Genomic DNA, 144,179 nt, shown 5'->3' with positions numbered 1-144,179 from the left:
AGGGATCCCACTAGCGTTAGTTTCGCTAGCTGCAACCACTGACTTCTTATTCATCTTAGTTAGCTCCAATATAGTTGCAGTAAATGAAGCAATTTCATCAGATAACATCTGAAAAAGTTTTTTTAGTACATTGTAGGATCTGCACTGTTGGTTACCTGCATTTGCAGGGGCTTTGCTTGATGTCACGGCGGCAAAAGAGACATTTGGTTTAATCAGGTTATAAGATTTCAGTCTCTTTTTATATATATTCTCTTCGTGCAGCTGGGAAAGATAGTTTCTGTTTCGTATTCGTACAGATTTTGAGAATTAACTTCTCTTCTTTAAGAGTCTGGCAATCTTGTGAGCTAGCTGAATTTATTCCCGCACAATTACTACATCTTTCTTTCTCCTAACAGTTAATGTCATTGCGATCTTTGGCACCAAAGTGCAAATTACAATTTTTGAACAAGATTTTATAGTATGGCCATATCCTTGACATTGGAAACATCGTTGTGGATGAATGATTGTATTTGAACCGACATGTAAACTACTTTTATTTTCTCTGGTGTTACGGTAAAATTAAATGTTAATATGAGGGAAGCTTTAGGTTCTTCTATTTCGCTCTGTTGTTTCATTATTCGCTTCATCTCCACAACTTCCTAGGTACGAAGCTCATCAGCTATTTCAGTTACATCCATCTCCAGAAGGTCACAGCAAATTTAGGCTACTCCTCGGCTGGTATTTAGGGATTTTTTGGCATATCACACTTACATTTATGCCACCCATATTGTTGAGACGTAACAGAGATTGACTCTGTTCATCATTAAAATTTTCAATCAAAATTGTTCCTTCTTGTAATTTTCTGATGTTCTTCGAGGAACCACTTCAATCCGTTACAGCTTTATTAATCAGGAAAGGCGAGACCTTATGAAGGAACCTTCCTGATTATTTGTCAGAACTACATATCTGATGTTTTTATACTGTAGACGATATCTGTCACAATTCAATCTGTCTTCTACAGTACTGTTATCTTCGACAGGCAATGCTAACAAGGCCTTTTCACAAGACTAATGTTGGTGGTTTTTATAGATGAACCACCAAGCACCGTGGAATTTATTTGAGGACTTTAAATTTTGGTTCCACGAGAACCGGGAAAATAAAGGACCATCTCTGCAGAGTCCACACGTATAGAGGCTAGAGCTAAATATAACTGGGTTCACCAAGATGCCCAGAGGACATCGTTTGGGACTCTCTACGTACAGCCATTCACACATCGGTATGGAGGTTTCCACCTTGGGTTACATTTACATTTTGTAAGATGCTGCAACACCATCCAAGTGTAAATGTAAGAAGAAACAGTGTAGCATATTGTGTAGTTAAGTAAGGGTATATGTTGAAATTTGTGTAGTGTATGTGTATAGTGTAGACTGGTCAGCACCTCGGGGTGTAATAGGAAGAAAAGCTGCATAGGCTAGAGCCGTGGGGATGCCAACCCCCAAGTCTTAAAGAGTAAGACTCCCGATCAGGATGAATGCATGCTAGTGAATAATTTGATATGTGTCACATTTCTCATCTTGTTGGAAGAAGCCATACTCTTTTTTACAATCTGCTAATTGTGCTCAGAATTTATCAAGAATTGAACAATTAACTTATATATTGACACTTCGGTCAAAAAATACTGGTCCTGCTATACAATTACTAGAACCAGTACACCATAAACCGATTTTCTCATCATGAAGTGGATGTTTGTGTTCATAGACGATTTTTTGAGTCGCCGGTCACAAGAATTAAGATGGTTTGAAATTTAAATCATGAAGAATCTTACCTTACACCACTTTGTGGTGATAACTTATGCACAAATTTTTGGGACCAGCAGAATTTCTTTGAATATCGGCTATGACCTCTGGAGTCCTAATGGAAGATCGCCTAGTTTGTTTTGCCTTTGAAACTGACCCCGTTGTATGCCATTTTAATCCAAATCGTGCATGCTATTCTTTGCTCAGATTTTGGCATTTGGAAAAATGTGCATGAATATTTGATGCATTTATTGAAAGGATGCAAACGCACATAAGCGTCCATTATAGAAACCCTTTCCTCGATCGAATGAGGCATTCTAGAATAACAAAAATGCAAAGAACAAAACTATACTGAACTGAACCGTGAACCGTTTACAACTGACTGCAACAAACAAAAATAGTAACATATACAGTAGTGCTAGTAATAGAAGCAGCAACGATAAAAGCGTTAAAGGTAACTTAATAATTTGCAGTTCGAACCAGGATTCGGGTTTAAGTTGCTCATTCCATAACATAAGTTTAATAACAGAGATGAATTTGACAACGTGATTATTTTCTTAATACTCATATTTTAAAACTGATGATGGATAATGTTTTATTCTTAGAAAAATGGTTAGAATATTTTCTTTGTAAATTGCTACTAAGATGAATTCATTAATTGGAATAGATTCTTGGTGTAACCTGTTCCATCAAAACTTATTTTCATCTGGTACATGGTCTTCTTGGGCTCTTCTTCTTTTTGGTCAATATTATTAATTCTTTTGGATTTAAAGTGTACTAATTTAACGATGTAAATAAATGTATTTATTTGGTAATACTGCTCATTTACAAAAAAAAATGTATCACTGATTATTTTTACAGATGGAGATCATAACATGTACAATGGACAAAACAAAGAATATGAATATAATTCATATTTACCACAACTGCCTTCATCTCATTTACAAAATAATTATATTGATAACGATAAAAATATAGCATTAAAAGCATTATGGGGCCCTCTTGTTGGTGTTGCTTTATTGGGAATTGTTGCAGCACTAATTAATAATCCTGTGTTATTACAACTTGGTATATTGTCCGGTAGAAAAAGGCACAGGAGTAGAAGAAGAACAAAAAATACTTTGTTACCGATAATCTCACCTTCATCATTACAATCAGATTTCATTGTTAAACAGTTACATGATAATTTAGATTTGGTTCGTCATATTTTATCAGAGGTATGATTATAATTCTTTTTAATTTATCTTGTACATTTATCTACTGAGGGAAACAATATTCTGGATCTTTTGATACAGATAAAGCAGGATTTTATGATTACTATGAAATTTTGCAGTAGGTTCCTTGCCAATATGAGAAATGGCTATTCATTAACTCATTTCAAAATAATAACTGTTATCATTTTTAGACAGAAGGTGAAGAAGAGTTGCAATGGAAGGTAAGTTTTGTTCAAATTTCTGATCCCTCCACTACTAATTTAGCAACCAATCTGTTTCTCAATGGCTACACATTAGATCTTCATTCTTTAATATTATATTCCATCTTAATCCATTTGTCTCTAATACTGTTCTCTTACTAATGTACAGATTGTACCTTTCTCGACATAATACTAAATATCTAATCTTACATTCCGATAAACCTAGTTTTTTCTTTTTTATACTTTTCTACTTGTCTAAATAATTCAAAACTTTTACGGTGGGGGACAATTAACAAAAAAGTACTCTTCTCTTTCTCTTTTTTCCTGTTTAGCCTCCGGTAACTACCGTTTAGATAATTCTTCAGAGGATGGATGAGGATGATATGTATGAGTGTAAATGAAGTGTAGTCTTGTACATTCTCAGTTCGACCGTTCCTGAGATGTGTGGTTAATTAAAACCCAACCACCAAAGAACACCGGTATCCACGATCTAGTTTTCAAGTCCGTATAAAAATAACTGGCTTTACTAGGACTTGAACGCTGTAACTCTCGACTTTCCAAATCAGCTGATTTGGGAAGACGCGTTAACCACTAGACCAACCCGATGGGTTAACAAAAAAGTACTAAAGTTATTTTACTCCACTCTGAAGATAGATTACTTTATAAAAAAATCTGGCTCCTACATTAATAACCGATTGTCATTTTACATTATTATTATTTTTCTTAGATAAGTACTTGTGTTTTTTCTGAGATTAATTTCTTTTAATTCAAACACATTTGAATTAAAAAATTATAAAATATTTCAGTAGTATGGTATTGAAATTAATTGAAAAAAAGTTTATTTTGTATTAATTTATTATTAGCCCACGTCATGGCATAGAGGTAGTGTTTCTGCCTTTGATCCAGAGGTTCTGGATTCGAATCCCACTCAGGCATGACATTTTTTCACTGCTACAAAAACATAATTTCATTCAGCAGCTATTACATGGGGCTAGCCAGAATTAAACAATATATAAAAGAGTTGGAATTAAACAAACCAACATACTTGGCATTTATAGATCTAGAAAAGGCATTCGATAACGTAGACTGGAATAACATGTTCAGCATTTTAAAAAAATTAGGGTTCAAATACAGAGATAGAAGAACAATTGCTAAAATTTACAGTAACCAAACAGCAACAGTAATAATCGAAGAACATAAGAAAGAAGCTGTAATAAGAAAGGTAGTCTGACAAGGATGTTCCCTATCCCTGTTACTTTTTAATCGTTACATGGAACTAGCAGTTAATGATGTTAAAGAACAATTTAGATTCGGAGTAACAGTACAAGGTGAAAAGATAAAGATGCTACGATTTGCTGGTAATATAGTAATTCTAGCCGAGAGTAAAAAGGATTTAGAAGAAACAATGAATGACATGGATGAAGTCCTACGCAAGAACTATCGCATGAAAATAAACAAGTACAAAACAAAAGTAATGAAATCTAGTAGAAATAACAAAGATGGATCACTGAATGTGAAAATAGGAGGAGAAAAGATTATGGAGGTAGAAGAATTTTGTTATTTGGGAAGTAGAATTACTAAATATGGACGAAGCAGGAACGATATAAAATGCCGAATAGCACAGGCGAAACAAGCCTTCAGTCAGAAATATAATTTGTTTACATCAAAAATTAATTTAAATGTCAGGAAAAGATTTTTAAAAGTATATGTTTGGAGTGTCGCTTTATATGGAAGTGAAACTTGGACGATTGGAGTATCTGAGAAGAAAAGGTTAGAAGCTTTTGAAATGCAGTCCTATAGGAGAATGTTAAAAATCAGACGGGTGGATAAAGTGACAAATTAAGAGGTATTGCGGCAAATAGATGAAGAAAGAAGCATTTGGAAAAATATAGTTTAAAGAAGAGACAGACTTATAGGCCACATACTAAGGCATCCTGGAATAGTCGCTTTAATATTGGAAGGACAGGTAGAAGGAAAAAATTGTGTAGGCAGGCCACGTTTGGAATATGTAAAACAAATTTTTAGAGATGTAGGATGCAGGGGGTATACCGAAATGAAACGACTAGCACTAGATAGATTATCTTGGAGAGCTGCATCAAACCAGTCAAATGACTGAAGACAAAAAAAAAAAATAAAAGAGTTAATTGCTGTTGGAGATTTTCTTCAGTTGTAAAAATATTCAATACATCATCTATTCAATGTTCTGAGGTAACAAATTGTAGATATTTAATTTTAAAAAAATATTTTTTTTTAGATGCCTAAATCAAACGGATTAAATCAAAAGAGAGTAATAGCAAACTATTTTAATTTTTATGATTTTTTGAGGTTGTTTGAAATTAATGAAAATTGTATTAAACGACTTGTTTGTGAAGTATGGAACAGAAAATCAAATTTGAAAATAATAAAACAATATAATGATCAAATGAAAATGTAAGTAAAGTAGTTTTAGTAATGTAATTTATATAGTTTTAGTATTAAAACTATGTGTATATATATATATATATATATATATATATATATATATATACACGAGGTTTTATTTTTTTTCAAGGTCCGATCGGTCGCGAAATAAAAACCCGCGCAAAAATCGAATGAACCTTTGCGCATATGTGTTGCGCAGCGTCTCTCTTTTTCCTGTTTAGCCTCCGGTAACTACCGTTTAGATAATTCTTCAGAGGATGAATGAGGATGATATGCATGAGTGTAGTCTTGTACATTCTCAGTTCGACCATTCCTGAGATGTGTGGTTAATTGAAACCCGACCGCCAAAGAACACCGGTATCCACGATCTAGTATTCAAATCCGTGTAAAAATAACTGGCTTTACTAGGACTTGAACGCTGTAGCTCTCGACTTTCCAAATCAGCTGATTTGGGAAGACGCGTTAACCACTAGACCAACCCGATGGGTTGGTCTAGACGCGTAGCGTCTCTAGAATGGCCTTCAATCACGCCGCGTCACCTCGTTTAGTTCTGAACACGCAGCTAGCACGTAAAAATGTCTACAACAATAGCATCTCCCGCCAAGTGTGAAGTGCATGCGGTAATTCGATTTCTTCCGGCTGAGGGGTGTAATGCGGCTGAAATTCATCGATAAATAAGTAATGTGTACGGTGAAACTTCAATGAGTGACAGCAAAGTGCGACAATGGTGCAGGACGTACAGATGTTCATGATGCAGGCGGTCAGGGAAGGGAGCGAGTGTCAACCGATGATCTCATTGAGCGAGTGGATGAGGCAATTCTAGAAAATCGTCGGTTCACAATTTCTGTATTGAGTGATTCGTTTCCTGAAATTTCAAGGTCAGCTCTCTACACCATTGCGAGTGAGAGACTTCAGTACCGCAAACTGTGTGCGAGGCGGGTTCCCAAGATGCTGTGCGACCATTACAAAACAATGAGAATGGACGCCTCCCCAACGTTTTTCCAGCGCTACCGCAATGAAGAAGACTTTTTGAACAAAATTGTCACAAGGCACGGGTCCACTTCGAAACTGAAGAAACAAAAGAACAATCCAAACAGCGGATGCATTCTCATTCTCCCAGTAAACCGAAGAAGTTCAAGCGAACCTTCTTCAACAGAAAGCGTATGGCTACTGTGTTCTGGGAGTGGAATGGAGTTCTCTTGCTGGAATTCAAGGAACGTGGCACGACCATCACTGCAGCCTCATACTGCGTGACTCTTCAACGTCTACGAAGGGCAATTCAGAATAAGCGGAGAGGAATGTTGTCATCAGGCATTGTCTTTCTCCATGACAATGTTCGGCCGCACACTGCAGCTGTAACAAATAAGCTCCTGCAGCGTTTTCGTCGGCAAGTGTTTGATCACCCACCATATATCTTGGACTTGGCTCCATCCGAATTTCACCTCTTTGCTCACATGAAACGCTGGCTAGGCGGACAACATTTTGGCACAGACATCGAGCTGCAGACCAGCGTAGAAACATGGCTGAAAACACGGGCGGCTCTGTTCTATGACGAAGGTATTGGAAAGTTGGTACCGCGCTACGACAAATGTCTAAATTGGAGTGGCGACTATGTAGAGAAATAGCGTAACGATGTAAGTACTTGTTACAAATTTTTTATTTTCACTGTGGTTTTAATTTCGTGACCTATCGGATCTTGAAAAAAAATAACCCTCGTATATTATATATATATATGTGTGTGTGATGAACCAATCAATGGTAAGTTAATCAAATAATCACTGGTAACCAACCAAATTAATGTTAAATTTTTTGTGATAATATGGCCAGACTGAAATATTTATTTTTTAAATTCTTGAAATCAGTTTTTTTTCTGAATTTTAATACTTCGCTGTTTTATTTGCCTTTTTGCACCCGTTTACTCTCCCTCCTTGATTTTTACATGTAAAATAATATTTTACATATATACTGATATGTGTGTCAAGTCTGCTATGACCTATTTGCAAACAACAAAAAGAATAACTTCATCTCTCCTTTTTGCTCTACTGGATGATAAAGTAGGACGCACTATGTTCTTCACATGTCGTAGCTTGTTATTTACCGTTGCATTCCAGTCTTTCTGCCATTCCATTCGCAGTAGCCGTTTTGTAAAATTAGAAAAATTGGAAGTAAGAATACAACAAGAGAAGTTGGGTGAAGTATATGCTTTCTTTGCAGGACTTGCTTACTACCTGTGATTCCGACATGGCTTGAAATCCAGCAGAAGCTGATACGTGTATTACGAAAGGTTAGGATAGAGAGTACTTTGTGTATTTCCAAAACAAGAGGATGTTTTGAATATATGTCACCTATCACTTGCAATGCACTCATTGGATCACTACAGATAAGAACATGACAATGTCTAGAATTCATGAAGTTTAGTGTTTCATTAATAGCATAAAGCTCAGCGGCAAAGGCACTTTTAATAGCTGTAAGTTCAAAGAAATACATTCATTCATTCACTACAAAAGCACAGCCAACTAAATTATTATATTTGAAGCCATCTGTATAGACAGTTGAATCCGTCTTTACATCAGACAAAATTTGAGAGAATTTTTGACGAAAAGTAACAGGATTTGTTTTTAATTTGTCACATCAACTTAATGTCAAATTAATATTTATAAAATTTAGTCTCCAAGGCAATTTAGTCTCTAAGGGCATATGTTAAATAAGAAGAACAAAGGGAGCTCAACATTTAACAAATGAATCGCCTTACTTTAATTAAACGAACAACACCAAGCTGGGCAGATGACTAAGAATCTTCGGAACCTCCGAAGCATTGACAAACATGGGTATTAGAAAGAATAACCTTAAAATTTGGATGGTCTGGCTGAGATTTGATACGGGCTACATATGACATCAACTGGTCTTGTCTTCCAAAGAGATTGTTCATCGGAATCAACAAGAAGGCACCTGTAGCAAGACAAAGTTATAACAGCATCCAGCATCTTTAACGGGGCAGATCAGGGGGACGAGTACACCTTGGAATTGAATCAAAGCATATAAATCTGGACATATTAATCAAAATGTAGAAGAATGTATGTTACATGTACACATTTTCAGGAAATTTCAATAATTTTTGATTTTTTTTTTTTTTGATTAAGGAAGTCTTACAACGTTGACATTTGTAAAAATCATAATACCCAAAGTTTTAGCCGATCACTACAATTTCCCTTTATAAATATGAAGCTGCTACAGCGATACAGCTACAGAGGAAACTTATTAAGTACTAAAATATGCCAGCACTATGCAATAACATCCAGTCAGTATATCTAACTTCGGTGATTGTGCTTATTCAATGTGGCTTTGACCATTGTATCTTACTTCAGCCTTTTAATTTCAAAATATTAATACCTGGAACATTTCAAAACAGTTTTCCATTTTACTCCACACCCAATTAATCTACTTGAAGTGATAATTTGTTGAACGTAAAAACTTTAGTTATGTTTGCAAAATATTTCTTTATAGTATTATTTATTTATTATTTTATTATGTAAATGTAATTATTTATTTATTTTCTGTTAAAGGATTTTTAGAGAAGTACTAAATAATGAATTTATCCAAACAGATTTTAAAGATGTAATCAATGAGGCAAGAAGGTTTGGTGAAGATTATGGTAAATGCGATAAATATGAGTGTAATGGATAAGTACAATATTATATGGAATTTTGTATTAAATAACAGATTTACATAAAAAAATTTTTAAACACCAACGATAATAGTTTAATATTTCATTTCCTTTGCTACTCTACTTGTAATTACCTACCTTAAATTAAAAAAAAGAAAGCGTTTCAGTAAACAGTTTGCATTTAACCTTATCTGCGTCATGTGTAATTTGTATTGTAGAATAAATAAATATTATTTTAAAATGACTGTTTGATATTAAATGACTACTGGAAATGAAACATCTCTGTTATTAAAAAGTGTTCCTGGGAGATATTGATCAAACATAGGAGATTGGTTCAGGACATCAAAATAAACCAAAAAGATTCTTACGGACGGAAAAGTACTCTTCCTTGGCCACCATTTTGTGTTTTTTCTATAAAAATGTATATCTTAAGAATGGAGTGAGATATTCTAATGAAATTAAAATATCTAACTTTTTTTTGGTACATATATAACAAACAAAATTTAGAAAATAAATAAGTTTTAAATAGATCTTATTAGATAAAATGTTAAGCCTTTTTTGTATACACTAAGTGATACCTTATTAGTTCAAATTACTAGATAAATAGCTGAAAGTGTTAAAAGTAAATCACAAAAATTACGCAGAGAATTTTGGGCCTGTTTTATTATTATTAATAGAAATTACTGTTAATTCAATTAGTGAAGGAAGTAAACAGGCAAAAAATTGTCAGCCTGCATAATTTTTACCATCTACAAACATTTTCCCATTTCTCAGGTGTTTTTAATTTGAACAAATTAGATATAATTTTCTTCACAATAACAGGCTTTTCACATTAAAGCTTATACTTTTGGGAGTTATTATGATTGAAAAATTTTAATGCGTGTATTTTGAAATTTTTAAACCTGTTTATTTTGTAGATGTATACTATTTTATTAAAATACTCGTAATTCAATCAATTTTCCTTAGATATAATTTTTGGTGGAAAAAATACAAAGGGAAGACAGAGGAAAAAGTGAGTTAAGCCATTTTTTTAATATGATGTGCTAAATCAGTCCTTTAAGGTTAGTCAACACCCTCCCAGGACATCTGTACAAGCAAAATTCATATTTATTAATTATATTTAAAATTCATTGCTTTCTATAATAAATATAATGAAAATAAAAAATTACTGGCTATTTTACGTTAATCAGCAACATTTGAATTTTGGTTCTTTCAAAATAATTATTAACAGATGGATTTACATTAAAATTTTGCTTGATAAAAAGATGTATAATATTTTCCATAACATTAACTCATGTAAAAAAAAAAATGTGTTTCATGGAGTGTAACATTGGAGGGATGAAAGGGCCTGCCTGAACCGTAGTTGCTAAACTGAATATCTCTTTCATTCAATCATTCTCTTAAACATAAGACAGTACCAAGAAGGAGCAATTTTCAAATGACTGATTAGGAAGGTTAACATGTAACAATCATTTGAACACAGTCATAATGATTTATTATTATGCCTTGCTGAACGGTAACGGGGCAGTTTGTATAATTACAACCAATACCCGTGGAGAAGCTAGGTTTACCCTACCGGCAAAATTTGATATTCTATAAGAATATGTAAAATGATGATTGTCACACCCGATTTTGCTTCCCTCTTTCGTAATGTATTTTTTTCAATTCATTTTATACCTTGTGTAATTCACACTGCTAGATTCTAATGAAAAATTAACGTGCAAAAGCATAAAACAAGATAAAAATTATAACTACAAAGTAATACATTTTATTTTAACAAAATTTATACATTCTTTTGTTCGATGTTACTTAAAATAAAACACATCATGGACCATACAATACATAAAGCCATAAACTAATTAAGCATAATTATAAGGTAATAAAAACGCCTTTATTCTACTATTCTACTTAATTTTGGTATTAATAATCACTAATCATGTAAAATTAATAAAGATGGCACTTAAATTAATAAAATTAACATATAACACGTACTAGTATAACACATACACACATAGTTGTCATTGGAGGGTAAAAACTATCATTTCAATAACAAAAATGACATTTAATTACTATTTACAATTCTTAACACTTTGTCTTTTAATCATATAATATTTATAATCTGTGGTAAAATCTAGAAGAATAATTATTAATCAAATTTAAAAAAAATTCTAGCACATTACACACACACACACATCACTGATCTGCATATACAATAGTTTCAATAATTTTGAATTGTCAAAAATCTAGTCAGTTCAGTATATCTTAAGCACATACATACCTTTAGTTAAACAAAAAAAAAAAAAATAATTTACTTATTAATACTCACAATTGCATTCTGATGTCCAATTACACACGATTTCTATACTCCTCTTTTTTTAATGAGAAATAAATTTTGAAATGTCTGAAAACTTGCCAAGACTGATTAAAATTTAAACCTATAATCTTGTGGATGAAATGCAGAAATTCTACCACTCTACCACTGAGGTTAACAGAATGGTGGTGTGACTTCCTTACGCTATAATGAATCAAACCTTAGTAATTTACTTGTGGTTAATTTAAAAAATAATGTAAGGAAATAATTGTGGTTCCCTTCCTACGATATTAAATTTATAAAAATGATAAACTTCAACTGATGATGATGAAGAAATGAAGTATAAATATTATACAACAAATAATATTTTTTACTCAATTTCTAGGTCTGAAGTACATAATAAGATTAAAACAAAGAAAAAAGAAAAAAAGGATTGGAAAATGTTACTAATGCAGTATGGTTCCCAGTTTGAAATGAAAATAAAATTTTTAGATTCACTAAAGAAATTGTGACAATTTTCTGATGAAAATGATAATTAAGAGAGATAGGATCAGTATTGGGTTCATTATCATATTAGAAACTTCATTATTTTAGTAAGAATATCATCAACATTATCATATCTGACACAATTACATGTGGTAGATGTTAAAGTAGTAAAACACTATTGATAAATTGTGCGATAATGTATACCAAATAAAGACAATAAAATGGAAGGATTTCATTGTTTTGAGATTAACCACTGGCAAAATTTCGTGAATCTTGTACTGAGATCCACAATTGGATCATTTATTTCTCAGAGTTATCTTGAAATGATATAAAACAAAAAAAAAAAATCATCTACTCTGGAATTACAAAATGATACTGTATGAAATAATATTGCAGAAATTGTTTGAAACCTATCAGAAATGCTACTCATTTGACAACTTTTAATATTATTGCAAAATAATAAACATAAAATAATTTGGGCCATTTCTTTTTTTTCCCCACAATGATTTTTATATTTAGTAGTAATGGTTCATGATTAAACTGATCGGTCACATTTAAACAGTTTTGGTTACTTAGTACAATGTTACTAGACATTGGTGTCGCTGTCTGTAATCAGTCTGTGTCTAGTTATTGCGCTGTGAAGATATAGTTGTTTCATTTAGTTAGGGAAATTGATTCAACGGAGAAAGGCATTAAACTTTTGTAGCCGAAAGTGATTCTTCACAAACCTCGGCAATGCAATAACAGGGATGAGATGATATTACATCTTTCTGATAAAAATTATAGATGGAGGTGTAGCAACACCGGCTGCAGGACTGAAATCGGTCTCAGGAAGAACACTCGATCGCAGATTAGTAAATTATCATTTGACACGATCATTTTATTAATTTATTCACGGACTAAACAATATACAACCGCCACTTATTTAACAGAAGAGTTAGGGATGAGTTCAGATGATGTGACTGACTGGAAGAACTACTGTGGTTAATGTGTGCAGACAGTTTGGTATGAAATCCGATAATAATAGGCGGTCCAAATACAAAAGATGAGATAGATGAATCCTGTTTCTCCAGATGCAAGTACACTGTTGGACGGATTTATCCATAGCAATGGGTGTTCGGTGGGATTTGTTGGGAAACTGAAGCGCTTTTTGTACGGTAGAAACACTGCTAAAAGTCATTTGTGAATGTATTAGGCCGGGCACAACGATCATATCGGATATGTGGGCATCTTATCAAGGTATTCTGAAGATGAATTTTCAGCACCTTACAGTAAACTGTGCACAGAATTTTGAAAATCCACTAATCAGGTGTGAACCCGCGTTCACACTTGATTAGTGAAATCAATGTGATCTGCAAAATTACAGAATAGAAAGGAGTGCGGCACTAATAGAAAAATGTTATTTTCTTATCTGTGTGAGTTTATGTGTAGACAATATCATCGAACGATTTGTTTGAGAAACGATTTGTTTGAGCGATTACTACAAGATATAAATGCTTTTTGGCCTCCTAAAGTATAATTAGTGTTATTACACTATTTAATGACAAAATGTAACAACAGTATTGTTATAAATTTCTTGCATGTAAAAAATCTAATTTTAAAATAAAATATCAATACGAAATGAAATAAGACTAGAACAATTACTTTCTTAAAAACTTATTACATCTAATTTTTAATGTCAATATGTAGTAGGTAAGTTACTACAAAATAACAATTACTATTTTCTTAATGAGTTTAAACAGTTATTCTTAAAAAAAACCATTGTGGAGGAAAAAAGAAAAGACCCAATAATTTCATCATATGAATTAATGTTGAGCATGTTTTTCTCTTTTGAAAAATTCCTTTATTTAGCTACTGTACAAAATGCATAATACTGAAAATGCAACTGTTTTTATATTTAACAAAAAAATAAATTCATAAATTTCATGTAAATATATGTATTTTTTACCACAATTATTTGTAATTTTCTATTATTATATTATTTTAATACTTTAATTTATAAAAATTGAATAAATAAAATAACTGAAATGACCTTGATATCAATTATTTCAAATTATTAACATTTTACTGTCTTATACATTTATGTTTACTATAGCTAACTTAACATGAAAAAATTCTAATATGATATCTCTAAACTAAAATTTTTAGAAAAGTTGAGTTCTGTACAATTCCACATAATAATTCAAACATTTCACACGATATAAAACTAACCATCAGTTACATATAATAATGTGTTAGTTTAGAAAATAATATCATTTAATGGTAACATATACATAAAAAAAGTTAAAGTTTTAGGGCCTTTAAAGTTTAATCATCTTTTTGCTGACTGAATTTTCTTTGATCAAAAATATTTAATTTAATAATATTTCTTTCTATGATTTTTTTTATAACTCTTAATTACTATTTAACAAAACAAAAAAATCACTCTAAAAACAAAATCTTTCTTAGATTTTTTTTGTTAATAGGCCCTTCAGAAGTCTTAGACAGCAGTCGTTTAGTTGAAATTATCAAATTATGTATACATTTCTTTTTGCAGAACAATGCAACTGCCAGCTTGAGTTTTATATTACATGATTTTTTTGAAATTTATATAACTTATAAAAATTATATAATCGTCATTTAAATTCAACAGTCTAATCATTTGTTGATTAAAGGTGTTAATAATCAAATAAGGAGTGTGCCTTATTGCATTGCACTAAATACTTATAAATAAATAATTTTATTAAAAAGAAATTGTAAAAGAAAATTAATTAATAGCAAAATGATAGTAAAATTTGTGGCGAGACCTCATATATTGGCAGTTAAATGATTGATTGATTAGTCATGTAGTATATTATAGGTAGTTTTAGAAAGGCTGCCTATTAACAGAAAAAATTCTTGTCTTTTAAATTTTTCTATAAAAAATATATTTAATTGGCAAGAAATTAAATTGTCCACCGATTGGTCAACCAATGCCTAATTTTGCATCAGAATGGCACCTGAGCAACAATCATGTGGGGAGTCATAAAAGCCAAGTAAAATCATATAGAAATGAAATATAAATAAAACAAAAGATAATAATATCTACATTACAGATTCAGTCAGAATAAATAGGTAAGAATACTTTCTGAACTGGTAGCACTTTCAGAGTGTTACTCCATCTTCAGCAGTCGATTATATAATTATACAAAATTAAAATAAAATTTAAAATAAATTTCATTAGTATAAATATATATATTTTTTAACAAATTAAACCTCTTACATATACCATGGTGGCAATGTAAATAAAACAATTACCGATTCTTCAGTACAAGAAATGAACTAGATTACCTTTGACGACTATTTTCATAGATACGCCCTGTACAAATGTCATTTAAAAACCCAAAAGGGTTTAATGCAGTAGGTCAAAAAGATAAAACATATTTATGCAGCTTAAAAAATTTTGAACTTCCAGAATGCCAATTACATACATTCAACACTGAAGCTAGGCTTGACTTAGGTGATCCGTTGGGGAAATCTGTTATTGGTGGGATACAATTGAAGGTAATCCTGCAAATGTTTATACAAGATCACTATCTCGAGCAACAATGGTCCCACATTTATACCGATGGTTCTTTGACAGAGGATGGAGTGTGCGTTGCAGTTGGTACCTATTGTTCTTTTTTCAGTTTTTATTTATTTATAGGACAACATCAAACTAATTTCGATGGAGAACTGGAAGCAATTAACATCGCTTTAACCACTGTTGGCCAGATCTGAAATTCCCAAAAAATAGTATTGTTTTGCGATTCTAAATTTTTTCTCCAAGAAATCTCGTCATTTCATCTCCCAATAATGTCAACATCTGAAATCAGGCATTCTGTTGATAGATTAGGTGAAGATGACGTTTCAGTTATCTAGCAATGGATGCCATCCTACATTGTAAATGAAGAAATTAGAAGGCTGACTTGTTGAAGCAAGAAACCTGAATAATGATGACTAAAACATGTAGCTTGTCTTACCACTCCATTAAAAATGTTATAAACCAAAGGTTTAGTTTCTGAATTATCGAATACCTCGGATGGAAGGTAAACAGTATGTAGTTCTAACTAATAGTGAGAATGTAATTCCTGATAACCCTCGAAGGAAATTTGTGGTAGTCTTCAGGATGACTGCCTAGTAGAACATTTTTTAAGGATTAAAAATCTCGCATCTCCTATATGTGTTATATGTAAAAGTGATGGTTTGGTTATGAAGGGGGACATTTATGATATGTAAAGAAACAATTGATTATACAAGTAGAAACATGTCTGACGGAATGTTGTACTGGAAAGGCGGAAATCTAACGACATTGTATAAATAGATTGAGCGTTCAATAAAACAAATATCTACCACAGTAAGATAATGAACGGTATTTTATATTAAATAATTTAATTAACTTATTTACTACCATAATATTTTTGCAGCATATCAATTTCTTTATTATTATTATAATATTTTTAAATTTCTTGAAATACCAGTAATTTTACATTTATTTTTTGAAAGATGTTCAGTAAAATTTGAAAATTTAATATTTCGTTTTTTATAATTTATAATACTAATCTAAATACTCTAGTATAAATGTTACTGAAAAACTTAACATAAAATTATTGATATATATAATAAACTAGACAAATTACAAATAAATAATAATAATAAAGAAATCAATGTATTAGAGAAATATTATATTAGTAAATATAAAAATAAATTTTAACTAATAAATAAGCAAACTGAATATGACAGTATAATGTATTAGTTTACCACGGTAGAGATTTAATTTGTTGACGTAAATATATACATACTACTGAAATTTATTTTAAACTTTACTTTTAATTATCTGTAATTTATTTATAACTAAATGATAGTAATGAAGCAATACTCCAATAACTCTACAGTTAGTTAGATGTTGTTACTTTTTTTTATTCTGATTGTATGTGGTGGTTATAATATATAATTGTTTTAAATTACTTTATCTGATACAATGATAAATTAACTTTAAAAAAAAGGATATATAAAGAAACAAAAATGAAATAAATAAAAATAAAAACTTAATGTTAATGGCTGAATTTTTCAAAAAATTATTAAATTGCCCAAACACAAAGGAAACTTTTGAATTTAAAAACACTTTTTAATTAAACACTTTGGATTTAAAAATGATTAAATCTCCCAAATAAGCAAAAAATTCATGAAATAATCAACTAATTAAATTAATCATCAACATCTAATTAATGGGAGGTTTATTGGGACAATACATGATTTTTTTTAATATAAATTCAATATTGTGAAGGGAAAATTTACTAAAAAAAACTTTTGAATTATTAAGCAGAAGGTTTAAATTAATTTCTTACTTTCAGAACAAAATATTTCTTTTGAAAGTAGATTTGTAATACATTTATTTAGTATCCAATTATTTATTTGTATTGAATTTTGTAAACAGATTATAAGTAAATAAATAGGTTAATAATAATAAGCTTAAAGACTATATTGGTAAAGATGTTCGGAATATGCTATTTAGGGTGGAACCATAAATAACAGATGGATTGATGGATAAAGCATTGAAGTGCCTTTACTGTTATGTAAAATATGACTTAAGAAAATATTTTTCGAATAATAAACAATTCTATTACATAAAAAGAAAAAAGGAAAGGTCCTAAGGTATAGAGACAATTTTTTGGAAAAAAGTTTTCTTTACCAAAATTTAAAAATATCCTGCCAAATTATATTATCAATTTTCATCTAACGACTGATCAAAAAATGTTTTATAAACAATCTAATAAAAAAAAAGGAAGGAAGAAAACTCTGTTTCTATCAATCCATTAGGTGAGGTAATACTTTCTAATCTTTAAATTTCTATCTTTTTGGTTTTGTTATTTACATTTAATAGTAAAAATTAACTTTTAAGTCGTAAAATGTAATAGTTTTTGTTTTCTATATTAAACTTTTACTTAGAGTATCTGTTTTCTTAAATTGGGATTCTAATTTAAGAAAACAGGGTCACGAGACCACATGATTGATTATACAAAAACTTTTTTCTCTTATTTCTCTCATAGAGTTAGCTTAACATATTTATGTTTAATAACCTGAAAAATGTACCGTACATATGAATAGGTCTAATAACAATAAAATAATAGTAACAAGTTAAGGAATGTGTGCTAGATGTAATAATTATCATTTAATATACAAATTGACAGTCTTAATTTATTTCTCAATTAACTTTAAATGTTTAATTTGTAATAACTTATAAAATACAGAAAAGAAGTAATAACAAATATAAATGTTAAAAAAAGCTGACAACCAAGTTGTTATACTTTCCTAGCACAGTTCATACTTATACAGCAGAAAAATAATATAAGAAAAAAGTTTAAAAAATCAATTTTTTTTTTACTTTTTATCTGCTCCCTCATCCCCAAGAGAATTTGGTTTGTCTACATTTATATGTTAAATGGAAGAAACTAAAACAAATTCCACTGAAAAAATTTATAACCTATAAAAATTGCCTAATTTCTTTTTTGGGAATGGGGTAAAAATTACGATGAAATTTTATTGTAATATTATTACAATATCATGGGTCATGAAACATCAAGCAATAAAAAAAAAACCGTGATGTTTTGCCCATACTTTTCTTCTTGCAGCATAGCTCTAGAGTAGCATTTCTCAACCTGGAGGTCGTGAAATTAACCTACAACTTTATACATAAACAATAATGAAATCATTTTATGAGATAAAACCATTTATTATAGATAATTTACTTACATTTATGAGTACACGATCATGTAAAGAAAATAAATTATTGAAACGGTTGCGTTTGTTTTTTATTTAAAGGTTTCTGAATATGTGAATCTATGTTAGAAACACGCAAAAGCAAATTGTTTACCTGTGATAAAATACGATTCCTATATTTAGTTTTTAGTGCAACTGTAGATGAAAGACCTTTTTCACAGAGGTAAGACGACATGGTAAAGGGATTAATATTTTCAATGTTTCCGAGACTAAATTTCCAAATTCACTTAGACAAACAAGCCAAAATATATCTAAATCTTCAGATTTGTAGTTAAAATGTTTTAGACATTTTAATGAGCCGGTTGTGAATCTCAACCGGTAAATTAGAAGCTGCAACAATGTTTTCACTAAATAGATTCAATACTCATCTCTTCGAGTAATCTTTTTATCTTCCGGGAAATACTCTGCCAACTGAATTTTTTTTATGTTCGAACAAGACACTCTCATAGTGAATATTATGCCAGCAGACCAAATTATAAGGAGCACATACACGTGAAGTTGGAACCTGTAAATTGCTCATGTTTGTACACTTCATACATGCATGTTCATACCCGTCGCTATCAACACAGCTAAATAGTTTTAGGTTTCACCGGGTTAAGGTTGGTGGAGGGGTTGCGAATAATTCATTATATATCTTTTTTACTTTTTGAGGTCATGGAGCTGAAAAGGTTGAGAATTACTGCTCTAGAGCTATGACGCCAGGAAAGTAAGAGAAACGTTAAAAAATGATTAAGCAATTATACACAGATTTAATTTAATCAACTTTGACAACTGTATATATTAATCATTTTTTCTCTTCAGAATTTTCTTCTTTAATTTCAATATTTTCTTTTTCCTGTTCATTTAAAATTTTTTTGTAGGTCTTTTGTCTTCTTCACCATTAATTTCTCTTTACTTCTCTAAATAAACTGATACTTTCTCTTAAAACATAATATATCAGTGTATTTAATTATAATGACATCTTTAATTCTACTTACTTTTTATACTGTCACTGGTGATTCCCTAGTTACTAAAGACTTTACCATAATGAGAGGATTTTTTTTGATGAGAGAAGCTTCACTTAATTGAAGAGTGGTAATTTCAAAAGAGAGCATAACTTTTATAATTATTTTAAATCATTTTTGTACTTAACTTTCATTACGAGTTGAATGTGTTTTTTCTCGCACTCAACTACTATTGCAAAAAAAAATTCTAATTTACTCAAAAATAACTCAAAAAAAGTGAGTGGAGAAATGAAAACAGAATTTTTATAGATTCTTTATCATAAATAAGTTTGATATAAAGAGTACATTACACTTTTAGAAACATGTGAATATCAAAACTAATATAGTCAAAACTGACTTGGTCATGGAAAAGCGAGTCGGTCATGAATTTTATAACAATAAGATTATCACAAATGAATATTTAAATACTGTTATTCTTTGATAATAATTGTAATATTTTTTAAAGTCAATTATTTTTCACTAGATTTGGAAAAGAGAATGAAAGGCAGCACCAACAGTTCGTTATGACAACTTATCACAAAAGGAGATCTTTATTTTGGTTCTACTGATCTTACCCAAGATTTACATAAACTACTTTTAATGATTGAAAAAATAATAGAATATAAATTAATTACAGAAGAGTATGTAAAACATAACATTTTTTTTTCAAATTCATTTGATTTAAATGATTAAAATTTTAATACTATGCACATTATAATAAATTACTAAAGCACACCATATAAAACAAGTCCACTGTTAGACATTTTGTTATCCAGTATTAGAGCTAAACTATACAAATACTTAATAATATTATAAATCTTTGGAAAATCACAAATATATAAATATATATAGAGAGGGTTGGCAAATATAACCACATTAATTACTTTAAGAGAGTGACTTAAACAAGGCGTTCTAGTCTGTGTAATTAATAATGTAAACGTGGTGTTTCATTATTTTCTCTAAGCGTTATAAAAATTTACTTCCAGTAAATTAACGGATTTATCTCAATGAAACAATACCGAGATGAAAGAAGGGATCATATTTCTACCATTATTTTGAGACAAAAGTTTGTTTCATCAAACTTTTATCTCAATTTTACAGTCGCAATTGATTGCAACTGTAAATTCTGTGCGATATACAGAGACGTTAAAATACCTCAGGAGATGTGTTTGTTGGGTTCAATGGTTCAATATCCACAGAGCTGATAGTTCTATAACACAGTAATTCTAGACCACAATCGCATACAACAGCTCTTGTGAATTTGAAATTTGAATCTATTCCACACTCTCTATGCTCAACAGATTTTCATTTATTTTAACAATTAAAGAGAGATATTAAAGGTACTCGTCTCAACACAGATGATGAACTGAAGGATGCAGTGAGGTCATGGAACGATGAAAGACAACCACTATTCTTCGCTGATGGAATAAAAAACTGGTTTACAATCAGGAGAGAAATATGTAAATATGTTAATGGTGACTATATGGGAAAATATAAATTTTTGTACAAATAAAATGCAATTGTTTTTTTAGACTATCTCTTTTCATTTGTAAGATATGAGTGATGGTGCTTTACATTTCAGCCTTCCCTTATATATACATTATGTTTATATCAAATTGAAATTAAATTTTTTTCTAATATCTTAGGAAAAGAAAGTTAACAAAATACTTTTATTTACAGTCAATTTATATACTAATAAGCACACACACACACATACACACACATGTATATATTTTTTTTTAAAGAAGCAAATTCAGCAAAAACATTAAATCCCTAAAATTTTTCAACAGTCAAAGCCGCTGATGAGTTATATCACATTAGTATTACTAAAACTAATAAAAAATTTTCACTATAAAATATCAACAGAGTTTATAAAGAAGAATATTACTCAAAACATCAATATATAATCATTACAACTGATATTACTGACTAGTACAAAAGTATTGCCATATATACTTATATATAATTAAAAAAATAATAATAATAGAACTAATTATGTCATAAGTAAACTTTTATTCAATTGATTCTTTTAAAACAGGATTGTATTCACCCAAAAACTTATATAAATATATAATAAAAAATCACATTAAATGGGGTCAATATTGGATCTATTATGCTAACAAAAAATAAACAAATAATATTTAATCATTAGATTGTTAATATAAATGCAAACACATATCTCTTCATCATTCAAAGATTATAAATAAAACTAAATACACAGAGTTTGTCTACTTGACTGATGAGCTCTGAAAAATCAGTTATCAGTATTTAAAGAAGAGTTTTACCAAATTAACTTCAGAAACAAAATATTTTTAATCATATTTACCATTAATACAATTCTTTTCATGAAAATTGGATATTAATTTTTCTGTAGCTATATTTATTTAAAAATTTATCCTAGGATATTAATTAACATTATTTAAATTTTGATTTCTGTAGTAAAGCAACTAAGTTATAAAATTCACATTATCTTCTATGTGAAATATTATTTTTTTTCTTTCTGAATATAAAATTTATAATGAAGTAAATTTTAATCATTTTAACGACTAGAATTTTTCCTACAATAATGGAGTGATCATTTATTAGACGGAAGGGATTTACAATTAAAATTTAATTTCTAAAGAATGAAATTAAAGATGTAATATGTTCCAAATTAAACATTATCATGAAAATTTGGAATTACCTAAACTGGGTAAGGAGAATCATAATTTTCCAATGAAATAAGTTGATATAAATAATCGGTTAAATTACAACAGTGAATAATTAGAAAGAAAGTTTAATTATCAAGGGTATGGTTATTAATTAATGACATAAAAAAATGGTAAACGATGATGAAATCATTCTCTTATTCTAAAATTACTCATAAAAAATAAGTTGAAAAAAAATCTTGTAGAATAAGGCCGAGTGCAAATTTAGTAACTAATTGCACTACAGTGATTGTGTAATTCAGCAATCACAGAATGGCATAAAAGATTAGTTCAAAAAAATATCTCATGCCTTTTAAGGAATTAACCTTCAACTGGTGAGGTGACATCAAACTGACAGCGCGCGTCTGGTCACTATGTGATTACCCTCACCCTTGATCACAAAATGAAATGTGCTTTGGAGTAGCTAGTGCTTTTCTAGATATAGTTAGATTGCTGAGCTTTTATAGCATCTGTTTTTTCTCATTCGATTGTCCATTGTTAATCTGATGTGTGCTCACCATTTATGTAAGTACAATTTCTTTTCGTAAATTTATCAAAAAATGCAGATTTTTGCTTAAATATGAAATTCTTTACATCCAGTTGTTTCAGTTTTATTAGCAAATAGTATTAATTTTTTCCAGTGTAAAAATGAACGCGAATGATCAGAATTTGTAGAAGCAATTCTTCGTGAACTGGATGAATGGGAAAGCGAGGATTCGGATATCGATGAATCAATTACTCAAAATAGAGAACAAGGTGCAAATGGTAATCAAGAATTGGCTACAGATGGAAATCAAGAGGTGGCTGCTGTAGGAAATGATGAACAGACTGTTGATTGAAATGACTGTATTGTCAGCGAAGCTGATATAAATTCTGAGGTAGAAGTTTCAGGAGGTGGTGAAAATGAAGGGATTGATAAACATGGAGAAGTAGATGAAAACATTTATCTGAGTAAATCCAATTTTAGGCGGTCTAAAGTAGAACCAAGAAATGTCTGAATTGTGGCACATAATATATTACGAATTGGTAACAGGCGTAATATTCAAAATGAAAGAGAAATTGGGGTATGGAATAAATTATTTTCCTATTTCCAATTTTAAAGTGTTTTACTCCATTAAAGGTGTTTTAAAAACCTTTATTCACTTAACTAAAATTAAGAATTTACATAAAAATGACGTAAAAAGTAACAAAAAATTAAGGGGTATCAAAATGACATTACCTCACCAACTGAAGGTTAATAATTCTGAAGGTACTGGCAAAGAACTGATGCCCTGACTGTTTTTATCACGAGACATAGTTTTCTACAGCTGCACTAAGTCAACTATCCAAACAAATCTTTTTCCACAAGTCCTTGTCTTAATTCCTGAGATACAATACATGATGGGATGATAGTTGATATTATACCGCCGGATTAAAAAAAGATAAAAAGGTTGAGTTCTTAGCACCTTAAAGCAGAATCAATTCAGCTAGGATACTGTAAACCCAAAAGAAGGGTCCCTGGTTCTATAGACTGGAGATTGGGCACAGTGTGCGAATCCAATTGTAAGAAAGTAGTCCGTTGTAAAATCAAAAGAAAGCCAAACGAAAACCATACAGCTACACTAATCCAAAATTTAAATATTCTATAAAAAATAATTAAACTGATGATTTAAAAAAAAAAGAAAAAAATAATAATTTAAGTCAATATTTTAAAATTAGTATTTTTTAATTTTTTCCTAAGATAAATTTTCTAATATTAATCATTCTAAAATTCATAAAGTGTCAGTTCTGAACAACATGAATTGTCAAGTTTCTACTGAAATTTATTTTAAAAATTCAAACTTGCCCTTCAACTGAAAGCAATCTATTTGTGGTGTTAGCTATTTAAATCAAATATAAGTTTGATTTAAAATATTTTAATTTTTCTGTGGCTTTCTTTACCATTTGAATGAAATTTATAAGTTTTAAAATATTTTTCCACACTATAAGATATTTTTTGACAAAATAAAAATTGAAGACATAGGTCAAAATTATTTTAGCTAGTTAATTGTTTTTGCATGTTTTATTATTTTTTTTACAACTTGAATAAAAATAGAAGAAATTTCTTGTTTTCTAACATCATTCCAAATCTTTTTTGAGATCAATTATAAGAATTCCTTTCATACTTCTATATAATAAATATAATTAAAAAGAGGAAAAAATTACAAAAAAAATCACATTAATTTGGTATGGCCTGGTCACATAATAAGTAAATAAATAAGTTATTATAATGTAATATATATTGCTTTTTATGCCAATTGTTCCTAGTTTTTATTCTAGGTGTAGGGAGAGAAGTGCGATTTCACCATAATTTTACATTCCTTTTACGTTTTCCTGACATCAATCAATAGATTGATTCCCTCTAATAAGAGGAAATGATATATGGTAATTTATTGTGTGCAAACAATGCTTTACGGGGATTCAAATGTGAAACTCCAGATAAAAACTGAAGACTATATACCATTGTATAATAGAAGTCAGAATAGGTTAACTACTTAACATTTTATTGTTAGAATCGCTGAGAATAAGGATTCCCTAACTAAATATTTCTCTATTTTTATATAAAAACAGAACTATATATTTTTAACAACTATTTTTATAAAATTTAATGCACTGCATGACCAAACTACATTGCATCTCAATCAGCACAGTGCTGTGATTAAACCAATGTACAGGCTGACCAACTTAATTACAAATGCGAGAAAAATGTGAACCAGCGGCTTACAACTGAAGTAAGATAAAGTAATCTACCTGTTTTTTTCTTCTCTTCATTGTATTTAATAACAATGTCATAAAATTCTACCTTCATTATAAATATGTGTGGTTTTTTCATATTTCCAAACCGCGCTAGTTTATGGTCATAACCGTTGCAAATTAAATACTAAAAATACGTGAAATAGATGATAAGATAACGAAAAAATATTGACTAAATTTAATGAAAACTGAAATTCTACAAATAAACAATTCAAAATTAAATAAATATATATACTAGTAATAATAATAAAAATGTGTTATGTTTAGTAATAATGCTTAATATACAAAAATGAACAGCTATAATAGATGCTTGCAACCTGCCTGGACTTACAACCAAATGACTGCTGAGTCAATTGGTAATTTACAATTTTTTAGTTCACATTTTTCCCTCTTACAATATTAACTCGGTTCACTGTACTTATAATATAAAAGCGACATACAGTATCATCTATTTAGAATAAGGCAAACAATAATTATTATTTCAAGGAAATGAAACTACAAATTCTACAAGTTAATATTTTCATAATCTCACACGGCAAAATTATAAATCCTGGACAAGATTATAAACTACCCTAATCAGAGACAGCTTTTATAATTTCTTCCCCTTTTTCATGTCTTTCTTTAGATCATTGCTGTGGGAATCGGGTCAGTTGCCCCTCGGTTCCATTTGTGATGTTACCATGTAGAAGCATACGACATACCTACTTTATTAGAGTTCAATAGGATAATCTGTAACCGTGGAACTATCCAAAGAGTTTCCTTATCGAGGGCTTATATGAAAAGCGTAAATAGTAGGCTGAAGTTCCTACTGGATAAAGCCAGGGTTCCAATCCCTTATAAAATTTAATCTAATCAAAAAACTAGTGATTTTAAAATATATTTGCCATAACTACAAAATCTATATGTAAAAAAGCACCTGCATATTAACCGTTATAAATTAATAAAGTTTATACGATACATTAACATACTATACGATCAGAGTGAGTTATAAAGAGTAGGGTTTTGTTCATGAGAGTCAGAGATCATGAGAGTGTAGACAAGCTCTATACGATTAATAATAAAAATAATGATTAATAACTAACTGTACAAAAAATATAATTAACTAAGATAATAAAAATGACAATGAATAACCGTTGAGCACACAAAATATTACAATAATTACACTATAAAACACAATACAATAATTTGATTATAAAAAATGCAATATTATGTAGATTTTTAAAATAATAAATAAATAGTAACTAAAATCAAAACTTAACTTTAGTAATGACCAAAAGTAGTTACATTTCAGAAACCATTTTGAATAACAAAATATTATCTTATCTAAAAAGTAATCGTACTTATGACATACAATAAATTTATTTTATTATAATTAAAACTCAAACATTTTCAGGCCTTATGGTCCAGTTATATTTTGATGATAAATTTTCTTAGATACTGTCTCCTGGTTACCATCCTATTATTAGATGATTCTGTAAACCATCTCAGCCTGATCAATCTGGGTTTGTAAAGAGGTAATGTAACGAATTAAACAAATAAATGTTACCAGCTACCTAAAAGCTCTGATACAATAGAACCGTACTAGATATCTAGGAACTTCCATTAATTTTACAAATCTATCGATCGATACAAGACTTCAATCTATATTTACAATATTTTAGAAACATTTGATTCTACAATTGTTTGGACAAGTTTTTAATAAACGCTTATTTTTGAAGACTTTCAAAGAAATGTTTTTTTATACTAGAGTTTAAAATACTTAATAATTCTGTACCGTATTAAATCTTTTCTGCATTATCGTTTAGAATTTGAATTAGTCGGAAAAGAATATTATGAGAATATAGGAAATCCACTGATTTTCAAAATGGAGTGGTAGTGTTTCGGCCTTTTTTCTGGAGGTCCTGCTTAGGTACAGCATTTATCACATACTACAAATTTCCACTTTTATATTCTCACATACAAGCTTTACAAGTTACTGCGGTAAATTAATTCATCAGGCAAAAAAAGTACAAATAAAAAAATACTGTGTTCTGTGGTAGCATATTTACAATATTCTGTAATTCATTAATAGAATTATATAAAACATTTAAGCATATTATGGATCTTTTAGGACTCCAAGAGATATGACGGCATCAGGAGATATGATGAGGAACAGGGGATAATAGACGTGTATTAATACAATGTGTTGTGTTGATGAATTTGAGGGCAATGAAGGAGATATAATGGATAGAGAGGTCAAAGGATAGAGAGAGGTGGAAGTTAATAGTTGAGGAGGCCAAGGATCATCCCTACTGCAGCGCCATCATAAAAAGCGAAAGATTAGCTACTTTTCAAATAATTTTCTGAAATTACTAGCTTTTTGCATAATAATTGAAACTCTTAAGAATAATTCAGAAAAAAACAAATTTAAATACAATATAAAATTCAATTTTTTCCATCAAAGTTACTTATAACGTATAAAAATTCAAATATGAAACTTTTCTTTTATACCACTACTATCGTCGATAACATTTAACATCACACCTGGTGTAATTTTTAATAGAATTAAGTTTATTAAGCACACAGGTGCTTTCTTCATAAGCTTTATTCAAAAGTAAAAATCTAGTTGGCAACTCCATAAGAAAAATTACTTAGTTTTCCTAGATTTATTTGTAGGCAGTTGTAAGACCAATCACGGTTATATACTGTAAAGATTATTCGTAGATGCCGACTTTGTGAGATAATTTAATAGAACAGATCTCTGCAATGTCGCTTAATAATAATAACAACAATCAAGAATTGTAACACTGGAATATATTTATTACTTATTTTTTATTTGTTATTTCTGGATGATTATATCTAAACGTGAAATTATTAAAAAATATTCCGATTAAATGATTAGTGTTTTTTTTTATGGCTTAATAATCATCTTTTGAATGGGGTTTTTGTTTAATCTTATCGAGCTCTTTATCCATATATTGGCTACTTTTCTCCAACACAATATTCCGTTTCATTTTTTCATAAAATTTGAAACTTACATCCTTCATTATGTAAGCTATTTGGTCTTATGCGGTACCACTAAACCGCTATACTAATAATTCATCATACTAGTAATGCAAACAGTAAGTTCACAGTCTATGCCGCTTCACAATGTTTTTTCATATTTCTTCTTCTTCTATTATATCAAGAAATTTTGCATTGCTGCCTTATTCCAAACCTAACTTTCTATAGCTTTACATTTTAAACTTTATTCCATTATTTTTATTCCGTCCCGATTGTACATTCTAGTTGCCTAAATTTAATTTTTAGGAACCTTTTTCTTGTTTTTATATTTATTTCTTTATCAACCGACATTTTATTATATCCCTGTTGAAAGTTTTTCACTGCTCTGATTCTATACAAAAGATCTCTTTTACTTCACCTATGCGCAGTGATTTTTATAATGTACATATGTGAATTCTTCAATTTCCTCTAACCTTCTTCATCTCAGCAATACATTTACATTAGTCTACCTTATCTGCAAGCCATGATTTTTGTATATTTTTTTTGGATTATATTAATTATTAAATACTTCTCTTTTTATATCAAACATATTTGTTTAGTTCTGACACATTTATATCAATGATAGTAACGTCAACTGTGAAACACGTTATATTAATTCTTTCTTCATGCATTATATATATATATATATATCACTCCACCACAGGTTTCTTCTTAAAGTTTACTGAAAATGTTATGTTTACAAATATTAAATAATGTGGACCAGATATTGTAGTCTTGCCTAACATCTTTTTATATTTGTGTTATATATTGAATATTAAAACAATCATAAGTAAAATGATTATGCTTCAGCTTTATACATAAAATTTTATTTTACGTAGAATGAGAATTCAGGTACATAAAATAGAGGACATTAATATGCTTATAACATTTTAACAGTTTGACCTACTTGTAATTATTTTTTAACTTGTAATTATGAAATTAAAAAAAAAAAAACATTTGAAGATGATTACCAGTGCTTAAAATGCTAAGCATTAAATCGGGAAATACCTGGATATATATATAATAATTAATTTTTAATCGCTATATGCAAATAAATAATTTATATAATAAATATATAAATGTTATTATATAAAAATTATAATAGCATCAATTATTTTATTGATGTATTCAAAATGTGGAGATGACTTTGTCAATACTTAGGTTTAAACATGCAATTATGCAAGTTTAACTATATACTTAGCATTTTAAAAATAATTCTAACTTTTGTGCATTCTAAAGATAAAAACTTATACGGTTACTGAAAAGTAACTGATAAACCGGTCAATAACAAAGCATACTTCAATCTATATATTTTAATCTCTTTGTTCACACCGTTCTTACGCGCTATACTTACTATCGGTGAGTGTGACGTTAGCCGGTAGATGTCAGTAGGACCAACTTGCAGTCCATCTATGTGCTAGCACTTGCTTTCCTCTCACCAAGTCAGCTGACTGCACAACAGCCTAATCACAGCGGCCCATACCCCATCACATGCAGGTGATTTATAAGCAGCACAGCAATGCAAGAGCATTCACTCCTGGATCCCCACCAAGAGAAAAACAAGAAGGAGAAGGAAAACGTTCCCTGGCTGGCTCAACGTGGGATCTCTTGGCAGATGACATTCTTATTGGAGCAGCAGGCCTGGTGCGGCACGAAACCTGCTAGTGCCAGGAGGTATAGTAATAAAGATGGAGCCAGACGAGCACCATCTCAGCCATGTCAGTGGAAGATGACTAACATCCACCTGACCCTGTGGGGCTCTGGGGTCCACCGATATAGTGGACACTGTAGTGGGGACTCAACTGCCGCTGAGGAGAAGCTCGATCCAATTCCAAAGGACAAGCCGCAACTCCCTGATTACCGCACATCAAGTCAAGCCGATTTTGCCAGACATCAGTGACTGGACTCAACAGCCCTTCTCTGGGATACCTCATCAGACACACAAACAGCCCTTTTTGGGGCCAACAAAATTCCAAACAGCCCTTTTCAGGGCTACCGCAAATTTATAAGGTGTCACGTCTCATCAAAGCAATTCGGCTACAATATATACACCGCTACAAATAAAGCAAAAAGAACAACAAATATCATTCGACTTTATATTTTCTAAACAAGATTTCCATCCTGCACATCTGTAAAGAACATACTGCGATCGTTTTAACATCAGAAGTACTCTATTCAATTGTTCACAAATCTTTCAACATTTTTAAGAGCAAAGGTTAGTTTCAGATTTTCTACATTTGCAACTACTATGATCTGCAAGAAATAAAAAAGTTATTTCATGTATAAATGAAAGTTTGAAAACTAGGAAAATGAATTAAAGGAAGATGGGTATGTCCTACAGATTACTACAGCACATTCTGAAGAAATTGTATCTCTTCCTCTAAAAGATTAAGCTCATGCAAGAATTAAAACCAATAGAGCTTTAGATGCAAGAACTTAAAATGGTTTTTGTCTACAAACTAATATATCTGACCTTTTTGAATAATACAAAAACAATTAAAGATAATAAAAAATATGATAATATCTGGGGATGAGGAAGACATAATATATGATTTCATCAAGATGGGGAACTGCCCATATCGCAAGAATACAATAATTTTTTTGTTGACTATTTAACTGCAAATTAATTTCACATAGATCAGAGATGCTGCCACAATGTTTTACTACCTCCTGATTTTATTTCTGTGATCTTACCTTAAGGAAAGAGCATATGTAAACAAACCTCTAAACTGAACTAAGATAAATATTCAATAAGAAATGAAGTACTGAAACCAGAAAATTTTAATTTTTAATGGAATACTGCCTAAAACGGCTCGGTTCTGTGAAAACAGAAAACGTATTTGATGTATTTTCAAAATTATCGATGTAATTTCCAACAGAAAAACTTATTTTTCGCAAACGTTATTCAGTTATAAAAATTTGCTTTTGCACTGCGCTGTAAAAATCACTTAATGAAAAACATAATTGATTTTTATATAAAATTAAAAGTTTATTCTTTCTAGTAATGATTCATGTGATTTTGAAATAAGTTTCAAAAAACCTAATGTGAAAATTAAATGTTTATATATACTGATGAATCGGTTACAAACAAGGTTTTATACATTATACCGTTGGATGTACTTCTACACATATTTTTATAAAGAAGATAAGTGTATGGAAAAAATTATAGAAATTTGCTGGAAATCTTACCAGAAATTCAGATGATTTAAAGGCCAGTGCGCTAGCTACTGCATCAAACGGCTTGTGAATTCATAAAATAATAACAAATAATGAATATTTTTAACATTTATATAATTAATATTGAATAAATGAAACGGTAATTAAAACCGGGAGAAAAAATATAACTTATATTTTTGTATATCATTCTGTTAATCTTTTTTCTTTTTAAATAGAACACAAATAAGTATTGTTTAGATAAGAAAAACTTAATTTTTAATTTTTAATGAACGTCTAAACAAAAATTTTTTACCCAGGCAAATTGTGGTTAAATACTTGACAGATAATTGATATTCGGTTTTATTTTGTACATACCTTTAATCTCTTGTATTGCTGTTAATGCAATATTTATATCTAATCAAATAACAGTTTAATAAGCACCATTGTTACCTGTAATTAGGATATCTCCCACGTTGCATACATATAACCTGATAATTAGTTTCAGCCAATACCTTGTTTCATAATTACTAAATATTACAATAATAAATTACTAATGATTACCTAAACAACTGATGAAAAAAAGGAAATAAAAATAATATATGCTTACTTTATGAATAAGGAAAATACTTAAAGTATCAGCAAATATATAAAAAATTATAAAATACATATAAATATAAATTAAATTACATTGACTAGCTAATTTTTTTTGTAATATTATTTTTACTAAAACTATTATTATTACTACTACTATTACTATTACTAATTAAATTATGGTTACGATTTTGCGATAATTGTGATGATGATTTCAATGCAGTAGGAGTACGATATTTATATGATATACCATACGGTCTTAAATGGTATATTAAATATTCTAAGACATACATCATATTTGGTGATACGTAGTGAAATGAAATCGCATTGTCTGAACAGCAGTCAAGCCCCTGTGAACAAAAAATACATAAATAAATTAGGAATATGAAAAGTAATTAAATTAAATATACACAATGTTTAATATCCAACTATTAAGATATTAAAATATCCTAATTACAGGTAACAATGGTGTTTATTAAACTGTTATTTTTTTATATATATATAAATGAATAAAAATTATATAATTGGCTAGATTTTATGTACATAGGAGATACGGACTACAAAAAATTTAATTTAAATAAATTAATATATATATACATACCAAGTATGTACATATATATATTATTTTACTGAAATTAAATTTTTTAAGATTCATATTATTCCTATGTACTGTTAAATTATATTTAATAAACCACCTATAGTGTATGTAATATCTAAAGGCGAGTCAGTAGTGCGCTGTGGCATCCACTCAACTGCTCTTAACATAACTCAGCGACTTCTCCTCACACCAGCAGCCAAAGTAGTATATTACAAAAGTCACATCCACTAATTTACAATGACTTGCACCATATCCAATTATGAGGTCACTATTATAGTAATGAAATATGTTCTGATAATTTATTATAAATAAACTTATTTACCCCTAATATTTTGTTCAAGATGTGCGTGAAGTAATTTATTTATTTATTTATTGAAAGTATATATATATTTTTTCAAGTACATTAAACTTAAGTTTTACTACAAATAATCAGAAACACTGATGTAATACAAAATTATATGAAACGAGTTGTTTATTTATTATATGCTATAATGTTATGATTTTCTTTGACGTGGCACAGTTGTTTATGAAAATTATTTCTAAATATCACATATGCACCGATAACTAATATTCTTTTGAGCTTTGTAGGCCTACGAAACTACAAAATAAAAACACTAAATCTTACTAAAACACAGTACTAAAAATGTCAAAGAAATGTGAGTAAAAGCGATATAACGATAATCATAATTAAATTTATTATTAAAAAAATTATGAATATTACAGATAGTAAGTTCACACTATAATAAACGTAAAAATTAATTAATTTAAAATGTTAATTCGTACTATATTTTATAAATGTAAAACATAAAATGATTTGATATTAAATAACTAGCTCAAATAAATAAATACGGCAGAATAAATAAAATAATCAATAATTAAATGACAAATTTAAATAAATAAATAATAAAAAAATAAATGAAAACAGTAGAAGAAACAAGAATAAAAAAATAAATAATAAATTCAAGCAATATCATTTGAAGTGTTCTGAATGCCAGATTATAGAAGCGTGGTAGAGGAGACAAGTAGAGGCAGCTTGCGAGGAAGACCCACCTTCAGATTTCACATACACTATTGATATAGTATAGAATATTGAGATAAGACAAAACTAGATTTCTTGAACATTATAAAAAATATAAAAACAATAAATTAGGTTTATCCGATACGGTAGACCATCTAATAAACAATAAACATTCTATTTTGATATTAACACAGATTTAGAAATATTATACAGAAATTAACAAAGATGGCAGAAAATTAAATATATTAGATAAATATTACATATATATATATAAAAACAAAATTTCATTTGACAAACAATCAAACAGTATTTGAGGAAAACAGTTTTATAAAAACTGCAACGGGTAGCAGCACTTGTTTAAATTAATATGCTATTTCCATTATTTTAGTATTTTTATATGAAATTTTTATTTTTTATTACAAAATTTTCAATCATGTGGATGTGGGATCCTATGAAAGTTCTTTCATGAAAGATTTAAGTCAAGACATGTCTTATCTTAATATTCTGTACTTTGCGATTTATTAAAAGAATTTACATATCAATATTAACAACTTAACCACCAAAACAAAGTAACAGATAAACTAAAAAAAACTAATATCAATAGTAAACTTTTGTAGGAAAGTTCACTGATTTTGTTTTTTTATTAATTATCAAATTTACATTTAATTTTAATAAACGTTATTTACATCAATTTTCTCAGAAGTAGATTCTCTATGAAGTTAATGGAAATTTTCATTTGATTATTGGTAAATTAAAAAGACTATTTTATTCCAAACCAGAAAAAAGTATATTTTCCAACAAAACCTTTTCATGTTTTACCCTGTTTTTCTTAAAACCTAAGTGAGATAGTGGTCTGGGATCACTTTTATTCAATTTTTTAGTCAAAAACCATAAAAAAGCAATACCCCTCAATTTATATCCAAGAATTTTAGTATGGTTTAATTTCACAGAGGAAGCAGAAAACAGGGTTAAATGTTTCACAAGCTTAAACTCACTAATGAACCAACCATTTTCTGACTTACGTTTATATAACTTTTATTTTTGGATATAGAATCATTTTCTAAGAGATTGACATGGTGCAATTTGGTATCAAACTGTATATATATATATATATATATATATATAGTGTCAAAGGAGGTTTGGACAAACTTACGGGACCGATTTAGAACATCAAACTAAACAAAAAGGTTTATGTGAATGAATGTCTTATTTTGCTTTATTTTCCTTCTGATCATTCTTTTGTATTTTTTCTTTAAAACATTTTCCCTTAATAAAAAATTGGATATTTTGATAAAATTTTATGTACACATACCCTACAATATCTTCTACAAAATTAAATAAGTTTGAAAATTCCAAAATGGTGGCCATTTAAATTTTTTAATCATCAATAGCTCTGTAAATATTACTTTTATTGAATTAAGTTTTGTCAGGAGATAAAATGTTTTTTATTGTGAAAAAAATGACAACCCAGCTTGGTGTGAAGGGGATGGTGCAGGTAATCGGGATTGTCACAAGGCGGGTATGTTCCCCTATGGGAGTCAGAAAGTTCAAATAGATCGATAAATAGCTGAAATTGTTAAAGAGATAGCAAAAACTGGTTTTCACTTCCTTCACTAATTGAATTACAAATAAAGATTAATGATTTCTATTATTAGCAATTCAGGTATAAAATTGTCAGACTGCATAACTTTTGCAATTCGCTTTAACAATTTCAGCTGTTCATCAACGAACAGTATCTGAACAAATGAGATGTCATTTTGTTCAGAATTATATAGTCTTAACATCTTATCTATTAACAAAACTTAATTTCATAAAACTAATATTTATACAGTTATTAATGTTTAAAAAATTTAAATGGCCATCATTTTGACATTTTTCAAACTTAATTTATTTTAATACAATTTTTTCATAAGTACATTTAATTTTCAAAATTTCTCATCACGACACACTCTGTAAAATCAATATAATATATCTGATCTCAACATTTGACAGCTTATTCAAAAATATTTTTCCTACGTTGTTATTATGACATTATATAAAAATAATACGTACTTCAGGACTAGGGTAATATATATACTTCCAGTACCAAAAATCAGGATCTGAATGCCCAGGTATCAAATGATGTTCGGGTAAAAACGGAAAAAAACGACCACGACCCATTGAATCTCTTGAATCCATCGCTCGTACGTTCACTTTTTCCAAACATCTACCTTTAAAAACAAAACGATTAAAATAATATTTTATCATTTAAATACGAATTACAAAAAAAAGGAACCAAAAATACTGACCTAAGAAGAAAAGTAAAGAAGAAGTAGGTACAGCAACTGCATTTTACATTACAGAGTTGACAAGGATCATCGTTCCATTTTTTAAGTTATTCCATTAATAAGGGAGGCGTGTACTACACCCTTCATAACCGCCCAGAGTCTAAAATTAGATAACTTATTTGAACTACAACTTTCAAGAAAGCTGTTGATCTATTGAGTTTTCCTCGCTCCCCAAATTTATCATTCATCAAATAAAGAATATATGATTTGAAAATATTACAATTAAACTTTTTTTTTTTTTTTACAATAATTACATATCTTATCATAATATAATTCGATACTTGTCGGTTTCTGGACACCACCTAATCTTCAAATTTTGCTGTTTTCTGTTGGTATTTTATACATTAATTATTGTATTTAATTTGTATATTTAATGTTAATTAGACGAGGCGGTTACCAAACGTTAGGTTATGTTTGGTTAAGTTATGTTGATACTGTACAAAGTCGGTAAAGAGAATTATTAGTTATGTTACCTGACCTTAATCTACAACTAAACTCAATGAGATTTCAATTAACGTCATTAAAACCACAATACAAAACAACAATGTGGCATCCAGATAACCGACAAGTACCTATATAATTACTATAAAATAACTCCCTTAGCCGCTTATAGCGTTTGTCACAATGATCCACGAGCATCAAAATATCCTTACCATATCTTTTACTATTGGTTCATTTAACCACTACTTGACAGTTTCCTTTAATTTATCAGAGTTTGGAAATTGTTTGCTATTCCAAAAATTCCTCCTCTTTTTCAATCGATGAAAGTCACTTGAATTGTCCAGACTGTATTATAGGCAACTGAAATATATTACAATATTCTAAACCGATCTAAATTTGTTTGCCAAATGCCATTTATGCAGAATGTGGATATATGTTTTCACGCTATACGATGTGCCTTTGTCAGCCGGACAATATTTAGAAATAATTTTTACAAAAATTGTTCATAAACATTAGGAAAAATTAATTCCAGATTGAAGATGGATAAACTTAATGATTATTTCCTTTTTATTATCAATGTGCTTCTTTAAGCGGTTGGTAAGAACAATAACGAAGAGTTGTCTGGTTAAGTGCTTAATAAGACATTTGTATCTATCTTCATTCTACTATTTCTTTCATTCATTGTTCATACTGAATATAGCAATCAGCTGCCTATGAATTTAAGCTATAAATTTTAGAACATTGAAAAAGATTACTATTCAAATTTCAAAACCAGCAGCAATACTGACTTTGTCAAATTTATTTTAAAACTTCAAAATTAGAAGTAAATGATCACAGGAAATGTGGCAAGTAGCAAACATTTCAACAAACTGGTTGACCTTGAGTGGTGCAAGAGAGGAGGATAACTCTGCAAGAGAAATGAGCCTAATTCTGATTGCTTTCAAAATAATCTTCATTTTAATTTGGATAATAAAAAAAAAACAACACAAACATGAATCATTTTATAACTATTAACCAAATCTAATGCGTAAAAGAGTAAATAATTCAATTCATTTTCAGTATACAAAAAAAATTTAGTGATTAGATGTTATTTAATTATTTTTTGATGAAAGAGATGTATTTTCAATTAATCAAAAACAAAACTGACAATCTAATAATTAACAAAAAGGCATTTATTTACCCATTTCAACATCCTCAGCACCACCAGCATCAGTGCGACACTTTTTTGAATCAGGAAGAGCTTCTTCAATGAAACGTTTTACAGCCTCTTTGCTTAAAACATAACCTTATTAAAAAAAAAAAATTATTAATAACATTTCATTTTTAAATTTTATTACATTGCTTTTTTGTAATACTGCATATAAACTGTAAAACAAAGAAAATAATTCAAAGAAAACAAAATAACCAGTATATCTAGCAATATCTATATCAGAATTTTCTTATAATTACAGGATAAACTGTCTATCTTCCAGGTTAAAGGCAATCTGGATCATAAAGTCCTACATCTTTATTAAATTTTAAATAATTAAATGTTCTGGAAACATTATTATTTATTCTTTAACATTTTTATACTTAGAAGTGATTTTTAAGACTTTTTATATTTAAAAGTGTTTTTAAGTCAAAATATTAAAGGTTTTTACTTTCCCAGAAAGTAAAGCGATTGGCCAAAATGTTGGGCATCAGGGATTTTCCAAATGCCAACATTTCAAGATCCTTCTCAGTTAAAAAATTCAAAAAGTTATAGAATATTGTAAAAGATATATGTATGAATGTGTGTCAGCAAATATTCTGTTCTAATATCTTTTGACTGGATAAACATAAATTCTTTGAAAGTAGCTCAAAAATATCTATATTTGGAGCACTGATGACATTAAATTTTAGATCAGCAGCTAGGAAAGTCAGAGATGAGTAGTGCATTGCTGAAAAATATTTAAGGTTTTTGGCGCTTGAAAGGATTGCAGAAGGTGTTTGTTTAGTGTAGGTAGCATGGGTGGCTAGGGACTTGTTTGGGTTCTTCCACCAGAGTAAGCACATTCAGTGCTTGTGCCTAGTTGTTGTTTGGAATGTTTGTTGGTTGATTTATAGGTAAATTTGAGTGCTTTGGTACGGTAGGTCGAAATTGTGATACTGCAAACAATTTTTGAGGGCATGAGATTATTTTGTTATAGTTCAATCCGTAAATTTTTATTAGCTATCAATTTTTTGATTCGGTTTGGGCTAGCCCATCAGGGCTAAGAATAGAGGGGATGGTGTGGTGATCGGGATCATCACAAGGTGAGTGTCTTCCCCTGTGAGGTCAGGATGGCATTAAATTTTGTATAAAATTAAAAAAAGAGGAGGGGTAGATAGATTTTGTCATTTTGAATTTTTATATAATTATAGAAAATTAAATTTTAGTATAATGAAAATACTTTATTAATTTATTTACAACTCCAAAGTTTTAAGTAAATCAGATTTAGGGAAGGGGATATTCAACTTGTTTTTAAACAGTTTTTTCTCATATCTCAAAAAACACATTGACCAAAAATGTCAAAATTTACCACAAATGTTTGGATATATATATTAATTTATTTAGATTAAATTTTTTATAGTCCATTTTTTCTTTTTCCTCTGTTTGTTAAATAACTATATATAATAAAATATTTTTTCAGCTTCCGCAAAGTACAGAATTATAGGACACTTTTACCATTAATATTTTTATGTTAAAAATGTTTTCGAGCCTAAGCCCATCTTCAGTGATATTTTTTAATAATTCTTCATCTGTTTACATTTACACATTAAATTTTATCTTTTTACTTTTACCTTGTAAAAATTGTCATTAATAAAATTCAAAAACATTTTTAAAATTTAGAAAAATATTTGTTACGTGAAGAGAATGAAAAATATATTGCAAGAACTATTAAATTTACCAATATTTTAACTTTGTATGCCAACTTAAATAATTTTAATAAGAATGTCCCCATCAAATTCTGTTTGCAGATATATAAGCTGAATTTACGTGTGTGTGTATATATATATATATATATATATATATTTATGTAAATACATAAAATTTTATGAGTCTGATATGTGGATGATATTTTAGTTATATATGAACCAGTTTATAATGAACATGGAGTAATTTGAAATAAATTAAATTCGTATCATAAAACATTAAAATTTACAAATGAAATGGAACATAATAGCAAAATAAATTAATTGGACATAAATATTGAAATAAATGAAGTAATCAAATAATAACTGGAGTATATAAAAAACCTACCTAATTGAAACCATTATAAAAACAAGAATTCTAATCATCCTTGGTCCCAAAAAATTAATATTTTTAAAAACATGATACAAACAATAAACAGGAATTGTATACACAATTCCTGTTTATTGTTTATGTATCTTATTGCTCTGTTTATCATGAACTGGATATTGTACTTATTGCACTGGATATTTAAATACATTTATTTATATGTGATTAATAATTGATACTTATCTGTTAACCAAGGATTAGGATCTGTTTTTCTGTTGTTGAGGAGTTTCCATACTTTTAACTTATTGTGTATAATTACAATTAATTTTAATATTAGGATGCTGCAGAATTACTTTACCATTATTGGAAATGATCTAAATTAAAAAAAAGTTTTTGTAAGAAAAATAATTTTTCAGAGCTGACAACCCCGTGAACTAGAATATAATTTTAATATAATTGACTTTTACGAATATATACAATTTTCATTTAAAGTGTACAAAATATATAAATAATAAAAAGAAAAATTTGACTTTTTCAAATAATAATTGTAGTATATAAAATAAATTTCTATTGAACAAATTACAAACAAATAAGCTAAGGAAGCCTGGATCTAAGGAGAGGTTTAACTCTACACAAGTTATATGTATATGTGTAAGACATACATGATACATTATCTGAACTGCTTTATTAATTAATTGCTAAATGTATTTTAATATTTTCTTGGCTTTAATAAGCCAATTTCAAGGATCAGTATCTACAGATAAGAAACCATCAATCTAGATAGAAAACTGCCATGTTTATAATAAATTTCGATCAAAATAAAAATTTTATATATTTATTTATATACTCACCAGCTCCTCCACTCATATAACCTTGTTTCACATATGGCTTGAAACGACACCCAAAATATATGGCATCTGAACTATTATGTTCTGATAACATGAAGCGTAAATTTTCAACTATCACGTAACTGAAACATATTACATAAAAAAAATAAAATGAAAATCATATTTATATATATATATATATATATATTTTTTAGTACATGATACAAGGGAAGATTCAAACATGAACATGAATTTTCATGCTCTGTTCTTATAAATTAGAACAAGGTACGAGACCCTATTCAATAATTAAAGAGACAAATCACTGTAGAAAAATGATTATTTATTAAATCAATTAAAACTAATGCTGCTTCTCAAAATGATTCTTGGCTACATTTAGGCTTTTTATCTTATCTTTCTGCAAGCTTTCTTTTTCCAGTAGTAAAGAATTGTTCACCTTGTTGTCTAAGTCATTCATATACTGTATTATTGATCTATTCATTGTTGCTGAACTTTGTGTTATGTAAAAACTCTTTAAGAGGACCAAACAAACAAAAAATTGATGTTAAAATATCAGAAGTGTAAGGTGGATGCAACCACACCTTCCAACTCACCTTTTGAAAGCATTCCATGTCTTATAGGGCGAGCATTACTATATCATAATTCAGACAGCAGAAGTTAGGCCTTTTGAGAGAGAACCAGGATGTTTCCCCTAATTGTTTTTTTTATTTTCTAGCTTGTTACAATATTACTCACTTTCACTATATGTTGTTCTTCCCAATAATCACAATAAATTGGACCGCCACACTCCCAAAATGTAGTAAGCATTACATTAGTGGCTGACAACAATAAGTTTTGAATTTTTTCCTGGTACTTGAACCTGGATGTTTCCGTTGTGAATCTGATGTTTTGATTCCAGTTGAAAGTTAATCCAAGCTTTCATCACGGGTTGTTACATAAATTAAAAAGCACTACCTTTTGCTAAAAACTGTTTATATTCTATTCAAAGGGAGAATTAAGGTGTCTGTGATTTTCATCTACTGTCTTGAAATCGACACTGAACATGTCTTAAGGTAATTCAACTTATCATGGACAATAGAATGGGCATTGGACACTGTCGGAACTCGTACAACAAATTTTGGCAATTTCTCACATTTTAATGCATCACTACTTGTGAATAAGATCATTAGCTGAATTTTACAGTGTCAAACTTCCACTGGTCTTCTGCTACAGTGAAAATCAGTGACAATTGTTAAGACAGATTTAAAGTGTTTAATTTACTTATAAAAATTTTCAAGGTTAATAAACTGTTTACCATACTATAACATCCATAAGTGATTTGGACAAATTTGACACCTTCAGAAAATAAAAATTGGTTCTAGTTTGTTATTGCATCTGTATTTTTTTCCACTTTTTTGATGCAACTTCTTCAGATTTCATGAGAAAATTAATAATAATGTTTATTTAATGTAAAAAAAAGTTAATTTATTAATGAAAAATAAAAATTACAAAACACTTTAGATTATGTTGACTCTGTGTACTGACGAATCATACATAAATCAACATAACCACGTGCTAACCTTGTTTAATTAATGTTAAATAGCGTATTTAACGTTAATTAAATGAGATTAGTGAGTGAAGCGAGCGTAGATTATCTCTGGTTAGGTTAGGTAAATATGCCGTTTAGCATTAATTAAAAGAGGTTGGTGAGTGAAGTGAGCATAGGTTATATAATATACATATGATTCATCAATACATGAAGTCAACATAATCTAAACAGATAACTCGCAAACAAACATATTTTTTTTTTAATATACCGTAATAATACGTTGTTCTTTGACAAAGAAGTTGCATAAAAAAAAGCAGCAGTGTGATAACAAACAAATGCCTAAAAATCTTACCACAGCAAGCTGTTCTTTCACAACACACATTTTATGCAGAACTGACATTTTGAAATAAACAAAAGAGATTATAATAATGAAAACTTTTATCGAACAGCTGATATTTTTTACATCAGGTATAGTGACGTGAACATCAGACAGTTTTAGTTTATTCTATTTAATACTTTTTTTGTGTTGCTATTTGTGCAATTATTGAATGACCCTTATAGATATAGTTTGATAGATAAACAGTAACATATCTGAATTCTGTCATAAATAACATCGCCTGTTCTTTCTCTTCTTCATGTCAATTATAATCAACATTTCTCAGCCAAGAGGTACATATAATAGTGTTGCATGATGAATTACAATAAAATATTTTACAAATAAAGAGGTCAATCCATATCATATTTAAAAATGACTAGAGACTTAAAAATCATTAGGAGTGAGTCCCACAGTCTAAGAGCAAAGCAGGAGATACATCTCTCTGTCTAAAGGATTTGGTGGTATAAATCAAAAAGAAAGATTAAGAGTTGAAATTGTAACTACACAATTATTAACTAAAAACACCAGTTAATATGGTTTAAATTTACATTTTATCATTTTAGGTAAGACCTAAGTTAAAATACTTATTTGAGGAAATTGGTGAATTATTTTGAGAAATTAAAAAAATAAAAATAAAATAATTATTTGGAGTTTAGAAACAATAATATTAGGTAACAACACATTGCCAGATTGGTTTGTGTCACATAACTTCTTTTAGATTATTATATAAAGATAAGAGTCAAATTTTTAATTTTTGGAATCTATAAATAATATGTGATGAAATATGGATGCTCTATTTTTATTTAAAATGACAAAGTACACAGTGGCAACACTTAAGCTCATTTCCATTACAAAATGAAATAACCACATTTTTACCAGGGAAAATAATGGCAAATTTGATTTTCAGACAAAACATATAACTACTACCGATCACTTCTATACTAGGACTAAAATATTATATGAAGCATTTAATATATTACTGCTGAATATATAAGCATTTAATATATTTAGAGATGCTCCAAAACAGAGAACTAATAAGTTGAATAGATAAAATGTAAGTAAATATATTTTGAAATAAAGAATTACAATATAAAGGAAATATGGACAGATGCACTGTAAATGAAGCTTATTGTATGATAAAACAATTTAAAATAAAAAATAATGAATAGTTATTAATACAAGATGAAAGCCCAGTTGAGGATATAAAAAATACATTAATGAAAACAAATACACTGAATTACAAATCTGCTTGATTATAATCTAAATTGCCGTATCACTGATAATGAATTGATAAAGCATGAAAAAATATTTATATTGTTTTTTTTAAGATATTAACCAAATAAATTAAATGAATATTATTTATGTGATAATATTATTATCTAACTAATTAAATATATACTGTTATGAATGGTAAATGACTGCTAGGAATTAGGAACTGAATATTTTAAATAAACGCTTAATAACATAGAAATGTGTACAGAGTGAGTCGATATAACTATACACAGTCTATAAATTCTCCTTGTTCTTAAAGTTACAACTAAAATACAAACTGGAGTTTTAAAAACGTATTTGTGGAAATATATATTAATTAATTTTTATACCGGCAATACAGGAAACTGAGATTTATGTTTTAAAAATCAGTGTGAAATTTCTTTATATAACATCATTAATAATGTATTGTTAATGCTATATGAAGTTAATAGCTACTTTTTTTTTTACCAATTAGTAGTAATAAAAAGTAAATCTGAAGTTATAAAAAAATCTAAACTAGATGGCTAATGTAGAATGTATATTAGATAAAAGGTGCTTGGATGAAAGGTACATCAGATAAACCGTTAATGTAGAAGGACTGATATAAAGGTATCTAGATGGAGGCCTTATTGAAAGAAATACAGCAGTCGGAAAAGTTTGCCAAGGCTAAAACAAAGTGTCAAGATCAAATCAAATATCAAGTTCTTTGACAATATAAAAGTCATTCGCTGTAAATGTCTGCCTTAAAGACAAACTGTTAATATTGTATAAATTTAAAGAACGATCATAAAATGTCAGCAAGAAAAGATCTGAAGTTTGACACAATAAGTTTTGGTTGAATAATCAATGAAATCCGCCTCTCTCGTCAAATATTTTGGTTGATTAATCAGGACGATACACAAACGCATTCAGAATTATTAAACTGTACGTTTTATGAAAAAATGAGATGACTGTTTTTCCGAACCGGCTTAATATGAGCACCTTTCATCATAGAGCACGCAGCCGACCAGAGTAGGATAGTTTATCCTATACTCTAAGCAGTATGTCTGAAGTAATGGAAGCAAAAATCGCTTCAATCCTGTGCTTCAGATTGGGTAGGTAGCAGAGGGGCATATATAAAATCCTTTACAAAACCCCAAAGGAAAAAAATCACATGGGGTCAGATCAGGTGACCTGGAAGGCCACCCCAAACAAGCTCATCATAAGTCCATATTGAAGACCCAGTGGTCAAGGAAAATGCCATTCAACCAAGCACAGACAGAGTTATGGTAGTGAGAGGGCATACCATCTTGTTGCCAAACAAAATTCTCTGTTCCATCTGTACATCTTGCAATTGAGGAAAGAACTGTGAACAGGCGTATCCAAGAAAGCAAGTCGTGTTACGCTTGCTTCAGCGAAAAAGAATGACCCATCAACTTGTCATTAGGATATCGCACAGAAAATATTTAATTTTAAGATAGACCCTTTTACACTGTAAGAGTTCATGAGGATTTTCTGATCCCCAGATTCAGACATTATGCTTTTCCATTAAGATGATATGTTGACGCATCACTAAACACAATACAATCAAAAAAGTCAATATCTTGATGGTGTAAATTTACAATCGCGAAGTCAGCACACACATTGCAGTCTGCAGGTTTCAGAGCTGTAGCCAGTATAGATGTACATGTATACAACAAGTATAGATGTGCTACCCAAAGTTCGGGGAATTTTACCATAAAAATAAAATAGCTTACCATAACTTATAATTTCCACTGTCTCCTTCAAAGTAATCCCATTGGGCATTGATACAGTGATTCCATGCATCCCTGGAAGTCTGCAGGTGTAAGTGTTCAAAGCACGTTCTGCGTTTCTTGAAATTTTATTTTCGGAAAGAGAAAAAAGTCGCACGAGGCAAGGTCAGGCAAATCGAGTGGGTGGGGAATCACTACCGTCTTTTTGGAAGCCAAGAAATTCCGAACGGCTAGCGATGTGTGAGCGGGCGCATTGTCATGGTGCAGAACGCAGCTGTTGTTACCCCACAGATCTGAACGTTTGTGCCTAATGCTTTCATGCAACCGCTTCAAAACTTCACAATAGAACATCCCAGACAAGTGGATGCTTCATCATGACAATGCCCCATGTCACACAACATTTCCATCACAAAATTTTTGATCTCAAAACACATTCCTACGGTTCCTTAACCGTGATTTGATTCACCTGATTTGAGTTCTTGTGACCTTTTCCTTTTACCGAAATTGAAACATGTCTTAAAAGGACATCATTTTGGAACTCTGGAGAACATTCAAAAAACTGTGACCGACCAGTTAAAAGTCCTACCAGTTGAAGCCTTCCAGCGCTGCTACCAGGAGTGGAAACAACGACTCCGCCGGTGTATAGCTGCCCAAGGGAACTACTTTGAAGGGAATAATATTGTTGTCTAAAAAAATAAAAACTTTGGTAAGTAAAAAGTCAAGTCTCATTACTTTTCTCACACACCTCGTATTTGAATGATAAAAGTCTATATCTTAGCTAATGGGGTTATCAACTGGAAAGATAGGGAATCAACCTACCTGGAATGAAACCTGTTCTTTTTGCACTTTGATATTTGAGCCTTAAATCAGCAATATACACCTCATCCAAGAGATAATATAACAAATTAAAACCCACAATATTCTTTTTCGTACACTCACTATTTTCTGTACTGATAACATCCATACTTATGAATGCATATGAAATTCAACATTAAAGATCGATGAACTTACGTATCATCATCTGCTTTTAGAATCCAATCAACTTGATCCATATGATGATCATATACATATTTGAACGCTTCTTTAGTTTTGGCCCATAAATTATTTCTGCCTTCACCTACCGGTAGTGCTATAGATGGCAATGTTGTATCTAAAAACAAAAATAAAATAAACATCGAATTGAAACAATTAAAAAATTAGATATTTAAAGAAAATTAAAGATATTTATCAATTACACTAGTTAGTTGTAATAAATTTAAAGTGAATAATAACAAAACATTATTCATTTGGAACTTCCTTTATTTTTCAAGTCAACATTTAAAACTAAACAAATTATTATACAATCCCCTTTTTAATGTTAATCCCAAATAAAATACATTCTTTTCTTCTTTTCTTTCTCTCACTTCACTAGGTATCTAAATCAATCATTCTGTTTGGTGAAGAAGACAATATGATACTGATATTTTCTTCATCAACCCTAACATAATATTGCATAACAATATACAAAACCTACTGAAATGCAGAAGTGTTCAAGTTTATAAACGACACCTTCATACTGTCACTGAACAGTGAACATCATTATTCTCAAAGAAATCAACTCTGATTAGTGTCTCATATCTCAGATGCTGTACAGCAATAAAAATTACAGACACCATGAAGCAAAAAATTAATGTAACACAAACCCCTCCATTAAGAAATAATGCATATATCTATTTAATGGTAGAAATTTGAATATGTATTTAAATATAAATTTCAGAATAATTTTAATTATTGTAACTGTCTATTAGTATTTACCCTGTAATTCTTTTCAGATTGAATTATATTATAAAACTACAATTTTTTTCATTATTTATAACAATTTTAAACATAAAACAATTATATTTACCATTATTCAGTCTGATGAGATGTTAATATCTGGTGATAAAATACTCTTCTGAGGTCTGCTATGCAGTAGCTATTTCAGAGTAGAATAGTTGCAAGATTGCAATGAAGATGTTTTGAGTATGAGCATTGTGGTTCGAACATTTCATTTTTAACATAAATTCAGCGATAAGCCCACAAAATGGTGTCTCCAGTTATTAAACTGAGGCACTTTCAGATTTCATGCTATAATCTTTCAATAGTTCAAATGTGAGTACCAATCTCCAGATCAACAAAGTTATATGTGTGACTGACAATCGGATAAATGAAAATTTACTTACTTAAACAACTGTACGTATGCCTGCAGTCACTAATCAATGCGATGCTGAAGTCAACAAGTTAAATGATAATGTGTGGTAATACCTTGGTGTCTTGATTTGGTACCGACAAAGGAAAAGTGCGTGTTTCTCATTCAATTCACCCATTCACCCTGACTTATTCGTCCATAATTAAACTTTTTTCTGCTGATTTTCACCTCCTTGATTTTAACTATCTCACTGGGGTCCCCTCCAAATTTTACACTATTTGGCACGATGCTGTGGAAGCAAACTTTGCATAGCTAAGAGCTCCAATTAACAATGGCTGTTTCGACATTTTTAACTTACTGCATAGAAAATTCTGTTACAACAGTAACAGTTTCCAAAATACTAACGATTGACATTAGTTTTCTGCGTTTTAAGTTGTGGTATACAAAACACATATTTTTAAATAATGAACTTGTGAAATCACAATGTTTTAAAACTTTTGTTTGTTATTTATTATTTTTAGATGTTTATTATATCAGAACACATCATTCACTAGTACTATTTGATTACCACATTTTGCACAGTTCTGCACAGACAGTACATTTTATTATGCACACCATTTGTCATTGAGTAACCATGTTTTAGCAATTTCTGAAAGTTAGTTGATGCTTGCCTAGATTTTAGCTACGTAGTTAACTAATGTACTGGTAGGTGACATCAGTGTGCAGTATGCAATAATTGTCTTTGTGTGTACAGAGTATATGGTCTTTGTGGTTACAGAACATGTGGTATGGTGTGGTGTGGCATGTTCATGTGAATAATCATGCCGTTCAAAGTACAGCAGGTGTTTATTGTCAAAATGTACTTCGGAAGCAAGTCATATGACTACGTTAAAGAACAATTTTGTGTTAGATTTCCAGGTGCACTTGTGTCAAACTCAACAGTAATGCAAATCATCAATCGCTTTTGAGGAATGCTGCTGACAAGACGAATAGGAATGCTTCAGTATTGAGAGAAGGGCAAATGGAAGAGGTACATGCATTACTTGAACAGTCTCTAATGAAGAATTTGTGTAAATCATCACAGACAAAAATATCATACAAAAGTGCACAAAAGCCACAAAGAAATTAGGTCTACATGCATCTGAATATTTTGCGTACAGGAACTGAAACCCCCAGATTCTGTTAAAAAAATTAAGGTACTGCCAGTGGTTTATCAACCAGGTGGAAAGTAATGGGATAGGCATACTGGATAATGTGTTTTTTGTGATAAGGTGTACTTTCATCTTAGCTGACATCAATAGTCAAAACAGCATGTACTGGTCAACACAAAATTCACACAACTTATGTGAACTGCTGCGCTCACAGAAGGTTTGGTATGTGATTTTTTTTTATGAAACACTTGACAGTCCGGCATACCAGGAAATAATTATACAATTTTTGGCTCTTCTCCAGCCTGATGAATGTTACTGTAACCTGCAACTAGACAAGGCAAAATGCCATACATCCAAAAACACCATGGAAGTTTTGAAGAAATATTTGGTAATCGCGTGATCTCAAAATGTCTGTGGTCCCTTTATTCCCTGACTTATCGTCACCAGACTTCTTTCTCTGGGGTTTGTTGAAAGGAGGTGCAATCGAGCAAACCCAGATACTTTACAAGACCTGGAGCGAGCCATTACTGCAGAGATAAATTTCATTAGCCCTGATGTCCTATGAAGGGTGTCAAATAATATGGTGCGAAGGATTCAGACCTGCCTTCAGGTGGACATTTACAACACTTGCTGCAACACATTATCAATTGTGCATAACTAATTTTATGAATCAAATCAAATGTGAGTACCTCTGTATTCTAGTCCACAATGAAATTATACTGTATAGCATCATGATGTGCACAATAAAATGATCGCATAACTCGACATCGTATAACTCGATGTGAGATTAGAAACGGGTTTAGTTTCAGTTCGTCTTGCAAAATCCAAAATCATTATAAAATTACTTAAGTAAGCTTGTATTTGTCACAAGCAAAAGCAATATCATAACTATTCCCAGCTATGACCACACAAATTATGGAAATTGTAAAAGGTATCAGTAATTGGAATGCGTTAGCAGATAACACATGTATAAACTAATAACAGACAAAAATGAATTATATTATCTTTCTGGACTTTGAAATAAATAAAATTAATTTTATAATAGACATTTCAATTCGAAAAGAATCTGAGATGAATACATAATAATAGATTATTACGTATTATTTTCCTAAGCTAATTATCATGTTGAAAAATTTCATGTGCCCATTAATAATATGAGGTTTTTGAGATTTGAATATGGAGAAGAATGAAGTAAGATGAATGGATAAAGAGAGGAATGAGGAAGTTGTACAGGATTAAAGAAGAAAGAACATTTATGCGGCAAAGAAAAGGACCCAGTTTCCTTTTCTTTGCCGCATGTGGTTAAGAAGAGAAAGTGGAATCTTACAATTATATTGCAACCATAAGTCGAAGGAGAAAGGACACGACAAAGAAAAAGGATTAAGTTAACAGATCAGGGCAAGATCAGAAACTACAAGGTGACAGAGAAGGCTTGCAACAAAAATGGATGAGATGGCAGTGGTTTAAGGGTCACAAGATGATAATTATATTGTTCTTATTATGTATATTTTTTCAAACATAATTTGAATAACTATGATTTCTATTACTGGCATATTCTTTATAACGAAAATATGCATTTATTTTCCCTAATGTATCTCAGAATAACTGGTTTTTTGTTTGCTTATTGTAATTATATGCTCATAAATGTCCTAAAAGCATTTTTTTTAACAGAGTAAACCAACAAGGTATAAGATCCAAAGTATTAATTTTATATTTTATTTTTGGATTAGTTTTTGACAAACTTGAACAATAGTTCAAGTTTGTTTAATTCATTTTATAAACTGGATCATATACCATCAGCAAGAATTTTAATTAAAAGAAGCTGCAAAATCTATAACGTTAAAGTTTTAAAAATTTCACTGAATATGTATAAAGAAATTTCACAGCTTACCATTAGTAGAACTCATGAACAATAAAATATTACATCTATGACCCCAAGTTGCTTTTACATGCCTTGCTTTCTTTTGATGATTCTTTGGTGTTGTCATTATCCAACACAAGATTTTTACTTTTTCATATAATTCTTTCGCTACTGTCATATCTTCATCTGAAAAAAATTAATTAAATACTGACAATAAAAAACACATTTTACGGGTGTAATGTTTAGGATTACTTTATAACTTTTTTCCAAAATAACAACTTTAACAAAGTCAGATTGATCCTCCACGAGGTGCACCTGGATATAAATAGAACAAATAGGAGAAATTTGTCCAGTGAACTGAATCTAAACAAACTTCACAGCTTCATTTATCATCAACACCTTACTAGATCACATCTAAAGTTATAACTTAAGACTAGTCCCACCACAGGTGACCCCTAGACAGTCAACCGTGAAAAATCTAAAATCTTTTAAGAAATACTCAACCGGCTGAACCAAGCAACACCAGAGTTCAGAGAAGGCAACATTCAGATACGGTGGGCTACCACTTAGAAGATAACATGCAATCAAAAGCACTGAAATGTCCTAACACAATACAGACGAACAAGAAAAATACAAAGTCCAAAATCAGACAGAAGCAAACCAGCTACAGTTATAATATAAACTCGTTCATGCAGACTGGTAAACCAAAAATAATAATTGGCCTAATGGACCAACACAAAATTCTCTTCATGGGTCTACATGAAATAAGAAACACTGACCACGACGCCATGTAATCTCAAGAATATAGGCTCTACAATGGTGTACCTGGGAAGAATAATGAAATATGTCTCACAGTTTGGAACAGGCTTTTTAGTCAGCCTCAAAATAATGAACTTCATACAAGAATTCAAGTCACAATCCCCGAGAATCTCAACATTCACCCTAAAAGCATCTAATAAAATCTACACTATAATAAACAAATGCCCATGCACCCACTTATAAAAATAACTCTCCAAAAGACCGTAAAGGAACAAAAAAGTTGTGGGATCTACTTGGCCTGACCATAAATAACATCCCCAAAAACCATATTAAACAATTAAATGGAGATTTCAATGCTTAACCAGGCAGAGAAAAATAAAGATCAACCAGTCAGCTTCTGTCTTTTTAAAATTCAAGAATTATTAGATAAATTGATAGTAAAATTCATCAAATGCGTTCTATCCTTTTCAAAATATAATACTGACAAGTCCTTAGTTTTGTTTAAAAGAAGGCTTAATTTTGTTTGCTTATAATAAAAATTGCTTTAAAATTTGTTAAAAGAAAAATTAGTTTTAAATTTTAAATGAATTAAAATAATATTCATTCCTAGCGATTTTGAAGTGATAATTATATAGAGAATGACTAAAGGATGAGTAACATTAATAAAATAATCTAGTCACTACAATACCTAGTTCACGATGAGCATGAATTAGGATTTACAGTATGTTAGTCCCAAAAAGGTTAACAAACGCAGTATTCATCAAGTAGAAAACTTTTTTGATATGCAAAACACTGTGTAAAATGTAATGGATATGGTTTATAGAGATGTTTGCAATCTCAACAAGCTCGTGTAAATTTCTTCAGCAAACATTTAATAATACGGTATTGTGGATTTTTGTGACAATTTCACAGCCCACTTTCTTACAATCACAAATGAAGGAAAAGAATCAAAGGTAATAAACTGGAATTAACTCTTTCTGTATCTGTCAAAGTTAAACCTTTTAAAACTACGCACTTTATAACAGCTCAAACTTTAATTTATCCACTTTTGAGAAAATTTCAAAACTTGTTTGCTGTACTCGATTGCTAAAAACAAGTTACTAAATGCATGCATCTGAAACTTTGCAGCATGCTATCTAAAGGACTATACTGAACAAATATTGCACCATCTCAATGGCAGAACAAGAACTTTTCAAATTAACTAAATAATACTAAAAAAAAAAATCCAAGTTAAAAAAACGTAAGAGACGTTTCTATTACAATTATCTTTCTAAGAGGATATTGTAATTGGATAGAGGGAATGTGATTAGATACAGTTTGTATATTTTAGTTAATCTGTACGAAACTTTATTATTTTTCTAACAAAAAATATTTAGTTGTATTTTATCAGCAATTATTCTATTCTGCAAGAAATATTTTAAAATCAATAATTTAAAAATAAAAAGCCAATTCAAGTTTATGTACATAAAGATAAGAGATAATAAAATAATTTCCTAAAATAATAATTACAATCGCTATAAAAAATCATTTTACTTGTCTGTTATCTCAACTTGCTTTTACTTTGTGATGTAAAAGGCTGTACGACAGGTAATAACTCACACTAATTTTTAAAAAATACACGATTAAGTGATAAGTAATCACATTTTTTTCCCCACAAAAATGGAGAGTTGAGAAAAAATATTAAAACATTATATTCTGTAACAAAAATGACTCATTTGTTTGCTAATATTTCCTGTCAGTAATCATTCACTTATGAGAATTTTTTGAAATAATATGGTGTAATAAAACAACTTTGGAAACTGGCTTCAAAAAAATGCACCTGATTGAAAAATTTTGATATTACTTTAAAGTCTTATGCAATGATATACTGTAATTGTTGCTTCCCAACTCTATTAGAATATCTGAAAAAGAACTGTTCTTTAAACATATGTTTAAGCACTTTCTATGAGACACTAGATCTCATAAACGGTATTAAAACCATCCTTCTACGTTTTATTTTGGGGAATTGGTAAAAGTTTCAGGGGTCTAAATCTAGCTAATTCATGGCAAAGTGGAGCAACAATAATGCTGTTGTAATGTAAAAATCAGTGTATTTTTATAAGCTATGTCAGTGGTAGTGTTTTTGTGATGTATGTGCCTCAAAATGTTACAACAGGAATGATCTCATTCAACATAACGACTGATTAAATCACTATCTTGTCTCTAAATTTTTTGATTTACATTTAATATAGAACATCATCAGACAATTCAAATAACTGATAAATAAAAAAATGTGTTGTACGTTGTGCAAATATAGAAAAATTATTGAAAAAATAGTCCGTAAATTTGAATGCTACAAATTACCTTTATGGAATTCATCATCAGCTGCATGGGTGCCTACTTCTCCATATACACCTCCATTTTCTCCATCTTCACTATCTTCTTCTCCTCTCTCTGCTTCATCAGCCGTATGCGGATCATGATGATGTCTCATTTCTAAATGCCTTAACATATAAACACATTAAAATTATAACAACCCAATACGCGACTCTGCTGAGCAACTTACGATAATTATCCCAACTGGTTATGAACTGTTTTTTTAAAATCAGTAATTTTATAAAGTTTACATATTAATAAAATCATCTATCTTCTTTTATAAGTGAATGGAATTGTAGCAGCAGAATGTAAATTTATTTATTATAAACATTTATTATCATAAATTTTTTTATTATAAAGCAGAATATAAATTTATTTATATAAACTAATTTGGTGTTTTTTTATGTTCGGTATTTTCCCACAATATTATCTGACCATACCTCACCGACCCTTTAAACAATGTTATCAAAATCAAATGGCTTCAATGACAAGTACTCAAAAGTTATTTTATATTTTGTTAATCTAAAGATAAATTGACAAAAACAGAAAAAAATTTAGGTTTACTACCTAAATCAGTTTAGCAGTATAATGAAATCATTCGACCTGTTACTTATTGAATAAAATCATAATTTATTATTTTTATAAAATATTTAATTCTTTTATTTTGTAATATAGAAAATCTTGTTTTGTCTAATACCCAGTTAAAATCTACCAAATTTTGTTATGTTTTGGTTTTAATAAACATCTAAATTCTAAATTTTGACTCCCATCTTTGATTTTTTCCCAGATTTCTAAAAAATACTAAAAATATAGATCAATGACATATTTTTTTCAGTCAGATTTCATATAATACAGTAAATTAATGCCTTAATTTAGCTGACCTATAACAGTTAACTATACTTAATTATTTATAAAAATTTTTTAAATGTAGTTTTACATGTAAGAATGTAGTTTAGAAAGTCGTATACTGGTAGAAATAAAATTATAAATGTAGTGGAAAAATGTAGTTGATAATTTTATTTTTTTACATCGATTATAATCTAATGTGTTATCTTTCTTTTTCTGTTTAGTCTCTGGAACCGCTGTAAGCAATTACTACAGAGGATGATATGTATGAATGTAAATGAATTGAAGTCTTGTACAGTCTCAGATCGACTGTTCCTGAGATGTGTGGTTAATTGAAACCCAACCGCCAAAGAACACCGGTATCCTCGATCTAGTGTTCAAATCTGAATAAAAGTAACTGGCTTTACTACGATTTGAACCTTAGGAACTCTTGACTTTGAAATCAGCTGATTTGGGATGATAAGTTTACCACTAGAACAACGCAGTGGGTTGCTAGTAGGTTATCAAGAAAATTCACCTTGATCATTTTAAAAAGAAAATTGTGGATTTTTCTTAAGTCAAAAAAAAGTTTCTTGCTGCCAAATCTTGCTACTATAATTGGGAATCAGATATTATATAACATCTCTAATCGACAGAAAATATAAATTTACTAAATAGTAATAACCTGAGTTTTGGATAATTTTTGCTCTGCTGATCATCAAATTGATAAAAATGTTTTAAGAGATTTATAGTAAATATGTATTTTTACTCCAGGGTATGTCCTTATATGTTTGTGCTCCATTCTTCAAAGAAGCAAACCTGTATACACTCATTTAAAAGTTACCCAGAGACAAGTACAATAATATTTTTTGTTTAGCTGAATCGGCTAATATTTTTTTTGGTGCTAACCACTGCCAATCTGTAAAATTATAAATAAACAGATTGAACTATTCTGCTCGGTACAATCAATTACTAGTATCTTGATTGTACTTTGTGTCAGAACAAGTGAGTTTTATAATAACTGTTTTCAAAACCTTCATATTTAAATTCAGTTCATTAGTTTAATTATTTTATTCATTATTTCTCCTCTCCTCTTTTTTACATAATTTCATAGCTACATTTTATTTTCATACAAAAAAATTCTAATATCAACTTAATTGTTAATTGTACTTAAAAATTTTCTAATATGTCTAATTCTAACATCGTTTGTTTTTACAGTTTCTTTTAGAGTTGAAAGAGAAATTAGAAAAAACCTGTACAGGAGTTATCATCACATTATTTTAATTGCATTAAATGAAAAAAAAATTAAATAATATAACATAAAGGCACTGTGCTGCCTATAACTAAAGTACATATAATACTCATACTCATTATTTACAGTAATTATTAACATCTGATCTATGCTAATAAACCTTGATACTATCAGAATTTTATAACAATAAAAGAAGTTTTATGTACTTTAACGCTCCAAAATACTAACATAAATTTCATTTATTTTATTTGTTCAAATGTTTGTAGATAAAAAAGAAGAATATATGTCTGTATACAGAAGACACATCATGTCAGCTTAAAGAAATAAACATTCAACATTATCTTCTCTTAAAAGCCATTGTTAATTACTAGATTTAGATTTTGTATAAGTAAAGTTCTTTATTTCATCAGGTATAGTATTGTAAAGTCGAGGAGCTATGTAAAGGTAAAACCTACAAAATATTTCTTTACTTGGTCTTGGTGATTTGATGTTCCTGAGTGATTGTAGGTTGTGTACTCGCCAACAGTAATTTTTTTGATTTTGTCCACTTTTAATAAAAAATATTTCTAAGACCTTGTAAAAATATAGGTATCTCAAGGGTAGTAAGTCCCACTGCCGAAAAATCAGTAAAGAATAAGCAATACAAGGTTTCTTACAGATTTTCCTGATCATATATTTTTGTCCCACGATCAAGGGATGCATAACACTGTAATAAGCAAACCCAATATAATTATACCGTATTGCAATCTCTTTTTGAATAAAGCATAGTACAGAGATTTCATTACAAAATCAGGGTGACTATTGCAGAGGAAAAAAGTATTTGACACAAATATGCAAGTTCTTTCTTTAATTTTTGCATACTTCAGTTTGTTACTTTACTTCATAGATTATATCTGAATATTTAAAATGAATTTTAAATTACATATAAGAACTCACCTAGAAGGATGATATCCGACTGTGTTAGAATCATACATAGCTGTAGAGAGCAAAACATAAGCGAACGTAAAGCCAAATATAATTCCAATAGTTAATGTAGTGACAAATGTTCTTCCCACAACTTGCCTTGAAAATCCTAAACAACAAATAAAAAATAAACACATATATTAAGCGTGATAAAAAAAGATAACAAAAATTAAAATATTTATCCAAAAGTATTTACTTATTCTTATACAACAGTACAGACCCCTGCAAAGTAGTCTCTCCTAGAAACATGACACACTTAAATTGATTACTTCCAATCCTCAAAATATTGGAAAAATAATTTTTTTAGGATAGCTTTAAATTTAATGATTTTTTCTGCATAACTCAGGAAAAAAATAAGCTTATGAGAAAGGACTTTATTACGTTTCTGTTACCAATCTATTTAAACAACCTTCCTACCAGTTTATTTAAAATACAATTAAATGATTTTTCTTTTACGAAAACAACATTAATCTGTCTATGAATTTTTAAATTAAACTAATTAAAAAATTGTAAAACCCCTTAATTTTTTGCATTTCTATTTAATGTGTGTGTGTGTATATACATATGCTCAAACAAATTTCATTAAGTTTTACCTAAGTATAGTTATTTTCTATACTTAGTATCTTATCTTCATGTATACCTTAACATAATTTTGTTTCTATATATTTAAAATAATTATAATATGGAAAATCACAACAATTTTTTATTTTATAATAAATTGTATGTTTTTTAATGCGACTTTAATCCATCCAAGCAGATATCGAAGCATTTCATTCTTTTTATTCACGGGGTAGCACATCTAACTTTTCCTAATATGGTTTATAAAATTTAATATTATATACTGATCAGAATAAATTATTTATTTATTTACTTGAAATAGATAATAATAGATTAGAAGGTAATTCTATACAAACTGAACACGAGCTTTCAGGCAATAATTTAGATAAAGTTATAGGATTGACAAGTTTGTAGATTAAAAGAAGATCACTGGGCTAATCTTCTAAATTATAAGTGGAAAAACTATATGTTAGCACATTAGTTGTGCTAAGACAACTATGATCTACTGAAAATTAATTCAGTAGAATTAATTTTCTACTAAATCGTTGAATCTGTTATGTCTTTCACAGTAAGCAATTTATTGCTGCACAATTTTGCATAAAATCAATGAATAAATATTACTTTACGTTGAAAATCAATACTTTCAGTGATACTTTAATGTTTATCATTATTCAACGATGATAGATATAAAAAAAAGAAAACTGACCATTGTTTGACAAAATATCATAAATAATCAAATTATATAACTGTGAATGAAAGAGAAATTAATGCTTATATAGGACTATGACTGCTTTTGAATCAATTCATGATGATTTTTGTCTCTCTCCTTAAAGAATCTATTATGATATTAAGTTTATATAATGATACTGTGTCTAAAAAATTTGACTTAATTTTATATCGCCAAAGATTAGATGACTCAACTGTTATTTTTTTATAATATCAAAATCTATAACAAAAAATAATAAAAATCACAATAAATATTGATGGTCTGAGAGGCTGATTTTATATTTTGTCAGTGAACAAAAATTTTTTGAGACTAGCATTTTTAATTGTGCTTACAAAAAAAGTGCATTACAGATTAATCATTAAATTCTGAAATTTAACATTATATATTCAATACAATTACAGAAAATTATGTGAATTTAAAACAATTTACAAGATGAAATTTCTAATAGTAATAAAAAAAAATGAATACCATGAGATGTATAAAGTTTCTTCAAAAAAGAATTTTGAAAATATTTAAAAATGTACTATCAATAATCCAGAGAAAAAACAAAGTTTTGTTTCAGTAAAAAAAAATATTAATTTGATATTTTTAAAAAAATCTGATGTGGACATGACATGACTTCCTTGTACACCTATTAAATATCATGAAGTGGACAGTTACACAATTGCATTGTGGTGTCCACATCAGCATTTTATATTAGTTTTGTTTCATGTCACTCAAGTAATTACGTGGTGTAAGTGAGAATGTGTCATATCCATAACCATGGACACATCAGTTTGAATCCAAATTCATACATATATATTTTGTTTTTGAGTTATGCGAGATACATACACATGTAGTACGAGCAGATGTCATGCCGGAAATAGTCAAAATGGATTCAGGGATGGTCAAAATGTATATTTCCGTTGAAATCTGAAAACCGAAATTTGGTGCGATTGAATGAAAGAGAAATTAATGCTTATATAGGACTACGACTGCTTTTGAATCAATTTGTGAGGATTTTTGTCTCTCTCCTTAAAGAATCTATTATGATATTAAGTTTATATAATGCTATCGTGTGTAAAAAATGTTTTGACTTAATTTCATGTCACCAAATATTATATTGTATTGTAATATTATATAAAAACTTTTAATATTTTTCTAAATAGTTCCCATTTAAATGGCAACTCTTCCGATCTCCATGACGGAGTGGTAGTGTCTCGGCCTTTCATCTGGAGGTCCTGGTATCAAATCCTGGTCAGGCATTTATCGTACACTACAAAATTCCATTTCCATATCCAATGCACAAGCTTCAAGCTTATGTAACGATGTCATCAAAAAAAAAAAAATTAATAAACATTTACATTGTGCCATTAATTTTTCTATTCCAAAATTTAGAAACATATCGGTCAACTTTTTTTTAATTTTATCATCACATCTCAAATGAATGATGCCTAAAATAACTTCCCAACTAAATTTCTGAAACAGAACTTGAGTTGCTGAAATTGGGTGCTCCTAACAAAAAACAAAAACAGCTGCTTGAAAATAATTCACATCATTAATTTTCTACTGAATGATTGAATCTGTTGTCTTCCACAGTAAGCTGTTAATTTATTGCTGCACAACTGATGAAATCAATAAATAAATATTGCTTTAGATCAGAAATCAATACTTCAGCGATATTTTACTAAAAGAAATGAAATTTCATACTTTTAAAATAAAAAATAAATGAGTTTCTAAATTATTTGTATATTTAAATTTAGATTATCAAGCTTTATAATTTCTTCTAGATTTTAATGCTATTAAGTTCAATAAATAATTGATTCCAGAAAGATTTAATACAATTCTTCCAGATTTTAATGTCAATGAACTTAAAACTACATAAACTAAATATCTGCCATGCTGTAAAATAGTTTTTTTTTCTGGATTAGTTAATAAACAGCCATGGCAGAGAAGTAAAGCTCTGCCTTTCTCTCTGTTTTTTTGCCTTTTCTCAGATTTTGGGTTCATGTTCCGGTCAGGCATGGTATATTCTCATACGCTACAAAAGAAATTAATTTATCATTATCATCCATCAGTAGCTGTTACAGGGTGATAGTCAAATAAAACAGAATACAGAGTTATTTGCAGTTGGGCTTTTTCTCTTTCAAATCAATTATAGACGTTCCACAAATCTATTCAAAATTTGGAGGGAACAGACTGAACATATTTAATTGTTAAAAAATTAAAAAAAACCAACGACTGATTCTTCACAGCTACTTCATGCGCGAATGCAAACTTACATTGGTATTGTTGGAATTTTTTAAATAATTAAAAAAGTAAAATTTAGTTTAATAAAAATAATTACTTTTTTTTCGTCTTCAGTCATTTGATTGGTTTGATGCAGATCTCCAATATTCCCTATCGACTGCCAGTTATTTACCCCCTACATCCTACATCCCAAACAATTTGTTTTACATATTCCAAATGTTGCCTGCCTGCACAATTTTTCCCATCTACCTGTCCCTCCAATATCAAAGCGACTATTTCAGGAAGCCTTAAGATGTAACCTGTAAGTCTCTTTTTTTACCTATATTTTTCCAAATTCTTCTTTCTTCATCAATTTGCCACAACAACTCATCATTTGTCACTGTATCCATCCACCTGATATACAACATTCTCCTATAGCACTGCATTTCAAAAGTTTCTAATTTTTTCTTCTGATACTCTGATGTCCAAGTTTCGCTTCCATATAAAATTACATGCCAAATATATACTTTCAAAAATGTTTGTTTTCCTGACATTTAAATCATATTTTTGATGTAAGCAAATTATAATTCTGACTGAAAGCGTGTTTCGCCAGTGCTACTCAGCATTATATATCATTCTTTCTTCGTCCCTCTTCAGTAATTCTACTTCCCAAATAAGAAAATTCTTCTACCTTCATAGTCTCTTCTCATCCTATTTTTATATTCAGTGGTCCAGCTACTTTATTTCTACTACATTTCATTACTTTTGTTTCATTTTTATTCATTTTCATGTGGTAATTCTTGCACAGGACTTTATCTATGCCATTCACTGTTTCTTCTACATCTTTTTTACTCTCAGTTAGAATTACTGTATCATCAGCAAATCGTAGCACCTTTATCTCTTCACTGTTACTCCCGATCTAAATTGTTCTTTAACATCATTAACTGCTAGTTCTATGTAAGGATTAATAGGGATAGGGAACATCCTTGTCTGAATTCCTTTTTTATTACTGCTTATTTCTTATGCTCTTTTGATTACTACTTTGTGGTTTGGTTCTTGTAAATGTTAGGAATTGTCCTTCTGTCTCTACATTTAAACCCTAAATATTTTTAAACTGTTGAATGTTTTATTCCAGTCTATGTTATTAAATGTCTTTTCTAAGTCTACAAATGCCATGTATGTTGGTTTGTTTTTTTTAAATATTCCTTCTAATATTAATCAGACTGCTAAAATTGCTTCCTTTGTCCCTATATTTTTACTGAAACCAAAATTGATCTCCTAACACTTCTTCCACTCTCCTCTCAATTCTTCTGTACATAATTCTAGTTAAAAGTTTTGATACGTGAGCAGTTATTCTGTATTCTTCACATTTATCGACTCCTACTTTCTTTGGTATCATGACAATAACACTGTTTTTGAAGTCTGATGGAACTTCCCCTTTTTCGTAAATATTACACATCAGTTTGTATAATCTATCTACTGCTTCCTCACCTGCACTGCGCAGTAATTCTGCAAGTATTCCGTATATCCCAGGAGCCTTTCTGCCATTCAAATCTTTTATGCTCTATCTATCTGAATTTAATAAATTCAGATCTCAGTATTGTATCTCCATTTTCATCCTCTTCAACTTCCTCTATAATACCAGTTTCTAATTCATTTCCTCTGCATAACTCTTCAATATATTGCACCCACCTATCGACCTTTTCTTTCGTATTATAGATTGGTGTACCATCTTTTTATAACACACTATTAGATTTTAATTTATGTACTACAAAATTCTCCGTAACTTTCCTGTATTCTCCGTTTATTTTACTAATGATCATTTCTCTTTCCACTTCTGAACACTTTTCTTTAATCCACTCTTCTTTTGTTAATTTTCACTTCCTGTTTATAGCATTTCTTAATAGTTCCTTTTACTTTCTTCATCACTTGCATTCTTATATTTTCTAAGTACATCCATCAGCTGCAATATATACTCTGATATCTAAGGATTTCTACCAGTTCTCTTTGTTCTGCCTACGTTTGCATCTGCTGATTTAAGAGTTTCCATTTTAAAATTATCCCATTTTTCTCCTATAATTTCTACCTCATCTTTTTTATTCAGACCTCTTGCGATGTCCTCCTTAAAAATTTACTTTACTTCCTCTTCCTCAAGCTTTTCTAAGTTCCACCAATTTATTTGACACCTTTTCTTCAGTTGATCACCCCAATCTACAATCCATTATCACTAAATGATGGTCGCCATCAATCACTGCCCCCTGAATATGCTTTGCAGTTTACAAGTTGATTTTTGAAATCTTTGCTTAACTATGATATAATCTATCTGATACCTTGAAGTATCACCTGGCTTTTTCCACGTGTATATTCTCCTATTATGTTTTTTAAACAAGGTGTTAGCAATTATTAAATTATACTTTGTGCAAACCTCAATAAGTCAGTCCTCTCTTTTATTCCTTTTGGCTGGCCTGTACTCATTCACAATATTTCCTTACTTGCCTTTTCCGATGCTTGGATTCCAATCCTCTAACTATTATTAAATGTTCATTCCCTTTTATGTATTTAACTGGTTCATCACTTTCTTCACATACACACACTCTATCTCATCATCATGGGCACTTGTAGGCATACAGACGTTAACAATCATTGTTGGCTTAGTTTTTGATTTTATCCTGATTACAATGATTCTATCGCGAAGATTTTTGAAATACTCTATTCTCTTCCCTTTCTTCTTGTTCATTATGAAACCTACTCCTGCCTGCCCTTTATTTGTTGCTGAGTTAATTATTCTAAAATCACCTGACCAAAAGTATTTCTCCCTTCTCACTGAACCTGACTAATTCCTACATCTACATTTAACCTATCCATTTCCCTCTTTAAATTTTCTAACCTATCAACCTTGTTTAGACTTCTAACATTCCACGCTTCGACTGGTAGAATGTTATTTTTTAATTTTCTGGTAACCCCTTCCTTCATAGTTCCCACCCGGAGATCTGAACAGGGGACTAGTTTACTTCCGAAATATTTTACCAAGGAAGATAACTTCATCTTTGTTACATGAAAATGCAGAGAGGTACATTTTCTTGGAAAAGAAAAACAGCTATAGTTTTTCATTGCTTTCAGCTGAGCAGTACTCAGAGGTTTGAAGGAAGTTAATATGGCCATTCAAGTCCTCCTGATCTACGCCCTTAACAACTACTAAAAGAGCTGCTGTCCTCTTTCAGGAATCATTCCTTAGTCTGGCTGTCAACAGATACCACTCCAATATGGTTGCCCCTTCGGTCTGCTAGTCTATATCACAAAGCACTCAAGCCCCCTCACCATCGCCAAGGTCTCATGATTCATGAAGGGAGAATTATTACATACATTTTTATATCATAATGATTTTTAATTATAAATAAATTTAAATAATTTTAATGAATTTGAAATAAATAATTTCCTCTTAAATAAAACTTTATGCTATGGCATTTAATCTTTTTTTTTAAACCACAGACTTTTTTTATTCTTTATTATTTTTATTAATAGCTGCATCAATAATTACAGTTATTAGGGATTTATCAGTGTAATGTAACTGTATGGGTAAATGTGTAATCTTGAAAAAACTCAGGCCAACCATTCCTGAGACATGAGGTTAATTGAAACACAACCACCAAAGAACACCGGTATCCATGATCTAGTACTAAAATAGGAATAAAAGCAATTACCTTTATCACAAACTTAATTCTTACTGAATTAGAAGAAAAGAAAACGGTCCAATAAATTTTTTCTTATTAAACCACAATAGTCTAATTAATAAAAAAAAAATCAATTTCTTGTATCGATTTTCTAACTCAAGCAATCTGAAGGAAAAGAAAACTATAGAAATGATTTCTCTAAAGTTTTTCTTGCAAGTTAGTTCCAAAACACCAGCATAAAAGTAACAATTTTCAGTGGAAGTGTGATTAAAAAAAGGAAAAAATTAAACACTATAATTCAGTTATTTTTTTATTATTATTATACAAAGTAAAAAAAAAATTAACTACAAAAAAACATGTTTGTTAAGATCAACAGCTATTTGTCAAAAAAATCATTTTTACATCCCTTTCATCTCTTCTTAACCCTCTACTTCCAGAGAACTCTCTGGAGTAAATTTATACCAGTCAAAAAAATCAAAATAGCCCATAACTTTTTTTTTTTTGGTTGATGAATTAATTTATTAATTCACTATAGAAGCTTTGAAGCTTGTGTGAATACGGAAATGAATTTTTTAGAGTCATGCCTGACCAGGATTCGAACCCAGGATCACCCAATGAAAGACCAAGATGCCACTACTCCATGGAGATCAGGATTTCCTTACTTCTTGCGTATTTTTATTGTTCCATTCCAAGAACATTGATTTTCAATAAATAAACAAACAAAACGATACAAAAATATTTATGTAATTTATTTCACATAAAAAAAATGCAATTTTTGACCCCTTTTTATTTAAAAGAACACTAACACTGAATTAATGTGACAAGTTACAAAAATTAAAAAATAACACAATAAACAACGATAGATTGGTTCATTATGAATCATACTGCAAAACAGCACTTCATGATGTAGATGTAATAAGTAATTGAACGTTTAAGTAGGAACAAAACATTAAGTAAAAGCAATTTTAGAAAAACCACTTCACACAAACAGACTCACAATCACATGTTCAACAAAATATATATAAAAATAATTTATAAAAACTGAAAAGAATGAAGACATGCAAAAAATTCAGTACATGAATTCACATTAAACTACATACCAATCAACTATGTATTTTTTTAAGTCGCCTATAAGAAAAAAAAATCCATTTTTCTAACTTTGCTAAGAAAATATATATCCAAAAAAATTACAATGAAATTATACACCGTATGGTAAGTCTCACAGATAACAAAATGATACTGATATCAAAAAAGGTGAGAGACTACATTTCTATTATCAAAAATCTGTTATTAATTTAGAATTTTCTTTAAATATATGTAATAGACAATAGATATACAATAATAGATAATAAACAATGTTTAAGCGTTCCATATAATAAGCAAAAAAACATAAAAATCTGTTAGAAAACTCTTATCGGCCCGATTTCACTTATTAAACAAACTCATATAATTAGCAGGGGTAGTATAGAGTCATTACCACAATTTTGGTTAAATTCGACAATTTAAATTTGCTGTCACAAATTTATCATCTATTACCATTTATATAAGTAAAAAAAAAAAAAGAAATAAAAAAAAAAAAGAAAGTAAAATGTGAATATAGTAGGAATTAATAAGGTTCGGTGGGAAGAGGAAGGCGACTTTTGGACAGGGGACTTTAGAGTAATTAACTCAGCGTCAAATAATGGGCAGGCAGGAGTAGGTTTCGTGATGAACAAGAAGATAGGGAGGAGAGTGGAGTATTTCAAGACGCAGAAGCGATAGAGTCATTGTAATAAGGATAAAATCAAAACCTAAACCGACAACGATTGTTAACGTCTATATGCCTACAAGCGCCCATGATGATGATGAGGTAGAGTGTGTATACGAAGAGATTGATAAAGCAATTAAACACGTAAAAGAAGATGAAAATTTAATAATAGTTGGAGATTGGAATGCAAGCGTTGGAAAAGGCAAGGAAGGAAATATAGTGGGTGAATACGGGCGGGACAAAAGGAATGAAAGAGGGGACCGACTTATAGAGTTTTGCACGAAGTATAATTTAGTAATTGCCAACACCCAATTTAAAAATCATAATAGAAGAATATACACTTGGAAAAAGCCAGGCGATACTGCAAGGTATCAGATAGATTATATCATGGTTAAGCAAAGATTTAGAAATCAACTCGTTGACTGCAAAACTTACCCTGGAGCAGACATTGATAGCGACCGTAATTTGGTGATAATGAAATGTAGATTGGGGTTTAAAAACCTGAAGAAAAGGTGTCAGATGAATCGGTGGAATTTAGAGAAGCTTGAGGAAGAGGAGGTAAAGAAGATTTTTGAGGAGGACATCGCAAGAGGTCTGAGTAAAAAAGATAAGGTAGAAAATGTAGAAGAAGAATGGGAGAATGTTAAAAAGGAAATTCTTAAATCAGCAGAAGCAAACTTAGGCGGAATAAAGAGAACCGGTAGAAAACCTTGGGTTTCAGATGATATATTGCAGCTGATGGATGAACGTAGAAAATATAAGAATGCTAGTGATGAAGAAAGTAAAAGGAACTATCGGCAATTAAGAAATGCTATAAACAGGAAGTGCAAACCGGCGAAAGAAGAGTGGATTAAAGAAAAGTGTTCAGAAGTGAACATTGGAAATGTTCAGAAATGAACATTGGTAAAATAGACGGAGCATACAGGAAAGTTAAGGAAAATTTTGGGGTACATAAATTAAAATCTAATAACGTGTTAAACAAAGATGGTACACCGATATATAATACGAAAGGTAAAGTCGATAGATGAGTGGAATATATTGAAGAGTTATACGGAGGAAATGAATTAGAAAATGGTGTTATAGAGGAAGAAGAGGAAGTTGAGGAGGATGAAATGAGAGAAACAATACTGAGATCTGAATTTAAGAGAGCATTAAAAGATTTAAATGGCAGAAAGGCTCCTGCAATAGACGAAATACCTGTAGAATTACTGCGCAGTGCAGGTGAGGAAGCGATTGATAGATTATACAAACTGGTGTGTAATATTTATGAAAAAGGGGAATTTCCGTCAGACTTAAAAAGTGTTAATAGTCATGGTACCAAAGAAAGCAGGGGCAGATAAATGTGAAGAACACAGAACAATTAGTTTAACTAGTCATGCATCAAAAATCTTAACTGGAACTGTATACAGAAGAATCGAGAGGAGAGTGGAGGAAGTGTTAGGAGAAGACCAATTTCGCTTCAGGAAAAGTATACGGACAAGGGAAGCAATTTTAGGCCTTATATTAATAGTAGAAGGAAGATTAAAGAAAAACAAACCAACATACTTGGCGTTTATAGACCTAGAAAAGGCATTCAATAACGTAGACCAGAATAAAATGTTCAGCATTTTAAAAAAATTAGGGTTCAAATACAGAGATAGAAGAGCAATTGCTAACATGTACAGGAACCAAACAGCAACAGTAACAATTGAAGAACATAAGAAAGAAGCCGTAATAAGAAAGGGAGTCCGACAAGGGTGTTTCCTGTCTTCGTTACTTTTTAATCATTACATGGAACTAGCAGTTAATGATGTTAAAGAACGATTTAGATTCGGAGTAACAGTACAAGGTGAAAAGATAAAGACGCTACGATTTGCCGATGATATAGTAATTCTAGCCGAGAGTAAAAAGGATTTAGAAGAAACAATGAACGGCATAGATGAAGTCCTACGCAAGAACTATCGCGTGAAAATAAACAAGAACAAAACAAAAGTAATGAAATGTAGTAGAAATAACAAAGATGGACCACTGAATGTGAAAATAGGAGGAGAAAAGATTATGGAGGTAGAAGTATTTTGTTATTCGGGAAGTAGAATTACTAAAGATGGACGAAGCAGGAGCGATATAAAATGCCGAATAGCACAAGCGAAACGAGCCTTCAGTAAGAAATATAATTTGTTTACATCAAAAATTAATTTAAACGTCAGGAAAAGTTTTTTGAAAGTGTATGTTTGGAGTGTCGCTTTATATGGAAGTGAAACTTGGGCAATCGGAGTATCTGAGAAGAAAAGATTAGAAGCTTTTGAAATGCGGTGCTACAGGAGAATGTTAAAAATCAGACGGGTGGATAAAGCGACAAATGAAGAGGTATTGCGGCAAATAGATGAAGAAAGAAGCATTTGGAAAAATATAGTTAAAAGAAGAGACAGACTTATAGGCCACATACTAAGGCATCCTGGAATAGTCGCTTTAATATTGGAAGGACAAGTAGAAGGGAAAAATTGTGTAGGCAGGCCACGTTTGGAATATGTAAAACAAATTGTTAGGGATGTAGGATGTAGAGGGTATACTGAAATGAAACGACTAGCACTAGATAGGGAATCTTGGAGAACTGCATCAAACCAGTCAAATGACTGAAGACAAAAAAAAAAAGAAGCATTTATATTTATTGCTTGTTGAATTATTAGTTGTTCAACAGCTTTCCTTCAATTACATATGTGTTTTGAATGTAATTTTCATCTTATATTTCACTACGACTTGTATTGTCTTTATTTTAAGTATTCAACGTTATTTCAACTTTTTAACTTTTCAACGTGATGAAAATTTGGTTTTTTCAATGAATGTATGTTTTTACACAATATTATTACTAAAGGATATAAATAGAGAAAAAATCAAGTAAATGCATTTTTTTATTACTTCTTTCATATTCTGATCTTTTTTTTAGAACAGATGTATTGATTATTTATTTACCTATTCTTACTTCGTTAATTACCATATTTTTTATATATAAAAATACAATTAAGCGTAGTTTCTTTGACGTTCTGAATGTGTTATGATAAAAAAAAATCACATTTACAGAAATAATACAATTCTTATAATTATTCATTGTTTAATAAAAGAAATCGGGCCGCTAAGAGTTTTGTAACAAATTTTTCTATTTTTTGCTTATTATATGTAACGCTTAAACATTGTTTATTATCTATTGTCTATTAGTTAGATCTGTTGCGATGTGGAGGACCATAAAACCTTTGCGGTAGGTTTTAGAGCGAGTATGAACTGTAGACGCATAGGTGATGAATTGAAATAACGCCTTGATGCTTCTTGAATGGTTAATTAATATCTGGTCGTCTTGACATTTAGATAACGCATAACTGAACATTTAACATATAATGTAACACATATAATTTAACTTATTAACATATAAGTAAAACTAAAATAAGCGTTCATCCAAACTGAATGTACAACACGACCACTCTGGGTCAGATTCTGGCGCTGAATGAATAGAAGGTCACTATATCATAATGACCACTCTTTGCGGTAGGACATGGTATGACCATCGTATGATCACAGCTTTGCCGGAGAGCCCTAGCTCTCGCTAGTAGCAGCATCCGATGGTACAAGTTGAACGTAACATTATTATATATATTTAACATTATTTTCTTTCGAAAACAATTCTAAATTAACAAATTTTGATAATAGAAATGTAGTGTCTTACCTTTTTTGATATCATTTTGTTATCTTTTCTTTTTCCCCAAGACCATTAAGGATGGTCCAGTAGTTATGCATTGTGTATCGGGAACCCACGGGGTACGGAATCGCCAGATCCTGTGGGGGTCGCTCACCCAGTAGGTTGGGACTCAGTCTTTTCTTTGTACCACGCCTCAAACCGGTTCTCCTTTTTTTTTTCATTTTTCCGCTTAACTCAAGGGGTCCCCGGTCACTCTTCGAAAGCGGCCCATCTCGGCGAACCGCCCTCTCATTAGTAGGGCTGCCCTTGAATTTCCGTATCTACAGTATCAGTCCCCATCCCGTTCCCTAGCATCTCTCTCCTTGATTTGCATTATTCTGGTTACCATAGAGGCTACGTTATTCCATTCATATTTTCCTTTTAGCATGAACTGCAGCGTGTTTTACTTTGCGATTGACTTATCCCAAATGAGTGCCTAATCTTGTCCCCTCTATTACACCTGTATATTTCATCATTTTGTTATCTGTGAGACTCTTGCCGTACGGTTTAAAATTTCAATCTAATATTTTTGGATATCACTGCGTTTTCTTAGGTTATTCTTTTATTTTATGCACTACGATTGTTATCTTAGGGATTTATTATTAAAATTTATCGCCTTAGAACCAACGCACTGAATTTCATGGACAATTTATTTTGTAGATAGTCATATCATTCACTTCATACCGTATTTTTTATTTTTTAATAAAACTAGTATAATGACCTTCACGAATCGAAGATCCGTGATGCATTATTGAACTTATTACTTTAAGTGTAACCCTCGATTTTTATCGTATCCGTGGACACACTTTTTAGATTATCATTAAATGAACTTTTTTTAATTTCTCCATCAATCAGTTAAAATAGTTCTAATTGTTCAGACTCAGTTTCATTGCGTCTTATTAAAAATTTATTTATGAAGGACTCTAAAATTTAAAGGTTTTTCGATCAGTTCACACAGCTCCTTTCGGATGTACTCTCGGCTTCTGACGGTTTACCCGGCTATGCACTACATTCATTCAGACTTCGTCCAACAGCCTTCGTAGACTCACCGTAACATTACATATACGGTTTAATCATATATATATAAACTTCCAAAAAATAATACTAATTGAAGAATAAAAACTTTACCGATCGAATTTATTTCTGTTTTATGTAGCAAATATTTGTCGCCTTTGTTTTAACGAATTAAAAAGTAAAAAATAAATAAATTTTGGGAATTACAAAAATTATTTCACATTCAGTACTTTCATTTATATAAGAGCATTTACTAAAACAAGTTGTAGTACATTTTCATCTAAATCTTATTATTTATGTATATTATCAAGTTTTTGTACGCTACCTAGTACTACCAAGTACTGCTACCTAGCGGCGCGATTCGTAACCACACCTTTTTGAGGAAAAAGTGATACATTCGAGTCCCGCGGTTCATCAAACGGAAGAAATAAAAACGTTGTTTAACAAAATTCAAGGTATTTTTTGAAAGTATTCCTTATTACAAATCTAACTGAACCGAAATACGTTTTCACGCTCATTTTTTTAAATATTTTTCCGGTTTTCATCTCACTATTAGGTTAGGTCACGCTTAGAACTGTAAACACAGTTCGTTGACTTAGCCGAGTCGTCCGGTTCTGGGGTCTCTTACAGGCGAAGTTGAAACGGATTTCTTGATAAAACTCAATTTCTTAACGTTATTTGTAAATAAATTACAAAATCTTCGATCAAAAAAGACAGAAATCTTATTAAAAAAAAGTATAATACGATTTGGTAGTTAAAATTAAATTTTTTTTGGTAGCCATTAATATTATCACAACTCTCAGATGTCCAACCCGACTTTTCATAATTTATCAAAGTGGGAAAATCCAGCTTTACATCGCCGCAAATAAATTAATTTAAAGCATAATCTGATATAAACAAGCATACTATCCTGATAGGTAAAAATATGATATATAATCATATCGGGAATATACAGGTGGACTACTACTCCATAAATCAATTATAATCATTTTTAATAATAGACTCCATAATTTTTAGTAATAAAAGCAATTATAAAATTAAAAAACAAGAATGCCAAAAATAAAAATTAAATTTAACTGATAAACGACTATAAATCGAACTAAAAAAAAATAAAACAAGGTATGTAAATAAAAAACTAAAAATCGTTTTGCAGTATTTAATTATTAAATAAAATAACGGATGAACGATTAACTATCAAACAGTTTTAATTTGTTTAAATACATTTTTTATGTTTTAGAAATAGCAGGCATTTAATGATTAAAAGTCCTCACCAGGTCGATAAGAAAATTTTGTCCTTCGACGAAATTATTTAAATGCAGTCGGTGGCTCTTTAATTTAGAACATTGAAATATTTTCGTTGTAGGACAAAATTTTCTTATCGATGTAACACCTGGTGATAACTTTTAATCGTTAAATGCCTGCTATTTCTACAACATGAAAAATACATTTAAAAATTAAAAGTTAATCGGTCACCCATAATTTTACTTAAATAAATTCCTCAGTATTTTATTTTATCTTTTTACTTCGATTTATTGTTTTTTTTTTTGGCTCAATTTTTTTTAATTTTTATGATTGTTTTTTGTTTATATATATATATATATATATATATATATATATACACGGTATACCGATAATTGTGTAGGCAGGTTAGACTTCCTGACTGTTTGCATGCGACCTTTTTTTTGGGATTTACTCAAGCGCAAAAGAGTATTTCGAGCGATCGCAAACATTCGCAGAAATAAAATTAAAAATTCAAGAAGTTCCACGCATTATACCGATAATGTTAAGGTGAGTAATGGAAAATTTTCAAATAAGACTGTAAAAGTGCACAAGTTAAATGATAATTGTACCCGCCTTTCAAACATTATGTTTAAAAAATAAAACGGCGTCTTACTTAATAAAAAAATTATTTTTGGCACGCCGGAAGGCGAAGGTAGATTTCACCGGTGCTAAGTAAGGAAAAAAAAAGATTTCCGCCTTAAAGTTAGAAAAACTTCAAAATCACTCGATACGACAACGGTTACATGTGAAAAAGTTTACACGTTTAACATACGACAAGCCCCATCTTCTTACAATTCCAGCAACATTTTGGTCATCCCGTGCCGTAAGGGTAAAATGTTTCAGACAACAGTTTTATGTAATGTTTGGAGGACTAACGACCACTTTAAAGCGATTCGATACTGTGCCTATTAAGGGCAAAGTAAGAGGCATTTTTTTTTTGTCTTCGAAATCCCATTTTTCCACCCCCTGGGTCAGTGGTTGGTGATATCAAAAAACTTTAGGCCCTTATCAAAAGAACAGTAGGAACTTTAAAGGAATTCAATGTTTTACTTAATAGGAAAGTTATAGCGATATTTTGTTTTTTCAAAAAAAGCTCTCTACCCATGGTTCGATTTTGCCCATTAATGAACTCGACCGAGATTTTCGGTCGTTATATTTTATGTATCAATTTAAAAGTGATTGGCGCAAAATTACGGCAGTTATCGTGTCTATAAGAAAGTGAAACACATACACACACACACACACACACACACACATATATATATATATATATATATATATATATTAACTTTTGGTGGTTTTGGGGTCTGGAGGATGTGAAACGCGAAGATATTTGGAAATTTTCGGAAGTCGAATCATGGTACCCATTACAATAGGTAGCTTTCTTATGAAATCAACCTAAAAACTGGAGAAATATTTATACTAAAATAAAAGCTTATTTAAATCCAAGAATTTAAATTTTTCGAGTTCACTGACAGAAACAGAAATAAATAACTTGTTTTATATATATATATAAAACAGGATACATGGATATAAATCCATCCACGTCATGATATAAATAAAAATTAATACACTAAGTTAATCGTTGTCGATTAAATTGCTAATGATTGGCATCTGTCATATAACAATAAAAAAGTTACACCGTAAAAACGTTTTCATTAATCGATAAAAAATTATTAATAACAATATTTTTATTATACTATACTCATAAATGTAGAACAAAGGACTATTTAGTAAAGCTTAAAAAAATAAATAAATAACTTTAGCGAAATTTATAAATTTTAATTATTAAAGTAATATTACTTCACAAACTTAAGAGCACATATACAGGGTGGCGCACAAAATGATCCAACATTTGTTTTGACAATAACTGTTTAGGTTAACAATTATTAATGTGTTTTAAGTTGGTAGAAGTGACAGCAGTTCGTGGTGCTTTTAGGGACAGACTGCAGAAATTCGGCCTCGTAGATTCTGGGATGTGTCCTCAGTGTAGACAATTGGATAACACCTACCGTGTTTTCTATGAGCGTTCGAAGTACGAGTTTATGCGTACGGAGTCCACCTGTCGGTTTGAGCTTATCGGGTCGGCGTTGGATCTCCGTATAAACCGGAGGAGCCAGGCCGAATGGACAATAGCGGAGAGTTTTATAGTGTACTTAGCAAAGGAAAAGAATGCTGAGGGGATCTAGAGCTCTGCTTGGATTTCTCTTGTATTCTGCTTTTGTTGATGTTTTGCTTTATAAATTACGTTTTTATTTCAATGTTATTGTGTTTTATTGTTCCGTGTAATATTTTTACGTTTCGTGCTGCGTGTTGAACTCACTTTTAGGTAGTTCAATTCCTTTGTTTAGTTTGGTTCTTTCAATCTAAGACTCGGTAAAATGCGTTTTGTTTTGAGTTCGCTAAATAGCAGTACACCTACGGGAATGTCACTCGCGGCATCCTGGCCGAGGCGGACTGGAATATGTCAAAAGCCGAGGTTTTGAAAATGACCTCCGGTAAAGCCCGTAACGGCTCGGAACGGATGGGGTGGCAGAGGGTGTCTTCCCCTACCGAGGTCGGTTCATGAATATTAGCGTCTTCTCTTTCCGAGTGCGCTGTCTGTGTATCGTTCCCAGATGGCCGGAAAAGAGAGATCGATTGCTGAGCAGCGTGTAAAGACCGGGCTGTTTTTTAATGAAACAAAAAGAGTGCTGCTTACACAAAGACGATTTCGTGCAGATTTTCAAACTAGACGGTCGCCATCATTTAAAACAATAGATAGAGTACGAAAAATGTAATAGTGGTACCTCGGTATTTAAAAGTAAGCGCGAACGGCCTGCCGATGTTCGTTCTCCACAGAAAATGAAGCCGTCAGAGCAGCAAATCAACAAATCAGCAGCAGAACTTTGGATTTATAGGCGATATGTGCAGAGAATTTAAAAAACTAATTTGCATTTGCATCCTAACAAAGTAATAGTGTTGCCTAAATTACGATCGACAACAAACATCAAAGAATGGCATTCGCCGAAAGTTTTATCAAACAACGTTTGGTTTTCAGAAGAGAAACATTTTTACCTAGACGGGGTCGTTTTTAAAATAAAATCTACGTTTTTGGGCTACAAAAATTTACACGTGCTTCATGAAAAGGTGTATCCCACGCTCCAAAAATTACGGTACGGGCCGCTATCTCAAGTCATCGGGTAATAAGGCCAAACTTTTTTTAACAGATAGTGAACGGTGAAGGTTATCTAAACGTGCCGAGTAATAATTCTGTTCCTCAGCTTCTTCCAAAAGGTTTGCGATTAGAAAACGACAAGGTTCATGCAGGACGGAGCCAGACCGCACACAGCTAATGTTGTTTTAGACTTTATGCGTGCAAATTTTAACGCAAATGCAAATTTCAAACCGATTTCCTAATCGTTTTGCGTGTGGACAGAACCGACCCCTGATTTGAATCCGGGTGATAATTTTTCTTTGGGGATTTCTAAGGAACATCCTCGTACAGTGCTGGAATGCGAATGCTGATAATTGAGGCGTGCGACGAGATAATCGAGGAAATGTGTCGTCGAGTTATTAACAACATATAAGTTCGTGTTGAAAGTACGTTGCTTGACGTGGTGACGGCCATATTGAACATGCGATAAGCAGAAGATAATCTCCAGGTATTTCTTGGCATTTCTCCCGCCACCACCCCATTCGGTCACCCTAAAGCATAAGACCGAATGTCTCTATCACAAACGGCAACTGAGCCTCGAACAGTTTATCCTCGACCGGCATCCTAAGTAGCTCCTAGAGCTTACCTAACAGTCCGTGAGTGGACTAATCGCGGTGCCTACGCGCTAACCACCGACCTACGTGTTCCAACCGCTCGCTTGTCATATTTGCTAAAACGGGTAGGCGTACCCCGTCAACTATTAAAAATATATATGACACTTATAAATTAATCTCCAAGTATACACATCTCGATTCCCCCCGCGAGGGGAGAAGATCCTGCCGACGTAGCGCGCCCGAAAATTATAAATGTAACATAAGCCTGCGAAATTTGTGTTGTGGAATGTTTTTTAACTTTATTCGCAAAATTAACTCCCCCCGGCCACAACCGATTAGCACAGTACGACCTAAATCATCTCCTACAATATAATCATTATTAATTATATATTGTTAAGATTTAAAAAACAATTATACAAAATTATATTCGTAGAAAATTTTGTTCCGCCCACTTAATTTTAGAAAAAATGGAAAAAAATATACGCCTTTTTATTTCCTTATACAAAGTAAAGGAAGTATTGCGATCGCGAAAAATTTCGGTTTTCAGATTTAAACGGATATATCCATTTTGACCATCCCTGAATCCATTTCGATTACTTTCGGCACGACATCTGCACGTACGTACGTACGTATCTCGCATAACTCAAAAACGATTAGCCGTAGGATGTTTAAATTATAGATTTACGACCGCTGTAAAATCTAGTTGTACACCTCCCCTTTTGATCGCAATCGACTGGACCAAGTGTCCACGAAAAAGCCGAAAAGCAAAAAAATTTGGATTTTGGACTTTTTCTTAACTGCAGTAATCAGCCCTCATCGAAAGCTTTTCAACGAAATATCGTAAGCGGTACTTATTTTCATCGGTTCCAGAGTTATAGTTAAATAAATTTTTAATTAATGAAATATTTGGATCTAACAAGGGGAAGGCACATCGGTTTTTTTTTTTAAATTTAAATATATTGATTTATTAAAAATTATTACTCTCCGAGTGTAAAAAAAAGTTTACGGTAAATAATGATTCAATAATAACAATAAAAAAAAAAGAAATATATCAGAAGTTATTAGTGAAATAAAATTTTATGCACTTTTCATTGTAAAAAATGTGTATATGTAATTTAATAAACGTACACAAGGAAGTCATATGGTGTCCACATCGGAATCTTTTAAATGAAAAAAATAAAAAAATACTTACTCGACCTTTTAATACTTATAGTTTTTTTATCAAGAGCATCGAGCACTTTCATAATTTAAAAAATAAAAACACAACACACCAAGTACTGAAATACACAAAGTATTTTCTAAAGTGCAATATGAAGAAAATCCATAATATTTTTTAATCGGAGTAGCAAAATATTAAAAACCAATTATTTTACAACATAATAAGACTAAAAAATTTCATAAACATTTTTTAATATTCAAGGAAAATTCACAACTTACTAAAACATTATACATAAATAACAAATACTGATAACAAAAACTGTAAAAATTATAACCGCGACACAACCAAATACAGAAACATGAGCACTAAATACAATAACTCAAGAACTGTCTAAATGTGTAGGAGACACTATTATATTCCCAGATAAGATAAATTACGAGTGTTCCATAATAAAATGATGATAATAATAATAATAATAGTAATAATAATAATAATAAAAAGAAAATCAACGTTACAAGAGCGTTTCCAATTCATATCGAACACATCATTAAATTATATATATATATATATATGTACAATAGAGTGGTCCAAATAGGGCAAAATTTTTGTCGAAAAACGTGCACCCCCTAATTTAAAAGTACTCTCAAAAACAAAATTTTTGACGCGTTGATGAACCCTTTCCGTTCGAAAAAAGTCATCCCCCACTCCACTTGAATTTTAAAGGGGATTTAACATGGGTTTTAGGTTATTTTCAAGTCGTTACGATATAGCGCTTGCATGTTTCATCACAAAACTTCAAAATTAACGTATATAAGGGTTTTAGGGGTCGGAGAACACGAATTTGAAGTCACAAAACTTATTTTGACAAGTTAAAACTGTCAAAATCGCTGCCAATTAATTGACAACTAGTTTTTATGTAGAAAAATCAATGTTAGACATTACAAACAACGTTAATTAGGGTTTTTGGGGTCGGAGAACACGAATTTGAAGTGAAAAAATTGTTTTGACACTTTAAAACTTTTGAAGTCGTATTCGATTAAAAAAAATCTGAAGGATAGATTCAAAAAGATCAACTCTCATTTTATTTAAACAATTTTATATTCATGTATATAATTATTCAAATAATGTTGTTAAAATTTTACGATTTCTATTTCTATTATTATATTACATTACATATGTAATGTAATTATATACATTTGGATGTTTTTTGCGATGATCATTTACAATTTGTAGTATATATTTCAATTGACTTTCATCTCTAGTGAATTTACATCTAAATTCTTTCACCAAATTAACCGTTCTTTCTGAACGGTCATTGACGACCTTTAGATTTTTAACACGATTCAAAGCAGCCGAATAATCTTCGTTTTCGCTCCACTTACACGGATCGATTTCTAGAAAGCTAGTCGCAAGTTCGAATCGTTTAAAAAAATTCAAGGACTCCGTGTTGGCAAAAAAGTCGATTTCTTTGTTTAACAATTCGTTAACGTTTTTAGTTTCGTAGCGTTTCGTGTGAGCAGGTTCGTTATCATAATCACAATCATCGTCTGTCGCAGATAATAAATTTTCGTAAGTTTCACCCGAAATTGCTAGTTTTTCAACCGTTTTCAGTTTTAATTCGGTTGAGATGTCTTCATCAAAAAAGGCTAGCGTACCGACCCAAAATGAGTTTTGTGACTTCAAATTCGTGTTCTCCGACCCCAAAAACCCTTATATACGTTATTTTTGAAGTTTTGTGATGAAACATGCAAGCGCTATATCGTAACGACTTGAAAATAACCTAAAACCCATGTTAAATCCCCTTTAAAATTCAAGTGGAGTGGGGGATGACTTTTTTCGAACGGAAAGGGTTCATCAACGCGTCAAAAATTTTGTTTTTGAGAGTACTTTTAAATCAGGGGGTGCACGTTTTTCGACAAAAAGTTTGCCCTATTTGGACCACTCTAATGTACAAAAATATTTTATTAAATAAATATTTCACAGGTTGAAGAATATAGTCTTCAAATATATTGATAAGTTCCATACAAATACAAAACTGTAACAAATTTAAAAAAAAATGACAACACAGTTGTAAGACTTTACCAGAACGCGGCTTTAAAAGCCAGATTCCGGGAAAGTCCTACAACTGTAGGTTGTTTCTGATGTACGACTTACAGACACGACTTAATTAAAAATATATTTATAGTTTTATTCAAATATAATATTTTTTCGTTTATTTAATTCGATGATTTTAACTAAAGCGCGAACGCATTCCGTATTTAATTTGCGTGGATGATGTGGTACTAGCGTCGACAGTCGGCCGCAAACTAAACTAATTTAACTACTTGCATAAAATAATTTTCGCTCGTACGGTCGGCAGACCGGTGTAACCGCGAGGCTTAACGCATCGACTACCGAGTCGACCGCAATCGAGTTCGAGACCCGGCCCGACCAGAGTTACTTTTTTATACTTTAAATATTATTCGTTTATTTAATTCTACCGCTCGTCTGTGACGTCACAACGTAGCAGCCGACTACAACAGCATTTTTTTTGGGTCAGGGATGGGATTTTGCAAAAGTTTTTGAACGGGGTACAGACTAGCTTTTGTGGAACAGGATGATTATGGCCTCTCTGCGATCACATCCGCGTGGATATGTAAGGATTCTACTATTAGGTTTTTTATTTGGTCGTTTCCTTTTCGTGTGCATGATGCACCCTATGTTTTGACACTATTGTCGGTAGCTACAGTGTTGTAGGACACATCGTTCGTAGAAAGACGGGGTAGGATTATTTTCGGACGGGTATCTACGGTGTCTACCGGAAATTACGGGAAAATGTTGATCGCATTTTTGTAAATTTCATCGATTTTGTTTTGATTTTATTTCTTTGTTGTCTTTCAATTACTATGTTTTATAAATTTTACTTATTTGGCTTGTAGTTTATTTTTTCACGTACGTTTTGGACACTGTTTTGCCCGTTACCGTTCTATAACAATCCCCGTTTGGGAGATAAAGGGGTGGGACAGGTGTGATGTCTATAGTCGTATCAGATGTTTTATAAATTTTAACTGATTTTGTTTGAGTCTATCTTCTTTTCGATTGTGCTGTGTTCTAATCGATTAATTTACGTTCTCATTTGCGTTGTGCGGTCTATACTCGGACCGATCTTACAGACGGTTAGGACTTCGGGTGATACCTCATTCACGGGGAGAGGTGCAAATTTATAGGTTGGATAAGGGTTATATATATTTCTGGGAATATACACGATGGGATTATCTGAAAAAAAAAAATGTTGAAACGCGGTGACGTATAGGGGAAGGAAGGTAGCTCTCATGTCTAGGGTGCTTTGGCCAATCCTCATGCAAGAGTGGACGGGTCGGACCTCCCTGATGATCACATGAGGGACGCTTACAGTATGAGAGGGTCGCGAGAGTGACAGACGGCCTGTCTAGAACTGATCGATTAGGGCCGGGGAAGGTGACCCTTCAGCGGTGGGTGGACCGGCTGTTCGGAAGAGGTCGCTTTCGATCGGTCGGAAACAAGGCCTGTGCCGCTTTTAACAGCTTACGGCGAGTGTCTGGTTCGACATGGGGCCTTGATTTCACGGCTCTGAGAATTTTATATATGGGCCTCTTCGAGTCGATGATGTTGTACGCCTCTGCTGTACGGGCACAACGATTAGAAATACAGTATTACCGCAATTTGTTGAACCGGTCTCAGCGCTTGGCGCTACTGGCATTAACGAAGGCGTATCGCACTGTGTCGGGAGAAGCCCTGACAGTGATTGCGGGAGTAAAGCCCTTGGATATCTCGGCTCGGGAGAGAGCCGAAAAGTATCGATTGAGAAAGTCGGGGCTATTCACAACAGATCGGGCAAGAGGTATCGAACTTACTGGTTATGAGAAGTGGCAGCGAAGGTGGGATGCCGCTACAGTGGGGCGGCATACCTACGCAATATTTCCCGATGTTCGGCGTCGATGTACGAGTTGTAAGGTTCGGCCGGACCACGAAATGACGCAGATACTCTCAGGACATGGAGACTTCCGAGCTAAGCTTTACTCTTTTCACTTAGTGGCTGATCCTAATTGTCTAGAATGTGGACAGCCGGAGACAGCGTCTCATGTTTTATACGATTTGTGTGCGGTACGCCTACGCCAGGGACAGGTTGCTCCGTGACCTTCAACGGCTCGAGCTAGATTTCAATATTCCGGCTTTGTTGTTTTCGACTGCCGGCTTAAAAGTTTTTAAAATGTTTGTCAGAAGCATCTTTAGTAGTAGGTAGTTCGGACAGCCCGGCTGGTTAGGGTTGTATGGCCCACCCGGGTCATGCTTCCTGTTTGAGCCCCGGTTAAAAAAACCCCAGTGGGACACCCCATAAACGGGATAGATAGGGAGGGCAGAGACTGCTGCCGCGGCACCCTGAGAACTGCGGATGCTTAATTGCCGGTCCAGTTTCCTGGGATCGGCTTATAATACAAAAAAAAGAAGAAAAATAAGTTTTTTACAGATTTTTTTATTTTATAATCGCTAACAAGATTATACAAACTGGTGTGTAATATTTATGAAAAAGGGGAATTTCCGACAGACTTAAAAAAAAGTGTTATAGTAATGATACCAAAGAAATCAGGGGCAGATAAATGTGAAGAATACAGAACAATTAGTTTAACTAGTCATGCATCAAAAATCTTAACTAGAATTCTATACAGAAGAATTGAGAGGAGAGTGGAGGAAGTGTTAGGAGAAGACCAATTTGGTTTCAGGAAAAGTATAGGGACAAGGGAAGCAATTTTAGGCCTCAGATTAATAGTAGAAGGAAGATTAAAGAAAAACAAACCAACATACTTGGCGTTTATAGACCTAGAAAAGGCATTCGATAACATAGACTGGAATAAAATGTTCAGCATTTTAAAAAAATTAGGGTTCAAATACAGAGATAGAAGAACAATTGCTAACACGTACAGGAACCAAACAGCAACAGTAGCAATTGAAGAACATAAGAAAGAAGCCATAATAAGAAAGGGAGTCCGACAAGGATGCTGCCTATCTCCGTTACTTTTTAATCTTTACATGGAACTAGCAGTTAATGAGGTTAAAGAACAATTTAGATTCGGAGTAACAGTACAAGGTGAAAAGATAGAGATGCTACGATTTGCTGATGATATAGTAATTCTAGCCGAGAGTAAAAAGGATTTAGAAGAAACAATGAACGGCATAGATGAAGTCCTACGCAAGAACTATCGCATGAAAATAAACAAGAACAAAACAAAAGTAATGAAATGTAGTAGAAATAACAAAGATGGACCGCTGAATGTGAAAATAGGAGGAGAAAAGATTATGGAGGTAGAAGAATTTTGTTATTTGGGAAGTAGAATTACTAAAGATGGACGAAGCAGGAGCGATATAAAATGCCGAATAGCACAAGCTAAACGAGCCTTCAGTAAGAAATATAAGTTGTTTACATCGAAAATTAATTTAAATGTCAGGAAAAGATTTTTGAAAGTGTATGTTTGGAGTGTCGCTTTATATGGAAGTGAAACTTGGACGATCGGAGTATCTGAGAAGAAAAGGTTAGAAGCTTTTGAAATGTGGTGCTATAGGAGAATGTTAAAAATCAGATGGGTGGATAAAGTGACAAATGATGCGGCAAATAGATGAAGAAAGAAGCATTTGGAAAAATATAGTTAAAAGAAGAGACAGATTTATAGGCCACATACTAAGGCATCCTGGAATAGTCGCTTTAAGTTTGGAAGGACAGGTAGAAGGGAAAAATTGTGTAGGCAGGCCACGTTTGGAATATGTAAAACAAATTGTTACGGATGTAGGATGTAGAGGGTATACTGAAATGAAACGACTAGCACTAGATAGGGAATCTTGGAGAGCTGCATCAAACCAGTCAAGTGACTGAAGACAAAAAAAAAAAAAAAATCGCTAACAAATGTTCCTAAGAAAAATATGAACTTAATTAGGCGAAATCTCAAGATATCGAGGGGTGAGCTCTTGCTCTACAGCCTCACCCTCTTTAATTTTTAATTTGAAAATTTAACGGCATTAGAGCCCGATACATAGAAATAATCTGACCAAGTTTGGTAAAAATCGGTCCAGTAGTTCTGGATATAAGGTGTGAGAAACCGAACGCACACGTACATGCCGAAAATTTCCATCTGGTTTTTTCGGTTTAGGTGTCAAAACGTCAAGATCCGGTGACAACCGCATATGCCCAAATCGGGCAGATTACAATACTTTCCCTTCGCTGCTGTAGACGGAAAAGTAAAATAATTCATTAATCTAAATATAGAAACATTCCGATTAAGTTAAATTAATTATCTAAAAAGATATAATTTTACGGAATCTTAAAAATAAGAAAGTTCTCCTGTCTACCCGCATGTTTTTTTTTTCTCTTTTTTTATGTGTATTCCAAAATTACTTCTTCTTCTTTTTGGTATCATATCAAGTCCCCCCCCCCTGATGCTGACTATCAATTTAGCATATTCTTCTCCGTTTTGAGCATAATGAAAAAACGCTTCTGCACCTTGGATACCGGTCCGATCCCTAATATTGTCCGACCAGGAAGTTCGTCTCCAACCAACTCTTTTACGTTTTCAGTCTTTCCCTGAAGAACCGATCTCAAAAGTTGATACCGGCTTCCCTTTAAAATGTGACCCAAAAAAGCTTCCTGCACTTAATAATTGTCAGGAGCTCTCCTCTAACTCCGCCTCTTCTCAGAACTTCTTCATTAGATGTCTGGTAGTAAGCTGCTTAATGATAGCTACCTACGGTGATAATCTTCCATGCTTTACCTTTCCATCCTGACACCTTTTGATCCTAATACCCGTTTTATTAAATCACCACTTAATTTAAAACTGTTAGGGGATTATTGTTAATCAAATTAATATTTTTTCTAACACCTTATTATGAATAACTACTCGTAATTTCAACTTTTTAGCTACCCAGGAAATTTAATAAATATTAGATTAGAACATATTCAAAATTAAGCATAGATTTAACAAACATTGGATAATTTATTTTTTTTAAATAACAGATAAACTATATAACTACCAGAGACCGGATAATATGCAACATAAAAAATAGTAATTTTTAGTTTTTTTTTCAAAATCAGCATATAATTAGTAAGTAGTTGAATAACATATCGATATATTCGATAATTAACAATTATTTAACATTTTGTGACTTTTTTAAACGTAAACAATCAGGTACTGTTCCAAATGTTCGGTAGTAAGACTGTCTACGATTACTCAAAATATTTTTATAAGTCGAAAATGATCGTTCCACAGGCGAATCCTTGAGCCAACTCAGGGGGCTTCTCAGGGTTTCCCAGGGCCAAGGAGCCTACCCCATGACCACAGAGCTCACTTCGCTCACCAATTCCAATTTGCCAAGCGGACCGGCGCGCTAGAAACCTGCAGAGCTTGCTTCGGTCGCCGTTTCCAGAGTCCTGAGAAACCATTAAAAGAAACTAAATTACAAAAGATAGAATAACAGTCCCGATTATTCCGATCCTGATCCGAGACTAACGGATGCTTGCCAGTACTGTAAAGATTCCTCTACCTGGATTTTGGGTGCTGCGTAGAGTAAGACTGGTGGTGAGGTGGTGAGGCTGCCAGCTCTCTGCTTCCAGACTTGCAGGATTATCATTCGGAGTTTACTCCCCTAGGCACTTCCGCCCTCTCCACTAATAGGAAATTCTTCCTCTTCCGCTGTAGAGACCTTTGACCTGTCGCCGGTTTTGGTCCGTCTCAGGTGTTTTATCACCCGGTACCCAACATATCTGGTGAGCATTCCCCTATCCGCCACCTGGGTAGGTGCCCAATGGGAGACCGCAAAACTCTGTACAGTAGAATAATAGTAACTACGGTAACTAAAATACACACATATTTGATGACGAAAAATTCATAACTTATTTCTTTGCTGTGGAGGCGCAAATATAATAATTAAGTAAAAGGAGTAATCTATTTTTTCCTTAATGAATATCTTTAATTCACAACTTCACCCTCCTTGCCGAGTCTTCAACCTACTAACAAATACCATGTTTGAATTTTGAAAATCAGAAGATTGTTTGCAGGAGCAATCCGCTGCATCACCCTACGGGCACCCCGTTTGTTACCGGTTTATGGTGATGATCGGTCTAGCCTCCCGCAATGTGCTTGCACACCTCACCACTCTAGCCTCACACACAGTCTCCACAGGAAACCCATTACTGTTAAACAGAAATTATTTTAATTTATTTAATATTATTTTATTTAACGTACATTTAATTCTATTATATTTGTAATATTTTTCATTCGATCGATTCAAATCGTTCAGTTCAAACCCACCTTGCACAGCGATAGAGATTCGCAGTTCATTAATTCAATTCAATAAAGTTTGTGCTTCAACCGGCAAATCTCCACTATTACACACGCATTTTATTTTTTTGAGATGGCCAAGAAACACGGTAACAGTTTGGTTGTAATTGAGAGTAGTTTTTTTTGTTTATCCTGAACAAACAAAAACCCTCTTCCTCTTCGTGTAATAGTATAGATTTGGCCGCTATTTACTTCTTACCGGTAAATAATAAGTACTAAGACATTGCCATCCGGCCGTGTGAAAAGCAGTTATCACATCTATATATATTTCATAAGGTGCTAACCCGTAACAAATAGTTTGCGAATAATTTTATTTTTTCTCACAAAGTGAATTTATACTTTATAGTAGTTCTTTATCCGAGGGATTAATATTAAAATAAAACAATAGCGGACAAACAAAGAGTATTTCCTATATAAATAATAATGAATCGCATTTATAACTATTAATAACAGCCGCAACTGTGAAAAGGATCTACAGCTACACAAAAAAAAAATTTATCAATTTTAAGTAATTATGTAAATAAAAAATCTTAGGAAACATAGATAAATGTAAAGAGTAAGCTTGTGTAAGATTTATTACACTCAGAAAAGATAAGCGCATTAAATAATGAAAAGGATTAAGAATAACACGAGTAATATAAGAGATGAGATAATCTTTAATAACAATTAAGCCAACCGTCTATTGAAATAATATAGCGGGGAAAATCCAATATTAGATCATCCAAGATAGTTAAATAATTTTTTTGTTAAAGCTTTTAAAAAAATTATTAACAGTTTCTTAAATAAATGCTGTTAACAGCATTAAATTGATACAGATTTCAAAAATTCGATAACAAACTAAATATTATTTTTTGTATTTCAGTAATTTTTTTTTATATCTTTATTGCTGCAGCAGCACAGCCATAAAGAGAAACTATAACTTTCAGCCAAAATTGTTGGATATCTGAATTTTTGCAAATGTCAATATTTCAAGATCCTTTAAATAATAAGTATATATATATTAAAAGGTTACAGAAATTTCCAGATGATAAATATAAGTATATGTATGTGTTGGTTTATATTTTAATTGATATTTATGGACCGACTTAATAAAAACTCTTCAAAAACAGTTGCAAAAAGTTTGACTTACTGGTGGCATTAAAGTTTGGATAAAATTAAAAAGGGGGAGGCCATTTTTTATTTTTTAAAAAGCGATTGTACAAGTTGAGCTTTAGTATAATGACCTTATTTAAAATTATAAAGTTATAAGCCGATTGGATTTTAAAGTGGGAGGGATAATAAATATTATTTCTAAAGAGTTTATGCCTCGTACTCAAAAACTTGTTCCAAAATAGTTTAAATTTAGCACAAATATTTGCCAACATACATCCCAGTTTCAGCTTCATTTTCAATCTTATTAGACCGGGGAGCAGCACAGTACTTTTTTTAAATTAATTTTTTTTACTGTCGTTATAATATTGCAATACAAATCGAGGTGACATATTTAAGTAAATATTTTCTCCAATAAATAAACTTTTAGGCCCTAAACAATAACAGAGCTAAACGGGACCCTTTCTTAAAACACAGATTTTTTTAAACTTTAATGTTAATATTGACAAATAGGGATTTTTAAAAAAGATTCCATGACACTCGACTTGCAAATTTGAAATTTTTTATAATTTCTTCTACTGTTTTCTAAGTTGTGGCTATTAGCGGTCAAATGGGATCCGAGTTTTTTTTACTAAAAATTCTGATTTATTTTTAGTAATTATATACTAAATACGGTTTAATTTTGATGATAAAATATAATTTACAAAGTTAATGTGAAAAAGTAACCGTGCAAAACCTGTATTTAACATTCAAAAGATTTTAAGATGCCTTTCTCATGCCGATAAAAAGATAACTGCAGCCCGTTATTCAAACAACTCAGAATTTTGACACCGGCAAGTTCACAAGGTGTTTATAAAAACAGTTTTAAGGATTCAGGGGATGGTTCTCCGCATTGAAATAAAGAATAAATATTATAATAACATACGTCCAGAAACGTTTGGTTTACAGACTGTATGCCGTTTTGTATTTTTAACGTAAAAATGTATTTCTCAAGCACGCTTAATCGTATCGAGCTGAAATTTTATAAAAACTTAAAATTTATAAAAATAATGAACTTGACCTCTCAATCCATTTCAAAATGGTCACCGTGTAAACTTTTTAACTGCTAATATCTTTGCGACCGCTGGTTTATTTAAGTGTTGTTTTACAAAAAAAAAAAAGTTAAGCGTTTTATGATAGAAAATGATAGCTTATTTATTTAAATCTGTTCATAAATAACTAAGTTATGGCGGAAATTCTTGAATTGAGAATCTACATTAAAAAATCAGTTTTCATTTCCTCCTGAATAAAATAAATAACTTAACACGATCTCAACTGTAATAACTTTATTAACGTTATCGGGTAATTAATTATAATTTAATAATATTGAAAATATTACAATAAAATAAAATATTATTTAAATCGTGAAAATAATAGAATAATATTAATATTGAAAAATAATTTGCATTAAAACAGTTGTAATTAACAAGTCATTGTGGTAAATGTAAATAAAAACTAATAGTACGCAGTTTGTCTTAGCTACTGATCGAGCGAATACATTGATCTGTACTGTAGGAGTTATTTCATTTTCTTACCGTTATCTTCTTCACCATAGCAGGTAATGTGAATCATATTTATACTAATTTACAAATAGCAGATATATCTTTAACGCACGGTTCCGCACATTGCAACTCCATTAAGGTGAGATGGCTGCATTAGGAACACTTTCCCGATCCGGTGTTACCTTCTCACACAATGTTTTCATCCATTTGTAGACAGCTCAGAAGCAAGGAAGCTTAAAACCTGAAAAACGTGGTAAATCAGGATGACCACACTCAACATGTACACATGTACACCCAAACTTGAGGAGGGTGCGTTAGATGAAATATTTAACCATCCCGAAAAAAGTACTAGACAGCTAGCCTTTTTGTTCAATGTTAGTAATACAAAAGTTTGTAAGGTACTACACAAGCAGCAACTCCATGCCTCCAAGCCCTTGCTAATAGTAAAAGTTATAAAATAGCTTGTATATTAGCGAATACATTATCTCGAGATTATACTCGCTTAGTTCAGCTACGTCAAAGACTTATCTGAAAATCTATAAATACAAAGTTTTTGAATGATATTTTCTTTACTGATAAAGCTAAATTTACAATATCGGCCGTTCTTAACACCCACAATAAGCATATAGGGTCGATTGAAATCCCTCGTGCCATTTTGGACAGAACCATCACAATATAAGTAAATGATTTACATTTCTTGATACCTGATCTTCCACTTTTACTAGAATATTTACCGCAAAACATGCGCAACAACATGTGGTTCATGCTGGATGAAGCCCTAGCTAGCTTTTTACAGAATACAAGTTCAAGATCATCTACATGAAGCACATTCAAACAGATGGATCGGTCGAGAAGGCCCATTAGCACGGCCTGCAAGGTCTCCCGATCTCAATCCTCTTGACTTTTTCTTGTAGGTCCATTTAAAGACACCTGTAAATGACTCCTCTGTACCATAGAAGAATTGCGCATGAGAATTCTAAATTGAGAGGGCTCGTCAAATAAATAAATACATCTTTGAAAGGGTCCCACAATCATTGGAAAAATACCTAGATACATGTATACTGAATGAGAGGCTGCTATTTTGAACAGCTATTGAAGTTTCTTTTATTAATGTTTTATATCTGATATAATTTATTAATAACACTTTGTTTATTTTTCAATATTAATATTACTTATTATTGTAATAGTTATTGTGATTTCAATAATAGCCATTTTATTGTAATATTTACAATATAATTAAATTATTATAATTTATTACATGATAACATTAATAAAATTATTCCAGTTGAGACTGCGCAGAGTTATTTAATTTTATTACGGAGGAAATGAAAACTAATTTTTTAATTTAGAGTGACTCGCCAAGAATTTGTGCCATAACGTTTGTTATTTATGAACGGATTTGAATAGATATAACCCACCGGGTTGGTAACCACTAGACCAAGTGTAGAAATAGATTATCCCGCTTCCAACCCACCGGGTTGGTCTAGTGGTGAACGCGTCTTCCCAAATCAGCTGATTTGGAAGTCGAGAGTTACAGCGTTCAAGTCCTAGTAAAGCCAGTTATTTTTACACGGATTTGAATACTATATCGTGGATACCGGTGTTCTTTGGCGGTCGGGTTTCAATTAACCACACATCTCAGGAACGGTCGAACTGAGAATGTACAAAACTACACTTCATTTACACTCATACATATCATCCTCTGAAGAATTATCTAAACGGTAGTTACCGGAGGCTAAACAGGAAAAGAGAGGATTTGAATAGAAAAGGTATCATTTTATTTGTCATAAAACGCTTAATGTTTTTTGTTCGATAGTATTTTTTAATTGTTAATACCTTTGCAACCGGCAATTGCAAAGATATTATTAATTCACTGGCTGCCATTTGAAATGGAGTGAGATATTAGGTTCATTATTTTTATACAAGTAAAGCTCTAGGTATCATAGCAGTATACAAAATTTCACCTCAATACGATTAACCATTCCTGAGAAATAAATTTTCCTGTTAAAAATATAAAACTGTAGACAGATGGTAAACTAAGTGTTTCCAGACATATGCTGACATAAGTGTTTTCTCTATTTCAATGCAGGGGACCATCCCCTGAATTCTTGAAACAGTTTTTATAAACACTCTGCATATATTCCGATTAAATTATGTTTATCACACTCATGATTTTTACAGATTCAGGTTCACAGTTATAAAACTAGAAACTGTCAGCCATATCAGCATCCAATTTATAACCTTAAATTAGCCCCCTTGGTGCACAGGTTTAAAAATTTACAATAAGCCACCAAAAGACATAACTTCACCTAAAACTGGTGTCTTTTAAAAAATCCTAATAGAGATACTTTTATAAAGCCTATTATTGCAGTCTACTTCTTTTTCAGTATTGCACTTTACATCAATTTAATTGTAATAAAATTTAGATAAAAAAAATTTAGTTCAATAAAACAAGAAAATGCACTTTTAATTATATCTGTATTACTTTATTTTTTTAATTAATCCTTGAAATGTTGAATTCAGTACAGCTAATTGATTTTAAATGTTTTACTTAAAATTTGCAATTTATATATTTTTTTTTTTTTTAATACTTTTACACAAGATAATAATTCTTATATTACTTAAGTTTATTACTGGAATTATTTTTAAGAATCATCAATCGGTTATGAATAAATATTTTTAAATTTGGTATGGCAGTAAATAATTATGATAAGAAAAAAATGACAAGAAAAGGAGGGAATGATTAAAGAGCCTACTACTGAGTATGATTTAAGAATGCGACAATAATATCAGTTTTAATCATAATTTTCTGTTGAAAATAATTTAAAAAGAATACGACAAAGTATTGTATATATCATTACATTAAAACAATCAATCGTAAGAAATATTATGATAAATAAAAAAGTAAAATTCTCTTCAAATCAACACCATTAAACAAGCTAATTTTTAATTTAAAAAATCTTCTACTTAATATAGGAGGAGATATATTAAGTAGATAGATTGTTGTAGATCTAAGTCCACAAAAAACGTTTCTTTATAAAATAAAAATAAAATCATTGAATCAGTCAATCTGATTGAGTAAGTAAGGCACGATTATATATTAAAAAAAGGAGGTTGATTTTTTTTAAGCTTTTCCATTCATTAAAGTCAGTTAACGATCTAATATTAATAAAAACAATAAAAAATAAATATTTCATATATAGAAGGCACAAATAAGGAACGACACTTGTAACAAAACAAGTATAAATGATTGGTTCAATTAATTTAACCCTTTCAAATTGACTACCACAGGTGTGTATTGGCTACTGGCCAAACAAAACACAAGTAAAAGAATCACATCCACTGCCTACTTAATATTGTTTGAAATGTGATCTGATTAGAAAGCACAATTTACAGTATTTAAATGTATATTTTACTTTAAATCATAATATATTAATGAAGATAGTATTTTTTTTTGTTTTTTGTAAAAATTTTCACAGAAACTAATTTTCTAAAAACATTTTTATTTATTAGATATTTTTGATGAAAATTATGATTATTAATATAGATTACTTATTAGGTAGATAAAGGTATTACTTTTTTATGCATATTGGCAGATCTAGTTATCAATAAATTTTTATTAACATACTGTAATTTATAATGAAAAAAAAAAGATTGATTTTGATTGTATTTTTTATATGTGATTTTATGTTGAAAACAAGAATTGCATTCCTAATTATATACTTTTACTTCTTATCTTTTAAAAATTACAATTAATAATAAGGTAATAAATTAAACATACTGCTTTCTTTCCTGGAAAAAACCTGAGAGATACAGCCCACTCCACACCAGCCACATCCTGATTATTATACAGTAAGCATTTTTTCTGTGTAGCATCTTAACCACAATATAATTGGAAAATATACAAAAAAAATCCGAATACTATTTATTTAACTTCGTCATAAGGATTTTCCCATCAACTCTCCTATTTTCAATATTTTATAATACAGAACCATGAGAAAAACAAAACAGATAAAATTGTTAAAAAAAATTATACAAATACTAAAAAAAAAAAAAACAAAATAAAAGATCATTCCAAAAATACTCAGGCTGACACAAGTATGACCGAACAATAATGATATTTATCAAGTATGAACCTTTAGATGGTGTGGTGTGAAGCTTCTGACATGTGCGTTTAGTTGATTGTTTGTGGCGATCAAATAAAACAAAAAGTTTTTATATTTTTTACAACTGGATAAAACTGAAGTTCGAGCGATTATAAATTAATTACTTGTTTTGAAAAGTTTAACCTAGATGGACATAGAGAAAGGGATTAGATTATTCTTGTTTAAAGGTTCTCCCCTTTACAATTTAGATAGGGCAGGCGAAATGACATTGTTCTGCTCAACTGTTCAATCTACTTATAAAAATTTATACAATTAATGCACTTTTTATCATAGTGTTTTAATACCCTTGAGTGAATTTCTGCTGGTTTTACACCTTCAGAAAATAAAAATCTTATTACAGCACGTTGTTCTACTATGATACATGTTTCAAGTGGATAAAAAACAAAAAAAATTAGAATAAGTTATACCTTTTTGAACAGCTGACATTTTCTATGTCAGGGGTGTCAGCTTGAATTTCATACAGTTTTAATTTATTGTTATAGTTTTTCGGATGTAACCATTTATCTCTTTAATTATTCAACAATCGTCTTGTAATTTTTTACAAAATATGAATTTAAGATTTTAAAATAATCCGTATTATTGTTTTACCACACAAATCATTAAGATCGTTACAACATCATGCTATATATAAAACTATAATCACAAAACCAATTAGCAATTATCACAAAAAAAAAAAATTAACAACACAGTTGCAGCACTTTCCTGTGATGCGACTTTACCTGATGCACAGCTTACACACACGTACATATGCAATTTAATTAATATTTTAAATTAAGTTGTGTATGTATGTGCGTGTGTAAGCCGTGCATCAGAAAAAAATATTTATAATTTTATTTAAAAACCGGCTGCAGGGCATTCCTATAGCAATGGCACGCCTCTGTAGCTAAGCCCTCCAGGCGGGTTGCCTGACAGGCGGCATCTCACAATTATTAGGTGTCCACAATAGATTACCTCTTGTGTAAAAATATTTATTTTTTGAATGATGAAAATTGATAATCTAATTTAGAGTTAAATAAGAAATTTAACTCTAGAAATTGATAGTAACAAATTAGGATTTTCCACTAGTGATCGGAACATTCCAATACCTACTTTTTAGTTATAGTTTATTATGTTATGATGAAAAACAATTACATAAATAAATAAAAAATATGTAAAAAAATTGTTAAACATCACTTACATTAAGCACACTAACAGATAATAAATAATTTCAGGACGGTATCTCAGAATGGATTTGACAAGCTTTGATAGTGACATGTAAGATTATGTGAAAGTCATAGCTTCAAATTAAAAATTTGATGTTTTTGCCAATTTTTTCTTATGCGTGTCTGCACCCCACCATTCATCACACATAACAAAAAAGTTGGCAAAAACATCAAATTTTTAATTTGAAGCTATGACTTTCACATAATCTTACATATCACTGTCAAAGTTTATTGTGAAATCCATTCTAAGATACCGCCCTAAAATTATTTTTTTTACATTTTAGTGTGTTTAATTTAAGAGTGGTGTTTTAAGAATTTTTTTTACATATTTTTTATTTTCTGTTTTTTAGTGCATTTAATGCAAGAGTGGTTTTTAAAAAGTTTTTTAATATTTTTTATTTTCTATGTTTTAATCTTCATAAGTTTATACTTTACAGCTGCAATAAAGCACAGGTTTGAGTGTATTTAGCGAGATCAGATCAATATGTTTTATGGTGGGTGAATGCAATCAAAACATACAGTTAAACGATTCAATTTCCAGATAACCAAGATCCAGTTGATAAACAGTGTACCCGATGCATTAAACAGTTAGCTGCAGTTAGCTGCATATGTATCTGCTGATACATATGCTAAAATATTACAGTGGCACCCCATCACATCCCTTCACGATTTCTGAACAGCGCCCTGGGGGCACTTGAAAATATTATCATCTGATGGGTACCACTAAAAGCAGATGGGGCATTTTCACAGAGGGTTGAAAAAATTTTCAGAGCGCTAGGACCCACCGTTTTCAAGATATTTGCGATTTTTGTCCGAAAATTCAGATCCGATTGAAAAATTAATTCCCCAAAACTTTGATATATATATATATATATTTTTTTTATGTATACATTTCGCATATATAATAATATAACAAGTATACACCTGACCACCACAAGGCATGTACTTATGAATCGATTTTTAATGCTAGTGATCAGTACATTCTGGTGTTAAACTAAGGGGGACTCACATACAAATGCTGTTTAGTTGGGTAGGATACTTTTTGGATAGCTGTACATCAATGCTACACCTGCGCTCCTTGTGGTAAGAGGAGGTACTAATGACGCACTATATCCACTTAGCCACAAGTTTATTTGGAGCATTTTTTGGAGTGGAGGTGCGATTTTGCACAACTTTTTTTACAAATATTATTTTTTAATTGTTAACAAACAGGCCTAAGAAAAATATGACTTTAATTAGGCGAAATGTTGAGATACTGAGGGTATTCATACTCTACAGCAAATGTGTCTAAGAAAAATATGACCTTAATCAGACGAAACTTTGAGATACCTCAAAGGGTGACCTTGCTCCCTTGACCTTTTAAGTTGAAAATTTAATGGCATCAATGCCCCATATAAATAATCTGACCAAGTTTGGTCAAAAACAGTCAAGTAATTCTAGAGATATAAGGTGTAAAACACTGAACACACACACGTACATGCAAACATTTCTATCCGGTTTTTGTGTTTTTTGGGTCCTTAGGTGACAAAACAACAAGATCCAATGAAAACTGCATATGCCCAAATTGGACCAATTACAATACCTCACCTTCTAAAGCTAAAGCTCTGCTGTAGTACTAGACGGGAAAGTAAAAAAATATGTTGTCTAATAGGTAACATAATTTTTCATTTAATAAATCTTACACTTAAGTTTCCTGAAAAAACCTATAACAGAACCACGACAAGAATTTCCTTTACAAAATACAAAAAGAATTATCAAAACTGATAATCTATTTGGTCATAATACGACTTACATATAATTAAGAAATTAATTAAAAAAAATCCTTTTTGGCACGCTGGAAGGTGGAGCTTGATTTCACTGGTGCTAAGTAGGGGATAAAAAGGATTTCCACCTTAAAGTTAAGAAAAACTTCAAATTTATTCAATACAACAATAGTTGTATGTGAAAAAATGTTTCACATGTTTAGCATACGACAAGCCCCATCTTCTTACAATTCCAGCAACATTTTGGTCATTCCTTGCCATAAGGGTTGGTCATATCAAAAATTGTTACAGACAAACATTTTAGGTAATGATTAGAGGACTAACGACCACTTTAAACCGATTCAATACTGTGCCTATTAAGGGAGGTACAATTTTTTTTTTACCTTTGAAACCCATTTTTTCACTCCCTGGGCCAATGGTTAGTGATATTAAAAAAACTTTACTAAGATGATAAGTTTTAGGTCCTCATCCAAAGAATAGTAAGAACTTTGAACGAATTCAATATTTTACTTAACAGGAAAGTTATAGTGATATGTCTTTTCGAAAAAGTCCTCCCATTTCCACCCCCATGGTCCAAATTTGGCCGTTAACGAACTCGATTGAGATTCTGGGTTGTGTTTTTTACGTATCAATTTGAAAATGATTGGTGCAAAATTACAGTAGTTATCATGTCACCAAAAAAATGAAATATATATAAATATACTTTTCAACTGACTGTGGTTTTGGGGTCTGGGAGATGTGAAACCTTTGTAAAGGTTTTTTGTAAAGGTTGAATCGTGGTACCCACTACAATAGGTATCTTTCTTTTGAAATCTACCTAAAAACACACAAATCAAATAAAGTACCTATTTTTTTTTTTAAGTTCATAATAAATACTTTTTAATAAAATTAAACTTACCAGACATTATTACACAGGAATCTGTTAACGGATGAGATGATGTGAATTCACAGTTATCTTCATCACAGTAGACCTATATAACAAGAAATATGTTGTATAATATAAACTGGAAAATACACTAACAAACTATAGAATAGTATAAATTAAGTATAAAATAAATAATAAATTAAAGTAAACTAATATAAAACTAAGTAAAAAATTATTTACCTTAAACAAAAAAATAACTACTATCTCATTGCTTTATCCCATTTTGTTCCCTCTTTCTCTGACTAAATATTAATTGTTTAAAATAAAAAAAAAAAATGAAATTAATAATTACTATTACTATTATAACAGTAAATAACTTTACTTTGTTACATCAGTGCAATAATAATAAAAACAATATTAAAAGTAATAAAACGACAATGCAGTAAAAATTAAATGTAAGCAATAAATTCAATATTTAATTAAAATAACAATACAAAAGCTGATGATTAAGAAATAATATATATATATAGAATACCTCATTATTTAATGCTTTAACATCATCTGATATCATTTTACTGAAGTTAATATTAATCTATTAACCCGTAGCAATAAATTAATTCTTCATAGATTGACTGCAATGTTAAATACATGGATATAAAAGAATAGGTATGTAAATGAATTATTATGTCATATTGTAACTTGAATAGTATAAAAACACAGTAGAAAATATTTAATACACATGTTGATATTTAAACATGGAAACAGCTTTATATTTTAAAACCAAGGGCTTCTTGGAGGTAGAAACAAGTGCGAATTTAAATAGTTACAAAATTACTATTTTATGGTATTTGAAATTTTTGTCCACCGCATTGAGTCGAACTCTTTCTAGTTTCCCGTCTAGCTCTGTCCCCCATTTTATGTTTTTTTCTATAAAAATATATATCTTAAGAATAGAGAGAGAGAGATTTTAATGAAATTTGGTGCATATGTACTAAACAACACCTACAAAATAAATAAGTTCTAATTACATTTTATTACATCAAATGTTAAGCCTTTTACTTTCCCGTCTAGCGCTATAGATGTAGAAGGGAAACTATTGTCAATTTGAGCATATGCGGTTTTCACTCGTTCTTGATGTTTTGACATGTAAGGAACACAAAAACTGAATGAAAATTTTCCACAAGTTAATGTTCATATATACGTGTGTTTGATGTTGGCCACTAAATCACCTTATATCTCCAGAACAACAGGACCGATTTTGACCAAACCTGGTCAGATTACTTCTATATATAAGGCATTGATGTCACTACATTTTCAACTTAAAAGGTCAAGGGGGTGAGGCTGTAGAGTGAGATCACCTCAGTATCTCAAGATTTCGCCTAATTAAGGTCATATTTTTCTTAGGCACATTTGTTAACAATTAAAAAATAATATTTGAAAACTTGCACCCCCTCCTTAAAGAACGCTAGTAGCTAAGTGGGTGTATTTGACCCTGAGAGTAAGACACCCACCATGTAACTGGTCCAACCGTCATGCCACACCTTCTGTACGTAGTCCTTATGGGCTTTACCGGAAGTCATCTTCAATAGCCTCAAGATATATTGCAGTCTGACCACTGTCAAGACGCCACCAATGCGAATGTCACAAATGACATTCATATCAGTGTACTACCCCTAACTCAGAACCTACAACAATAATCTTAGTAGGAGCCAAACAGGACCACCTGATTGAGCTGATCTAAATTACAATACTACCCAGTGTTAGGGTGAGCTCAACACGCACAGGTGCTATACACTAATCCAAAAACTAATAAGCTAAATAAATCAATAAATACGAAAAACTAACAATAAATCACAAAACTCCGAAGTAATAATCAAAATTCAAAAACACAAAATAAAACTAAACCAGAAGAAAACAAACACTAATAAAACAAAACCTAACAACTCAAAACCTAATAAATAAAATCATTGAAAACAAGAAAACAACACCAACTCCTAAACAAACAAAAAAAAAACATAAAACAAACACTAAATATAAAACACTAACCACAACAAACTACAATAAAAACCAACGTAACCAAAACACTAAACACAACAAAAACTAAACAAACAAAGCACTAATAGAGAAAAACCAAATAATTCAAAACCTAATAAATCAAAGGCAACACATGAAATCAACACTAACTTATAACATGAAAATGTAAACAAAAGGTTTCTTAACTTCTAAACCGCAACAAATCCAAATAACAGAAACAAATCAAACCTACAAAATACCTAAAAATAACATAACTCATAAAAATAAGAAACCTAACATACAAGACACAAACAAAACAAACTGTAAATTACCGGAAGCCATGAGAACAACTAACCCAACTAGCCACCTAAATGTTTATTCTACCACATAAGACTTCCCCCCACACATTGTACGCGGGACATTCCTCAGAATAACAATTATGGTTCGCTGGCTTCCGAACTCAAAAACAGTTTATACAGTAGGAGAACCTCCGTCCTTCCTCACCTGGCAATCCTTGGTGTGATCTCCATCCTTGTCGCAGAAGGAACAACGTTCCTTCTCTTTACAAACTTTGGTCACATGACCTAAGTCCAGATACCGAAAATGTGGATAAACGTTCAAGAAGTCCTTTATTTTGCATGACTCTGGTAATTGATGAACGATCTGCCTTTTTTCCAAAACTTTTGCGTGCAGATGCTTCTCGCACTTCATTACATAATGAACAACTCTCCACGTCCAGCCAAGAATACCACCTTGAATAGATTAGCAAAATCTTCCACCAACTTATCTGCGTTCTGCACCCCACATCAACAAACCCATCCTCACCAATTTTCCGTGGAACATTATATACTATCATCCTTTGGCCGCATATTCTTTGTAGTGACAATCGTGATCGGATACTGACTGAACGCCTCATTATTTCTTATGCCTTTCTCCATCTAACTGTTGTTGGTCACAATACTTACACATTTAGGATTATCCCACATGCTGACTATTCTCATTCTCAAACCTTTCTTTCTTGCTTACAAATTCTTCATAACCTCACCCTTGAAGGATGAGGAAGTGACACCTTCTGGCATGTCTATTCATGACTTTGGGGTCTCGATATTTTCACTACCTCAGATACTAACTCTTTGATGGCGTTGAATCAGTCCCCTGTTGCTCTCCCACTCCAGCCCTGAAGCCTACCCATCCGTTCCTAATAAAGAATCCATCACATATCTTCAACGGTTACATTCTGATTAGGAATATGATTTCAACATAAACCCAGACATGTACTCCACTATATACATTTCTAAAATGACATCATCCTGATGACATAGAATCAGTAGAAAGTTGAACAATAGTTTGACCTTTATTTAAAAAACAGGAGTATGAAGATAAATAGAAAGAAAATAGAATATATATAGAATACTGGTAACAGGAGGTAAAGATTTAGCCAGTAGGAGGTGATGATATTAACAAAGATGTTCTATAAAATATAAAAATTCTGTATGATGTAACAAGCGATGTTCCTTTGTTTTAAAATAAATATTTTGGCTAGATGGATGGAACCACATACACAATAGTCAAAATGACATAGAAAATAAGGATTTTAAAGGAAATTACACAATTAAAAAATTTAAGACTCCGTGTTGCTCATATAAACATAACATTGTTGTCGATTGCGTGGATAGAATTCCCTCTAATGATAACTATGGTATTTCTATTGCCTATAAAGTGAAATTTCTGGGTGTTTTATTAGATGAAAAGTTCTCCTGGGTTTATAACAGAATCAAACCTTACTCTTTTGTTTGAAGAGGGTTAATTAAGTGATGAAGTTGTCATCATATATTTATTATACTTATGCATAACATCTAAATCGTATGTCCATCTCCTGCATTTCCCTCTAAAGTCACAAGTTTTTAAGATACAAAAAATAACCTGCCACATCATTATTTGATGTCTGCAAGAATGAATCATGTAGGTGATATTTAGGAAATTAAATACAACTTATTCTTGTGTTTATAATTATGAACGTGTTCATAAAAATAATAGTTACTTATTCTTAAAAAATAAAAATATCCACCTTTATCAAACTACACAACAAAACCTTTTTTGTATAACTCAACAATACTTCAGCTTTCAAAAAAGTTTCTTATTATGCTTCTAATAACAATTTTATAATTAATCGCCAAATAAATTCAAAATAAGTTTTCCACGGATTAAAAAAAAATACTATTTAAAGATTTTCTTTTACAGAAACAATACTACTCTGTCTATGAATTTTGTAAATAATTAAAACATTTTTAACAACCCTGAATTTCCTGCATCCTACTCTACCTCAACATGGTACATTATATTTCAAAATAATTTTCAAAACCGCCTTCTAAATTATTAATTATTTTTTAGTAATTTGTTACATTTAATTTATCTTAACATTGTTTCTTGTGTTTTATACTTTAAATAATTCATATGAACTTAAATCACATCTATTTTTTATATTTATAATTTTTCTTATAATAACATCTCCTACTTAATTTTTAAGTTAAAGTTTTAAACTTAAAGTTTTGGTCGAAGTCATAGGCACAACATTGTTCGAGAGCCAACAGTTTTGTTGACATCGCAATACTGGGCTAGAATTTGTCAACAAATCAGTGAACAGTGTTAGTTATCAACAACATCCTATCGAAATTACATCATCATCAACATAACACAAGATTATTTATTATTACAATTCTGTAGAGAGTGTGGGAATGATGATGTCAGCTGTCAGTCGAGCAGTTCTCTTTGTGCGATGGATGTGTTAGCTTCGGTTGTGCTGTGTACATTTTTTTGTTATCAATAAATCATCGAGCTAAGCTCTTTACAAAATTTAAATAATCTAAAGACTCTTTAATTCTTACTTATTGTTTGCGGCTGTTTCTGGATTGTCAGAATATAACAAAAAGCTAAAATTAGATTATTTATAAATAAAATGTTGTGCTCCATAAGACTGACCGTGGTATGTTGTGGTGCTGTACGTTAATTATGTGTTTGAATTCTTGTATTTTTTATTTGTGAATGTAATGTTTATTCAATGCAGAATGTATTACTCTCAGTATAGTCTTCTCTTCTCGTAATATCATTTACCGTATTATTTTGTTTTAGTTTGGTATAGTTGATTCATAAACTATTTTTGCAACTCTGATATAATTATAAATTTAACAAACTTTAAATAGTGTTCATGTCCTTTATTATTTTTTTCTTTTCTCTTTCGTAATCACTACCAATCAAGACTATCAGATCCTCTTAGAACAATAATTTATAACATCATATGCTGATCAGAATAAAAAATGTATTTATTTATTTGGAAATGGCCCTATAAACTAGATTATATGGACAACCTTGCTGTACGTCTATGATTGTTGGGTTGTTCACATGAAAATGTAAGACATATGTAACAAGAGATGTCTATTCTGAGCTGGCTGGAAGTATTGTTGAGAGAATGGAAATAAAATGAGGATGTACGATTCCCAAATGTCAACTAAAACTGTCTTGAACAAGATAAGAGTGGTGCATCGGATGGTAGCAACATACAGAGTGAAGAGAGGAGGAGAATTGTGTAATCTCTTATATCTTTGGAACTGAATAAGATCAATAAATTGATTGGCTATTTTCTCAGCTTATTCACAATTGTAATTAGGATTTTACTGGAATCCAGCAAATTACATAGGGAAGACGATTTCTTCCCACAACCATAAGAATTATGCAGATTACTGCGATGTGTGTAAAAATTTAAAAGAAGAATTAAATAACCAATTTGAAGAGGATGTGCATAATGATTGAAATCAGAAGAGCAGAGATTGTTAGTTTCATATGTTCCTCATACGCAATTCTGCTATTCGCTTCTAATATTCACTTCCTTTATGCATCAAGTACTCTACTTCAATGAATGATTAATATCATTTATGATATATTTACGAGTGTCCCAAAGGTGAGGTGTTGGCCAAACTTAATAGACTGATTCCCTTAACAGGATCTTAAAATAAATTGATGTCCTTTTCAGGACAACAAAATAAACAGCAAAAATTTATGTGCAAAGATCCTCCATCTTGCTTCATTTTCTTTCTACCAACAGTTTTGTGAATTCAATAAAAATTAATATCTTAAGAATGGAAGAGATATTTTAATAAAGTTTAGTGAACGTATGTATAGAGTGTTGAAATTCTTATTAACTTTTATGAATTAGGAATTGAACCTTATTTTAATAACAAAAAAAAAACTCGAATCAGATAATAAAATCATGTATACATAACGTTTTTATTAAAAATTATTTTAATACAAAATCAATGAGACTGAATTATCAGATTACAGATAACCATCCTTTCTTTTTAAATTTTGATACTGAAATAAATCTGAATTTTTTCATGGCTTTTCATTTATATTGATTATAAAAAATTGCTATTATTAAGTGAAACTTTGGGTAGGGAAGTTGTATATATTATAATAGATAATATAAATGAAGCAACGCAATTATCAATTGAATTAGTACATAAATTAATTGCTAAAATAAAGAAACTTAAATACTGCATAGTAAAAGTTCTAAAAACCATGTGTTACATAATATTTATTAAATAAGAATAATAAAAATAGATGGTTAAATAAATAAAAAGCTGACCACACAGTTGTAGGACTTTCTCATCACACAGCTTTTTTTTCTAACACACAACTTACACTCACAATTTAATTTAAAATATTTATAATTTTATTTAAATATAATATTTTTTGGACACCTGTACATCAGTGCTACACTAGCACTACTGACGGGGGGGGGCTACTATTGATACAGTATAGTCACTTAGCTACTAATTTAGAGAATTTTTTGAGGCGGGGGTGCGATTTTGAAAATTTTTTTTGCAAATATTATTTTTTAATTGTTAACATGTGCTTAAGAAAAATAAGACGTTAATTAGGCAAAATCTCAAGATATTGAGGGTGACCTTGCTCTACAGCCTTACCTCCTTCACCTTTTTAAGTTGAAAATTTAAAGGCATCATTAGGCAGATTAAAGGCATCAAAGGCAGATTAGTAATCTGACTGAGTTTGGTCAAAATGATTTCAGTAGTTCTAGAGATATAAGGTGTGAGACACCAAACCCACATACACGTGCGCGTGCATACATATGAGCATTAACAGCCAGAAAATTTCCATCCAGTTTTTTGGGTTCTTTAGGTGTCAAAATGTAGTGAAAACTGCGTATCCCCAAATCAGACCAATTACAATACTTTCCCTTCTACAGCTATAGTACTAGATAGGAAAGTAATATAGAAAAAATAGAAATGATATTTCTGTAAAAACTAAATACGAAATCCATATTAAACTACTGAACAAGCAATTGAAAGAAGCAAAAAATAAATCTGAAAATTTAGCCAATTACTTCAACAATTGTTTTTGCAATATAGGTGGTACAATTATAAAAAATATTAATGTTAACAACTTGAACAGAAGGCATAGGAATAAAAGTAAAACTAATGTTAAGTCTATATATACATCTTGTGCTTGTAAAAAATTATGAAATAAAAATAATAATTAATAAATTGAAAAATAAATCATATAGGGTTCATGGGATACATAATTCTACGGTAAAAGTATTAAGCAATATTAAATTTATTGATGCTTTAATCTATAATTTACTACATTGTTATATGGCCAGATCAATTGAAGGTTACACCAATTTTTTTTAAAGCTAGTAATAAAACTAACCAATCCTGGAAATTATAAACCTATTTCTCTTGTTTCTAATGTTGTAAAGATATATGAAAAACTATTACATAATAAAATGCTGAATTTCCTGAATACATATAATATTTTCTCTTAACTCACAATATGGTTTCAGAAAGGATCTTGGAACTAAAAATGCAATTGCTGACTTACCTAACATCATTTATCAAAATCTATACAAAAGTAAGCCTGTAGCTGCTACATTTTTGGATCTGGCTAAAGCTTTCGATACTGTAGTCCATAAAATTTTAATTGAAAAGCTTAAAAAAAATTAGTATCAGAGGTTTGTCTTTTTAGTTACTTCACAATTAATGCCCAATATAACGCGTTTTTCAACTTTTCAGTATTTGCAACCCAATTTTCATAGAGCTCCCCTCTCATAAAATAATAATGTATTTTGACACTAAAGCTACACTACGACCTTAATTATAAACCTTACAAATTACCAAGAATAAATAAACTTACTGATATTTGGCAACACCAATCCGCTTAAGTGAGAAAACTAAAATCGATGCCTCTTTATTGCTCTTTGTATTACATCCACCGTAATCAGTGTTACTATTTTACTGCAAGGCAAGACGGTTAGCATGTGGAAAATGTTTGCAACGTGTTTATGAATTAAGAGATGAAATCGCTATTTTTCTAGAAGAGGAATACTGATTGGAAGTTGAGAAGTTTCAAGATGGTTTATTTGTGATGGAATTGAGCTACTTGGTCGACCTATTTGAGAAATTAAATACCTTGAATCTTCAACTCCAAACAGCAAATACGCATACTCGTATGTTGGATACAAGCGATAAAGTTAATGCTTTAATGCTTTTTGTAGAAAATTGGAAATGTGGTGCAGAAATTTAAGCAAAAAAACCTAGAAATGTTTGCAAATGTGGATGAATGTGTTAAAACTTACAAGACTGAAGAACATGTGAAAGCTGTTTTTGTAACCATTGAAAATCATTTAGTCATGCCGACAAAGAATTTTAAAAAGTATTTTCTTGCTGATAACAACTTGTAACAAGTTATGAGCGAGTTAGGGATCCATTTCAAAATATTCCCAAAGTGCTCCCAACCACTGAAGAAACCTTCATAGACTTCACAGCAAGTGGCGAAATCAAAAGACAATTTGGCAATAAATCACTCTTTAAATTTTGGGCAGGGGTGAATGATGAGTTTTCTGTGCTAAAAACAAGAGCATTTCGTATACTATTACCTTTTTCAACATCATACCTTTGTGAAACTGGATTTCCTGCAGTGGCTGTTTTGAAGATAAAATATAGATCTCAGCTAAATATAGAAAAAGAACTCAAGACTGTTTATTTCTAATAATAAACCTTCTTTCAAAAAACTTTGCTCTGCAAGACAGGCCCAAGGGAGTCACTAATAATTATTAAACTTGTTTTTTTAATTTAGTATTGATAAGTTAATTATTAAACACTTTGTGTAGTACTGATACAACCAGTGTAAATGTGTATTTTTTTATATTAGAATGTATTTTGTTTTGCTTTCATTTCAGTAAATTAATACATTTTTTTAATAATATTTTCTTTTCGATAGGCTCGTACCCCCTCCCATTCATCGGCATGGGGCTCCCATCATGCGCCCCTCGGGAAATGTGCCATACAGATTGAGAAACACTGAATTAACGAAATAAAATGTAACCTACAAGATTTGAAAACAGGTGTTCCTCAGGAAACATTTATTATATATATTAATGATATATTTCAACTAGAAAATACCGATTCTAAAATTTTATCTTATGCTGATGACATGGAAATGCTTGGTTTAAAGTTTATTACAAATTTTAAAAAACAATAAGATGTAAAATATCAGGTTAAATTCTAATAAGTTTCTCTAAATGTATGTAAGACTGCTTAATTTTTCGTAATCAATATGAATGTATTCCAACTGATTTTAATGTTGTCATCAACAATGAAATTGTCCAAATAAAATATTATACAAATATTTAGTAATATAATCAATCAACATTTAATATAGGATTGTGAAATTTCAAATAAAATAAAATATACTGTTTTCTTATTACCTAGACTACGCAAAATTCTTAGCATTCAAAACTGATTTATTACATATGAAATTTATTACAGTACTATTAGCTACCGTATAATTGCATGGGATCAGCTATTAGAAATCAAATAAAACGATTAAAAGCTATACACAACAAAATATTAAAAATTCTTAAAAAATCAAATTATCACAATTTATTTGAAAATACGTATTAGGAGGATCTTTGCAACATTACAGTGAAATAGCCCTAACCTTTAAATACTCATCATTTATCTAATATAAGATACAAATCCATTCAATAATTGAATATAAAAAAAAATTGGTAGAATGAACCATAAATGAAATCTACTATATATTATTTTAATAAACTGCCTCATGAAACTAGAAGTCAAATATCAAGAAATTATAAAATAATATTAGAAAAGGTTATAGGTGAATAAACTTGAATTAAGGCTATTTCACATTGACTGTATTGGATGATATCTTAGTTTTAAGTTTTTGTATTTGTATAATTTTTCTTGAATCTTTTATTGCATTTTTATACCAATATAAATTAATACATAGTAGAATTAGAATTAATGGAAAATTATTGACAGTTATAAATGGTTTGTTGAATAGCATAATGAAATTACACTACTCTACCAACCTCCACAGTGCAGTGGTAGTATTGTTTTTAAGGCACTTACTTTTAAAGTGATTAAGAAAACAATTTGTTAAAAAATAGTAAATTTGATCTGGGGTTTTCTTTTATTATTTTGCTTTGGTCAACTTCAGTAATTGTAAATTTCATATTGTTCTATCATTTTTAAGAATACAGCTTTTAGATGCTAGGCATAAAATTTTCACGCAATTAAAATAATTCTAACAATAATGTACGCTGAACATAAACTATAGTTTCCATGAGATGAGCAAGTAAAGGTTAATTCTGGAGTTAATAATATTCAATCAGAACACAAAATTTCATAATATTACTGTAAAAAAAAATATATTAAAAATATTACTTTTAAAAAATTGTGACTGTAAGACTGATTACGAACAACCTCACAGGAAATGATACTGTACATATTAAGCAATGAGATAAACTGGCTACCAAAACCATGAATTAAGAAATAATTATATTTATTGGCAGAAATTACAAAATAATATTTACTCTTTACTACTTGTTACTAATACTACTTATTAATACTTGTTACTAATATTAACGTAAGTTTGATTAATTTGCTGGGATATATGTAAATCTATTAATTACAGACTGTGTGATTTGCTGTTAATAAATATTCAGCTAGCAGTACCTAACTAGGTACTTACGTATTAACGCCACCGCAGCTACAGCTTTAGGTTATGTTGACTTCGTGTACTGACAAATCGTACGTATATCAAAATAACCTAACTAAATATAACCTTCGCTCGCTAACCTCTTATAATTAACATTAAATATGCATAATATATACAACTTATTAATAATATAACCTTAAAGTTATAGCAGCGAAATCCGATTGACTACTTTGTTTTTTTAAATAAAGCTGTAGCTGCGGTGGAGTTAATACGTAAGTACCAAGGTTAGCAAGCGAAGCAAGCGTAGGTTATATTTAGTTAGGTTATTTTGATATACGTACAATTTGTCAGTACACGAAGTCAACATAACCTAAAGCTGTAGCTGTGGTGGTATTAATACGTAAGTACCCCTAACTAAATATCCATAATAATAATAATAAGACTTACAGTATCTTACATATGTAATGTTCCTGATTTAATGAGTGATTTTACTTGGTTTATGTATTTCATAAAGGTATGAAATTTGATGATGAAATTGATATTGACATTTTAACTTTGTAGCACGAGAACCAAAAGAATTTGTAGCAAGAAAAAATGCAAAGCGTAGTAGTATTTTATTCAACGCTAGCCATGAGCAATGAAAGAGTCAATCGGTTTCCACATCCAGGGCGCATTACATTTGAATCTAATATTCTACATATATAGTCATCATTTGATATCAGGTTGTGATGGATACAAGAATCAGTCGTCAGAAGGTCAGAGGACATGCGAGAAGGTGTTCTAAGTTCTGGATCGGTCTACAGTAGCAACTTGTGCTACCTTCAATGTACCCCGCATGACATGTTTCTTTTGCATCTTGTCATGCCTGTTCTTAGGTGAATTAGAGCTTACCAGGATGTGTACAGTAGTTGTGAGCCTGGGCAAGGATTTTCTTGTGTTTTCATGAAGAGTTTTGGAAAATTGAGTTTTGTGTCAAATAGATAAATTTATAAAGCATGAGTGCCTGACAATACAATACAGAACATGTAAAAAATTTAATAAGTACAAACACCATCAGATAGTGTCTCAGCTCTCTAAGAGGCATTAAATTATAACAAAAACTTTACCTATTCTTTGCGTAAGTTTTTTTATTACTTATCTCACCAGTCTGGAGATCAAGCAATAAATAATCCAGCGTACATGCTTCCTTCTGGAATTTTTCAGTGTGATAATTGTGAATTTGGTTGGGGGGGATCATAAAATGTCAAGGTCTGCAATCATAAAATGTCAAGTAGTATGCACTTTTAATCTTTCATTTTCTGCCCAAATTAGTTTTTCCCAAAAAAACATTTTTATGATACCTTTATAAATGTGTCTTATATGCAGTGTAATACATTTTAATAATATGCCAGTGTATACAAGAGAAGTATTTGCTTTATTTTAAATCCAAACAAATGTATAAATTATACAAAACTAAAATAATCAGACTGTGAAATATAATGAACACGAACCAGATAAAGTAAAACAGAAAGTGATCCATCACAAACAGTGTCAATAAAATTCATATTCAACTAAGATTAGTAAAGAATGAAAATTGAGTGTTCCTGCAAAACATAAATTTTTAATTAATAAAAGACGTAATTGTGATAAGACAGTAAGATAGTTTATTACCTTAGAAGAGTTTGAATTTTTCTTTTTTGGAATAGAATTTATATGTTCAGTATGTTTTTAAGAATTGCAGATGATAATATGAAGTAAATATGTAAACAACAGATTAAAGTGTTTACACACAAGATAAGGGTTATCATATTATTTATTAATAAAATCATTAAAAACAAACTGCTCAAAATTAGCGTTGCAATCCACAAATTCAGTTAGAATATTTACTTTCTAATAATTTAAAATAACCAATTTATTTAATATCTAGTTAAAATGGATAAAACAAAGATTGTATTAATCAACTAAATTCAAAACTGAAATTATAAATAAAACGTACTCCTAATTTATTGGTTTCTGAAAAATTAGTATTAATAGATAAAGTATTTTTAAATTTGAATATGTTTAACAGTTAAAAACTGTATTTTCCTTTTTTTATAAAAACTTATGGAAACAAAATGTGTCAGAATCTGTATGTAACAAAATCATTATTACTTGGGTTAAATATGAAATCAGTGTAACAAAAAGGAGAAAAAAGTATATATATATATAATATGTGTGTGTGTGTAGATATATGTGTATAGTTTTAAGTTATAAGAAATATTCACAAAAAAGAAGGCATGCAATAAAATTAAAATAACGAAAAAGTATCACATATCACTTTATAACCTTAAAAACATAGCTAACTAATCAAATGATTAATAAAAATAATAATAATAAATAACAAAAAACAATCGTTTTTCTAACTTTTTATGTATAACGTCAAATTTAAATTAGATTTTTAAAGGTTAGCAAAGTACAAATTTAAATATAAAACCAAATACTTACAACTACATTAGACTGGAGGAGTATTATAAATAACGTATTGTATTGAAAATTACATTTTTTCATTCACTTCAACTTGTACAACGGTTATTAATCATAATGATTAAGATAAAATAAGTAGTTAAAATAAAATTATCGATTGATAAACATTTTCTAAAGACAGCGAACTACAGCGCCGGGGCAACCCAAAGCACTTAACTGAGTGCTTAACTGTGGAAATAAGCTTGATTACTGAATCGGACATACAGCACTGCCTTGTAGTACACATAAGAACTTCGATTACAAAACAGACAAATATCGTATCTGGAGTAACAACTTTAAAATAGTTCATTTCCTGAACCAATTTTGTTCGTAATTTATTATTTAAAAAAGTACACCAATATTTCGACTTGTCCTCTTTCTGATGTTATCACTAATTTAAACATTATGAATGCTATCCTTTTCAAGATATCGAATTTTTTAGTTCCAATATGTTCACTGCAACGAAATGTTCAAAGAATTTTTTTCTGACCCTTAAAACTTGTACGTAAAGTGGAAACTACGTACAGTAGGATGATATATTTGATTGGGTCGGCTTTATTAATGAACTTATGAAATATTTTTATGAGTATTATTTATACGTTTAATACAACTTACAAGAAATTTCATTAAAACATAAGTTATTTAAAAAATGTACTACTGAGGCAGCATAGTTATGAAGGAAAAGTATGCGATCGGATGATATTCAACATTATTTCTAAAAGGTTTTATTGCTCAAACACCCATAGAAAAAAGTGGAAATTTAGTACAAATGTTACATAAATGTAACGAAATGATAGCACAATTTCCATATACGTATTTATGCACTATCGGCTTGATATTCGATCCCATCGTATAATGGATCATCATGGTATTCATTTTTTCTTTCTTTTTTTTTAGTATTATTGATTAACTTTTGCACCGAATCGAGCTGAGCTTATTGAAGTAAATAATTACGCCAATAAATAAATTTTTAAGCCCCCAAAAACAAGAAGGCTATATTGGACCCGTACTTAAAATATAATTTCTAAAAAATTAATTTTCAAGACTGAAAATCGAACTGCATTTATTATTAATGTAGATGACGTGGGAAAAATGTTAAAAGTTCTAAAGTTCCCATGATAAAAGTTTTAAAATCAAAGGTCATCGTGCGGTGTCCCCCTCCAGTCAGAGTAACTTTTGTTTAGGTCATTGTTTTTTGTACTCTGCGTAGTTTACGAGAAAACACCCGGGAGGTGAAACACCGATATATATATATATATACACGAGTATATCGGTGTTTCATTTTAATCCTCCCTGGTGATTTTCTCGAAAACTACGCACAGTACAAATATATATATATGTGTGTGTGTGTGTGTGTGTGTGTGTGCAGATTTAGGAAGAAAGGGAAATAATTTGGCAACTGATTGTAAAACATGAAATAAGGGAAAAAATCAACTTGAAGGAATGTGAAAACGCTTTGTTATCAAGTTACGGCTAGCGAAAAATTTCGCCTGGATTTCAGTTCCCCCAGTGAAATGAGGTCATACTGAAATTTTTAAGGTTTAAACTTGATGGGTCTTACGTTTTTTGAGCTGAAAAATCGAATCAAGTAGTTCCTACAATTGTATCTCCTTGATTTCCTTCATACAATTGTATGTTGTCATGTTATACAAGGTGCTACCCAAAAGTTCGGGGAATTTTACCATAAAAATAAAATAGCTTACCATAACTTATAATTTCCAGTATCTCCTTCAAAGTAATCCCCTTGGGCATTGATACAGTGATCCCAGCGTTTTTCCCATGATTCCATGCATCCCTGGAAGTCTGCAGGTGTTAAGTGTTCGAAGCACGTTCTGCGTTTCTTCCTGAATCTCCTCAATTGTGTTAAAACGACGGCCTTTCGATTGAAATTTTATTTTCGGAAAGAGAAAAAAGTCGCACGGGGCAAGGTCAGGCGAATAGGGTGGGTGGGGAATCACTACCGTCTTTTTGGAAGCCAAGAAATTCCGAACGGCTAGCGATGTGTGCGCGGGCGCGTTGTCATGGTGCAGAACCCAGTTGTTGTTACCCCACAGATCTGAACGTTTGCGCCTAATGCTTTCACATAACTTCACAATAGAACATCCCTTTGACAGTTTGACCAAGAGGAACAAATTCCTTATGGATAATACTTTTGATGTCGAAAAAAACAATCATCGTGGAGTTCACGTTGCTGCGGACTTGACGACTTCTACTGCGACGACTGCTCCTTAGTTTCAGGGTCATACCCGTACACCCATGTATCATCACCGGTTATGATGTTGGAGATGAAGATAGGTCATCTCTTGCTGAATTTTTCAATTCGCTACAGACAGCTACGCGATTTTGTTTCTGGTCGCTGTTCAACAGTCTCGGTACGAATTTTGCAGCGATGCGTCTCATGTTCGAATTGTCCGACAAGATGCGTTGCACGGACCCGTATGACATTTGTACGATTGCTCAAACATCGTGGATTGTTTGTCTACGATCTGCAACCATAATTCTCGCACTTTCGATATGTTTTCCGGTGTTGCGCTTGTTGATCGTCTTCCTGAACGCTCATCATCATCGACTGTCTTTCGTCCATCTTTGAATCGTTTGTACCGCAAAAAAGTTACTTTTACTCATAGCATTGTCATCAAATGCTTCCACAAGCATGCGATGGGTTTCTGCACCGGTTATTTTAAGCGTGAAGCAAAATTTGATCCGGGTTCTTTGCTCTTTAAAATCTGCCATTTAGAACTTCGACGAAGCAGTAAAATACAACGTTACACAACCGCACGAAAGTCAACAACGCAGCCTCTCACCCTCATAACTCCACATCTAGCGACAGCAGGTCGTACCAGCAATTGTTTGCCCCCGCGAAATTCAAATTCCCCGAACTTTTGGGTAGCACCTCGTACAACGTAAAACAGAAACATCCGGGAACGAAAAACACGCATTTTTTAGGTTTGAAGTAGAAAGATTTTGTTAAATCCCCAATATACACGAAAATTTTGTCAAAACTTGTAGAGAATCTATATATGAGAAAATTGTTGTAATAAAGTCTTTGAAAAACAATAACGACGAAACTTAACAAAAAATGTTATGAATTAGTAAAAATTTAAAAGAGTTGTTATTAATAGGTCCTATCATACTAAAACAACATGTGACAGGAAGCCAGGGGGCTCCACCTCCTGGACCCTCACTACGTTCATTATCCTCATGCTTGTGTAGAATAATACTGATCAATAATAAATAAAGCCTATTCAATTTATAAAAACTATCATTCTACTGTAATTTCATCAGAGCAACAGTTTGGTCTGCACAGGTACTCGAAACTTCGAGTTATATGAGGTATGTGGATTTCAGAATAGTTGGCCTTGAACTTAATTATAGTAGTTATTATTTACTTCGCTATTGTATGGTGCATGGATATGCTGTGTTCAAAATATTAAAAATTCAAATAACTATAAAAGAAAAACATATACAATATTTATATAGGTATAATTACAGATTTCAGTATAAATACAAATTGACATTAGATTTTTCAGCCAGTCGACTCCACTGGGGTAGCATGATAAATACTCTGGTATCTTCCTTGTACGCTTGCTGTGGACAATGATTAATTATGTGTTCAACAGTTTCGAATGGCTCTCCAAACTCACATCCAGCCGTAGGTGACATACCCCGTTTGTTTATCTTATAGGGCAAATTGAAACCGATCCTGATTTTCTAAAAAATACTATTACTAGTGATGAATCTTGGATATTTGAGTACGACCCAGAAACAAAATGCCAGAGAAAGGAGTGGCACACTTCAAACTCACCACAAATCAAAAACCAAAACCATGCAATTTGTTTCTTCAATAGTAATGACATTATCTGTCAGACGTTTTTGCCTACAGGACAGACTGTAAATCAATATGTTTACTGACAAATTCTTGAAAGACTACGGAAAAGAGTAGCCTGTGTGAGACCAGCCATCAAAGACAACTGGATGTTGCATCAAGACAATGCACTTTGTCACACTGCAGTCTCAATTAATGAGTTTTTGGCAAAGAAAAACATTTCTCTAGGTCCTCAACCACTTTATTCCCTGACTTGAGTCCCTGTGACTTTTTCCTGTTGCCAACTTTAAAAAAACACCTCAAAGCACAATATTTTGAAACAGCAGAAATCATAGAAAAAATGTAACTGAACATTTGCAGGATAAATCTGTCTGGTTTCTGAGTTCCAACACTGCTATGAAGAGTGGGGGAAAACTGTTTGAAGTGTTGCGTGGCTTCCCAAGGGAACTATTGCGAAGGTGATAGAGTCCATGTATAATTGGATTGTAAATCCAGTCTCACTATTTTATTTACAGACCTCGCATAAAGTGTGATCATTTTATCATGCACATCATGATATTATACACTATAATTCTGCTGTGGACTTTAATACAGAAATAATCACATTTCATTTGATTCATGGAATGTAATTAAGCAGAACTAGTAATGTCTTACAGCAAGTACTGGAAATGTCAACCATTTTCCTGAAGGCAGGTCCGAACCCTTCACACCATATTTTTTGACACCCTTTGTAAGACATCAGGACTAATGGAATTTATCTCTACAGTAATGAACGGCTTGCTTCAGGTCTTATAGAGCATATTGGTTTATTTGATATAAATGACCTTTTAAAAAGTCCCAGAGAAAGAAATCTGGTGACAATAAGTCAGGCGAACAAGGGGACCACATTTTGAGATCATATCACTAAACATTTTTTCCAGAAATTCTATGTTGTTTTTGGATGTATGGTACATTGCCCTGTCTAACTGCAGTAACAATAGTGTTCATCAGCTTGAGGAACAGCTACAAATTGCATAATTATATCCTGGTATGCTGGATTGTCAATTTCATTAAAAAAAAATCGGGCTCACTATTCGTCGAAATCGCACCTTCTGTGAGTACATGAATCACCGCTGCGGTGATTCATGTAAGGTGTATGGGGGTTTCAGTTCCTGAACGCAGTGTATTCAACATGCAAGTAGACCTAATTTCTTTGTGGCCCTTTACACACGACCATATGATATTCCTGTCTGATGATAATTTATACAAACATTTCCTGGGAGACTGTTCAAGTAATGCATACAGCGCACAATAAAATGATCACACTGTATAATACATAATTTTATAATTATCAAACTTTTATTAAATAATACAAAAAATATAGTTTAATTACTAAATAAATAAATCTTTTGTTCTAATTTGTGTATAAAAATATATTATAATAATCACATCAGGAATGAAAATATATGCTACTATTTGATAAAAAAAGAATACTTGCTTGGATCATAATAGCATCACAAAATATACAATTAGTTACAAAATAGATGCAATTAAAGTCCGTATTAATTATTTAAAATATAAACACATAAAATAATATTATACTGACCGGTCTGGTCGAGCCCGACTGTATAGCCAGAGAATTCTACCCCCTAGACTCAGGTGAATCCCAAAGCCGACTCAGCAGCTCCCCAGTGCTTACTGTTCCCATCTATTATTTAAAAATTCATTGACAGAACAGTAATATTGAGTCTATAAACAAAAATTGTTTAATTGTACTTCAAGTAAACACTATGGTCGGAAGACTGTTTAAATGATTTGGTAACTTATTAAATTTGTTACTAGAAACAAAATAAACCCTTTCTCATAAGCTGAAGTATTGTGTTTAGTTATATGAAAACATTCTGTTGTGCGGTTGGAAATGGGTATTGTTACTTTATTAAAAATAAGTGACTATTATTTTGTCCAAGACTTTAGATTTATGAATATAAACACAAGGATAAGTTAACATTTTTAATTTTCTGAATACGATTTATATAATTCATGCTTGTAGGCACCAAACAACCTGTATTTGTACACTGAAAAAAACCATTCTCATTTTTTTTTGGGACTTCCAAGAGATGAAATTACACTTTATATGGGAATATATATGTAAGCATAATAAATATTTGATAATGATGAAAAAGAATTATTCTTGTCATCAAAGTAAAATATTTTTGGTACTTACGTATTTAATGCCACCACAGCTACAGCTTTATTTAAAAACAAAGTAGTCAATCGGATTTCGGTGGAAAATGGGCCGATATAGAGTTTAATATAGATTCAAAACAGTCTCTTTATTAATTTTAATAAATGGTTATTTATATTTATTTATTTTAAATAAATAAAATATAATTTAACCAAACTTAACCTACGCTCGGTAACCTTGACTAATTAACAGGAGTGTTTTGATTATTTAAATAATTGCAATAATTACTGAATTTATTAAATAAATACTCAAAAAATTACGGTGTTGACTAATTAACAGGAGTGTTTTGATTATTTAAATAATAAATAATTGCAATAATTACTGAATTTATTAAATAAATACTCAAAAAATTACGGTGTTAATTAGTCAAGGTTAACAAGCATAGGTTAAGTTTGATTAAATTATAAATATTATATTTGATTAAATAAATATAAATAACCATTTATTAAAATTAATAGAGACTGTTCAACTTCCACCGAAATCAGATTGACTTGTTTTTAAATAAAGCTGTAGCTGGGGTGGCGTTAATATGTAAGTACCATATTTTTGACATTCAGATTTGTTATTTATAGTGATAAGTAAAAATTTTCATCTCTAGACAATAACTTTTATCAATTAAAATAAAGTTTCATACTGGGTGAACCAAGTTCTTAACTCTTTCTCTTCTGCAGTATCAATTTAATTTCCAAATCAGTACTTCCCTTGAAAGTGGTGTCTATGGTATAATTTCTCTTTTAATTTCACATTTAACAGAATGATAAAATATAGAATTTCAAAATTCACTCGCCTTCAAATATTAAGCCTTCAACTGTCTCTCTCTAAAAGATTTTTGATTCTAATAATCAGGATCTTCCTTCTAATAATTTAATCCTTCCTTAATGGTGTTACTGGTAACATGGATTTTGAGTTTGGTAACACGGTTAAGTTTGTAAGTTTCATACTAATCAGCTATGTTGAAATCCTTTTTTGTCCATATTAAATTTGTATACTGTGTTTAATGTTTTTGTATGAGTATCCTGCTCCTATGAGAGGTAACTTTACAATTTGATATTATTATGTGTCGTTTGTGTTGTTCAGATCTGTATAGTTTATCTAGTATTATTATTTATTGCAACCACCACATTTATTTTGAATACACTTGGGCTGCCAGGTTTAACAGTCTACCTTTATTATAGTTACAATTTTACCTATTCTGTTTGTTGCTTTGAAGTCAAAACATGACCATCGGTTGATGGAGGAATTTTATGTTTTTTATTTAATGTGCTCTTTGTTTGGCTGGTGAAGTTACACACAGTAAGCAACAATGTTTTTGTTATATAGGGAGGTTTTAGATGTGTTGTGGATATGTGTCCCAATTATACTTTAATATTTTTATTAATATACTAGCTGCTCAGGGCTTGCTCTTAATGTCTGGCCAGGAGATAGAACCCCTGGATCTTCACGAGTCATTATCCTCATGCTTGCGTGAAAATATTGATAAATAACAATTAAAGTCTGTTCAATTTATAAAAACTTTCAGCGTATAGTAATTTTTTCAACACAACAGTTTGGCCAGTATAGGACTTGAAATTTTCTAAAGTATGCAGGTTTCAGAATAGTGGCTCCCCCCATCTTAAAAATAGCAGTGAAGCTCGTTATCTGTCCGTCATATGGGTAAAAAATATTTTGCATGGTTTTTAGCATTATCATCCACGAAAAGGTGACTGCGACTCTTTATTCCTCATTTTTTATTTTATTTTATGTATTTCAGTCAAGAAACTGGAGGCAGGTGCAGCCAGTTCTGTCGCACACAGAATAACAATGGCTGTGCTGGTTGAGTCATTGCATTATATACCCATCACACCTTTAAATTTACTTTCTTAATAATAGAGCAGAAGTAGAAGTTTTGTTTTGAAAATTTTCTGTTTCTTATTTTAGCCTATATTGAAGAGAGCATTAGATTCACTTTAATTAAGCAAATTTGTTAAGTTTAATCTATAAATGAATATTTTTAGAAAAAATTTTCTTAAAATTCATTCCCCACCTCTAAAAAATATAAATTCAACTTTTTTCATTTTTATCATTAAATTTTTCCTAAATCTTCCACATAGAATAAAAAAATTCCTAAAATTAAAAAACCTTTTGATGCTTAATTTTAATGCTTGAATCTTATTTTGGTAATTGTCATAATCAATAAAAAAAAGCCCCCTTGATATTTTCTCTCAAATTTTTAAAAATTCTGATAACTTTTTGGTGAGTATTAAAACATCATTAAAAGTCTAAGTCAAACTTGTGCGCAAGAACATATAATAATTTTTATGGCTATTTTATTTTACAATTTCAAAGAATTTTTACAATTTTACTTTATTTTTTATTCTACTATTTTTTTTTTACAGATTTGTAAAAATTTTTATTTTACAATTTTTAAAAATATTTTTTTGCAATTTTACAATACTATTTTTGGATCACTGTAGCCAAGAAAATCATATAATACTCTGCCAGTTTTTTGTAACTTGAAAAATCTCAATTTTATGGATGCATGAACGATACAATTTAAATCTTATGCAAGCATCAGAGAAAACAAAAGCTAGCAACGACATTGATCATCAGTTAACTCTGATCATAAAAATGATCAAGTAAGCGTTATAACACTTTCATACAATACAACCTATTATTATTATTATTATTTCTTTTTAATGAGAAATAATAATGTCTTATAAAGACATTGTTTTTTTAAGTATGTAGAGAATACAGCTTTTTACTTATTTCACAATGTTACATAAAAATAAAAAACACTCTGAATGAAAAATGATTTATTTTAAAATAATAAACAAAATCAAAATATTAATTAATATATATTAACAGATGTTTTATAAGTAATAAATAAAATAAATGGTTAATTTATTTTCCAGTTTTTCTTTTTTTGTTAAGTTATTTACAATTTTCATTTTTGCCAAAACTTGCCACTACCTCTTATACCTTTTGTTTTAACAACCTTTTTAGTTTTATCACTACCAACTTGAGATATAGCTTCTCTGGAATCGGTGGCCATTGATTCATCAGTATCTTGTGATTGAGATTTTAAAGTTTTTTTAATATTTATTACCTATAAAAAAAGCAAACAGAATAAAGAAATTTCATCATTAGAAAAAGTATAATAAAAAAAATTCACAATAGACATATATAATCCTGTAGACGATATAAGAGAGTTAACTTTAAGTAAGATTTATTTTATTATTAGACACACACACACACACACACAAGGTGTAATCAAAAAGTAACTGAACTTATTTTTTATTGTAGTAATCAGTCATAATTGGAGGTCCAAGGTTCAAATCCCAGTCAGGCACTGGTTTGTTTGGCATTCTCTCGCCACCACCCCATTCGGTCACCCTAAAGCATAAGACTGAATGTCTGTGCCACAAATGGCTATTGAGCCTCAGAACAGTTTAGTGACCGGTGTCCCAACTACTTTCTAGAGCTAACCTAAACGCGTGAGCGGAATAAGCGTGGTACCATGCACCACTTGCTTGCGTGTCCTACCGCCCACTTGTCATATATCACTAAAATGGGTAGGCACACCCCGTCAACTACTAAAACATATATGACTATCAATAATTAATTTATCTTGTCAAAGACAGAAATTCGCTGCCATGCCTAGGCCGCTGAATGCCAGCAAGTACCTATCCACCATTAAAGTTCTTGGAGCCTTATTCTGGCTGGTAGCCAGACAGATCTCTCGATTAGCTTCCTACAGCAGCGCAGTAGGATCTTTTCCCTTAGATAAACTACTGATGTCGGTGAAACAAAGCAACCGCATCAAGAAACTCCCACACAGTCAGACAATGCGGCTCTCGCCAAATTGACTTGCCGCTTGTGATTGGCCAATTTTCCCCTTGACCTCTAAGTTCTAGGGTGGCCTGAGTTCTCCCCCCCCCCAGAGATCGGCAATCGAACATCATGTGTTTGTTCAATTTTACCTCCCTGCACATCTCATCAGCTGCCAGATGGAACCGAAACAAATATTGGTCTAAATTTACATGGTTGGAGACCATTTTTAAGGGTTCTTGTTGCCCTTAAAAATGAAAGAGAGGCATACCATCCCCCCAGATCCTGTATAAATCTATACAAGGACCTTCCCTTAGTCGTGGCATGCCATTCTTGCTACCATGCTTCTATCGCGAAAGCCTCCTCCGCAGGCGGAAGATGGGCAACTGTTCGAAGTTTAGAACCGGTGCATTGAGATCACCATTCTGCTCTTGTACAGGCCCAGCTCGAAACCACATCCCAAATACCTCGGCCTCCCTGCCTCTTTGCAATTTCCACATGGCCGCCCAAACTTTCACCATTAAATCGATTAGGAGAGCCTTTCTCAATACAGTGGTAGCCTCATAGGAGGTTGTTTTAAAAACACCAGCTCATACAATTAAGGCTCTGCACTGGGCACTCCTTACATTTTGAATAAGTGCTCAATCCCTTTCCAACCTATGCACCCAAATGGACGCCGCGTAAGAGGTCATACTTTCAAAGACACCTCAGCACACCATGTACATATGACGGCCTGACAGTCCGTAATCTTTTCAAGCAATTCTCTTAAGCTTGTGCATCACAGAGATGGTGTCTGCCACTACTTGCCTAATGTGGTTGCTAAACTGCAACTTCTCATCAAACAAAACACCTAGATATTTATCAACTCGAACTCAACAGATTACACAGCCTTTATACTTAATATGGGGATACGACTGTATGATAATTTGTCTGCACCCTTGAGAAGCAGAAACTTCATCTTGGGCACAGAAATCCTTGAATTTTAAATCCAGCCCTCTGAGGTTGACAAAGCCGCCTGCGCTCGATCTTCTAGCTGCAGTCGTGAATTACCACGAACTAACAGGAGACAGTCATCAGCGAAAGCCTGGGCCGTGACCCCTTCAGGGAATGTCAGTCCCAAAAATCCGTCGAATACCAGGTTCCACAGCAAGGGACCAAGAACGGAGCCCTGCAGGCTTCCCCTGGTAACAGATTTTTCCACAATTAGGTGCGCATCCTTAAACAGAGCCATGCAATCCGACAAGTAGTCATGTACTTTATCAATATTTTGATTAATTATCTGCCTTGAAGACTAATCAAGATAGAAATGTATTGTGAAGATTAAAAAGGTATGGGAGACTATACAGAAGTCAACATAGCCTCTCACTAAGGTAGTTTATTTACTATCTCACATTACTCAAAATACAGGAGAATGATTGTAAATATTTTTAAAGGTGGAACTCGAACATTCTCCATATAATCCATGGCACCATCTGAGTTTCATCTTTCACTAAAATTAAATAAAGTTTTATAAAGACCCACGCAAACTGATGATGACATTCATCAAGTTGTCGCAAACTTGTTAAAGGAATTTGTGGTAAAGTTCTTCAATGAGAGGTTCATCAAGCTTGATTCCTGATCTGAAAAATGCTTGAACATCTACTATAGAGTGTCTATAGATTATTTTAGAAAAATAAGCTTAAGCCATATTTCCACTTATGAAAAAACAAACAGTTTGAATAAAAATAAACTATTTTCACTTATAACAACAAAACAATCCTTACTTATAAAAAAAATGAACCTCATACATTTGATAGAGCAGATATTTTTTACTAAATAGTTATACATCAATAAAAATTATTAAAAAAGTTCCAAAAAATTTATTATAGACATCAAATTTTAATCGTATTATTAGAACAAATAATTTTACTATTTTACAAACCTCTTGTTCGATGGCATCTCTATGTTTTAAAGCTCGATTCTTCTCAACATTGGCCCGATTTATCTGTGATTCAACACAAGCAAGAACAGCCTCACAAGAATCACACCACTCCTGTAATGTAGATATAACTTGACCCATGTTAGACGGCTGAGTATCACGACCGATCGCGTAATCAACTTCCAGCTGAGAATTCTTTTGATCCAATTTTCCATGTATTATATCTAAATTAAAAATAATTATACTTTTTCTTTTAATCATTACACAGAGTGTATCATGAAGTTCTCCTGGGACTTTCAAAACCTACTGTACTCATGAAAATAATGGAAAAGTTCACATAAACATACCTCCTAAAATGCTGCATTTGCGAATTACAATCGGTAAAAGATTTTGCTTGGATTTCAGCTACACTGGCAAAATGAGGTGGTACTAAAATTTTTAGGATGTTAATTAAGATACAGAATCAGTGATTTCTTATGGTCTTTAACTTGAAAAATCAAATAAAATAGGTCCCTGAACCTTATCTGCAGTAGGTTTTTAGAATCTGGGGTGAAAACCAATAAACTGCTGTAAAAAAATCCCTTTTTTTATGCTTGATATACAATAACATTATTAAATACGCAAACACATAAAACGTTTAAACAAACTAGTAGAGAATTTGATTCTGAATAAAATGGTGTAAGATAGGTTGAATAAAACAAAAAAGTGAGATAAATTTGAATTCTATTTATAAACAGTACAATAGACCAAAGTACATTATACATATCAGACAATAATAAATGTTTAAAAATGAACCCACCATTTTCAACACATTTCTTGGCACACTTCTGTACTGCTTTTGTATTGCTCCTTTTAGTTCTTCAGGGCTGTTCTAAGTTGCTAAGGCACATCATAATGTGAATAATTAATTCCTCATGAGAATATATTTTTGTTTCTGGGACTTATTTTATTCAAAGTCTCAGTTCAAAAACCAAAAGAAATCACTAATATTGCCCCTGCCCCTTAATTAACATCCCAAAAATTTCAGTACGAACTAAATTTCACCGGGCTAGCTGAAATCTGAGCAAAATATTTCACTAGCCGTTAACTCGCAAAGTATTATAGGACATGCTTATATGAACTTATTCCATTATTTTCACGAGTACAATAGCGTATGAAAGTCCTGGGAGAACTTTGTAATATGATTTGTAAATAGTTTAATAATTAAAAATATCTTCAAACTATATAAAATAATGGCTAACTCTTAAGGTTATACAAATATGATAGATATTTATTATTTTGATATAAGGCAAATTAAACAATTCCATATAGTGTTAACATCTTAACCATCCTCCCTTACATAAAGTGTTGGCCTATCCGCCCCCCCCCCCCAGGTGTAATGTAGAGCAATGGTTAAGGAATTACTTTTAATGTAGAAAATGCAAACTTAAAACATTCTGAACCCTCAGTAACACTCTTCCATCTTACTCTCATCCTCCTCAATTATTCTCTATATCATCAACAATCTCTCTCTTGATTTTCTTCTTCCATCTGGTTTTCACCAAATACTTTTCTAATAGCTTTATCCACCAGCATTCATCAGCTATGTCCAACCCATCTAATTCTTCCTAGCTTCACCCTGTGATGATAACAGGTTCTTCAACCAGTTGCTCTAACTCTAAATTAGTTCTCATTCTCCAATCATTTATTTCTCTTTTCTACTGGTTCTTCCTTCATTTCCAAGAATCAATTTTCACAGGGTCCCACATCTTCAGTTGGCATTGAATTCTACAACTACATTATATATAATTCTTTTAAAAAATTGTTATCTTAGATTGTTCTTGGTTTAAAATTTTTGAATACTATTATGAATGCATAAACAAATTTTCCTGTCCAGTAGTGAAATGATGTATTATTTAAAACACAGTATTTTCCTTTGTTCTATTGTCATTATTGCAGACTATTAAATAATAATTTTATTATGTTTTTAATTAAATCATCATCTTTGAATGCGATCTAGTGGTTGTTCATCATTTTATATTTTTGTTTATATTTATAAATGTATTATTTTTCGACTACATTAATTTTTTTAATTATTATTAAATACTTTTAAAGTCTCTAAAATTACTTTAAAATGTTTAAATCAGAGAACAATTTAAAATAACAATTTTTAATTCTAGAATTCAATACCAACTGAAGACGGAGGATCCTGCATAAATTTATTGATTTTTGGAAATTAATATGCTAAGTTTAATTTAATTTAATTATTGTTTTGGTGTTCTACATTTCTTTCATATAATACTAAATTTTACTGACATAGTGGTCAACATATTAGTGAATTATTTGAATATTCACGAAATTGTTAATATATATATATATATATATATATATATATATATATATATAAATATCAAAAAGAGGGAAAACAGATTGTTTCCTGCAAGTCAGTAAATTTTTAATTCCCACAAAACATGAACATTGCCACAATAACAAGAACAAACTAAAATAAAATAAACGTGTCCAGTGTGTGCAGCAAATTAATATATAAAGCAGCTCACCATGTATGCACTCATGAGACAATTGAAGGGCTTTATGGCCACATTTGGAAACAGAATTTACTTTCTGAACTTGCCTTGAATGCCTATCAATTAAACAATTTTTGAAATATAGTAATAATACAAATAATAAATATATGAATAAATAAACTTTTAAAAAATTAGACTAACCGGAATAAATGGCTTCAATAATTAAATCTTCCAAATCTCTAACATTTTTAATATCCAAGTCTTGGAGTAACACTGAATACGGGATGCACTGTAAAATAAAATTAAAAATAAAATAAAATAAATACAAATTATTAAATTATTTTTTCTTCAACTTACTGCAAAACATTACTAACTTTCAATAACCACAAGGCGCTCTTGTTAAACCTAATATGCAAGTCTCTAGCAAGAAGATAGACCCGACTAATGCAAAATGTTCAAATAGCTATTTAACATCTACATTAAAGAAAGAACAATATACAAAACCATTAAGTTAAATATCACAGAAACTCTTTAAAGAACTGATATTTCATTTTTACGATGTAAATACTTTGTAATTGAATGTTGACCGATTATAATCTCCTATAATAAATTAAAAACATAAAATTAATAAAAAATTAATTTTACATTTAAAGATAATTCCATTCTCAACCAAAATAAAATCTTCATGAAAATTCATGCACTTTTTGTAAATACTATTTATAAAAATACTATAACTAGATACAATCATCAATGGACATAACAAAGATAGTAATGATAGAAATTCAGATATAAGTAGCACTTAAAGATCGCTTATAAAATTACAGCACAAGAGAATATGATAGAATCCATCTGCAATATACAGCATCAAAGTTACAAACATTTAAACTGAATCGCCTTGTCTGGATCCAGCAGTATAAATCACAATATCTGGATCATATAACAAAGTAGTAAAACCCTAACACAACTCATGTGATCAGTTAGGAATAACCATTATAGGATCAATAATTTTTTTTCTATTAAAAGGTAACCTTTAGTGTGATAGTTACCAGATATTGGTACGGCTTAATCTGGAATATCTCATCACAAAGAAATTTATTTTATTAAATTCAATGGTTTTTCCAGAAATATCTGGAAAATTTAATATACTAGTACTATATTTATATTCACAATATATATATATATATATATATATATATATATATATATATATTCATATTTCTGTATATATTAATATTAATGAACAAAGTGATGAATGTTAGTGAATTAATACATTAGGTCACTATTGCACTACTGCGCATTACGATTTACTGTAATCACTGAAAACAAAAATTAAATCCAAAAGGTATGAAAAACTCTCAAAAAGTTGTAATTTTGCTTCAGGATAACACATAACTTCATATGGTCAAGGAAACAATCCTCTGTTTTCAACATCTTTTTTTTTTAGTTACTAAACCACCTACTGTACAATTCTGATGATCATCAAGTCATTTTCATCATTTTGGCTCACTGAAAGAGCTTAGGAAAGTTTTTTTTCTGATGAAGTCATGGAAGCAATGTAAAATTGGTTATGCATCACACTGAAAAGTTCCTTCCAGAAAAGAATTTAAAAACTTGTTAAAAGATAAACTAAATCTACAGCTGTAGATAGGGATTATGTTGAAGATAAGCATAGTTCATTTAAGTATGTGAGAATAAAAATATTAATTTTTTAAATTTCACTTTACTTTTTGAAAGTCTCTAGGATTGTTATTAGTAAATTTCATCTAGTAAATGTTATTTCTCTTGTATTTATAATTTTTATATTACAATTATATTTTTTTTTTAATAATTAATTTATCACATCCTGTATTTTTCCATTTTTATAACACTGTTTTTTTATTTATTTAAAATTGCCAAAAGAAAATGCACATTTTAACACAGCAAGATAATCATCACTGATAGCTGCAGATAAGAACTGGTGAAATATAAAAAAACAACACATTATAGTTTAAGTGTTCTTTACGTGTTTTCTGTTTTGTATTTTATTACTCTTGATAAATGAGGTGTGTTTAAAAAGTAATGAGAATTTTTGTTTTTTGGAAAGAATTTTGTTTATACGTCTACATTAATGTTATCCCCTTCAAAATAGTCCCCATTAGATATTATACACTTATGCAAGCGCTTTTTCCAATATCTGAAACACTACTTGAACTTGATCTTTGGAATAGTGTTTAGCTCTTTCAGCTGTTCACTTTTAATCTCATCTATGCTTGTAAAATGACGGCCCTTTAAAGTTGTCTTTATTTTTGGTGATAGAAAAAAGTCACACGGAACCATGTCTGGCAAATATGGCGGTTCGGGTGTCATTACAGTGTTATTTTTGACAAAAAAAACTGACAAGCAGGTAATGAAATGTGAGCAGGCATATTATCATGGAGCAAAAGTCATGAATTGTTTCACCACAAATCCAGGCTTTTTTTTTGGATTGTTTCATGCAAATGGTACTGAACTTGTAGGTAATACTCCTTATAGATTGTCTGACCCTGTGGCAAGAACTCACGATGTACTTCGACGTTAAAATCAAAGAACATGGTAAGCATAACCTTCATTCACATGCTACTGTACTCATTGAACTTTTTTCAGTCTTGGCGATCCAGAATGCATCCGCTGGGACGATTGAGCATTAGTTTTGTCATCATATCTGTAAACCAATGTTTCATCACCTGTTATGACATGTTTCAGTAGTTCTGCATCATTGTTGACTTCATTTAGCGACTCCTGAGCAACTTCTATTCGGTGCTGTTTTTTCAAAATTCAAAAATTTTGGAACAAATTTTAAAATATAAAGTATAAAATTTAAAGTATAAAATTATTATTTTTATGTGATATTTCACAAAAAAAAGTTATAGAAATCAATATTTAGTAGTTTAAAAGTAATTGAGAGTAAAACACACTTTTTTTAAAATTTGATATAAATTAAATTTGTTAAATTACCTAATATACAAAATTTCTTTAAAAAAAATTTGTATATTTATTTTTATAAATACTCAATTTTAAGTACTTAATTTCTTCAGGAAATTCTTTTTTACTAAACTTAAAAAGTAATTTTTTTTTTAATTCTACAACAATTTTCTTGAAAATTATACAGTTGTAGGAATTTTTTTGATTTAATATAAAACCATTAATTTTTCTACATGTAATTTGTATTCCATGAATTAAATAACTACTTTCACATTCAGATCAGAAATCAGGGGGAAACGTTTTTCCTAGCCATAATTTGAAAACAAAATATTTTCAAACGTGTTTGGTAATTCTGAGCAATTAGTTGATCATCTTCAATTTTGTTCATACTTTAATATAACACAGTAGATATGCTTGAGATCAAGAAAACAAAAGATCTAAATGTTAGAAAGCAGGTTTGGACAGGGTGTGATCTGTGCAAGGTTATACCACATCAGCTCTAGTCGATCAGCAATCAGTTTTGTGAGTTATGGCAACCTATCTAGATGCTAATTTATTATGTGGAGAGAAGCTATATTAAGGTTTTGTGGAGAGGAATAAACCGTAAACTAACCTTAATAGTCATCATAGTCGGACTTGGAGTCGGCTATTTTAGATGACTGATGGGCTTCTTTGTAAGGTAATTATCTGTCGTACACATGATTCATAGTGTGGAATATGTGGCAAAGTCTTTCTCTGTAGTATATTTCTGTTTAAAAATAAATTAGGCCAAGTGTCCTATAAGATGGTGGTAAGCATTGGAATACTTGGCAATTTATCCCTAACCTCTCTGCAAATAAGTATAACCTTACCTCAAACTCTAACCTCTCTTCACAGAATGGATTAGCATCTGAACAGCTCTCAATAAATCGGAAAACTGATAGCTAATTGACTAGAGAACTGATAAAATTGGCCTGGACTTCGACCTTGCACTTGTCACCTGCTGTCCAAAACTGCTCTCTGACATTTAGATCTTATGTTTTCCTGATCCTGAGCGTACCTACTATTGGTATATTGAAACATAAATAAAACTGAAGTTGACAAATTGCTCAGAATTAGCCACATGTTTAAGAATATTTATTTAAAATGCCTCCCTGAAAAGTCCTGCCAACAGGGGTGAATGACACTTATGACTTTGAGAATCATTCAGTGAAAAAAAATGTTTTTAAAAAATAGTTTAAGTACCTTCATTTCAGTCGCTAAAGTAACAATGGTAAGATGCTGTAATTTCTTCTTTTCAATTTCATTCAATTCAATAAGATTATGTTTATTTTCGAGATACTGCCGGTAAGTTCCGTAAGCAAACAGACATAACGTATGGTAATAACAAGCATTAGGTCCTTTTTCCAACTAAAAAAACATTAAAAAAAATAAATACATGCGAGAAATTCACAAAATTAAATAAGAAATATTTCCTAAAATCTATACAGACTTATCAAACTTGATGTTTTAAAAAATTAACAATATTATATCAATTGGATTGTTTAATTGAAAATATTCAAGTAATTTATAATAAAAACTAAAGTATGAAATCACAAAAGAAAAAGCTTTTGTTAAAGTTGCATCCTATTCGATATAAAATTTGAAATATTATACTGTATTAAAATATCTCCTTTTCTGCATTACTTTTAAGATTTTAAATTTGATGAACCTGTAGCATTGCGGTTAATTATAAAAAAAAGTAAACCATTTTTAATTTTATTTCCTGATAGTGAAATGTCAACATTATATCGAACTTCCCAAATGAAACTGGTACTAATCTTTACAAATAATTAATTCATTGCAATCACAAAAAAAAAAATGCATAATGCTTACAATTTTTTATTCACAGAAGATACTCAATATGCCCACCATTTGCTTACAGGCAAGTCTGAACATGTTTGAAAAAACAACCTGATGCACCAAATTAATGGTTGCCTTTACAGATTCAGTTATGTTATTTTACAGTTTAGCCAAGGTGAAGAACATACTTGTAAATACATCCTTTCATTGCTCCCTTAAATAAAAATCTGTAGATTTAATATCTGGGAATTTTGGTAGTCGGATGTGATTTGAAATGAGCAAATTCCTGAAAAATTCACGCAACAAATTTAGCAAATCACTTTCGTTGTTGCTTCATCTTGTTGGATGTACGCTTCAGCAATTTTTTCATTTCGTTTGTTGATCAAAGGATAAATGATTTCATTGAGATAGCGTTTTGAAAAATTTGAATGATTATCTACTTAAGTGATACAGCATACCAAACTCTTATTTTTTTGTCATTCAATGGCCGTTACAAGATCTCAAGAGGATTATTCGCAAACCATACCAGATAGTTCTAGCTGTTGACATGGCCTGATAAATGAAACTATATTTCATCTAAAAAAGAGTTCCTTCAAGTATGTCTTTTTTTTTCATTTATAAAATCCAAAAACCACTGATGATATTCAACAGATTTAGGAAAATCAGTATTGTGTAACTGATCCAGTACCATTATTTTATATAGGTATAATAATAGTTCTTTGGTCACTAAACCTTGAGATTTCTGCTTGCTTTGCCAATTTTCTGTCAGATTTTTTTGGACTTTGTGCAATACGATCAGAAATATCATCTGAATTTTCCTCTGGCATGATAAGCGGTCTTCTGAACAGATGTCTTTGACATCTACTTTTTAAGTTTCAGTTTTACCAAACTTTGATGTCTGGAAACCTTTCCTTCATGTATTTTGCATACTCAACACAACGAAACAGATTTTCAACCGAAAAATGTTAGCTTAAAGTGTTAAAAACCATTGTTACATGCTAGAAACAAAAGCTTCAATAATTATGAAAATAAAAAGTATTGATTCAATACTGAAACTTTAAAATCAACTATGAACAGTCAGCTGTTAAGTCTCAATGCTGACAATATCAAAAAGCAAGTCAAATCATATTTTATTGATTGAAATTCAGATGCTTTTGATTAGGTATACAATTGCCCCGTACATAACCGTACGGGGCAATTGTACAATGTATATCCTCAGTATGTCTTACAGATTACATAAAAAATTAATGTTTATGTATATTTAAGACCAGTTTTATTTTTCATTAAGTAATTTTTTTTTTTTAATCTTTACATCTTCAGCTTAAATACAATAGCCATTCTTTTTAAACTGCTATTTCAGTTCTCATTAGAGGTAGTAAATTGTATTATACTTAAGATTGTAATAAAATCAAACTAAAATACGATTCATATCTTCTAACAAGTGCATAACATTAAGATATTTTTAAAATTATATTCATATCACCTCCATAATATTGGGCATGGAGAGCAATTCACCAAACACATGTACACCAGGTGTGCTGATTACTTGCTTCACTAACTCTACAGCAGCTGCTCCCTTTGCATTTTTAGATAAAAGAACAAACTGTTCTAACGGATTATTAGTAGAACTCGCACCTTTATCAGTTGACATCATATCAGTAGTAATAGACTTATAAGAAAAAATTGGCACACCGAACTAATGATGAAAAGCTGAAACAAAAGGTACGATTGAAATATTTAAAGCCATTCCATACAAAAAAGATTCAGTATGCTTTAATATACAAGCTTATTTATTTACTAATGTAGTAGTCCTTATAATATTACAATATTTTTTCCAATAGTTTGTTTATTTGCAGTCCTGTAAAAAAAAATTACACAGTAATTAATGTAGAAAATATTGGTTTCTCTTTTGTAATAAGACTGTCATTCCATATCAATTCACCCACCTAGAATTATATGGTTGCATGACTATTTTGATTTTTATAATTTTTCATACATTTATTCTCTCATATTTCAAAAGTTTAGAAACTAATTTTTTCTTTTTTTTTAAAATTAGGTTAGGTTAAATTTTACAATGCCACACACACACACTCATCCTTGCATTTTTTGGGATTTGCTGTTTTTCCTCTTGGAAACTAATTGACTTAGAGGCTTGAAAATAAAACCACTGTATTCTATACAAAAATATTATGTTATTCACATAATTTCCCCACCTTGTATATTTATGCCCTAATATCAGTTCTGAATCAGAGGATTTAGTATGGAAAAATTGAAACCTTTGCATAAATATTTCTCTGTGAAGGGAAATTATATCAATTCTAATATTTATACTCCTTAGTTCTACACAGTCTATTTATGAATCTTTAATTCTGATGTCCTCTTCCTTTATTTTTTATGTCAAAAGTGCAGTATTTTTCTAAATGTACAATTTTGGACACCTTATATATCAGATGGATAAGGTAATAAAAACAAAGGAATTGTTTGGTTTGAAGACCCATAGGAGTAGAATAAACAGTAAAAATTACAATACTGATATTCAATTGATAAGCAAGATACATTTATTTAAAATATGTTCAAAATATTGTAAAACCAGAAAGTATCACTTCTCCATTTAAGAACTAGGTCTTGTACTTACGATTAAAACACCATGAATTATACTTTTGTGTAGCCACTGAGTAAAGTTAATTTAATAAAAATTTCTCATAATAAAAAATAAATTTATGCTCAAGTTAACTGATAAGAAATGTTTAAGATACAGGTAATACATAACAATGAAAATGTAAACTCTAAATAATCTTGACCCATATTTAATGGTACATACTGAATTTACATATTAAAAAAGGTGAATGTAAAACACACTTTTTTGATGTAACCACAATTTATGGTAAGATCAACTGTGAAATCTCATTACACAAACTTTCAGATGCAATAGTAATGCCTAAACAAAAATACAATTCTTGGAATTTTAATTGTTAATATTCTTTGTGTAGAATAAAATGGTTTTTGTTTCAAGTCTCCAAATCAATTAGTTAATACCAAAAAATATAGAGATCGGCATGCCAGGCATTGTAAAATTTAACATTTTTAAAAACAATAAAAAATAGGTTTTGAACTCTTTAAATACAGATGAAAGAATACACAAAAATCGAAAAAAAAAATAGGCAACCAGCATATGATGATTTGACATGAACTGGCCTCAGATAAATAATAACCAAGCAGTAAGTTCTACATACATGATAATTTTCTAAACTAATAATGACAAATTAAGTAAAAAAGCCTGCTGTTTGAAAATTTTAATGCTCAAAAAAGTAATTTAAAAAAAAATGGTTAACCAACAATGATCAGTTGACTTCATTTGCAATACCTCTATTGTAAATCAAGAATATAAAATCTCCACACAATTTTTTTGTTACAAATGACAAGATGAACCATGTTATATGTAAAGTAAAATAATATGATGAAATAATAATCAAACAGTCAACCTTACTTTCAAGAATATAATAAATTATTTAACAGAAGCATTCCTAATCCTAATCTAAAAAAAAAATATTAACTATAAACCTACTAAAACATTTTATTATATTTAAAATAGTTTTTCTAAGTATAACATAATCGGTAATACATTTTGTTTATATTTCAATTAAAAAATTCTTCAGTGTAATATGTCTTTTGACATGTTCAACTTTAAATGAATCATTTTTCTTGGTTCTGTGCAACGTTTTTTATTATCTTATAGCTCCCCTTTCTAATGACTACAAGCATCCGTTTCTTCCTCCCATGATCCTTTTATGAGAATTTTTACTTATGATATTCCTAAACCGAGATATCCTCTGCATTATCATTTTATTACTCACTTCATCCCATTCTTCTCCAAAGCTAGAGATTTTTCTGTTCCTCCTTCTCGAATGTCCACGATAAAATCCAATCAAAACTTCTCCACGTAAGGTGGCATATAGAAGAAGAACAAAAAAATATAGCCTAACAGTACACAACGTATAACGGTATAAAATGTAAACTTTGTACTTACGCATAAAATATACGAATATAAACACTTTTTCAACTAATGAAAATTATCCATAGCCTACATAATACTCAATAGGAAGATAAAATAAGGTTAGGAAATATTAAATAGGGTAAATTTTACTTACCAAGCAATAATCCGATAAAACAGTATGTATAATACTCAGTCAGACATATAATAACCATAAAAAAAAGTTTAGCAGAACATTAACAATTCCAGACTCTACGTTTCCAATGATAAACTATAAACCATTCCATAATAAACACCGGTCAGCCATCTAACTATATAATACTCAGCGTACCAACTACACAGATAAAAAAAAGTAAGATTAAATCCAATTATGAATATGATTCATATCTTAAAAAGTTCTTCAAAAAATAAAATAAGGTATACGAAATAAATTATACGGTTAAAAAAATTATAATCGCATACTATTTAAACAACAACAATTTTGTAAGCCTTGAACCACATCGAAACATGATTGACATTCTTTTTCAAATTAAGTATACTTTGTTTCCATCTATCATTATCAAGTAGCCACATTGAAATTTAAGTGTTGGTATTACTCATTCTGAAACCGTAAACACACAAATGATGCGTAACTGTAGCCTTTGAAGCAGTGTTGCCATTGTTAATAGTAGAAGACATTACCGCGTCAGAATGTCCAAGGTATGTAGTGTTCAAAAAGTGATGTAACTTTATTAAAGAACGTTTCCTTCTTTTGTTGGTGGTTTAATTAAGGAAAAAATGGGTTGCACAGTGCAGCAAAGAATATGCATTTTCTCCAAATATAATATTAGATGAGCCAGTTATGTCCAGACCCAGAATGCCTTCACAGAAAAGTATGGTATGAATGCACCTAACAAGTCCTCCATGAAGCGCCTGTATGACAAGTTCCAATAGACAAGGAATGTGGTAGATGCAGCCAAAAGCGGTCGACCAAAAGTGCTAACACAAGAAAAGTTGATCGACGAGTAAGTTGCATATTCTGTTTGTCCCAAGAAGTCTGTGTGACGCCTATCTAGCCTGTCTGATTTCAACGTTGGTAATGCCTTCATGGCATTGCACAATTGTTTAAAAATGCATCCATACAGAATTTGTATTGTTACTTGCAGACACTGGAAAACGTGTAGCTTTTTCTCGGCGATTCAAAAAAAAATGGGGTTTGGTGAACAATTTTACATAGGCGATTCTTCATGAAATTCTTTCATGGCACACTGAGCGCTACATAAACATGGTGCAACAATTTGTAAACACTATACCTGGAGACTGGCTAGAGTACATGTGGTTTCATAAGGCCATTGCTACCGCTCAAACAGCCAACAACAATAATAACTTTCTTGGATCAATGTTTTAATGGACAAGTGATTTCAAAGGGGTTGTGCCCCCCCCCTTGGTTTCCTGATTCATCCCCTCCTGACTTTTTCTTGTGGGGATACCTAAAGGATGCCATTTACAAAATTTATCTTCACACCGTTCCTGAATTAAAGGGGAAATTGAACAATGAGTCTTTGCAATAACTTAAAAAAATGTTACAATATGTATTTAAGAGCATGCAAAGTCATATTCAATTATGTGAAATGCATAATGTAGGGCACTTTCGACAACTATTGTAACTTACTCATTTTCCCATAAGGTTGCATCCTTTTTGAACTCCTCTAGAAAAAAAACCACAACACGGAATGGTCCAGCAATCCATTCCCATTCTGTGCATAACAGAACCATCTAAACTTTGAAAAGTAATGACAAATTTTTCAAATTCATTTGAACCTTCATATTAGAGTATAATTGAAAATTAATTTCTGAGGTAGTAAATAAATAGATTGATTTACAAAATATTAATTGATTCTGTAGAAAATGTAATTACAGTTGGAACTACCGAATGTCTAAAATCATTAAATAATTGTGTTGTAAATGGTAATAAAAAACATTTTATGGATAAATATAATTAAAACAAAAATAAAAAGTAATAATCAAGATTAAATAAAAATGGTCTCAGATCATTTGCCGTCTGTAAATATTAATGTTTTAGATTAATATGTTGAACAGTACTGTAGAAAAAGTGGTCATTTGTTTGCTCAAAAAATATCTACATTCATTTCCATTAAATTGGATAATGAAACCCATTCTGTATTAATATACCCAATGTAAAAAAACGAATTTTCACATTGCACGTTACATTATTTCAGTCTATGAAAGCCTTATTATTCTACGTAATAAAACACATTACCAATCATCGACATTAATATTATCACATTAAATATCATCGACCAATTTAATTAAACCCTGAGTGAATCAGTTTGAGTCATAGAGTGAATATGTTTGATGAGACATTCATTGTAATCTTTTTCATAGACAATACAACCATATCTATATCTGCAAATAATTATTTAAAAGTAATTAAAAATTGTATTTTAGCAGCTCAAAGTATTATTCAATGAATGGATTGTAGCTATCTAAATATAAATATGAATAAAACCATTGTATTGTGCTTCTCAGGTAGATGTTACATTGCTGATTGTGTGGATGAAATTGCCAAATTTGATTATTTTTATGCAACTAAGCCAGTAGAATACGAAGAAACTTTCCCGAACCCTAGTGTAATAAGATACTTTGAAATAGATTTCAATTATTAATTTTTATGTAAATATTTCCCTTATTCCTTATACAAGTACAATTGAAAAGCAATATTCACTCAATTTGGATAAAACAATCAAGTCGATCATTTCCAAAAAAAATTAGATAAATAAAATAATACCCCCACATTAATAAAAAAAATTAACACAACAGTAATGATCTAAAATTAAATTTTTAACTAAACTAAATAATTTTTTTGTTTGTGTGACTACTCTTCAGTAACTATTTCAAAGATATTTCGAGAATATTTGTTGCAGTTCCTTTAGAAAAAAACTTGTAATATGTTACATAATGGTTGGTGTATTGAAATATTTTCAACTTGTACATTTTTCACAATACATCTGAAAAATAAGATAATCATTCTACAGAGTGATTCAAAGACGCGGGAAATTTAAAAAAATTAAATAACGTTAATGAAAAATATTTTTTAGAAAATGAATTTTATTTCATGTAATTGTACAAATGTTGCCATTTTAGGATACATACATTTTAGTTTATTTTTTAAAGATGACATCTTGCAGGTGACCTCCTCTTCTACGTAAACACTCACGAAGTCTCTTCGTTAAATTGTTGACGGTTTGACGTAACATCTCGACTGGAATTTCCGCAATTGCTTCTCGGATCTTTGCCTTCAGTTCTTCCATTGTTGCAGGCCTGTGGAACACTTTGCTTTTAAGGTGACCCCACAAAAAGTAATCGCAAGCTGAGAGATCAGATTAATTTTTTAAGAGATAAAAATAATATTCGAAACTTTATTCATTCTTGCGCTAACACTCAATCATAATGGAACGTTCTTTTTATGAAGAGTACTTTCATTTTACAGGGTTACTAGAAACGGTAACAAAAAGATATATAGACCGTTATGGCCGCATATGAACAATCCGTTACTTTCCCCCCTGATCCTAGCTATGCATGGGGTCAGGTACGAGGGTATGATATGATCAGATGTGTCCATTGTCGAATACGTTTGTGGAAGTGGGAAGAGACGGACAATCCATATGTTGAACATACACGGCGTATGCCATCTTTCCCGTTTTTCGGTTAACTTTTTAAAAAGTAAAACGACCCTTTATGTAAAACGGCCCTTTTCAGGGCCACCATAAACCCCCCCCGAATCGATCACACATTAAATCTTTAACCGATCTACACATGTGCAGATCGATTAATGATTTATCATTGTTATCGATACGGCCGGTGCCAAGGCCGGGATAAAAGAGTGGTGAGGCGGGTAAAAAAAAAACAATAAACAAGTAAAGATCCTTTTTCTTCCTATTTCTATCCAAACATACGATATACGGTCAGTACAACAATGAATGTCAAGGCGTCGAAACTACCCTACAAGACGCGTTGAACTTAAGAATATTTCTAACCTTTTTGAAGCCGACTTTGTAGAAATGGAACCGTACGCTAAATCAAAGGCTATCGATACATACTGACGATGATAAATTGTTTTTCTAAACTAGCATTTGCCGTATTGATTAAAACTAAAACCAGTACGGAGACCGCTAAGGCTCTCAAACCCATATTGGATATACACAAGATGCATCATTTTCAAACCGATTTGGGTAAAGAGTTTTACAATCCGTCGGTTAAACGACTATTACATTCGTACAATATAAATCACTATTCCACACATTCGGATAAAAAAGCATCGATAGTCGAACGATTTAATAGAACAGTGAAAACAATGATGTGGAGAAAATTTACCGAGCAAGGAACTTACAAGTGATTAGAATTACTACCGAAATTGATCGCAAAATACAACAACACCAGTCATCGCAGTATCGGAATGAAACCGAAAGATGTAAACAAGCGAAACCAAGCCGCTGTTTTACGGCGATTGAATACGGTACTCTATCGAAAGCCTACTTTACCGAAATTCAATGTCGGCGATCGAGTGCGTATAAGCAAATTTAAAAAGACATTCGCCAAAGGATATTTACCGAATTGGAGGAACAAAATATTTATCGTACATAAGGTACATGATAATATGCGACCGTGTACTAACACGCTGATTGATATTCCTGGTGAGGTGGTGTGCGGTATAGTGGTTTATAGGTGGTTTTACGCTGAAGAGCTCACTAAAACTAACGTTACAAATAATGAGTATTTAGTCGAGAAAGTCTTACGAAGAAAAGGCGATAAGCTATTTGTGGCAAGGGCTATAAGTGGCAAGGGTTCGACGGAAAACAGAACAGTTGGATACACAAGGGGGATTAGGTGCGGTGAACTGATCAGTCACAAACATGAGGTTGGAACGTCAACAGGCTGGTAATATTACGCTTGAAAACTTCGACGAATATACAGAGGCAGGGTATGGAGAGGGAAAAGTACTCGTTATGGTCCTCTTCTACCGAATACAATCAGATGTATTATCTGCGGACCGTCTAATTGAGGGGAAAAAATTTTCTATTCAAATTGTTGTTCTCCCCGGACGGTTTAAGGTTCATAAATATTTACGTGTTTTCGAAATCGCTATACCAACCGAAATATAAGTTTCTAGAACAAGTCATGACTGGTGTCCCGGAGATCGGCTATTTTGCATACTCCGAAAACGATCATGTGATGGCGCCCGACGAAGCGGAACCGAACTCGATAATGATTTTCGACGATGTAGCTTGCGAAAAGCAATTTACTATTCGCAAGTACTTTGCTATGGGACGACACAACAACATCGACAGGTTTTATTTGACACAGACATATTCCAGTGCCGGGAAGCACCTTGTGCGGGACAACGCAAATCTCCTTCTTATATTCAAACAAGACGATCTCAACTTACGTCACATATATCAAGATCATGTAAATACCGATATGAAATTCAAGCGGTTTAAAAGTCTGTGTGGTGTTGCATGGAGAAAACGTCACGGATTCTTGGTTGTGGATAAAGAGAGCGATATCCACGGCGGACGATATAGAGTAGGCTTCGATGTTTTTGTAAAAGAGATCAGTTGATAACCGGTAACAATGGCAAGCATACACACCTACGAGGACGGTATCCGTACCGATACGTTTTTGACAAAAACCGCAAAACAACTTGTGTTCCAAATATTTTAGCGACCGTCAGAAGTTTTGCGACAACTACGTTTGTTGTAAAGTGAACTACTGTAAAAATAAAGACCGACGATGCTGGCGACATGTAAAAAGAATGAATCGTGACTATCCGTTGGTCGTTCTGTGGATGATTACTAGCGAAGGCAAGATTTTCAATAAGCGTATATGGTTAAAATATTTAGAAGAATGCGACAAGCACGAGATGCCTATCGAACTGGTGATCTACGATTAAAACATGTTCAACACAACGGTCCGACACGGATGGAACTTTATTTCAAGATTTAGACCCTCTCCGCTCGTGTACAAAAAGCCTTTATTGGAACTTCGAAACCGTCATGTATCTACGGACTACACTAACGTTTACATGCACATGTTGGAATACGGCAGTTGTCTAGAAGGAGCGAGATGCTGTATAGTGATCACGGAACGAACTATTCCGATCAGATCGCCCAAAACGTTTTACCGCTTAGCGTTATCATACGGTAGAAAATGTTTTGTGGACACGGCTTACGAAGTACAATTTACCGACGACGTACCGGAAACATTACCGATAAGACGAGGAGGATTACCGTTCGACATCGTGAACAACAGGGCGCAGGGGCTCTTTTCCGGCGAGTTTCTAAACGAAACGCTACCTACGTTGCTATTATACGCCGATGCGTTCGGATTGAGGTACAACGAACGACGCGAACTGTTTGAAATCCAAAACAAAGATCTGCAGCGAAAATTGTGCGAATATGCAGGCGCGAAAATGGTGTGAATATGCAGGCGCGAAACCGGACGAATTTTGGTTCTGTTCTTTAGATCGGTGGAACTACGATGGTGATGTGATCGACTGTTTTCCGATCATTCGTAACCACGATGTCGAACAAGAACGAGATCGATATGCCATCGTCGTCGTCTGCGAAGTTGGTAATAGAAATCGATAGAATACGAGAGTCGACTAAACGAAAACATCGCGCTATTACGCAAGGAATAACGGAATCGGAACAAGTTATGGAAAAGCATTTTAAGCCTATTGTCGATCCGCTTCGCGAACTTAATCAATCGTTTAAACAAAAGTACGATGTTAAAAGGAAGAGGAAGAGGATCCAAAGGGTGTGTCTGAAAAGGAGGAGGTAGACGAAACACCGACCGTTATGAGACGACTCTTTAAAACACCGCTGTCGGAAAAACAGTTCGTCAAACCTGTAGACCCGTCGACACCGAAAACTTTGGGTTTTCGTGCAAAACATTTCTTGGATCTTGCCGTAACGGATAAAGGTAAAAAAATAGAAAAGTCTACGGAGTGAAAAACGTTGACGATCAATGAATGATTGGAACAAAACCACTCGAGTTCAAAGGAAATAAAATAGTTATCGACAACAAGACGTATAGCGGTTCCAAAGGTTTATATCAATTGATTTTTTTGAATTAACCTGTAGATTATACAACCAAAGATTTAAATAATTATAAGAAAATATTAGAAACTACTTAGGCGCGTAAAAGTCAAAATACCGGTCGCATAATTTCCAGTCGATCGTTAAAGTACAAGAATATTATCAAAAGACTGTTCCCTGTACGCATCTTTCGTCGGAAAGCGGTCAAGACGACGAAAGTCCAATAACCGGATCGGGTCTGTTGATGAGAGCGAAGAAAACGGTTAGACCGGATTACGTTTACTGGGACGATCCGAATGAACTGTGCGATAGACTGCGACTTTTATTGGCTTCGAAGCGTGCGGGTCATACCGGTCATAATAACGAGGTAGTTTCGATCATAGAAGAACTGCAAGAAGGCGGATACATAAAGGAGGGTAGTACAGGGAACTTTTTATTTTAAACAGTCTGAAGATGAGTATCGACAAGTTCGGACGTTCTCGCGTTGGGAGTGCATCCGCCCAACCACCGCCAACTCGGATTGTCGAAACGTTTGACAAAACCGCCGATGGAGATTTCGATATCAAAAAAAGACGTTTGTGCAACGTCGGATCGCCTGTTGAAGATGACGATGGTACAACATTTGGTTACGTTAAGAAAATTTTCGTAAAGCAAAGCGAATTGAATAATAAATACTTACCGACGGTTTCACCGATAGACAACAACGCACTGTCCTTTTCAAAGAGGCGATTGTGCGATATCGCCGATCCAATTGAAAAAACAGACGTCGTAACTGCCGACTATTTACGGAAAACCCTTTTCGATAAAAATGAGACAATTAACGCGAGAGGATGTGTTATCACAAATGCTAGTGCACCAATTAATAGCATGGATCTCACTACAAAGTCATACGTAGACAAAGTGACAAATGGGATTTTAACGACTAAAAACGGTATTGTGGATATCCAAAAAAAGTATTGTAACAAACGCCATGCCGCCTCAACAGTTGACCGACCTCGCGACCAAAGGATATGTCGATATAATGAGGGAAGAGTTGAAGGAAGAGTTGGCGGAAGAGTACGTAATGCATAGCGATCTAAATCATGTACTCTTAGCGAAGATTTTTACAGATGATGTCAACGCAGTCAATTATGCACATAAGCAAATATGTAGAGTCGGTGATCCTGTCGAAAAGACGGACGTCGTTACTGTCAACTATTTACGAAAAAAACGTTTCGATGCAAAAACAAATATTTGACGCTAGAGAATCTGTTATCACTAACGCTGGCATGCCTAAGAATAGCACCGATCTCGCTACAAAGTCCTACGTGGACGATATGGAATTACATATACAAAAATTACTTAGTACGACTAAGGGTTATATCGATGACACACTAAGTTTTACAAATTTCTATTAAACATTAACGACGACGCTAACAGAAACTTAAATCAAAAATCGCTTATGCGTATATTAACCACTGACAATCATCACCAAAGCCATTCTGCAAACACAGATCTAAATAGTAAAGATACAAAGGAAGTTGAGGATGCGACAAAAAATATGGTGCATCCTCCAGCCGTTGATCCGATCACTGATAAGACAAGAAAATATGATACCGTCCCCCAGTCTCGGATTCAAAAACAGATACAGTATCGATGTCATCGATGAAGAAAAAAGAGGATGATGTGAATAAAAATACGATACGCCCTCCGATCTCGAGAAAAATAGATACGACGAAGAAGGATGATGTGAATATGAATATGGTACGATTGCGGAACACGGATCAATGTAAGATGGTAGAATGTCGTAAACAAGTTCATTGTCTGACCGACATGGCAAGAGTGAGGAGGTCAAAACGTTCTCCTGTTCTAAAGGGTAAGGTGAGAAGATCTAAACGAATTGCCAGTCTTAAACGAGGCGGTGCACTGTTAACAACTCTAACTGCAGGAGCGTTAGGATCCTATATCGGCGATAAAGCATTAAAAGGTGTCAAAAAGGCGGTGGGTACGGTTGTAAACAAAGGAATCGATTTATTACCGATAGAGTTACATATTCCGGGATATCAGTACTGCGGACCGGGAACGAATTAAAGAAAACGATTAAAGAGAGGCGATCCCGGTGAAAGCAAGTTGGACGCCGCTTGTAAAGAACACGACATCGCATACGCAACGTACAGCGATAACGAAAGAAGAGCGGCAGCAGATCGTAAATTAGCCGATAGCGCTTGGGAAAGAGTTAAAGCTGAGGATTCGAGTATCGCGGAAAAGGCTACGTCATTGGCGGTTACAAACGCGATGAAGTTAAAAGCATAGTTCGGCGGCGGAAGAGTAAGAAGACGGTCAAAAAGAAATAATATAAAACGTCTTGTTGAAATGATGAAACGAAAAGCGGGCGCTGCAGGGCCGGGATTATACCTGAAGCCCTACCCTTTGACCGGATCGGGGTTGGGCGGTAAAAAAACGTCGTCGTCGTCGTCTCCAATAAAGTGAATACCAGTGCGACCGCTATCGAACATAGAACTAATGTGGTACGCGAGAAGACTAAATATAGCCGATTTTTGAGGGTCTTCATGTTGGACACATTACCCACACAACCGAAGACCAACGAAACTGCGATAGTTAATCTTGACCGCAGTACCGGTCATGGAACACACTGGGTATGTTATAGAAAACGTGGACGGACGGTGGACTATTTCGACAGTTTCGGTAATTTGCGTCCACCTAATGAATTGATGCGTTATTTTCCACTCTATTCGATTATAAATTTCAATTATAACGCCAGACAGAGTATAAACACGGTTATCTGCGGTCATTTATGTCTTGAATTTCTCAGTCGTGATTCGTCAGCCTACAAGAAAACATGTTCTGCATAAGTGGAAATACGTCGTTCTTACACGCTACATTCTTTCCGCCATTGGATTTATCTGATTGCAATTTATAAACTTAACATGGGAATTGGCGTTGATAAACTTAACTACATACAACTCGATTCCAAATTCCAAGAGGGAATCAACAACACCTTTACTGTTGTACCAAAGAAACCTCAAAAACCGATTAAGCTGACACTAGCGACCGGATCGTACGAAGTGGATGATATCGCCAAACGCTTGAGCGATGAACTCAAAGACAAAAGCAAAATAGATTTACTTATGCGTCCGAATAACAACACGTTAAAATGCGAACTTAAATGCAGTGCTGCGATCGATTTGACATCAACAGATGTTGGGGTTCGAGAAAACTAATCTGACGGCGAATATATAGCAGGAGTCATCGAAGCCGGTCGCCATTAACAACGTGAACACCGTACGGGTCGAATGCAACCTTATACGAGGCTCCTATACGAACGGATCAGAGGGACACGTATTGCACGAATTCACGCTAAGCGTACCGCTTGGTTTCAAAATAATCGAATCGCCGAAGAATATAATCTAACTACCGGTGAATACAAAGAGCTTAGACGAGATCGCTATAAAGTTTACCGATCAAGACGGAAAACCGATAAATTTCCGCGGTGATACAATTACGGTGAGATTGCATTTATAAAGGAAAACGAAGTAAAACGAAAGTCAATAAATGGGGTTAATATACAATAGCGGTGGTACTAGTAGCGAAACGACGCGCAAACCGATCAGTCCACGTGTAACCACCAAAGCGTTAACATCGCGTAACGTGTTGTTTCTTCGAAAACTTGGGTTTACAGTTTTGGAGAATCGTAATGGCAGCGAAAGGAGCGAATATGTTGGATGTCGGTGAAAGTGTTTCGTTGACAACACGATCACACAGTACGAATATCATACCCATCTACCGTACGCTTCGTCGACTTACAACAACAACAATGAAATCCGGATACCGATACACCAAAAAGATGTGTACACGTTACCGCATAAAAGCTATTTTATGGTCGAAGGGACGTTAACTACTAAAGCGGGCAATAAAAAGGCAACTGAATCGTGGTTAACAAACAACGCGATACCATTTCTCTTCGAGGAGATACGAAACGAGATAAACGGCACGGAGGTGTGTCGCGTAAAAAAGTTAGGAATAACGACAACGATAAAGAATATTCTTTCGTTGCGTAAAAGCGAAGAAAATATTTTGAAAATTTCGGGTGGAAGTTCAAAGCGTCGGATAAGTTCGATTTGGAAGAAAATAGGGAAGCTTTTGCTTCTATGTTCCGCTGCGTATGCTGATGGGTTTCGCCGAAGACTACAAACACATAATATTGAACGTCAAACAAGAATTGGTTTTGCTTAGATCTTCCAGCGACGTGAACGCACTAGTGTCGTCCAAAAAGGCGCCCGATTCGCTTAAGTTGAGAGTGACTAAGTTAGCGTGGAAGATTCCGTATGTTCACGTTGCCGATACGATGCGATTGCATTTATTGAAGGTAATAGAACGAGATAGACCGTTGGCGATAGCCTTTCGTACATGGCAGATCCACGAATATCCAGCTTTACCACAAACAAACATACATTCATGGACGGTAAAAACATGTGCGCAAACGGAGAAACCGAGATACGTCATATTCGGGTTACAGACGGACAGAAAGGATAAAGCTACAAAATCATTGACGCTCTTCGATATGTGCGAATTGGTAAACGTTCGTCTGTATTTGAATTCGCAATACTATCCGTACGACAATCAACAGGGAGATGTAAATATGATGTGCGAAATGTTCGCCAGTTTTCGGTCCGGTTATTACAACAACCGGAGGACGAGTGTCCCGCTTACAGTTTGGCGGATTTTAAAGCCAGTGTACCGTTAATAGTTATCGACTGTTCCCGTCAGAACGAATCGCTTAAAACAGAAACCGTAGATGTACGTATCAATTTCGATACCAAACACAATATACCGGCCAACACAATCGCCTACTGTCTCATTATATGTGATAGCATTGTCAGGTACACTCCGCTCACTGAAATAGTGAAAAAACTTATGTAATGCCGGAGGTATTTAAGGTCGATCAATTAGGTGGTGAAGGCGTTGATTGACGGGGAGGGGAAG

At 31.4% G+C, this 144,179-nt stretch overlaps 3 protein-coding genes across 5 annotated transcripts in view; 1 reads left to right on the top strand and 2 right to left on the bottom strand.

Annotated features, from left to right (window-relative positions):
• Nucleotides 1-9,392, top strand: part of LOC142333828 (uncharacterized) — a 15,949-nt gene extending 6,557 nt beyond the window's left edge. The window contains exons 2-4 of the mRNA XM_075381375.1: nt 2,637-2,992; nt 5,444-5,619; nt 9,174-9,392. Coding sequence (XP_075237490.1) covers nt 2,637-2,992; nt 5,444-5,619; nt 9,174-9,294 — 653 coding nt within the window. The 3' untranslated portion in view covers nt 9,295-9,392. The remainder of the gene's footprint in view (nt 1-2,636; nt 2,993-5,443; nt 5,620-9,173) is intronic.
• Nucleotides 9,393-29,349: 19,957 nt separating this feature from the next.
• Nucleotides 29,350-109,267, bottom strand: C1GalTA (Glycoprotein-N-acetylgalactosamine 3-beta-galactosyltransferase 1). Of its 2 annotated transcripts, XM_075381464.1 has the most exons (10): nt 109,051-109,267; nt 95,572-95,644; nt 56,723-56,858; nt 53,698-53,837; nt 50,626-50,781; nt 46,428-46,566; nt 40,535-40,653; nt 37,623-37,727; nt 35,727-35,884; nt 29,350-32,408 (listed from the first exon to the last, which is right to left on the bottom strand). In XM_075381464.1, exons 1-10 carry the CDS (start codon nt 109,111-109,113, stop codon nt 32,160-32,162), a joined length of 1,338 nt encoding a protein of 445 aa, XP_075237579.1. In that variant the 5' UTR covers nt 109,114-109,267; the 3' UTR covers nt 29,350-32,159. The 2 variants fall into 2 exon arrangements, with proteins under 2 accessions (XP_075237579.1, XP_075237580.1); XM_075381465.1 differs by lacking the exons at nt 95,572-95,644; nt 109,051-109,267 and adding an exon at nt 76,604-76,708.
• An 8,628-nt stretch (nt 109,268-117,895) lies between these two features.
• CSN7 (COP9 signalosome subunit 7) lies at nt 117,896-132,429 on the bottom strand. Of its 2 annotated transcripts, none has more exons than XM_075381328.1 (6): nt 132,257-132,429; nt 129,592-129,818; nt 127,512-127,676; nt 123,549-123,636; nt 120,847-121,067; nt 117,896-118,203 (listed from the first exon to the last, which is right to left on the bottom strand). In XM_075381328.1, exons 2-6 carry the CDS (start codon nt 129,760-129,762, stop codon nt 118,042-118,044), a joined length of 807 nt encoding a protein of 268 aa, XP_075237443.1. In that variant the 5' UTR covers nt 129,763-129,818; nt 132,257-132,429; the 3' UTR covers nt 117,896-118,041. The 2 variants fall into 2 exon arrangements, with proteins under 2 accessions (XP_075237443.1, XP_075237444.1); XM_075381329.1 differs by lacking the exon at nt 132,257-132,429 and adding an exon at nt 131,963-132,098.
• Nucleotides 132,430-144,179: the final 11,750 nt, after the last annotated feature.

Source organism: Lycorma delicatula, chromosome 13, assembly GCF_047948215.1.
Source record: "Lycorma delicatula isolate Av1 chromosome 13, ASM4794821v1, whole genome shotgun sequence".
In the NCBI taxonomy this organism is placed as follows: Eukaryota; Metazoa; Arthropoda; class Insecta; order Hemiptera; family Fulgoridae; genus Lycorma; species Lycorma delicatula.
Note: the sequence above shows the minus strand (reverse complement) of the source record. Positions and strands in the feature narration are given on the sequence as shown.

Coding starts and splice junctions, on each gene's coding strand:
- CSN7 (XM_075381328.1), bottom strand. CDS start 129,762: ATGATGTCAACTGATAAAGGTGCGAGTTCTACTAATAATCCGTTAGAA. Junction 127,677..129,591: donor CCATGCCCAATATTATGGAG/GTGATATGAATA, acceptor ATGTTTTTTTAG/TTGGAAAAAGGACCTAATGC. Junction 123,637..127,511: donor CTTTAGCGACTGAAATGAAG/GTACTTAAACTA, acceptor TTTATTTTACAG/TGCATCCCGTATTCAGTGTT.
- C1GalTA (XM_075381464.1), bottom strand. CDS start 109,113: ATGAAAAAATGTAATTTTCAATACAATACGTTATTTATAATACTCCTC. Junction 50,782..53,697: donor TGATGATGAATTCCATAAAG/GTAATTTGTAGC, acceptor AATTTTTTTCAG/ATGAAGATATGACAGTAGCG. Junction 40,654..46,427: donor CTAAAAGCAGATGATGATAC/GTAAGTTCATCG, acceptor AATATGTTTCAG/TTACGTGATAGTTGAAAATT.